Source organism: Caloenas nicobarica, chromosome 4 (genome assembly GCF_036013445.1).
Source record: "Caloenas nicobarica isolate bCalNic1 chromosome 4, bCalNic1.hap1, whole genome shotgun sequence".
Lineage (NCBI taxonomy): Eukaryota > Metazoa > Chordata > Aves > Columbiformes > Columbidae > Caloenas > Caloenas nicobarica.
Window position 1 is genome coordinate 59,845,595 of NC_088248.1, and position 143,865 is coordinate 59,989,459.

Here is a 143,865-nt window from a genome sequence, read left to right on the forward strand (position 1 = left end):
ATTTAGAAGACGTTTATTTCTAGGTACCAAAAAAAAAAATCCAGAACACTGATCTGCTTTACTCACTAGTTCATCTTCCTGCCTTAATAATACTTAAAAAAATAAAATAACTAGAAATTAGAGCAGCTATTATGTTGGTTTTCATGCAACTGATCGAAGTAACATCACCTCAAAATTAATACACAGTATTTGGAAACCACAGTGCCCACTGATGCCTTCCATCCTCTTTCTGCATTTCAATATTCTGAACATCACCAAAGTAGCTGGAACATTGAGTCTAGTACAGATTAGCTGTGAGAGAGGGGAACTTCACAAATACCACACTTTTCTAGAAGAGAAAGCAAAAAGCACTGTCTGTGTGCTTCTAGTCTAGTAGGATTCCACTACAAAGGCAACAGGGTTAATTCAACATATGGAAAGATAAAGTTTATTGTTCTTCAGATTACTGCAACATTTGAAAGCACTGGTATTTGTGCTATCCCCAGGAAACGTAGTAAAATAAAGACATGACCAGATGAACAAATTCCTTACCTTTGTTTCTGTGGGTCTCATCTGTTAAAGAGATGATCTCCAGTGTACCTGAGGGCAAGTCTTCATCTTCATTACAGAATTCTCTTGAAATTTCCAGGAAGCAAAATCAATCCCTGAAGACTTTTATTTTAATAAGTAATTTATGAAAAAAATGTACAGGGAAAAATGACTGCAGCTCTAAATCTCTAAAAGAATCACTAGGGTGAGAAAAAGAGGGTTTTATTCAAATTTTCAAGTAACTTTGGAAGAAGGCCTTGAACCTGACTTTCTCAGGCAGCTAGCATGTACCCTGATCTCCAGATTGTAGAATCAAACATTTTTCAGTCAAGGAAATAAATAATTGGTGTGTTCAAAGCAGAATAGACTCAATTACATGCTAAGAGAACTCCAACACCAGATCCAACACGCAACAGCTCTACTGAGATGGGACTGAATTTCTTCTGTATGACAGTAAGAGAATGGATTTGAAATCAGTCTTTTATTTATTTCCTATATAGGCCTTAAGTGGTTCTTTTCTTTTTCTCTTAGTAAGAATCAGCTCACTCTAGGAGGTAGCACTCCTGGTGAGAACTGTAAGAACTAAACTTGATAGGATTCTTCATTTTATCATCTAGGTTAAGTGTGAGAACTGCATAAAACCACTCAAAGTCTTCTGATTCACAGGAGCAGGTGTGACTACATAATTTGCAGAGAGCTGCCAGCAGAGCTGTAGAACTGCCAGCCAGGAGCAGTAGCCATGTTAATACCCCCTGGGGGAAGAATGCCGCAACACCCACACTACTTCTGTATCTCATTATAACTTACTTCAACCTTGGACTTTGCTGGCACCAATGGTCTCCAGACTGATTTGCTAGGAGCTCTATTACTTAAACTAGAGGTGTAGTTAAATATATTTTATCACCTACAAGTGGCATTTCTTCTCTTCCACTTACAAAGGTGGTATGTTTTTTTTTTTTCTTAGAGTTCTTCCACAGCAACATTCTCCATAGAGATCACTATGTCATTTTGCATCTCCATCCTTGAAATTCACCCTGTGGCAATTCCTTTCATCCTCTCTCCTCATTCATATGCATTCTTCCTGCTGCTTATTATGAAGCGATCTATGGTGAAGTCTTCCTACCCCTGTCCAAAATGTCCTTCATAGATTGCTACCATTGCTCCATGGCACAAGCTAAGCCAACTCTTCTGCTAAACCAGCTTGTGAAGCAAGAAATTAAGAGTCACAACTCCAAGAGTTACAGCTAGTTTAAGGTAGCAAGAGAATTCTTCTCGGATATTACTGCAGTATGTAACAAGACACATGAGCCATTTTTTCCTACAGATATTAACACAGGCCACAGAAACTTACTAAAGAACTTAAGCCATTACATAGATGGCTTTCCCATTCTTGCAAGGTTCACATGTAGCCTTAAAGCTTTTAAAGTAGGTTTTTCAAAGCCAAGTAACATTAGGACCAGCCGTAGGTATTGTTACAAAAATACACATCCCTTCTCTCCTCTACAAAAAGAAACAGTTAACTAAAGCAAGCTTTTGTCCGCTATTTCTCTCCATCCATCTCCTGCCTTTTCGAGCAGCTGGAGAGGTCACTTGTGGAAGCAGGTGTGAGTGCGCAATGAAATCCACGTAAGTGTAAAGAAACGGTCCAGGGCCCGGCCAGACTGTGAGGCAGAACAGCACCAGCTGGTGAGAGACTGAAGTAAAAACTCAGCCACGTGGCAAATCTTCAAGTCATGAAGATCAGGCAGAAAAGACATGGATAAAAAGGCCAGATAAAGGATTATACAAGGCAAACAGCAGGAAATAAAACAAAAGCTGCCCAAGATCTTTAAAAAAACCCCAGAAATGCCACATACAAAACAGGTAGACAAAAAAGCTGCAGCAGTAAATGATTCTTAAAGACCTAAAGATTAGTATTACAAAGAGTGGATTGTGTGCACAATTACTGAGAACATAAAAAGTTCTTTTGACTACAAAACTATCAAGAATGAGAACTGGAAGCAGAAAAAGGCTGAAAGAGCTTGCAGTTAGCACTGAAAAAGGGTGATGAAGAAGAGATCCACGTGGCAAGTGAGATCATCAGATCCACACAGCACCAAAATCCTGAACAACTTCTAAATCAAGTATTTCCTATCACCCTTTTGAAAACAGATGCATAAGCACATTACTGCACATTTATTATTACAGAAACCTGGTACCAAAATAAAAATAAGTTTGATAGGAGAAATCAGCAATGCATTCAGAAGCACTGACCTAAACCGGTGCATTCATACTATTTTACTGTGAAATGTAGAAAGCGTACACGCACTTATCCGAGCCAGAAGCAAAACTCCCATTGATTCAAGTACATCCAAGAAAACCGCAGATATCACCTCAGGGAGATTTCTGAAGGCCTTACCCCTGTGGCATGGGACACACCTGCTCTTAACACACATTGAGAAACAATTATGGGCAGCATAGATCAGATTTCCATATGCCCACAGACTAAAACTACTTAGCAGAAAGCACAGCAAACCAATTGTTTCTAAGCACTCTAGTGTGACAATTCTTTAATTCAGATCAGAAGCAGAAGTTTCCTGGAAGAACACAAGGCCTTAAGCTGAGTGGGTTCTGCTGCAGCAGTAATTTCTCATGAAGAGTAACTTACTCTACATAGAAAATCCACAATGCTTTTGAATGGGCATTTCTGCCCCTCCTGTCCTACAGCTTCACTGTGTCTTCAACCATAAACATCTGTTAGATGAGAATGTGGAACAGCAAGCAGCTTTCAAGGAGCTTGGTAAGGAAGGGAAAAAATAAGAAGTCTCTCTCAAAGCTGAACAGCTTTGTTTACAACCACCATCCCCAAAACAGTCCAAAAACTTCAGAAGTCCAGTTTAAAAACGTGCTACTTAAAAAAGGCATATTTCAAAGCAAGAGAAAGAGGATAAGCCTAGCATTTGATTTTTGCAATGCCAAATAGCAATTTCAGGAGATGTATTTAGTTTTGAAGCACAGAATGCATCACATGCATACAACCTGATCCTCATCACAATACAAGGTACCCTCACTATTCTGAAAGATCATGCATTAGCAGCATTGTTCATTCAGAGAGCTGATTTTTAAGCTAGTAGGGAAGAAGAAAACATTTTACATTTCTAAAACACTTTTTCTAGCTTCTAGCACTACACCCTTCCTACAGCAATATATGAATTAGCAAGGAACATGATTATGCTGAAGCCTATGCACAACATACAATATGCTATCAGAATAAAAAAAAATATACTCTCTGTTGTAACTTTTCATTACAAAAATACCAGATGGAGAAGACAGACCTTCAGGAACAATCTCACAGAAACTAGGCAGGCTGAGACATGGAAACATTTGACAAAACACATACACGCACAAATGTTGCACTGGGGACTAAAGAACTGCGTAGATGGAAATACTGTGTTACTGAGGATAGATGTCAGAGTTTTTAAAAGCATGTATCCAAGTAACAATTGCTCAGTTTTGTTGTCTAACCAGTCTTATGCTGATCTGCAAGCTTGTTGTTGGTCATACACACTGTGATATTTTGACTCTGCAGGAAGCTTCTGTACCCATTACTAGAACATGAAATCTGAGAAGAAAAGAGTTCAGTCCTGAGTTTTGTTGTTTTCACATACAAGTTCATTTTATCTTAATAACAGCATTCAAGACTGAACAGGTCAACTACAAAACATTGGTTGGTATTTCTTTTTCTCCTCGCCTATAAAAAAAATGCAAATGGAAAAGCTCTCAAGGAAGTGTAGTTCATACCAAACCACATGCCAGACAAAAAAGGGTCAAATAAACATGATCTAGAACACATACAGTCTTTGCTGAGAAGCAATACAGAATTCTGACACACAACACCCTACTACAGCTGCCTGAGTAGGTACAGGATACATCCTCTCAGCAGCCTGAAGTTAGATGACAGTCTTGTCCCTTTACCAGCATAAAAGCCTATGTCAAGGATCCAGACTTGATTCCTGTTCTTCAGTTTCATCAAGTAGTTCATCAGCAGATGTACCACACACATTGTCCTGGTTGTCTGCGGACTGATTTTGTTCATCAGGTTCCCCAGCTGCAATCTGAGTTGTTTCTTCTTCCTCTTCTTCCTCAACTTCCCCATCATCCTCTACATCCATCTCAAACACCCTCACATGACGGAGATTTGAACTCAGCTATGGAGACAGTAAGAAGTTTCCATTAATGAATAAATAAATAAAAGCGCCAATATTTTAAACGTTAGCTAACAGCTCTGAAAATAGCCTTTATCTTTGAAATGGAGCTCTCAAGGAAATTGGCAACTTTTTTATTGCTCTGCAGGCTGAAAAGTAAAGCAAGATCTATTAACTTCTGTTAAAGTTTTTCCATGCTGTATTTTGAGAGAGGTATGACTGTGTCCTGACACACTTATAAATAACAGATTTTGAGACAATAATATATTTGTTAAAAAAAGTTTTGATAAATCTCACTAAATTAGCGGAAATCACTCTCGCTAGTTATACCATATTTTCTTTAATAGTTTACAGGCTTGTTCACAGACACTGTACTTACCACACAGGAAACTTTTCTAATGCCATTTACAGAAACATACTGAGCTTTCATATTCTCCAGCACTCTCCACTGATTCTCCAAGAAAACAGTACGCGTGGGTATCTCATCACTTTGCTCATCCAGCCTGCAAATGGCAAGAAGAAAAGCACGAAGTTAGTACATAAGAAACAATTCCAGTACTAAGAAAAACCTCAGTCAGTCCAGTTTTTTATGTCTAAATTTTATTATATGATATGCAACAATCAGATAAGCATTTGAAACCATCATAACACCGCTGCAGATACTCTAGAGCAGGGGTCCAACTGCGGAGAGACAGCATGTTTCAACTGAGGTAAAATATCACTGCAGGTGAGAAGGGGGTTGTAAAGCCTGATCTTCCCCCAAGTAACAGGTACAACAGGAGGATGAGAATGGCCATCCTTCGAACGTCTCCTCGGCAACAAGAGGAGTTTCTGAACAAAGCTCTGGAGGTGATGCCTCCACTTACATAGACGTTTGGCCTCCATGACCTTTCAAAGATGTATCACTCGAGTTCACTCCCACTCATAAGGATTCTACAAAGGAACTCCCAGCCTATTACAGTGGCCAGGACTGGTTTGAACTGTTCATTCTTCAATACACAATCTCTTTGTGGCACAGAAAAAAATATTTACAGTTCAGTATGGCTCTTTATTTTGAGGTAAAAATGTATCTTAAGCAATCCACTAGAAAGGCACAGGGAGAAAAAAGAAAAAGCAGGTGAGGCACAACAACTAAAAGATTGGATTCACCGCCTGAACTACACTGGCAATTTGTGTGTGTGGGAGTGTTCACTTCCCCGATGCTCTCCTCCCTCTGTGCCAACACAGAGAGGCATCAATACTGATATTTCAAGGCTAATCTGACAATAGTTCTAAGTGTGACTGCTGCCAGGGTAAAAATGAAGAAATATCTATGTATCCTTATTACAAGGCAGAGGTATATAAGAAAATATGCTGAAAGCATCCTAAATTCAAGTATTCTGACCAGCAAAGTTAGCATTCTCTGAAGAAAAGAAGATTTCTGATTCTACAGGATATCTTCAATTGGTCCTCCCATTTCATGAGAGCCATGTACCCAGGTAGTATTCAGTCTCAAAAAAAGCAAAATCAACCCTGACCCAGCCCTCAAAAAAACACAAACCAAACTGTTCCGGAAGCTTCCATCTCCCCACCCTACTCTCCTTGGCATAAAAAGTTTTTGTCTTTAAAATATTTACACACACAATGCATGAATACACAATTAGAACATTTGCTTAATCTGCCTTTCAGTTCTGCATTCTCAGACTTGCTCAAAGTTTTTCAGTACCTTTTAGTAGAATCCCAGATAAATTCCCTGTCTTGGTCCTCATCTGTGTATACCAAAGACAAAGGCAGCTGAGCCAAGACTCTCTCCTTCCCCTCTTGTTCCACACTCTCCTTCAGAACTACAGTTACGGTTTCATCATCATAGAAGTGTGCATCTAAACAACTGTAGCACCTACAGGAAAAGAATTTAGAAAGCATCAAGGAATAAAAATGAATACAGAACTAAAATATTTTCACATTGCATAGCATTCATGTTAAAAACTATTCGGTAGTTAACAGTGAGTTTCACTGTAAACAATAAAAAAAAGTCAATCATGCAGCTAAGACACTGGAAGACAGCCATAACCACAGCAGCCTCCTGTATCACGCAGGAAAAATGATTCTTAATGGCAAAAGAAAAAAAGCAAACCATACATACACACAACCAAAAAAAAAAGGAATTTTTTTTTTTCCTTCTCAAGTGAAATGAAAGAAACAGTAAACACAGACACACCAAAGAAAATTTAGAAACACAACTGAAGGTACTGAGGGCAACCACATCTGGCCTTTCTACATGAAAAGGATGAGCTTAGTCTGTCATGCCTTCTAAGATGCCTTCATTCAGGTGTATCGAGTCTCACTCCATCTTGAAGAACATTACAGATACAAGCAAGAGCTGTTTCCAGGTAGCTTCATTTCTTGAACATGTGCTACAGCTCTAGTTTTCATCTGGAAAACTAAAATTTACTTGACCTTGAGATGAAGTGCAAAGTAAGACTCCCACAGTCCTGCAGCTTCATTCACCTGTGCCATTTCTTACAGCCTGACTCACCCAGGGACTACAAGCTGGTCCAGCGACTGCAGTAATAACTTGCAGGATAAAAGCCAAACTATAATACCTTAGAAGTTAGCTTAATGTAAAATAAACACTAGAAAACATGGTCTTCAGTTTAGCAATCTGCAATTCTAGAAGAAAAATCAAATATACTGACCTGGCGTCTGAGCTCTCATTTATACTGTTGTTCAAGAAGTTTCCAAAATCTACAGCAAGAATTCCATTACTGACAGACCTAGAAGAACAGTGTTCATTAGCTCAGTGACTAATTTCTTTTCCATTCACAGAGAATCCAAAATCTCCAACAGCAACTGCGGTGAGAGATGGTGTAAGCCTGTCTGAGCTTAAGACAATATACAGCTACGTCCCAAAGTGATGTAACTGGTCGATGGGAACCTTTTGATTTCTTCTGTCCCTCAGCAAAACATGACTAATGGAACCAAACGGGAAACTGGATCTGGTTTGTGGGATGCAGTTCTTCTTTGCTGAACTCAATTGTCCTAGTCTCAGGTCCGTTATGTTACTTGCTACTAAAATCTACAGAAAACAAGTTTAGACTGTTTTATCAATGTGGGAGGAAATAGGATGGAAACTACACCCCGAGGCTGTAATTTTGTCATCAGTGGCTCTCAAATGGAAACACAAAAGATGGATTCACCACCTGTTTTCTTCAGCAGTAAAACTGCTTTAAAAATTCCCACTCCTATCACAGTTCACTATCTCCTCAAATTAAATTACACAGATTATAAAAATCAGTATTTTACAGAGAGGAGGAGTTTTTGTTGTTTTCTAAACCCAGGGCATTTCGGCACTCCCACTGACAGAATGCATCTTACACAGTTGTATCAGCACAACTAGGCAGTGACAAACTGCCTCTTGGACACAGAAACTCCTGAAGGTACACAAAACTACACCCTAAAGAGGTGTAGTCAATTTGTTGCACCTGAGTCCACGTCCCATTTTTCTTCAGAATATTAAGTTACAGGCTGCAAGGGGTTAATCATGAATATTTACAGTAAGACGAAGCAATGCTGAAAGCATGATTCCCTGTAATTTTTCACAAGTTTGCACAAACAAGTAATTCTGGGAGGAGCAAAACTAAGGGAGCCTGATTTTTTTTTTCTAAGCCTAAAATCATCTTGGGTCCGTGATCCAATTTTCTGAACCTAATACAACACAAACTCCTGCTGCGATTTCCTGCCATGCTTCCTAATGTCCTCCTAATTTTCTCTAGTATCCAAAAAAGCTTGTATTCATGCTGCTCATTCCTTCTTTTTACAAAAAGATTAAAATTGTAATTGTCTCTCTATCCACGTGCCGAAGCTCACAAACTACTTCTCTCTTTCTGTCTTACCTGGAAGTATCAGTATGTCTCCTCAGAATGTATATTTTAGAAATAGAATTTTCTAATATGGTGAAGAGAACATAATGTATATTGGATGTTTTCTCATTCCACCTGTAATGTGGGAGAAGGAAATAAACAATTAGGTCACATTTTAATAACTGGTAAATGACACAGAACAAGGAACAGCAGCATACTTACAGAAATGGTAATTTAAATAATTGAGGTGTGGAATCTTCACTGAAAAGGAAAAAACAAGCCAGTTTATAAAATGCTACTGTAATTTTGTACAATTGAGTTTTAGAAATAACGTAAAGAAATACCTTTGAGAAGTTTTGTAAAGAGACATGCAGACTGCTTGATGCACTGACTTTCCAATTACATCCTAACAAATATAATGAAAATACGCCAAAAAATGCAGAAAGTTATTCAATATTATACAGCTTTTTAAGACAAAAACCAAACAAATAAACAAACACATCTGAGTACATCTAAAAGAGAAATCCACCAATGTTTCTGCTGGAATAAACATCCCTCATGCAAACACTAGTGTCACTTGATACGCCTGTTTCATGTTTCTTCTTAATGTATACACTAACATACTGCTGACTAACACAGGTATCTAGTACATAGCGCATACAACCAGCTAATTAACCTTAAAAATACATCCCAATAATGTGGGAACAAAAGACACAAAACAAAAAATCCCCCATTATGCTCAAAGGCTTGAGACACCCCGGCAGTGGTGAAGCTTCACTACACGCTGCCACCTAAGTTGTAGGCACTCAAAAGCAAAAGATTAAAACTTGGAGCCTTACTAAGCATGACCACTATTTTCAGTTGACTGCTACCCCTAAAAGAAAGTTATCATTTACATAATGGAACTTACCGCTGGCTTTTGTAAACACTGATCAATGACCCCTTCCATTTGCCTTTTGACGAAATGCAGTGACTTCTCAGGATAGTAGGGAAACAGAAGTGGACTTTCTGGAAACAGATAAAGTTAATTTTAAAAATGCTTGTACCTCTTTAAAGTATACTACACTGCTATTATAGTGAGAAGTTGGAATGAGGCCAGTTGAGGGTCAGTAGGATGATCACAGGGCAAGAGCATGTGCTTTACGAGAAGCTGAGGGGGCTGGGTTCATTCAGCCTAGAGAAGCAAGGGCTAACAAGGAGGAACCTGTTGGTCTCTTCATCTGCCTTAGGAAAAAATCATTTTCAAAGCCGCACACAGAGAGAGGAGATGATGTAAGAGTCACAAGCTCCAGCAAGGGAAATTCCAATCAGATATAAAGAAAAAAGGGCTGGTTAGTCACTGCATCAGGGTGCCCAGAGGGGCTGCAGGGTCTCTACCCTTGCAGGCCTGGAGGACTTGACTGCACAAAGCCTTGAGCAACCCAGCCTGGCTTCAAAATCAGCCCTGCTTTGCTTGGATTAGGTGACTGACTAAATTATTCCCTGATTATAAATTCTAACTCGAGCAATTAACTGCATTACAATACAAAACGAGATAAATGAATGAGAAATGGAGGTCTGCCTGCCCCTTCAGCTTTTCTTCACAGTCCATTCAAAACTGCAAAAAGGCAGAATTGCATTTACCCAAGAGCCAGAAACACAGGTGTCATAAAATATCTTGTTTAATATCTTTGCAACAATTTACATACTTTTTGTAGTAGCTATGATTTGGCTTCAATAGGACTGATTGGTTCTTATGAAATACTTTGTAAGAAGACATTTAGGCTTTGAGATAAATCTCGCTACTTATTTTAAGTACATAACCTGTTTCTTTTCCAATGTTTAGCCAGAAAAATGATAAAAATGACATCAACCAACCAACAAAATAAAACACCAAAGAGCAGAAAGTGTCAATGACAGAAGCATTACTTGTCCTATAAACCTCACAGTTCTGAGAGTGAGACAAACACCTAAATATTTGCCAAATCAATACTAACAAAACCAGTTACACTTCACGTCTACAATCACAAATCTTGGGTAGTAACAGAAATGACCAGTCAAGTAGTCTACACATTTAAAGTATCAAACATATTTTCAAAGTATGTTTAAAAATACATTTTCTAAATATGACTTTGCCAAACAAAAATGTTACCATTTCTCCCCTCTTTATTGAATTAAATAAGCAGAAAAAGGCAGCCTACATAGCAAATTCTGTTACAGACAGCTTACGTTGTGGCAGTTTTACAGTCTATGATCCCTAAAGGTAAACAAGAATCATTTTCACTATCAGCTTGTTAGAATAGGTTTCTTCTTTTCCACCACTAATTAATAAAATAGTCTCAGACTACAGTCAAAGAGAACAAGTTAGGACACTTCCCCTAGGTATGACCTAAGTGTAATCATTACTTCCTCAAACTGGAATTAAGATCTCCTAAAACAGATGTCTCCTGGGATTTCTTCCAAGCCAACACTTCTGAGACTGGTACCTAAAAGGTAGGAAACTCCTAATACCCAGAAAATGGTAGTTAATTGGGTAAGCAGCTACATAAAAACTGTGGAAAATAATAAGGTCCATTTATTTTATCCTACTCAGATGGAGACCCATGACTAACACTATAAAAATAATAAATAAGCATTAAAAAAACAGATTACTCTTCTACATTTGTTACAGTCTATGTATATCTTCAGTTCACTTTTACTTTTTACTAAAGCACACGTTACCTTTAAGATGAGTACTATTTTTAAGAAAGTTAAACCACTGGTTTCCCTCTGTATTGGGTGGTGACACAAGGTCATCATCTTCATCTTTCAAGTACTAGAAAAGAAACAGATGTTTGTTAAGACTGCATTTTAAGAATAAGGGACATTAGAATCCACCTCCAATACTGCTCCTTACCAGTCTGTTAAACATTTCTTCTTAATTTAACATGCGCTACTCTTAAAACTAAATATTCTACCCCTTCTTGAAACAATAAGAAAAATCAACTACTGTCTAAGATCATATAGTGATATTTCCATAAGAAACTGACTTTTTATATGAAGTTTGAGCATAAATGTTTCGAAATCCACTGATTAATGGCATAAAGACAAACACATTTCAGTTTTACATTACTGTTGCTACCTGTGAAGAACTACCATCCTTTTCTTAAAATACAACATCTGTAAGATAAGACTGTGTTTTCAAACACTCTTTTTCATAATAACAGTGGAAAATAATTAAAATACTGTCATTTACCGTTACTGGAATGGGGAACATAGAGCAAAAGGGACAGAGAAGAAAAGTGGGCACAGCTTTAAAAGCTTCTCCATCTAAGGATTTCATCATTTACTCTTTTCCCACTTACTCCCTAGTTCTTTACCTGGCCAACTCTTTCCACATTGAAGTATTTTCCTTTACGATTGTAAAGTTCTGGTGCCTGAAAAAATAATGGAAACAAACTCATTATTTAAACCCAAAGTTAATGAGAAAAAGATGATTGAATTATTTTATTACAGGATTTTTCTGATTCAATTCTTGGCAGCAAAAATACAGTCAGATGCTGCACTTGGCAAACCAACATAACTTACCTCATTGAAGTGTTCAGTTAGAAAATCAGCAACAAACGTGATATCTTTTTGAGTCATCTAAAAGAAAAAATAAAGAGTGAAAAAGGAAAAGGATAAGAAATACATTTCAATGAGGAGAGAACGCCTGTTCTGTAACTACCTCCCTCGATCTCCTGGCCGTGCTCCTGTTACACAGCCCTGGTTACTCCTGGCTGCCAGGGCACACTGCTGGCTCCTGCCCAGTCAGCATCCAGCAGCACCCCCAAGTCCACCTCACAGAGCTGCTCCCTGGCAGCTGGGGCCCTGCTGGGCCACTGCAGGGGATTACTCTGCCCAGGACAGAACCTCATACTCATCCTTGTTGAACTTCAGGAGGTCCCTGTCTGTCCATTCCACCAGGCTAATCTATTGCCTGCTGGAAGACACCTCTGCCCTGGAGCGTAGGAACTGGTTCGCCCAGTGTGACGGTGTCAGTAAACCTAATGCAGGTGTAGTCACAGAATCATGGAATGGCTGGGGTTGGAAAGGACCTCTAGAGATCATCTCCTCTAGCAGGGCATTGGTAAAGATGTTAAAAACCCACTCCTCTTAACTTTGTAATTTAGGGCATCTAAAGAGCTGCTATACACAGAGGTCTGACATTCACATACAGTTTGCTAAAAAGAGTAGTATTAACAAAGCAGCTGAAAAAGAAATTCATGCGAGACAGCATATTAGCGTGAATCTGCAGGCACCAACTTTCTGACAGAAATGACACAGACACCATCCTTTAAGTTTTGGAACAAAAATAAACCTTTAATCTTGCCCTCTAAGTCAAGCAGAATACAGAGTATACCACCATTTATTAGAAAATGTTACTATTACCTTGTTCAGCTCTGGAAGCACATGATCTTCTGACATCCTCAACATGGCTGAGGGAAAAATTATATTTTTACTGCATCAATATTAATACGTTTTCCTAATATTCTTAATTTCCAATGCCTACGCAATAAGACTCTCTTGATAAACAGGAAAGTAATTTGTCAGAAGTAAGAGAGTCTGGAATGAAGAATATGAATTGAGACTGAAATCAAGCCTCACTTGCCCCACCATCTTACAATACGAATCCTGGAGAATTTTTATCTTTAATCTTTTCCAACTGCATCATACCCTCTACAAGACTGAGATAAGATTATTATAAAAAGGGTTCATATGAATTTATTCTTGTACATACTGAGAGCAATAAAATGGATATATACAAAATAAACAAATACTGTCATGCCCAGAGTAATGTGTTTTAAGAGATTTGCACAGAAGTAATTTTAGATCAGTGAGGCTTAGATAAGCAGTTCTCTGTTTAGTTTCAACACATGTAAACACACTAAACATTTAAATCAAGTTCTCATGTTATGACAGAGAACTCTGACAGTTCTGCTTTCTCCAATTTTTAAAATTAAATTTATTGTATTCCTGCTAGTAAGTGCTAAAACTGCATTTCTAGTGCTTTTACAGTGTCTGGTAAGACTAGTAAAGTAGCTCCAAAAAGACCAATTAAAAATTGTAAACCTACTAATAACCGCTTTATAAAAACAAGCAGGGTAAAATACAGCGTTCTGCACATCTCTGTAACATTTTACCTGCAGCTACCAGCTACAATTGGAGGTGGCTGTTAAGTGCATCCAGACATTCAGGGACTGTTTACATCTGTGGGTGACCTTACAGCTTAACCAGGTCTCCACAGGGGAAGCAAGTGACAGAGTAAAAACAAAAAAAAAAAGTAAATTTGGTATAAACTAAATAAAGGCTTTTAATTTCTCCAAGTCAAGACGAGCAAATTGCTCTTGAAGCAGATAACAGTCTGCATTAACATTACAGGATAAGCATACACAATACCCACTGTACGCACACAAAGTTCAATTGAGAACTATCAAATTTATGATCTATGTGTTTAATATTATAATTATTCTTGTCACATCAACTGTAACCTTTTAAATGCCCAGAAATTTTCTATGATAGAAATAAATAAATGATTATAACTAAGACTGGCTTAATTACTTGCTGACACTTCCAATGCTTACAACACAAAACAGATACCAGATGCTTACTATATTATCACACTTACCAACATACAGCCATCGAAAAAATGCTTTGAAGTTTTTCATACTACTGTCAATAACTCTGAGCAAGAAAAAAGAAAATAAATTACCAGATCTAAATGTCACAAGCTGCTCCAGGCTTAAGTCCCACCTTTACTACAGAAAGGCCTGCAAGCACTACCAATTTTTTAAAAAATGCCTGGTGCAACCTTCCAAGTAAGACTGTTCTTGGGGTCTGAGTCTATGAGATGCAGTGAGACAAGGTAAAGCTACCACCAGCAGAGCAGCCTTGTTCTCCCAACCTCCTCAGTTCCCAGCCATATGCTTCCCCTAGGACACAAGACTCAAAAGGTATATTTTAAAAATTCTCTGGACTTTATACTTACTGAAGCAGCTCATTTGCTTTCAGGATGAAAGAACCAACAGCAGTAATAGCATCTGCAAAAAGAGCCAACCATTACTATTAAGCTTTCAAAAGTGAAATCAGAGTGCGTAAGTAGCACACACGCTACTGTACCTTCAATTCCGGATGCATCTAATCCCAGAGACTCATATTTTTGTTTCCATAAAGCCATTCCTTTCAATTCACTCAAGTGGTATAATAGTGCCTCAGAGCCACTAGAAAAGCAGAGCAGAGAAATATAATTGTTTAGTCAGCCTTTGGATATTCACTGCTTCCTTGCATGCTACATTTTTATCACTTAATGTGCGAAGTGGAGAGCTTTATAAAGTGGCCTGGCATATAAGAGTTAAAGCATCACTTCACAGAAAAGCACATACTGTCCTAATGATTTGAACCACCACACAAAGCTGGTGTGAATATTTTGCATATATCCTATAAACACATCACACAATGATACACAGGTGATGTATCACGGAGATCTTTCAAAATACTTCAATAGCTCTCCATTACCCAAAAGTAAATGAGTACATTTTGCCATGATCACGGTCTCTGCACCAGCACATGTACATACAAAGAACCACCGATACAGCATCCTGCCTTTTAGCCATTTTATCTATAATCCATTGGACATTCTGTGACTTACCTCTGCAAATGACTAATGACCAACTTCTGTATACTGGAATAGGAAGACTCTATGGACTGACCAAGTTTTTTTAAACCCTGTAACAAACGAAATACAAGCATATAATAATGTTCCGTTAACTTCACAGAACAGTGATTAAAATATATTGAAATAGATTATTTTAATATGTTAAAAAGTATTAACATACCTTTACTGTCAGTTGGTTCATTAGTAATGCCTGAAGTTCCAGACTGAAGAGGGGTGGGGGAGAGAACCAAACATGCATTAATTTTGTATTTCAATATCAAATGTAAATACGTGCTCAGATAAAACAACTGTAACTACCTTGCTTTGCCCCATAACAACAGCTGCATAAACTCATCCTGAACAGAAGTGGTTGTATTCTTTTCCTGTCAGTCAAAATGATTGAAATAGATTGATAAGAGAGATTAAATCCAGGCTACCAAATCATCTTACGAACACTTCAATTAAAATAGATCAGAAAACCCACCCATATACTTGAATGTTGAAATCAGACTAGTGACCACTGGAAATTTTCTGGTATTTGTTTTCAGCTGTATTACCCAGTAAAAATTATAAGCAGTTTTCCATCACCAATAATCTATTTTTTAAAAATAAATAAATTATTTTATTAGTTTGACTTCTAGCCATGGCCAGTGAACCCAAAATTTAAAGAAATCCAAGAGTATCTTATCATGGCTGTTATATGGGCTCTATTGAACTAGGTGTAAGTGCTGGGGGGCCATTACTTAACATTTGCAGTATTCAGTTTATCAATGACTGAAGTACAAAAAGCACAACCTTAAATAGAAAGCAACCAATCAACAGCTGTGCGAGCTGAAAACTATCACTTTTGAATAACTTAGAATAAATAAAATAAAGAAGTATCACAATACAGTTGTGCTTGATTGTGCTCTTTAGCGTCAGAGCACTTGACACACAATAGGTTCCAGGCTGCCTCTGAACTTCGAGATTGTTATCTGGAGGCATTATGCTTAAACAACAGTAAGATATGCAGTATGTTAACGTGAACAACAGAACTACAGAAAAAAAAAAGTTTTTCCAAAAGAATGGTTAACATCGCAGTACCTGTACAAACTTTGTTAGACGTGAGTCCATCTGCATCAATATTTCTTCCCACGCTTCACACATGCACGTCAATGACAACTTTATATACTGTAACACAGACACACACTTGCATGTTACTCCCTTTTTCCAGCCTTCAAAACACATGCAAGAACTGGATGTTACAATACAAAGGGGAGACATACTGAAAATATTATATAAAATTTATTATCAAATTCCAAGTTAGACCTCTACATTGACTTAAAACCAACTTAAGCTTCCTACTAGAAAACATATTTTTACTTGTGTTAAGAATATAGAAGCTGGTAAGAACTGTGATATTAAAAAGATTTCATAACACAACTGTACCTGTAACAGAGTTGAAATGTGAGTAAACTTCCGGGCCATCCGAGTTACCTCAGGTAAGTAACTTGATAATAGACTAGTGTCCAGCTGTAACAAACAAAACAAGCAACAGTTCACAGATGATTTGTCTTTTAAGAAATTTTAGACTACACAAAAGACCAACGGGAAGGACTCACAGAAAAACTGTTGTTTCTCATTTCCTTAAAGCTGATTTTAAGAGGGTAATACACGTAATTCAAAGGGGCAATACATGTTTTTAATATGTCTATAAAAACGCCTGATAAATTTCCTCATTTCGGAGTTCTAACAGTAATAGTTTTAAGGATGACTGTTCTGGACAGACTGGATAATCAACAGCACCACTCCTAAGCCGTTGCGTTCAGAATAAAGAAAATCTGAATAAGTGCAACTTTAATTGAATAAATTAATGTCATATTTAAAGTAATATTTTAAAAGAATGCCTCAGATCATCATCATCAGTCTCATCAGTGAAACTGCATGTTAACATCATAAATCCAAAAGTTAAATCGGGGTGAATTTCAGAGAGGCTGGAAGCAGATCGTGGTTTTTATGAAAGTAATGGAAAAGCAAGAAAGCTACCAGAAAGTAATTTAAAAAGCAGTTTTACTTTTAAAGAACGTTTTAAAATTACTTTACTTGCCTGAAAATATGTTATCTCTGCTTCGCTGTCTGAAGAGTCTCGTATCTCTGTAATAACCGATAGCGATTTCAAATCACTAGACAAACATAATCCACGACAAGAACCTGCCACCTGAAGGAATCCAGTTTAAAAATTAATTAAATATTGCATTTCCCCTAAGATGTATTTACTGCTCTAACACATTCACATATAAAGAAGGCTGCATTCAACAACATGTAAAAACGAAGTGCAATATTCAGGTATTGTTCAGGAACAAAAAGAACCATTTTACTGTGGATTAGTGTTGAACTTTGTTTCATTTGAAACAAAATGTTAAAATCATCAGAGTGAGAATGTCTCTCCAGTGATAACCACACAACCCAATGGAGTGAAAGAACTATCCCACTCTTTAAATTGCAGTAACCCAGTTTCACTTATATGTAAGCATACATACGTATTTTTCCTTCAATTCAGCTGTAGTTTGATATATTATGAAGATAAAACATGGAAAGGAACAGAACGTACCCCAGTGACTGTAGCAATCTTGAACATTCCATAAGCATAAATCTCAATAAATCCTGAGCTGCCACCAAGGACCAGAGCATTAAGCCTATAAAAACAGAAGAATGTGTGTTGATGAGCACACTGAAACAAATTCTAATGCATACGAATATAATTCTTAATACTTCAATTCCATCCTTTTACTAAAGATCCTCTAAAGAATCACTGAACAATAAGAAATACTGTACTACTGTCTACGATCCAAGAAATTTAAAAACAAAACAAAAAAATATTCACTTGGATGAGCTTAAGTACCACATATAACATAGCCTTCAAATTAACCCAAATAAATCATCTTCTAAGGAAAAGAAGATATGGCACAAACAGCAGCTGCTGATAAAGGTGTAAACTGATGAAGACTTTTTTAAAATATATTTTTTGAATTTTATCTTTGTACATGAAAAAAACAGACATTCCGTACCCTTTCTCCAGGACCCTCAAAAATAGGTTATGAATAACTTAAAAGTAAACTCACTTATCCATTATTTTATAGCTTAAAAAAAAAAAGCCACAAAATCCCCATATACGGAATTTACCTTACATCACCCAGAAGTTTCATAATCTCATCTGACTTTTCTTCACTGAAATACAAAACACGATTGAGATTTATGTAGCTTGTCTCAATACCAGAAAACAAAATAAGAAGAAAAAGAGAGATATAAGATGACAATTTCTTACCTGAAAATTTTTGCAGTGGTACTGTAACTGAAAACAAAATTATTATTCTCAACCACGAGCATCTGCAGAACATTAAAGACAAATAACCAAAACAATGACAAATTGTACCTTCTAAAGCTTACTAGTATAATGCTTACTTTTTTGGTAGTGCTGGTAATTTAGGCAAAAGAAGATTTGATTCATCCTCAGCATTGTAAAAGGAAGTGAGAACACTGAAAAAGAAATGACTGTCTTTACTACCCAAGCTGTAAAAATGGGGGAGAATTTCTTTTTCACTTCAAAAGTTACAGCATATATTCAATATGTCACATATATTAAAGAGTTACAAGTATCAGAGGATAATCCCTTATGGGACCTTTAATAATTTATCAAATTAATAAAACAAAACTGACAATCTTTTCAGTTTTCATCAAAAGAGAATATAAAGTTTGTATCTGCTGGCTCAGTAGTTTGCCACCAAACTCCTTATCACCTGTAATGCAGTTACTGACTGAGGCTTTCTGTTTAAACCCTGTACAACCCTGCAGTACAACCTACTCACACCTCAAAAAATCTTCACTATAAAGACGTAATACAACGAGAGGAAGACTAAAGTGCAACACCTAATACCACACCTTCAACATGCCAGAAGGATGAGATTCCCCGTAAGGGGAGATAAGTCTATCCGCATCAGGAACAGAATGCTAGAGGGATTTCAGATGCACTTATCTTCTTGCTGTTCTACGATTGGTGTTTCCTGGAGGTGGGGATGAAAACCCCAAGTCAGGCTGACACCACCTCCCCTTTTTTTTTTAAAAAAAAATTATTTAATTATTGTCTGGCACTGCAATAAGGTGCATAACAGAGTTTTTTATAAGACCACAGAAATAGGCACCACGATGTCCCCCGGCTCACAAGTGCTGCTGAGAATTGTCTAACGCCACAGCGCTCATGGTCACTAGGGGCAATCTGACTTCCTGAAGCAACAGAATTGCCAGTGGGCCTGGATGTAACACCAAAGGCACATCGTGAAAGACGTAAGCACCAAACTAAATATCTTGAAAGCACAAGTGAAGAAGGATTTAAATATAACACTTATTCTCACCAACAAAATAGACAAACATAATAACATTATTATAATTAGATTTTAACAAATTAATTGATATTGAAGTAAACTGGATCAGTAGCCAGGTTGTACAAGCTAATGCTAGATTAAGCAGCTCTTAAGAGGTGGGTGCTCAAGATCATGCTGAAATTTTTATGTATAATGTAAAGAACCACAACTCTAAGACACGAGCTTTAACAAGCAGCATATGAAAAGTGTCTGTTCTAACCAAAAGGAAAATTTTAGCCAAGTGGTAACAAAAAGACACAGCTATGTAATATCATATTATTTTATATGACTGCTTGTAACAACCTAAATATAAATTATTAGTAAGGTGGCACTACATAGCCCATAACTGACTTCTAGAGTTTTTCAGACTCACCTGCTTTCCTCAGTTACCTCCATCCAATGCATGTAAGTAATAGATGAGTCCACAGAGAAGGAGTGCAAGCTTTCAGGTTTTTCTACATCACATAGAATAATCCGCTTGGTATCATTAAGGCCAAAAGCCAAAACTAGAGAAAGATGAGTAAAACATATAAATGGCCAACATGCAAAACTTTGTAGTTACTTTATACTGAATTAGAAAATAATGTGTCTTCAAAGCCAACTACTGGATAGAATTTTCTTTTTGTCTATTTATAGTCCTTCCAAAGTATCATATGAAACCTCCTCATTAAAATTAAGGTTTGAACTCCTATCATATCTTAGGTGATAAACTTAAGTCAAAGGCATGATTCCACAATTATTTATCTACATGTTGAACTGAACACACTTCTAACACTTCCAACACCAGCTCTTATAAAGCAGAGGCTTCAGTTTTTGCAATTTTGAGGCCAAAATTACATAGACTGTTCACCAGGAAGATTAGGCTTTTGTTACAACAAAATACAATTTAAGACTTGCAGAGCAACTTTTCCATCACCTTCTTCTGAACTTTATTAACCATAAAAGCATATGGCAAGCCAAGGTTCCCTTGCTTACTTCCTTGTAATCACAGGCAATGAGCTTAAAAATAAGTTTCTTAAACTCCTCCTATCATAATACACAGGCATTTTCACCCACATGTCGTGGCAGAAGATTGTCACCATTCTCCAGCCTCTAATGAGTCAAAAAAAGGAACTAATTTCCAACTTAGGTTTATTAAGGTGCTAATTTCAACATTATTTCTGTTGATAAGAAAAAGTCTGTTTTTTTTTTTTCCTTCTCTGGTATCTTATTAGAGCAATTTTAGCCTCTAAAGTTCAGCCTATGCTAAATAAGCTAAGCTCTTCAGTCAACTCTGATCAGACAGCCTCTGTACTCCCACAATAAATTTTGTCATTCAAAGAAAAACATGGCACTTAGGAACTGGAATTTTTGCTATACCTTCGAAAGCAGTACTTTGGACATCAAGTCACCTTGCAAATCTTTCTTGCAATTGCTTTCAACAGTGTAACTCACTCCATTACTTTGAATAACCCTACATAAAATTAAGCTACCCTTCTCTTCAAACACGGTTTACTTTAAAATTTCTTTCACAGATAAGAGGTACTATCACCACAACTTTCATTGTTTTCCAATGGGATTTTTATTGCACCGTATCACCTCATATACTTGACATTACTTTTGCCATCTGGTCTCCAAGCAAGAGCAGTCACTTCTTTTCCCGTATTTTCGTTTGGAGGCAAACTCCACACCCGTTGAAAGTTTGCAAGCCGATGAAGTAAAACCTACAAAGCAGACATGTTGAAGACAGAAAAATAAACCGCGTTCTCCCATCGATACCAGTTTGTAAAGCAGCTCAAGATACACTTTTTTACCATTTGTAATAACTCCTGCATCTTATATATTTATCACCTGTTCCTCTAGTAGGTGATTCACTTCTGTGTCACTTTGGAGGACAGTATGCTGTTTACTATACAGGAACACAGAAATAAGCTGTGCCTTGTATAAGCCCACGGGCTGTAACCAGCAGGGGTTACCCGCAGCTTTCCAGCAAAGACGGACTGCAAGCACAAGTCTGTCTACACGCACGATCGCAAACAGCAGTTCCAGGTAAAAAAATACCTGAAAAATAGATTTAATTTACATAGGAAATTTCGTGTGCTTCAACATCCCCCACATGCGGGCACTGAGAGCATCATCAGTGATTTGTCTGGAAATCAGAAAGCAAAACGGGCAGTAAGCATGGATAAACTTGATAAAAAACCCTGCCATTCCTAAGTGCTTGGCTTAGCTTGCAAGAATTCTGCCACAGACAACAGCAAAGGCACCTCAGCGACTGCGCACGACAGGCGGCGTTCTCCTCCCCCGCTCGGCGCCCCGGGGCCGCCCCGCACGCACGCACTCACTCACTCGCACTCACCTCCCCCGCCCGGTTGGCCAGGGCGATGAGGTCCCTCTTGGGGGACCAGGCCATGAACACCACCTCCTGCGGCAGCTGCTTCTCGCCCACCTGCCGGAACGCGGGCATGGCGGCGGGGCGCTCGGGCCGGCCGCCGGCGCTCCCACCAGCGGCCGCCGAGCCCCTTTCCTCCCGCGGGCCCCCCCCGGCCCCAGCGCGCCGCCGGCCTGCCGCGCTCCCGCCCGCCGCTCCCGGCTTCCGGAGGCGGCGCTTCCCGCCGCGGCGCCGGTTGGGCCCGGACGGGAGCGGGGCGGCAGCGCGGGGAGGCCGGGCCAGGGCCCCGCCTGCCGTGCGCCCCTGGGCGGGTCCCGGGCTCGCCCCGGCGGGCTCGGCTGCCTGCCCTCGCCCTGCAGCGGTGCCGCTGGGAGCCGGTGTCACAACGCAGCTGGGCCAGCCCCTCCTGCTGCAGCACGAGCCTTCCGTTTTCTCAGGCTTGCGCCCACGAACGCGCTGCATCAGTGCTCAGTTCCCGTTTTTACAATGTAACCCACCTCTGGCACCAGTGCCAGTCCAAGACTATAAACCTAATGATCGTTTAACTCCAAGTAGTTTAAAAATAAATTTAAACATGCTTAGGAGTTCACCTTTTCCCACTTACTAAGCTTCCGAAGCATCTTTCTGTTCTGAGGCTTTCTTCCATTTGGAGAGAAAATTCAAAAAATCCAAACGCATACTGCAACTGGAACCCGCGGAGCTTGGATTCCTACCAACCTGTGCCTTCCTGCCACCCACACTCCCTTGCCCCAAGTCCCCCAGTACCTACCAAAAAACCACAGTATCTGCCAGCTCCTCCTGCCTTAACTTCAGACTCACACTAAATCAGCCCAATAGCTGATCCTAAACAACAAAAAAAGGTTACATTATACAAACACATGGTAAGGGTGTGGTTTACTTAGCTTTTTTTTTTTTGTGCCACTAATGATGCATAATAAAAGAATGGCCACATTTAATTAGGTTTTATTTTGGATGTTACTTTTAACATTTTTTAGAAAATGGGTTCAAAGGCTGGCCGTAAAAAATTCACTATGTACCAGCAAGCAAAATCGTGTCTTTTTTTTTCTTATTCTTCACTTTCTTCCTGAAGAATATGGCATGCTTCATAGCTGATCTTTTACAGATCCCCGTCTTCACCCTCTTTAGAATTTTCTGCCTTTGCTTTTTGTCAGCTCTGTAAAGCAAAAAAAGGAACACAGAGATTAGAACAAAATGGAGAACATACTTCTACATTCGCTGGTATTTTAAATAATCTGTCCATGTAAGTATATGAACTCAAAAGTACTGTCACAAAAAGTACAAGGAACATTCCATCTTACAGTGTTATGACATGTAATTTTCCTGAAACTGTTTGTCCAATTTGTTGCCATTATTTTTCATTTATGTACTTATTCAGCGTTTACTTTTAAACAGATGTAGAAAACTTAAGAAATGCCACTCATCAAGTACAAAAAGTACACACAGACTTTTGTGCTCAACATATAATGCATGAATATATAATAAAAAGGCTTAGAAAGTACATAAAGTTTAACATCACAGGGACTCCTGCAAATAATACAGGACCTAAATATAACTAGCAAGTGGATTGCTTTGTCTCTGACAAAGGATGTATTGAATAATTTTAAAAAAGAAAACATATGGATGTTTTTATTAGAAAAAACCCCTAAGTTATCTTCTGCAATAAATTAGCAAAAGAAACGATAGCCTGAAAGAACTGAACCATTCCAGTACAAAATATACTTGACAGAAGAAATAGATGAGGTTTCATTAATTTTAGTAACTTTTTGACTTTTTTAAGCAAAGGAAAAAAAAACATTTAAGAGAGGAAATTTTTAAAACGATAAATGTAAAATTAAATACTGCTACCTTTTAGCTCCAACAGTCCATAACCAAAGCTCAGATTAGCATCCCAGCAGCACATGAAGGAATACACCTGGAGTCCTCCACCATCCAGCAGGCAGCTGGTGACTCTCTTAATGCCAACCCAAGAGGTGAACTATCTGACCCTCACTATGCAACAGAGGTACGTATTTTGGGAGGGACGATTTGCGTTTCCACTGCTACAGCCATTCAAGTCAAGAATCACAAACTAACCCACAGTCTGGGGAGGAAGTTACAGAAGTGTGGGCCAACTACCCCAAACTGGAGAGACTGAGCCAACTGCTGGATCATCTCTTAGCGAAGCCTCGTTCCTCTTCTCAGTTAGTTCCATCTGAAGACTATCACACACATTTTTTTTTTGACTTTTGATACACACAAGTATGTGCTTGTGTATGTTACAGAATCAGAATCATGGCAGAATAAAAGTACTTAATGTGACCCTCATGAATACAGATCTTACATGGTAGAGATTTAGACTGTACTACAGAGAGCACCTTGAAGTACCAGAAGGAAAAAAGAATATAATGTCACAAAAAAGCAAAAGAGACAGGAAGCAATAAAAAGTGTAGTGACTCCTTTCTCCACCCTTTCATGAGGAATCCAAAGGGGATAAAAGTATTTAGTTACTTTAATTTTGAATCTCCTTGACAGAGTTACCCCATGCACCATTCACCATGTTTGAGATCCATATAAATCAGTTTTGAAAGAAAAGCCACAGCTAAGGAACTGCAAGCCAGAGGAGGTGACCTGCCTGGTGTTTATCAGATTCTCCTTCGGTGTACACTGCCCAGCCGTCCAGCACGTGGACAACAGTGAAAGCTGACACCAGCACCCAAAGCCCAAAAATCACCTCTTTCTAAATCTTTTTCATGACACAAGATCTAATCTCACCTGAATGCTATCTTTGATTATATTAATGCAACATCACACTTACTGGCAAGCTGTTCTGGTGCGGGAGAGGCTGGGACAGGCACTGCGTTTGTGACCGGCCTTGCCACAGACGAAACAGCCCGCGTCAGCCTTCTCACAAGTGTGGGTTTGGAGGGCGCAGCAGTTGCAAACGTTACAGTGAAACCAAGCTGCGAAGTAAGTAACATGATTTATGATCTTGAAAAGGTTTAAAATGATCATTCTGAAACTAAGCTTTAAATAAAGGCTATATTACCAGGCTTTTAATTTTGCTTTAGTTTTACAGAGATGGATGTAATCAGTTTCTGGTCCCTTACCACACTTCATAAGGCAGCTAGGTGCTTCCTTCATTAGATATACTGTGTAAGTATTTCAATATAACTGAATTATTCTGCCATTAGAACTATTAGCCTGTATGTGATTTTAACATGAAAAATAGTCCATATGTTAAAATTTACTTAAAAATAATGATTTCTGTATCGGTAACAAAAATGATTGCTTCAGCTATTTAAACACACCTATAAATAAAAATGCATTTGTGTATGAAACAATTTGATCATGTCCTCACAAATATTTTAGTAATAACCTATTTGTTTATAAGATTCTAATGAAAAAGTTTACAAAAATCAGGAAATACTTATATGACAAATCAAAACATTTAAGTTTTCCCATAACAAATATAAATGGGATTTAGTACACCTTGACAAGAATTTACCAATTTCCACACACTGCAAATATACCTAAGTTATCGAATGGCAACTCATGTGAAATTGAGATTTTTCCCTTTACTCTATGTCTTCTGAATTATTACATTTTATTTCTTTTACAGACTATTTTCTCTTCTGGTTTGTCATCTCAGTTTCTTTGGACTATAGCTTAAACAGCAAGCGTACTTTTATTTAGAAAAGTGTTTTTCTGTACTTACAGGGTTTTACACATTTTTTGCAAAGAACACAGTGTTTCCATCGTCTGCCGTCCTGTAAGAGGTGAATAAATGCATTGTTTCTTTGATTGTTTTAAAAAAACACTGATTCTATCTTAAAACTGAACTACTAATGTATAGTCCCTCGTACTTACAGAAACAGGTGCTCTGTAGGAAGGACTGTAACTTAAAAACAGTCCTGACAATCTGTGACAACCACAGCAAAATGGCTGTATATTGAGGCTGGCAAGTTCTACAGCTTCCAACACATAAGAAGAAAAGTGTCAACAGACCACTGCTGAACACAGTACGGTGTCAGTGGCAAGTAGCAAACTTTTCCTGTCCTCTTTCCAACACAAAGGCATCAGGGAAACAGAAATTAATACTCAGTGGGTTATTAATTATGTCCTGTGAAGTTAATAGTAAGGGTACAAAACTGAACTGTCTGGGGTTTCCCAAGGAAATTAGTATCAGAATAGCTTTTTACCGGAGCAAGAATTACAGAAGTTATTATTTGACTACTGCTAAAACTTCTATCCAGAAAGAAGTCAACCTACTTACTTTTGACGTACATGAATTGCAAATCTCACAGTGTTGATTACCAGAACTAACATACCGCTGACATATAGTGCAAAACCTGGAAAAAAATTATAAATGTATTTGTCCACTATGTGCTCAAGAAGCAACATAAATGAATCTTATACAAGCTAAACAATAAATACAACGATTGCAAAATCACTCTGCTATATTAAAGATAATGGTTTTTATGTATAAAATCACCACTTAGGCCCCAAGCCTCATAATCATTTAGACACAGTACATCCAAATAGTAAAATTCAGGTGGCTGAATTCAAATTAGCAACACTATCAGCAGGAAATCAAACCAAATCCATTTCTTTGTTCTTGATGCTTCTCTTGGTGTTCATTTTATTAATGGCTCAACCAAGCAGATTATCAGGGATAGCTGCAAATCTGTCTCTCATACGCATACACGACATTTCCTATGGACTAGCTGAGGAATCTCATCATTCCATACTGGAAAACATAAACCTCTTTTTAGGCGCTCAGCTCTCCTACACACCATTTATAGAACACGCAACCTTAGAATGAGAAATGGGCTCTTGAGCCTCGCATACAAACGTTAGGCATGACAATACTGAACAGCACCATCCCAAAGTCCTTTAGAGACTTCATGCCCTAATAAGAACCATCACACTCTCAGTCACTTGAGCATCAACACATCTTACCTGTAACCCTCTTCTGCAGGAAGCGCAATCATTCTTGGGGTGAGGTTCGTGAAGATACGAACAGGGGACTGTCTACGACCTGTCTTGCCATGTTTATAAAGTGCATGATTATCATAGTCTACCTAGAAAAATAAAACCATAGAAAGAGTCTTAAACTGAATGCTAAGCATAGGCAGAACTACTTACGTAATTATTATCTTTATATGTAGCTTAAGAAATTTTCTTTTTCATATAAAAGACTCTAGTCCCAAATTAGATGACAAATTCAATGGCAAATATTTTATCTCATTTATTTTTAAACTTGTGCAACGATAGTATCAGAAACCCATTAAAGAAATAGAACTATACTGTTTGGTCTGTCTGGTGGTACAAGAGCTCACACACACCTCAACCTATCTCAGAATAATTACAACATTGCAAATCCAATCAGCACTGCTTTTTCCAGCACTGCCTTCAGAGACTTGTCACACACACTCTCATCTCTGAACACCAGCAGCAATGCAGATGGCCTAGCATGAGCTTCCAATTTTCTTCCACAAATTTCCATTCTACAAGATACAAATATGTTGTCTGGAACATCCACGTCAAGCATTATGCAGAGCTGGTTTTTTTAAAAATAAAGCTTAAACATCATGAATACATGATTGGTCTCTTAAAAGTCACTGATGAACGTGTTCTCGTGTTCTTAAATAACTTACAGAATGGATACAATATTGGAGAAGCTGATTAGTGCTTTATCACTGACAACTTCATTTACTACATAATGCCAAAAATTTCCATTGCTGTAATTCTACTCTGGTTCCAGCAGTTTTGGAGATGAAAGACTTTTTTTTTTTTTCTTTTTTTGACCAGAACTGGGCACATTACCCACTAAGCTACTGCCATTTCAGCAGCTGGAAAAATGAAACACTCTTCTTCAAGTTACCTGTCACCTCCGCAATATGCACCTGTCAAAATCAGTACAAATTTTATCACACTGAAAACCTGGCAGAAGAAATGAGTTAATGGACAGATGAGTTAAAGGTACATAAACTGTAGGAGTGTGACAAAGTTGTCAAAGGTATGACTAATACAAATACAGCATCTGGGCTTGATACGATGAGCACCACAGGGTTTGCAGTGCCTTCAGTGCAGTCGGCCCATCTACAGACACTGTATCTGCTTGCTTTCATACTCCTCTTCACATTGCACATGACTGAAATTTAGCAGATTCACTGTGTTCAGTTATACCTGGTAATCCATCATACTGAAGCTTGGGAAAAATTCCAGAATACGAGACTCAAAGAAGTATGGAAATATCCAGAACATGGGCATCTCTTGGTTATTAGGACCTAGGAATTAAAAGACTCAGATGGACATTAAAGAAAAATAAGGCACATGAAGCATGAAAAAATGTACAGTAAACTATATAAACATACATATGTATATCATTCTGGGCATAAGGACTAGTTCCTTTAGGTGACAGAAAGTTTTAGTAAATTTTATATATGTGGAGCTGTAAGCTCCACTTAACTAACAACTCTTGTCACCTGCCCACCTTGGTAAGAAATGGTACTGGTTTGATAGTTCTTCCCTGCCTTTAAAGATCATTTTAATTGCAAAGTAGATTTTCAAACAATTTGTAAAAAATTTTTAAGAGAGACGTAGAAAACTTAGCATTATTAACCTAAAAGTATCAAGAGAACGTATTAGATATATGGTAGCTCATCTTTAGAAATTGTAACATGAATGTGTCCACATTCACCTGAGTAGCAAGAATCACAGATTTTTAAATAGCTACTTTTTCTTACAGTGATGTTACAGCTGAACCCACCTATCTGGCTGTAATATGTACCTTCTTCTTCTGTGTCCTTCCACATTGCCATCAGTTTTTTAAAACTAGAAGCCAGTGCTTCCACTAAACCTCCAAATGGGGGATCAGTTACCATAATGACTCTTTCACCATTGTCTTGATGTAAGAATTTCCTACAAGTTTCATGTGCAGCCTGTAAGAAATAGAGCTTAATTTCCAGAAATATACATTCAAAAAGTTTAAAAAACATATTGTATTTGGTAATAAAATGATTATTTTAGAAGTTCTAGCTTTGAACATGAAAGTTATTTCCTCTTGTGGAGGTGAATTTTGTCTCGTACAGCATTTAAAAACAAAACAAAGCACACAACTAGATTTGAAGCACTGAAAACAAATGTCCTGTTCACTTAGAGACAATGTCTCCATGGTAGATGCAGTTCAAGCTTCCTAAAATAGTCTTCTTCCTAAGGGTACTAAATTTAATTTGGAAAAAATATGTTATTCATTCCAAGAAAGCAAAGTTCAGGCTCAGAATACATTTTACTCATGCCCTTTAATTTTATTCTGTAAAGCATTATCGAAGTAATGGGAAAAATTTCACTCCACTGAAAATGGGTTCAATGCATACTGGTTACAAAAATAGATAATGTTTAAATTTTGGTGATTCAACCCACACTCTATTATTAAAGGAAATGTAAAAAGTTATGGATTCATTGCCATGTTGCATTGTTCTCTCACCTATTACTTAGATTCTATGGCATTCCAAGCCCAGATTTTTAACACTAATATGCATTCAAAGTGCTGCAATTCAGTCCTTGAGTACACTGCAATACAGTGCCACTACAGGTGTCACCTCTTCACACCTGGAGAAGAACACTACCAAACTTGAATACAGTAATGGATAAAAATTCAAAAGTAAGTATTTCAGACCAGCCTCCCATTTCATTCTAGACAAGTCTTTTGTCTTTTCAAGATCCCATTCAAAATTAGGCTTTAGAATGTAGATAATTTTCAGATTTTTTCCAGAGTGTGAAAGGTACTAAAATAAACATGTTTATGCAAATCAGCAGTTGCTTACTAATAGTGGCAGGGGAAGAGTGAAGAATGAATATACTACAGGGATAAATGTTTGAAATTAATGTTTGAGATTGAATTACACTGTGATTCTCTGTACAAAGCTATGAGAAATGTCCTACTGTAGCTGCAGGTTTCCTAATGAACTCAAACTTAAGCACTTAATGCGGCATTTAAAAAGAAACAAGAAATTCCGCACTTTTTTAACCATGAAACTAATTCAACGCCATTTTATGACAACATTTTATGACCTTGCTTGACTGGAATCAAGCAGGAAAACCTCTCCCCTCCCAGCTCAAGTACCAGTGAACATGTCCCATGGCATCCACTGTGCTTGTAAAGGTTGGGAATAAATAAAACGATTCTGTTGTAGAAACTGAAGAATAGGGCTAATAAATACTAGCATATAAGGCGACAACTGACATCAAATTTTAATTTTAATAAAAGTAGTAGTTAAGGTGTTTAAGTAACATCAGTTAGCATAAATTTAATAGGCAATTTTATCTTTGAATCAAGTGGGAAAGAATTACTTCAGAGGCACTGCTGCTCTTTGATTTCACTACTGTTGACCATTTTATCTCATGATAGTTGTTTTCTACTAGACTAGCCATGACTTTCTTACAAAATTCTGCATCAACAACATGTACTTCTTTAGAAAGCACTCAAGAAATACTTGGCCTTACCTCTCCACCAAAAAAATAATGATTAAACATGTTGTAGTGGCAGAATTCATCTTCTGTATAAAACTGTGAATATCTGTAAAATAAGTTTTAAATGGTTGAAAAGTATAAGCGACTTCTTGCCTGCCCTAAGAGGCATTAACAATGAAAATAAGGCCATAAGAAGAACAACATCTTTGGGTTCTGATTACTGACAACACATACCAATACTGGGAATTATTAAGTATAATTACTTCTCTCATAAACTGGATGTCATTTGTCTATGTGTGCAGGAACAGATGCAGAGATGGGAAAGGGGAAACATCCACCAATTTATCTTTTAAAGCAGTAAGAACACAAATCTTTGTACATACTCTTCAGACAGATAAACGCTTATCGAAACCTACCTGAAATCAATATCTAGCAGAAGGCTTCTAACCCTGAAATCTTCTTCTTGTGATGCGTTTGACTGGATCATTTCATGAAGCCTGAATTATAATTGGAGCAAAGAAATTTAACACATGATCATTGGCTTCAGAAATTATCTTGCAAGACAAGAATGCCTGGTACTTTACTAAACCTAAAACCAAACAGATAGAGAAAATGGAGTAATTTGAAATTGGATCATTCCATGTGTCTAATTATTATAAGTCAGAAAAATATGGTAGTCTTAAAAGATGAAAGGTCAGTGGAGCCTACCAGGTCACCATGAACAAAACAAGACTCAAACATAAGCAAAGAAACTCATTGTCATTTCTGTAAGAAACAAAGCAAGACTAAATGTCTATGTGCATGTGTGTGTGTGCGTTAGTTGCAGTGCAGCTACAGTCTTCTGTATCTTACAAGCTCAAAGCAAGACCCCAGTAGATGCTTGGGTAATCCCAACCAATTAAAGCATAGTTAACCTCTTACTATGGGAGAATCCTTGATTTTTAAAATATTAGTAAGCCACACTGTCTTGAGACAGAAACATGATTTGAAAGTGTAACAACTCTCACTGACGTACCTGGGTGTTCCAACAGAGAGCACTCGTCTGAATCCTAAATCAATAATAAGATCCAGTAGGAACTGGCAACTTCTGTCTGTAAATAAATACTGTGCATTTGCTTTTTTATTCTCCAACGGACACAGAAGTTGACTGGGACTTTTTAACTGAGAGGTGGAGATATCACACAGGAACTGGTGATCTGAGTGTTTTTCCCATTCTGCTGGCAACAGCAATTGCTGGCATTCCTGGCAAAACCTCCTCTTTGATAATGGCAACTGAACAAAATTCTTGTACCTTTGAATACAAACAACAACAGGGAAAAAACTTTGAAAAAGCCTCCCCTGCAAGCGAGCATATAACATGCTGGCCAAATACATTGAGAGTCCACATAAAATAACTGGATTACTGCGTGAAGACTCCACATCAACTACCAGTGAGGAGTCCTGTATGTTTATATACAAAACTTGGACAATACTTGTAACTGTATTGCTTTTGCTTCTTTTTACAATGTTAAGCCTGTTACTTTCACGCAATAAAGTCAGGAATGATTTTTTGAACTGAAACTGCTACTAACCAGTTGTTAGCACATTATACGCATTAACGTAAGAAGAACTATACATACATGCAAAAAAAAAAAGGATACAGTTTCTAGGTTGAACATACCATGCTCTAATTAGACATTTGATGCTATTTTCCCGTTGCAGTCAACCAGTTCTTATTTTTCCAAATCCCTGTGGCATGTCTTCATGTTTTAAAGAATCCTGAAATACTATCTCTACATTCAGAGTACCTAATCTTGCATTACTTGATCTTTTACTGAAGAAAATATACACGACAATACCTTTCCACATTCTGTCTGTGTGTAAAAGAAGGCTGATGGTTTCTATTATACTCTTCACGTGCTGCAAGCCTAGTTTCTGACACCTGTAAAATGCATGCATATAGAAAGTTACAAAACGAACAGATATAATTCTGTATTGTACATTAAACCTCAATATCAAATAAAAAGGGTGCAAAGGTCTCATGCTTTACTCCACATAGAAAAATTATCACATTCTTTGGATTGTTGTTTCAGAAGAACAAGCACGACTGCAACACAGAAGCATGCTGCATAACAACACGAGTCTCGCACTGTGAATTTAAACTGTACAAAAAACAAATAAAAGTATTTCATTCTTCTACCATGTGTAATACTCAGGGAAAAATCAAAACATGATTATGATGAGGACAGAAAGAGGTATACTTTCCATTAATGCATGTCACCAGTCACATTCCCTCTGAAGAACTATGATCTGATCCTGCACAACTGATGACAGTAGAAATGTCACCCAGATCTTTTATATGTTATTATTTTAAAAGCATGACAGCTCTTCTCTGAGTCTTCTACTTTGTTCCCGTAAAATACACGTAATGGTTTCACAGTTAACAGAGCTTCAAAGCATTTGCGTGAAGCTTATGGAATTGATTTTTTTAAAGGGGGAGACAGAAAATTCAGTACAACAAAAGATGCCATGGCACAACCGACATTCAAAATGAAATTTCACTAGGAATACCATTTAAATCTACACAACCGAGTGATTAACCACCTAATTTTCTCTTTATACAACTTTTCAGTAGTAACCAGCACAACAATGAAATGCTTACGAACCCAATTAAATTCCAGCCTGCAATGACCACACCAGATACTCATTTAGGAAACAGAAAAAGTAACACAAAATCTAGTGGACAAAAACCACGGTAAGCCCTCCGTGAATACATATAAATCCCAGTTTTGTTACCCCACAATTACTTGACCGATATTCTTTGGACAAAGAGAAACTGCTGCGCATATTCTGAGGTTACTGAGCATCATGTCGACCCTCACCATCTCACTATTTTGTATGTCTCATTGCTTGCCTATATCCACCAGATTCTCTGTTTTGATCACTGAACATGATGACATTTTGGGATCAGAACTATCCTATGTCCTTAAACATTGCATAGTATTGGCAAACTTCTTAACTTGAATAGCTAAGTGTTTTGGCAGTACAGTAACAAATGCCCCTTTTGCTCAAGCACACACAGCCTTCCTTGAAAGTTACATTTGAAGCATGTTCTCCTGACAGAAATAAATGCTCTGCTAAATACAAATGTTAGACAAAGTTTACAAAACAGTAATTGCCACAGATTTCCAAATAAAATATACGTTTGTTTTGTTAAATAGAGAGAGAAATTCCCAGAATTTACCACAGTCTTAGGCAGTGCTCTTACCTTCTCATCTTCCCACTGGAAAAAGTTACAATCTTTTCTATCCCTACAAGCCGAACAAGCATAAAACCTTCTTCCCTCCTCTCTTCCTTGGCTGGTCTTCACAAACAGGAGAGCGGGACCTAAAGGACAAACGCAATTACACGTCGACAGACGGGACAGGCGCAGATCTGTTTTAACGCCACCGCTGCAAGGCCGGGCTTCCAGGATGAAGCACCAACAGCGGCTGCGGTGAAGCACGGCGGCAGGGACGCGCAGGGAGGTGTCAGACCCCGCTCCCGGGAGCTGCGGCCCTCTGCTCACCGTGCGGGCAGCGGGGAGCGCCGGGCACCGCGCCGAGCAGGGCCTGCCCGCACAGGCCCTCCGCGCCGCTGGCCGCCATGTCGGCAGCCCTCGGCAGCCCTCGGCAGCCCTCGGCAGCCCTCGGCAGCCCTCGGCAGCCCTCGGCAGCCCTCGGCAGCCCTCGGCAGCCCTCGGCAGCCCTCGGCAGCCCTCGGCAGCCCTCGGCAGCCCTCGGCAGCCCTCGGCAGCCCTCGGCAGCCCTCGGCAGCCCTCGGCAGCCCTCGGCAGCCCTCGGCAGCCCTCGGCAGCCCTCGGCAGCCCTCGGCAGCCCTCGGCAGCCCTCGGCAGCCCTCGGCAGCCCTCGCTCCCCGCCGGGCACCGCCTGCAGTGTAAGGCAGCAGTGGGGCCGGCGGGGCCCCCCAGCGGTGCGGCGGCCCCACCGCCAAGTGAGGAGGGAGCAGGTGCAGCGACACGAGTGAAACGAACCCAAATTGGGGTCTACTTACTGCAGAGCACACGAGACCCATGCATTTTAAACGAGGTCATTTATTTTCTTTAGTAGGCATGTCTGGTACATAAACACCATCTTTAATTTTTTTAAGAAACTGTTTGGATAAAAACAATCAAGGAAAGTCTATAAAGGATTTCAATCTTATTTTGAACACCATACAGTGAGTTTTACATTTAAGGCTTAAACATTTCAGTTAATCATGTGAAATGCTGACATGCTACATTAATATTTTACATCCACTCAAAATCATATGAAATACAAGCATTTTATTATTTTTGAGTTCAACAGTATTGCTTAGAATTACAAAATACAGCAATGTCCAAAATACTGAAAGTTTCATAAAAGCAGCGATTTTTCTCCCACTTCCAGTCTTAACTGTCCAGAAAATTGCTAAAGAAAAATATTTACCATGTTGCATAAGCCACAGATCTAGGAACATAACCAGCAATTCTTAAACCATGTAACTTAAATGTAAATGCAAATGGCAACTGGTAGATGAGCAGGACATTGCAAAGGGCACGATAACAAGTCTCTGTGCTCTCTATATTACAGTATTTTTTTTCTGATCTAAAAATAACGCTTTGTTTAGATAGAAATTTAGAAGGCAGACTGGCTTTGTGATGAACACATCAGTGCTCCTGTTGTCAGTAGTGCAGAGCCACTTCGGTGAGCACTGATGAACACATTTACACATACGGCAAAACAAACCTGTAACAACATGGTGCAACTTTCATCCATGATGGATCTATAAAGAAATATCAGAATTTTCCATACATGTGCCCAAATACACAAGTTCTAAAGCTACGGGTGAAATTTCAACCTCTGAAATGTACACTCAGTTTATTTTGTCACAGTAGGAACTGCGTGTACTTACTCAGGTTGAATTTTGCTGTAATTCAACTATTTAACTATTTTTGGTCCCCACATGCAAAAAAAAAAAAAAATAAAAAAGAACCTACTTGGAGCATTTTATCCCGTCTCCCTTTCTTGTTTGTCAAGGACAGATTGATGTTTTCTATTTTATCGATTTTTTTTTTTTAGTGCACGACTTTTCAAGTAACTAGCATAAGAAAATCTATAAACAGCTTAAAATATCAGGAAGAAATTCCAAGGAAAAGCATGTTCACAATGAAAGATAACATTCTGCACTTTTTTTTAAAGACCATATGAAAAGAAATTGGTTAGTGTATAGGTTCTCACATTTTTATTAAAAAAAAATTGTTGTATTCAAAAGTAGTTTCTCAGCAAACTGCGTATCTTCCCTTATTCAGAATATTATTCAGAATACATTAATCTAGCCTATAAAAATACAATATGGACAAGTTCTTTTCATTCCCTGACATAAGAATTCACAATTTTGACACAAAAATTGTAAACTTCTATTACATTCAAAATACATTTCTTAAGTCTTTAGAATTCTGAGTTCTGTGTCAGCAGTCAGAGCTCTTGGTATACAGCAGAAGTGCATTATTGCAGGGCCCTTACACAGAAGTAGCTTTCTCAAGTTAAGAAAAACTTACTCTTCCCATGTATTTTTGTTGCTACCAGGAGGAAAAGAAAGGCTTCCTGCTGTGAAAGGTCTGAGTGAACGTATTGCTCAGATGAACAATTCGGCCCTGACTTCCAGTGCTGCTTCGCTCCACAATCACACGTGGCATCTGGACAAGCTGAATGGGACTTTTTTCATCCTTTAATGCCTGAGTAAGGTTTAGTATCTAAAACAGTAAAAGCAGGGAAGGTGAGGGCACACAAATAAAACCGCGGCTAACAGGCTTATAAATTTAGATGACACGCTTGAATCAATTCTGTAGAGGACTGTGCTGTCAAGTAAATTATCTTTAAAAGATACTCTACTGCAAGTAGAAATATTTTACTTATTTGGTATCATTATGGCATCCTACTGCTATCTTACTACCCTTTTATTATTTTCTTGAATATTTCATGCAATTCTCTCCAAATTTTCAGAAAGTGTTAGAGACAAAAATCTAAGAGCATTTTAAATTTACCATATCTCTTAAAAGCACCGCACCTTTAATGAAAAAACCTACAAGAAAACAATCAACACGTATTTAACATAGGATCTACCAGGAGTTTTGCTACAAGTTATTTTTGTATCAGAAGATATGAAGCCATACTATTAACCCACACCAAACCCAATTCAGCCCTCAGCTCCCAGGAATCTCTTATCTTCCTTCCAAAACTTCACTGCTTATTAACTGCCCTGATAATTTACTCCTTGTTCAATGTTATCCTGCTGAAAACTGAGGCAAGTATTCAGCCTAGTTCTGGTGACACACTTGCATTATCCTTAATATCAGACCTTTTTTCTCCTGCACAATGCCCCTTTCTTCCATGTGTGACTTACTGATTCCCTGCTCATTCTGCACTTTCACGGCTGGAGAACCCTGACATATAAAGTCTTTTGCATAATTTACCACAACCTGGCCCTTCTGGCAACTCCACCTGACATTTAGCTTTTCTAAGTTCTAAGGCAATCCTTGCAGATCTGTTATCTGGTTGCTTATTCTCTATGCTCTTGAAAGAACAGTTTATCTTGGGTTTGAAACCCTTCCCAATATTTCCCCCTCCCATTTCACAAAAGCATGCTTCTCACTACTTTTGGTACCTTAGATTTAAAGATCCCACTCCTTACATGCAAGATATATTTCTCTCCAGCCTATTTATCTTTGTCAACTTGATTCCTCATTTTCTAATTCTTAGAGTTTTCATTTTTCAGGATGTATTTTACAGACATTTTGGCTATCCTGCAAATTCATATTAACTGAATGAATCCATTATCACGTGATATAGTTATCCAACTTTCCTATAATGCCCTTGTAACATACTTTGGTTTTACGCCAAAAGCAAGTCTAAAATCAGTGCTAAAAGGCAAAATTTGCTGACATATTTCAAATGACATCCAAGAATAAATAACTCATTATATGCATTTCTTCTCTAAATCCATGCTGGAAAGCCTGACATCTCGTGCAGTGAAACACACTCCTGTATTGCTAGACAGTTAAAGAACAACAACAGAATGTTGATGATGATAAGAATAATTAATTAATAAACCTTAAAAACCAACACAACACACGCACGCCAAAAACCTCTGCTGAAATCCCCCTCGGTGAAAGGGTGTGAAAAAAGGTTCCAGATGCAGCCTTTATGGTGGGAAAATAATTTCGACAATCTTAGTTAGATCTCTGTCAATTATACAGACCAGGATCTTCCCTTAAGGTTTTTTTAAAGAACAGATTTCCCGTAGCCAATTGTCTCATCACAAAAAAAAATACTTAACACGGTTTGAGATGCATGAATACTTCAGAAGTGGCCTTCACTGACTGCACGAACTTCTCAGAAATAACTCCCATAATTCAATTTAGTAAGTAAGTGTGTGATGGCTTGTAGCCATCACACATCGCTAATGTGAACTGGGATGATGTTTGACTAAGCAGAGCTGCACTCTTGGGCAAGGTATTTCTTGACACAGGAAACTCTACAGAGAAAGGTTGGATTAGGCCACTCTAGGAATTGTGAGTATCTGGCTTTAAACAATCCATGTTGAATTTATGAACACAGAAGTCAGTTTCAATAAATTCAGGGTAAACAGTACTATTAATTTATCTAGTCCAATTTCCTTGCATTTTCACAAATCACTATTTTATGCTTACAATGAACTAAATATTTTTTTCTTTAGCTAAAGTTTCTTTTCCAGTGTATCACACCAGTCTTACATTTTAAAACAGCAAGAAGATGTAGAAACTTCTCATCTCTTGTTTCAGTGTCAAAAAAAAACCCCAATACTTAATTATCATCAAATTTCTAATCCAACAACAGCTGGATTGGTTCCAAGTATGGTTCTGACGTTTATTAGGGTGAAGAAATTTTAATACCTAATATTGCTTTCTTGTGAGAGGTATTCCAACCAAGTCAGCACTCCAAAATAAAGTAATATTTATTTTAATAACATAATTACCCAAATTTTCCATCCAAGTTTAAAATACCATCTAAGAATATACAGTTAAGTCCTGCCCTATCTCCCACAAAAACAATAAAACTCAATTACATTATTTAAGAAAATCTTCTATAAAAATAAAAATTAAAAAAAATCAGTACAGACTTTCTCCTGTCTCATCTATATGCAAATAAGAACAAACTCTAGAAATAAATTTAGTTCTCTCAGATGAAAATACATTCAAGTCTTTCAATTCAATAGGAGACAGTTTTTGTAGCTCTAAAAAAAACCAGCTGAGAAGTGATGATAAATTAAATATATTTTTAAAAAATAATCAAAAAGCAGTCTTACCTGCCCCCTCATTACAGACATTTGGTTTTCAAAAGTAGCCTTGTCAAATCCTTTATCAGTCTTTATTAAAGAAAACAAACAGTTACTATAGGAAATGAACCATTTATTTTTAGCTATATATTTAGTACACAAACTCTTCAATTCCGTAACATATTTACATACATTATAATAACTTTTTGGAAGCTTCAAATAGAATCATAGAATCATTCTGGTTGGAAAAGACCTTTAAGATCATCAAGTCCAAGAATTAACCCAGCACTGCCAAGTCCACACTAAAACTTGTCCCTAAGCACCACATCTATATGTCTTTTAAACACCTCCAGGGCTGGTGACTCCACCACTTCCCTGGGCAGCCTGTTCCAATGCCTGACAACCCTTTCCAGGAAGAATTTTCTCCTAATATCCAACCTGAATCTCTCCTGGTGCAACTTGAGGCCATTTCCTCTTGTCCTACCACTTGTTACTTGGGAGAAGAGACCAACATGCTACAACCTCCTTTCAGGTAGTTGTAGAGAGCGATAAATTCTCCCTCAGCCTCCTTTTCTCCAGGATAAACAGCCCCAATGCTCTCAGCCATTCCTCAAAAGACTTCTGCTCCAGACCCTTCAGCAGCTTTGTTGCCTTTCTCTGAACTCTTTCTAGTACCTTGACGTCTTTCCTGTAAGTGAGGGGCCCAAAACTGAACACAGGATTCAAGCTGCAGCCTCACTGGTGTCATAGTATAACCCACAAAAAGGTCCATGTATTGCAGCAAGTTTACATATGCTAAAACGAAGGATAAGTAAAAAGTAAAATACACCACTGGATACCACTTTAGGGCATTGGTAGGTAAGATTAATCCCATCACGTAATGTTCCACCGCTCTGTCTCTCACCTTTACTCTGGCAAAAGAATACTTTCTCCTTCAGGGTTATTAAATACTTCAACTTCCAGTGGGTTTAAGAGAAAACCCAGAGTCACTTCGAATACAACTGAGTCAAAGACAAATATTGCAAATGTGTTCCAGCATCTAGTTTTGACATTACAGCTGCAATTTCACTAAAAGTTTGAAATTTCCATTTCTTTCCATCCTGATCATTTGGATTATTCCACTTGAACATCTGACACAATTGTTTATTGAATGTTTAGGGTAGAACAGCTTCAGCATCTTTAAAAGAAGTTTGACTTACTTTAAACAGGAATAAGATTTCAGCACCAACTTCACACAATATAGGTATGTAAAAATCAAGTATATGAAAAGTATGCAGGTACTTTAAGTTACATTAAATACATTATTTCTTCAGGTTGCTACAGTTTATTTTAAGTAGATACACACCACACAGGTATGGTAAATGGAGTTTTTACACAAAATTGTGCTGGAAGAGTTAACTAGCTTTAACTGATTATGTGAAACAGATATAAAATGTAATTATGTTTTCAGATGAGCTGATTATTATCAATTAGCCACATTACTGACACAGTTTCCTCTTAATTATATAAACCCTTTCTACCACCCCATTGTTAAAGCTAAAATAGCACAGTATAATGACATACAGAAGATAAATTCATTTAAAAAAAAAACTAACTGTTCCATTATGGCTATCAGCTATTAATATTTCAGCAATGCTAAATTCAAAGAAGCCCTTGATTCACCTTAAATAGTTCATAAAGATCTTCACAAAGATCCTGTACAAAGTTCATATCAGAAATGCGAGGAAGAACTAAGTCTCTGGTCTCCTGAGAGAAAGGAACCTTTGCTTGAGGCAGCCAAGCCCAGTGAAAGGGATCTAATGCAGAAAAACAGAACATTTACTGATTAACAACAGGCAAATTTAAATTCTCAAGTGCTTACCACTGATACAGTACACTGCTGCCTACTGAAAGTTCTCAGTAACACACCATTCTCCACAACATTGTTACCCCATGTCCTTCTTTTGGCTACAGTTAGAAAACCAGCTTTACAGCTATTTAGCTTTTTTTTTTTCCAAATAGTGAAAATATATTTAAAGTAGTAAATATTTAGTTGAAGCAATAAGTAAAAAAGGTATATATATACATTAAATACTGTAAGCAATAGTAGGGGCCTTTCCTAGTTTAGTAATGCAATTTCCTTTGGAGTAAAATAATGACCGCGATAAAACAGAAATCTTTCATATGTTTGACAAAAAAAGTAGCTAGTGTTCTTTAATGAAATTTTTAGTTTATTAAAACGCCTTCTTCTAAGCATGCTGAGAGAAACATTCTTAACTTTTCACATAATTGCTATTAAACAGCTTTCTCAAGAGATATTGTAAGTTAAACACCACCAAACAGTATCAGTTGCAGAAACTGAGAACAAGTAAAAATAACATGTAACTTCTCTGCCTCTTCACCTACAACAGTACCCTTTGTTTTAAAATAGAAATTTGGCCATTAGAGAGACAACTTGCATATCCTTGCACTCAAGTAATTTTCCACTACTGTTCTGACAAAAACACACATGAGAAATGTGTTGCTGAGTTTTTCCAATTCCATCATCAGTCAGTTTGCATACAGTAGTATGTTTGTGAATACCCATGTATTAACACTCTTTAAAGGTATAAGGGTAAAAAAAAATTATAAACAAGGCCTAAGTCACATATGCCACTGTAAAAATGGCATTTGTTGCTAATTTTCTGAAGAAGTGTATGTTATTTAAAAATTCAATATGTAACTACAGTGATGATTTCTTAGCTTCTTACTGCAACCCAAATAAAAAAATACTTCTTTAGAAGCTACTCTCCCAAAAGGAAGAGGATTGAAGAATGCAATACTTACATGCCCTCCACTCATCAGGATGCTTAAAAGGAAATGCTAAACCATTGTCAATTGCAGCAATTTTAATAGTAGATTCTTTAGTTATAGTCCACTGGCCATCCTACAGAAGGAATATTTCAAAAATAAGCAATACTTATGTGCTTACTAAAAGTAGGGAAATACATTAAAAATACTAAATAATATACTTTTAACTTCACTACTTAAAGTCAACCTAAACAATATAAAAGAGTATCCGAATAAACTCCAGAACATATAATTCTTCCTCTGCCACCATTAAAAGGGAGCCCTTCCCCCAAATACAAGATAAGCAGAGCACCTTAACAGCTGAAGAAATGTGCTTGAGCAACAATGGGCAGTTTTATCATTATTGCAGCCCAAGCTAGTAAAGAAAAAATACAGAACAATAACAATAACTTCTAGCACTGTTCTATCCAGACTAGTCTAATCCAAACAGCTTTTCCATTCATTTCACCTAGAATAATTTGCAGATACCACATTTCTTGAGACCATGCACCAGGATTAAAGCCATGCACTTAATCCCCTGCAAGACCAAGCTGTAAAACTAAACAATTTAAAGAACATAAGTTTTGGAGTACAATTTTCTTACCTTATCTGACAGATCAAGTCCATCATCTTGTTTTTCATACCTGACTAACCAGTTATCATTACCTCTGTCTTTAAACAGGAAAATGCATGTCACAACATGTCATTTATAAAGAAATCATAATCTAAAGTGATATGCAATGACTAATATTGTAAATTGAGAATTTACCAAAGGAGTCAGGGGAAACTGTTCAAAAATTTTTTTCCAACCACAATACATGTGTTTTAGCTTTACTGAAATGTTTGAGGAAACTGATTTACTGGAAAGACCAAATATTTACCAAAGTGTTCTTAGGTATGTACTGCTGCTTTAGCTTCCTCAACTGGCTGAATATACAGTAAAATATCAAGAAAGCCAAGAGAAACTACTTTCATCCATTTTATGCAGAAAAATTGGCTGTAGGGTGTACTTTTCCTGGGGAAAAGACTACCACAGCAGCAGCAGCCACAATGACTTAATTTTTAAGCTTGTTTTGATGCTGATGGGAAAAAGGAGAGGCCCTCCAAATTTGTAGATAGTTGCATGTTTGATTACATGGAAAAAACAGATGCAAAGGTGGTGACGGGGGGGAATCTAAAGAACCTTTCAGAAGCTGAAAATGTCTGCACCATTCAGACAAAATGGAGACACTGAGGGATTTGACAAGGTCTTTCAGATATAGGAGCATTACATGGAGTTGTAGGTCCTTCTATCATCTTAAGGTGCTCCCTTAAGTTTAGTTAAACCACCATCGGAAGATTTTCGTGTTCTATCATGATTACATATCTTAGATGAAGGTAAAATCATCCATGTAATGAGATTTTATATTTTGAGCATTTTCCTTACCATGTTAAGAATGTCACGGGACACATTAATTGTTTGGAAACACTGGGATCTATTTGACAAGGCTGACAGACCACAGCCACAGGTAGAAAGTATTACATTCTTACAAAATTTTCATCTTTTAGTTTTCTTCTAAAAAGCCACAGGTTAGAGTGACTTATTTTCAGCTGGATTCCTTTCTAATAAGTGAATTTAAGAAAAAGAAAATGAACTAGAGCTGGTATGTCTGAAGAAGCTTAAAGATGTCCACCTCTGACAAAGGCAGCAAAAGAAATATTTTAAATATAAAACTGCCTTTGGATTCTTGAGGAAATAAATCACTTACACAGTGAAATAAATCACTTATATGGCTTCTGAATGAAAGAAACAGAAATGCAGGAGAACTGAGAGATATCCATCACAGTTGTACTTCAGTGTCTAGTCACAGTGGATATGAACTATTTTGCACTGATGCAAAACTGTGCTGTTATGGTTCCAGCTTCACATAAAAGGAACAGCAGTCACGGCTTTTCTTATAGTTGCTGCAGCCCCACCATCCCTTATCCCAACCAGAGGAAACAAACAGTTAATAGCCTACTGACAGAATTAAAGCATAATCAAAGGATTTGTTCTTGAATTCTTACACTGCCTAAAAATATCAACAGCTGAAAGAGGTTTGCTTGGATTTTGTCATATTGCAATATTTAAAGTTTGAATTCAAAGTAGATTTTTTTAAAGTTTAAAATGCAACATTCTGGCCTTCAATTGTTAGAAAAGCATCTGAAATATGCGTTAAAAGTCTTCAGCAGCAGCTTTCCACCAGCATTGCTTACCATTCCTGCTTCACAAAAGTAGACAGATACCGAGAGACACTAACAAATACCTGTATTTCTGATGACGTAATCCAAGATAACCAATCTTTCAAACTGTGATTGAAATTCTTTCCTTGTGTTCTCAGGTAAAGGATCAGTTTCAAACTTCCTGAGCCAGTAGTCAGCTTCCTTATATCCTTCAACGAACAGCTGGAAGGAGCCAACCTGCAAGAGCAAGAAACTGCATTTGGAAAATGCACTTGGGCAGGTCACACAACTAATCTTAACAACAGCAGAAATACTGATTCTATACTTTTGAAGTTCAGAACACAGGAAGTAACACACTAGAAGATTACTAAGTGGTTTCCCTTTCATTCCTATCGCTGTGGTGATATTTTGGGGATACAGTAAGGCTCATTAGGCAAGAAACACTTGAGGTTTTAGTCAGTGGAGAACTGCACACAGGTTGAAAGGAAGGTAGGATGAACACAGCAATAGGATACCTAAAAGAATAATACAAACAAGAGAAGGAAGAAAAAAACATTTAAGAAAAATGAGAGAACTAGATAAATTGCAGGGGAGAAACAGTTAGAAAATAGAAAAACATGACACTGAAGGGAAATGTACTGAATAGTCCAGGAATTAAAAAGGAGACATTCAACATTTTAACGTTACTCCTCCAGCAGAAAGCTACACTGAAGACTGATACAAGAAGTGGCAAGATTATTAAAGTAGTTCAAATGAAGGAACAATGTAACAGAGTGGATAGATTTTGCATAAAAACAGTCATATGTATCAAACTTCAGTCATTCAGAGATGCAACAAGGTTCTACTATTGAAGTTACCTTTTTTTTTTTTAAATTCAAACTTTTGTGTAACAATCAGGAAATGCACATATTACTTATTTTTCATCTTACCTTAGGAGGTAGTCCAATTCGATTAAATTTTTTAGCAACTTTTGGCACTTTCTCTAAAGCGTATTTTTTTCCTCTTGACTTTGCACGATCTATTGCACTGTAATTAAAAGTCTCACTGACAAGCCAGACAACCTTAAAATATGAAAGTTAAAAACACATCTTATAATTCCTTATCATTTAAATTATAAATTTACAGTAAATTTTATGCTTAGTTGTGGAAAAAGCAAGAAGGAAACACCAGGCATTTCCAACAGGCAAATTTTATATGCAAAGGTGAATATTTGCTATTTTATGTGTCTCAAACAAAAAAGTGGTAAAAGACTTGCAAGTGGGAATCTTTATATGCTGCTTTTTGCAATGTTGATGCATCTCGCCAAAATGTAAGGTAGAAAAGTGTTAGAAAATGCAAAAAACTGAAGAGTTTCCAAATAAAATATTCAATTCAGATCACAAACTTTTCCTTTAAAACACAAATAACAGTCACTATTCCTACACCAAACCACGGTGCCTTTCAACTTGCAGTAGTTTATAAATGACTTGGGATAATGCATGATATACAAGGATGTGTCCACAACTACAATCCAGAGACTGACAAGTCTGTCACTATGTATTTTTTTTATTTAATAATTTATGTATTTTAACTTTTACCTTAGTTTTAGGTACGACTCCCAGCCCCAGCTTGTCATCCACGAGATAGGCACCAGCTTCAGAGAGGTATCCCTGATTTGGAACGAGGCAGCCTCTGCCAAAGCAGCAAGGACAACAAACTTTGTGAAAATATTTGGTCCATTTTGGATTTAGGTGTCCATAAGGCTCTTCAGATTTTGGTTTGAACACTCCGATAATTTTCTACGATAACATGAAATTAAAGTATGAATGCTCTTAGTTGCAAAATATTAAAATTATTTTGAAAGGAAGTTATTTGAACACATTGCTTAGATATTATACATTGCATTTTACAGTTGCTTTTTTTAGATTATGAAATAAAACCAACAAAATGGTACTCCAAATAAATTCATCACGAACTGCTCGTATAGAAGTAGTACAAATTCAAAACAAGCCTTTCATATCAGAAAATAAAAATATTAACTAGTTATCAAAAATAAAGGACCACATTCTAGAATATACACTTTTTTATATCCTAAGTTTTTAAATAATGGGGTTTTAAAAGCAGTTTAAAAATCATTTTCAACCCACCAATTAACTCATTGACATGATATTTCGGACAGAGACATAAGAGTTCCAGAAAAGTGACAAACACACAGAATGCTAATAATCAAATGTTACCTTTTCTCTTTTATATGTATTTTATTTACTGCTTTAAGTTAGAATGGATCTAAATGTTCTCGGCTTTGCAATTCCAAAGAGTGGTGTCGTTTACCACTGCTGTAGATTCCTCAACTCAGAGCTGACACCGGTTCACACTATCAGCCACCATTGACACTGGAGACATGCAGTGAAGTTTAAAATTACCCACAGTACTGTGTCCAGTTTTGGACACCATGCTTCAAGAAATCTGTTAACAAACTGGAGAAGGTTGAAAACACTATGAGAATACACACAAAAAATGTGAATAATGAAAGACTCCATGAACAGGGTTTGGTGTAAGAGAAAATAGGGCACAATGAACTGTGAACCTGCTCTACAACACAGGCATTAAATAGATAATTTCTCAAGGTGCCTCCTACACGTGATTCTATATTGGTTAACCTCAAACCACAAGATTACCACCATACTAAAATATATAACCTTCTAACTGTCTGTGATAAACTTCAGCCCAGTGCATAAAGTCCATGTAATGACTCTTCTCTAGCTCAACTGAAATGCTGCAGAAATGCTGCATCTTCATTCCTGCTCACATGGTAGGTAAATAAAATCCTTATCTAATAAATATTTAAGAACAGTTTAAGGAGTGTTTTCACATATTAGTACTTTCCTGATCATCATCCAAAAACGTGAATATCTCAATAAGCTAAACACTGCCTGTTGCTGCACCAGCACTTGTAGCTGATTCTCACTCTTCAGTCAGAAGAAGTTTGCCAGCAGCCAGAGCCCAGCACTCTGCAACAGTGACTCCTGATCCAGCCATGTTAGGGAGAGGACTTGACTAGTTGTTCTAGATTCTAGAGAATTTTCACTCACTTTGTCCAAGAAAATCTAACTAGTCCAAGACTGTCCATAATAGTCATGCTTTGTCCAAGACAAACTAACTCCAGAGAGCTTGTTTCATTCAGTTTGTAAATAGATTACACAAGCCACCAGGCATTAGTAGCACCACTGGTCTTGTCCATCTATTTTGATTAATTCCCCTCAACTACCAGGAGAAATAATTTAGAAAATATTATTATTTGCATTCATCTTATTAAAAAAGTTTCTTATCAACAGGGGCAGGAAAAAAATTGACAAAAATTATCTTGGTTTTGGTATGCTGTTATCTGTGATTCTAAGGTTACATTCAAAACCATGAGCAACTGCACAGACAATTCAGTTTAGACCTACACAAAAGGCAACACTCAGTAAATACTCTATAGAACGTGAAGGACCGCAATGTTCTTCGAATACTTGTTTTTTAATCACAACACTTTGGGAACAGAATTTACTTGGTATACTAGTTTAGTCAAAATTCTAATGTTAGGGTTAGAATTGTTTAAAAATTATTCAGTTTTTTCCTGTTGAATCACAGGTATCTACCTGCTCAAAACAAAGCTAGCAGCTTTTCATTTCCCAGAAACACGGTGCTATATTTGGCTGCATATGCCAAGCCATTAATTATCTCTTTTCTGAATCGCTCTTTGGATAACACTTCCTACAAACTGCCGATTTTAAAAAGGAGCAGAGCTTGTTCCATTCCTTGCCAGGACCATACTACGCTATATTATCAAATCTAGGTATGGTTTTCAAGGTTTCACTGAAGTGAGAGCCTTACTAAATTTCACACAGCCACTGCTGGTGAGGACCAGAGTAGAACCAGAAAGTTCAACATGTACACAACCTACCATGGCCAGTCTTAATTTTGCAAGTCAAAATTAATTTCTAAACTGATTTCATTACCATTACCAGTTCGCCAATAGCTGAATTGTCAAAAACATGTTGCAGAACAGTTTGTAACAGACATAATGTCTTTTACTTTATTGGTTACATAATGAACAACACAGAAATACTCAACACTTCAGCAGTTAGTGCTGCTTAAGTACTGAACTGCTTCATATCAGTATACAACTCTGCCAATAAATGCAAAAAGTTAATTTTAACTAGGCAACTTTAGTGTTATCCTTCTGATAGACCCAAATCAGCTCATGAGATGACCTAATGGAAACACATTATTTTACCTGTAACTTTGTATTAGTGTGGGTAAACACTTGAGAAGCTGACCAGTAAGAAGGCTCAGCATGTCTTTAATAAGCTCTTTCCCAGCATAAGAGGAGGTTACTCGAGAAAAACAGGAGAAAGCAAGTCACAAAACTGGTCTGAAGCACAATGATGCAATACTCTGTCAAAGAGGATTTGAAATCCATTCTATAAATGGGAGGTGCACTATTGACAAAATGAAGTTTTATCAGACCTTTAATATGGATAATGAATTTAGATAAGCCCTGAATTTAGTACAAAGACTAAAAGCAAAACTGAAAGTTAGCTAGGAACTCAGTATTCACACAATCCCATGTTAGCAAATACTTGCACATTTTGCAATGTAGCTTTGCTGGCCCACATAAAATATTGGTGGTTTTTTTAGTCTTCATTTCTCCTAAATACTTACATTCAAATCAATGATCTGCATGAAGAATGAGGCCAAGTCACTACTAGGAACTTAACTAGGAACAAAACCAACAACACTTCACAGCAAAACAGAACTGAAACCGACAAGAAAATCACCACATAAGAAACAAAGAAATAAGGTGCTCTGTCCAAAATACTATGGTTACAAAAACGATGTGTAAGTGCTCTTTCAATAGCCTCGGGACACAGTGAGTCTCTCAGGCAATTGCTGGTCACCAAAAAACTGCAAAATCAGTCTGAAGAGTCTTCAGACGAAATAGATTTACATATACGGAAATCCAGAACTATTACGAATTATGTAATTTCTCTACTAACTAACTTTCTAAAAATAAAATATCTCAATTGCGTATCATTAAGAAAAACACCAAAAAACCCCACTTAATCAGTTTTAAAGCATTTTAGCATAACTCTGTAGAATACTCTTTAGACATGACATGCACTGAATTTCGGAAAAAGTATTGATTTAAACCAGTATTTGGCTGCTTACTCAGATTTTTTTTCCTATCGCATTTTAAATGAGATATAATACTAATTTAAAATACCTCTTTAAAAACGGTATAAAGTTGGAATATGTATATATAAGCATACAACCTGAAAACCTACAAAGAAGTAAGCTACTGAAGTGATCTGCAGTTTAAAAAGTGTGCTGAAACTTTGAACAGGTTTTCCTATTAACAGCATTGTACACAACAGCGAGAATCCCACAAAGCAATTGGAGAAAGAAGGGTTTTTCCTTACAGTTTCAAAAAGAAAGAGACCCTCCTTTCCAACCTACTTTGGCTCTCCTCCACCAGAACGAAGGGGGTCAATACTAACAAATGTTCCCGGAACACAGGAGTATAACCTGCAACATGCAGTTCTTAGAAGATTTCAAAGAGGTAGTTCTGCCACTTTCCATCTTAGAAATAAATTTGTAAATTCCTATATTTATTTGTAGTAAGTCAGGTAACTATTCTAAAAATGACTCATTTAATCAAGTGTAAAAAACTATCACCAGAAAAATGGCATCAAAACAAATGAAGCCTCTATGGAAATTAAGTGGTAAAACAGAAATATATTCCTTAATGACCAATAATATGCATAAAAGCTAAAAAAACCCCACAACTTCCTAAACGAATGGGAAACAACCGTTTTAGGGATGCAGGGAAGAGCAACAATCTTGAACGTGTTCTGAAAACCAAGGCACTTAAAGTGTTACAACTTCCATATCCAACACAACTGGGATCTTCGGGATTAATGAATACCTACATCTACCAAAGAGCAGAAGACTTCTGATTGAGCTTAAATAAAATCAGATATAACAAATTAACAAAGGTGTGCAGGTTAGGAGTCTTCTTTTTTGGAAGAAATCGATAGGCAGACAAAGTATTTGTGATTTAAATAAAACAATGTGAAAGTGTGTCAAACATTTTTCTCTTACTGACTAATGCTAACCAACTGTTACTTTTCAAGCAAGATATTCAGGCAACTGTTACTTTTCTGTCTCAAAGTAACCTTAGGACAGCTCTTTGATGATCACTATTCAAGTTACCATTTAACACTAAGGGAGGGTACACCAAATCAAGATTCAGCAGACAAGTACAACTAAAAAGGTAGAGTTGTTTAATATCACTTTTCTTGCTCATCTGCCACCCACAGAGGAGGAAGGAGACATGACCTAAATAAAAGACTCTCCAACATGAAAAGAGATAAAAATATAGGAGGTTTGGTTAAAGAAACCTACACAGTACCCAAATCAGAAGCTCAGTTACGTCAAAATCAATTAAAACATACAAAGAACAAAATGTTAGACCCTGCATAATGGAATTCCTGAATTATTTTCAGATGTTAAAGAGGCCCTTTAATTTTCTCCATATTTCTTTGGTGCAGATCATTCAAAACATGTTAAAACTGCAACAGAGAAATAATAGTTACTTTGTTATTAGCTTATGCTGCAAGACATAATTAGAAACCTAAATATTACTTGTGTAATTTTTCCAACATAGATTTTGGCATACCATTAAATATTAAACAACTTATTTAAATGAATTTCCATTTAAATAGAATGTTTAAATTTCCATTTTGAAATTGTTGCTGATAGTGTCTCCGACTTTGCAGTAACATGCTCACCCCTTTTGGATCCTTGGCAAAATAACTTCCACTGGATCCTTGAGAGATTCTTTCTGGAAAAACTCCACACTCTATAGCTTGTTCTGCTCTCAGAATAATTTCTGCAAATTCTGGATCATCTAAAAATGTATTCATATCAGCAGTATGTCCTGTATGCCCTGAAAAATAAGAAAACAAGCAATCCTAAGTGTAATTTGTACTACGAATTAACAACGTAAGTAAACATGCTGAACAGCTAAACAGCCTTCCCTGCTAATGCTCATTCAACAGCAGGCTGAAAAATCTGGTCCATTAAAGCAGTGCAAGTTTTCCCACTGATTTAACCATGTCTAATCAACCTTTGGTTTAAAGTAATTGAGCCTGATCTGCAACGACTAATTTGAAACTACCACTGCAAACTGTTTACACTTTTCAAGGATTTTAAAATTATTTTTATTTACATAAGGATGTCTATAAGAAAAAAATCCCTCCAAAACTGTATCTGTAAAAAAAAATGCTAAAGATTTTACATACAATTTTTATTAAGATTTTTTGTCCTTTTGTAGAGAAAGCTATCTGCAAGTAAACTGTCCATTGCCCACTGTTAAATGAATGGTGTGATACCATTCTAACAGCCTCCCTAACATGTTAATTATCTGCTAAGACTCAACGATGTCATTCACAACCCGTTACATGCAGCAGCAACCAGTGGCACCAATATCCCAGTGCAGTGCTGCATGTCATCTCCACTCCAACATTAAAACACGATCCACTACTTGCAGAATTTCTTTAGCTCTATGCGGACATTTATGCAAACTCTATGACAATAGCAAATATTTTAGACAGATAACTAGAAAAGAAGTTGCAAGAATTCAATACTTCTACTGCTCTTTAAACTTTTTCAAACTACTTCTTTGCAAGTCTTGAAACTGTAGATTTTTGTACCTTACTGTTAAGGCTAGGATTACTCCACATTCCTACTGAGTGCATTTTAATGGGTCAGTGCATTAGGGCTCATTTCTGTATTAAGAAACAGCTACATCATTCTAAATTAAACATTCACAGATAAAATTGCCTTGTTCCCATTTCAGCACTTGAAGAAACATAAGATAAAATGCATATATTCTTCTGGAATGACAACTGACACAGAATCCATTCAGAAGAGATATTCCTCAATAGTTTGTGGACAGGCAAATAAAAAAAAAAAAAACAATAAAAATCACTCTTCATGTTTTGGAACACCTTTTTGTGGCACAGGACATTCTTCAAAGTTTTCTAGAACATTAGCACTTGCTTGCATGAACCACTCACAAATAACATGGCTTCCAAACAAAAACAACTAAAAAGCATAAAACATAGGAAAACCTTAGTATAAGTTGGCAACAGGAAGAAAAGCCCTAAAACTGATAACAGCTCATTATTAAACACCAGCAACTACAACCCATTGGACCAAAATCTGTAAGACTACTTGGCCAATCCTTCTGCAGTAAACTACAGTTTAATTTTAAGACTTTTATTGGAACTATGAAGGACAATCAATAAATTGCATTTCATAGTCAGCCACCAAGAGAGGGAAAGGGTTCTAAGATTTCTCCGTCACAAAGTACCTCGTTAGGGAACTAAACCAAAAACTCACAATACACTTATTTTTATGGGAATAAAAAAAAAATCACTTCAAATCAGTGCTTCTTGTTCCATATTCAAGCCTCAACTATCTTTACACGAGAAACATCCCATCATACAGCTGAGTAGCGACTACCAGATATTTTTGTCAGTGAAAGTAGAATCAGGGTTGTGCATTATACTGGTACCAAAAAAAATGCAGCATCTGTATTAGGTTGCTCTGCACATTAATATTCCAGGTGAAAAGGACCTACAGATGAACTTTCCGTTACAGGGACTGAAGTCGTCTATGCAGAAGACAACTTTCTCAGTGGTCAGTTTTTAATTTCTGTGCATTCATTCCAGAATCTAAAACGTAAGAAGTCTCACTGTCTTGAGGAAATTCTTCAGTCATGTCCTTTCTAACATAACAGATAACTGCACGAAAAATATTTGATTAAAAATCAAATAAAATATTTTTTAAAACCCCCACATTATGCTGTATGTTCAAGGAAAGTTTTTTTTAAATTTATGATTTGTCCATTATTGGCACTGTGCTACTACAAAGCCTTCTGTTACCACAGTGATGTGGCCATACAAAAACATACAGGCTGAGAACAAGGAAACTCGCAGTTTTAAGAAATTTTCTTTTGGTGTATTAACACTCTCCACATGAAAATGAGCCATTTTAATTGAAGACAGTATTTGCTCAGTGTGGCAGGGTTTTCCAAGTTGCTTTCTTCAAAAATTATTTTAGTCAAGTTTTCCACTGTGAAAGCACGTTATGGTCACAACTTACTCCCAGTACAATCTCTAAACTCAGAAGTATTACTAATCGAGTTTTTTTCTTGCAACCACTCTTGAAAACTACTCTTCTTATTAAACTTCCACTTAGGAGACCACAGTTTAGACATACAGTCTGACTACCAAGCTCAATACCTTTTTTCAAATTAATTTGGACAAGGCCTAAGGCTGTGAAGCTGCTATACTTGAATGATGAGGACACACCAAAGAAGATACAAATGCTGTCACCCACGTCTACACCTCAACCCATTCTTCCATCAAGTTAATACAATATAAGCTAAACACACTTTGCAAGAGTAAAACGTATGAACTTCTTCAATACTAAACTAGCTTTAAACTATTTTAACATTAACATAATTAAAGGTAGTCCCTTGAACTGATTCCATGTTTTCTATACAGAGTCTCATATTCTGACTGTAAATCCATTACGAAAACACTCTCCATGTTGCAATAACGTGCATGAATAGCATCTATTGCATGTTTGTTCCACCTGACATGTGAAACAACCCTGTACCTTCAAGTGTTAGACATACAGAAAAGGTAAGAACAAGGAAACAAGAGCAAGAGATGAGATGAGATCCTGCAATCAGAGTTCCGAGATTTTCTTACACACCCCAGGGGCAGATCCCAAGAACTCTGCATTCACCACCCTAATTGCCCCAGTAGTCCAAGACTCACAGCTCTAATCCCCACTCTGAAGCATTTACTATGCTTTGTGAGAAACACTGTCGCATTAACATATCTTAACTCTTGTGGGAACAAGACAGGAGAACTCTAACGTTTTAACGGCATGTTCTCATTACAGGCCTGGTCTACACTTGGGATCATTTGTTAAAATAAATGATTTTTTTTTGCTTGTCCTTAAACACAGTCCAAGAGGAAAAGTTCTTTGTGGCTGCTAAAAGAAGTTACTAGCATAACTTTTTTGCTCAAATTGATGGGGGTTTTGATGCAAAATGAAGAATTTTTACCAGTCTCTGGCAAGAAATCCTATGCTATAATTACAACAGCAAATACTATTAAGTGATGGAACTCCACAGGTTCCATCAGCAAACCTCTCCTAGATGTATGTCTATTTACGAAGTTCCACAGAATCAGAAAGTTTGAAAGTCTAAAGAAAAAAATAAGCAATAGATACTATGTGGTTTATCATCTTGCTCGTATATTTAGAATTAGATTATGGCCACGCTTATGCTTCTTTTCAAATTCAGAACTTAGTTCTTGCATTTCTGAATTTTCACATCACATTTTCTTTCTCTCTTCAAGACTGGATTTCAAAACACGGAAAGATTAATTTTTATGAAAACAAAACAAAACAAAAGACAGAAGAGGACACACCTAAAACTCTTAATACATGTGATGGTAAAAAGAAGCGAAGAGATTATTGGATGAAGGAACAGAGTAAAATTTTTTTACAGGATGAAAAGATAAGGGTCACAAGCAAGCAATTGCTGGAATAGGCAAGACAAATAGAAAACTTGAAAGAGTCCACCAAATGTTCAGGAAGCAGCAGCAACCAGTCCCACCACAGAACAGCGTGTAAAATACACAAAGGCAAAAGTTTCCAAAAAAGTCACAGAAACAAGCAAAGCAAAGACAAAGAACAACAAGTAACAGTGGAGACACTCATGAAGATATAAATGAGTTCGTGCAGCCCTGCACATAAAGACAAAGCATTTTAATTTCGAGCCATTCGCAGCACTTTCCCTTCAAAGACTATTAGTCAGCGAGCCCGCTTGCCGGGCAAGAGCCGCGCACCTCTGCCCTCGCTGATGCTGCGCCTCCCGATAAAAGCTCGGAACAGGCTCCCCACGAGCCAGGGACACCTCAACGCGGCACCGCGCACGGCACATCACGCGTACTTCATTGAGTCCCCACAGGCATTGTCACAGCCCCGCTGGCAGGACAGGGGAGGACAGGGGCCACCGCTCCCCCGGAGTCACCCGAGCGGCCCCGCCCCGGCAGAGCGGCCCCGCCCCGCGCACCCCCCGCAGCTCCCTCCGCGTTCGGCCGAGCCCGGCGGGAGGCGGCGGCCCCGGCCCGTACCTGCGGCGGCGCGGGGCTCCTTGTCCCAGGCGGCGCCCGCTCGGCGGCCGCGGCCCGACGCCCGCAGGAGAGGCTCGTCCTCTCCATCTCCCTCGGGCCCCGAGTCCTCCTCACCCTCCTCCTCCTCCTCCTCCTCCTCGAGCCCCAGCTCCCCACACAGCCTCACAGCCCCGCCGGGGGCGGCTTTCACCGCTTGCGGCCCCCGCCAGGGCGGCCCTCCCTGAGGCGCCGGCTCCGCGAGGAGCAGCAGCCGCTGATCGGGCTCCTCCGCACCCGGCTCGGCCATGGGCGGCCGCGGGCTGAGCGCGGGGAGAGGCGCCGCCGGGCCGGGCAGGCTCAGGGCCCTCCGCCGCAGCCCATGGCGCTCCCGGCCGCCAGCGCCAGTTCCGCGGCCGCGGCGCCTGTCACGGCCCTGCGCATGCGCGCACCGGCACCCCGCCCCTCGCTACCTGCCTTAAAGGCGCCGCGGCCCCTGCTCGGGGGGCAAACTTCAAAGCGGCTCCCGCGCGTGGGCGGCAACCGGCGTCGGGCGGTCAGGGCTCCGGAGTCTCCTCCGGGCCAGCTGCCAGTCACGGGGCCAGGACATCCATGTGTAAAGAATTCATACCTCACGGCAAAACGCTAGTGGAGGAATCGCAGTTGGTGCCGTGGAGCAGCTGCGGTGGGTCAGCCGGGGGAGGGGAGTGCTGCTGGGGCAGCGCCCGCCGCTGCTGGCTGGCTGTCTGTCTGTCTGTCTGCAGGCGGTGTGAAACCGCCGAAGAGTGGCATGATCGGCTCAGCGTTCCTGCGCGAAGTCACAGCTACAGGCCTCCATACTTGTGCTATTTTCACTGCTAGTCATTTAACGAAAACATGCCTGAAAGTTGCTTTATATCTGTGTCTAGAACTGGCTTGTCTCCTGACCACCACTTCCCACTAGCCAGCTGCTCTCCCTCCACGTACTTTAAAAGACATCGTTCTACACCATCACGCTCATTTCCAAAAGGAAGACTAAAAATAATATAAGTCAAAACAATATTAATATATTGTCATTATTTCCATGTCCCCACAACCATCCTCACATTATTAACTGGAAGAAAGAATATACAACAAGAGCCCCAACACGCTGCACCAGCCACCAGCCTTCCTCCATGCCTCCCTGCAGAAGAGGGGTTTTCCTCAGTACACCACTCAAAGATTTTGGTGAAATATGGGAGAAAGATACATGCACTAAGTATTTGTATAGAACTGGGATTCTGGATTATACTGGAAGCAAATTGGTTCTCAGCTAAAAAAGTAATTGCACGTGTTTATTATTCATTATTCTCATAATTATTCATTATATGAGGACTCATTCTGTGCATTACCTGGATCATGGAAAGAAAATTACTTTCCTTGGTTACCAACAAAATAAGAGCTTACTGAAATGTTTGTTTGTTTTGTCTCGGGTTACCTGTCAGGCACTGGACTTTGGAACTAAGTTGAGCGTCATTTACTTATGTAACTATCAATATATGCAACATTTGATAACATTGGTTCATGCTTGCATTTCTGATTCTATTCCTTTCTATTAAAAGTGAACATATCCAGTCAATTTCAGATGAATAACTGTTTTATGCCTAGTTAACAAGTATATGAAGGTTACAGCAACTGCATGCAATTTTCTGCACAGAAAATTATACCGATGTTAATTCCTGTGTGAAGTAAACAAAAAGATCAGACTAAAATAGGAAAAGTCTGACACTTTGCCCAGCAGATCATTAAGGAAGACTGAATCTCCCTTCAGCTACATTAGTTACAAGTGAGTTGTGGCTGTTTCAATAACGCTCTGTCAAGCAGTTCATCCATGGGTTTCTAAAAACTTTGAAAGTTCTCTTAAATAAACTAAACAAGAAGAAATTCATTAGTTATTTCTTCTGGTTTAGGGGTTCATCAACACAGGCTAGTGTATGTCTAAATGCAGTTAACTGTTAGTTTTCCTCTTCTACTGCAGTGGGAATTCTGTAGCTTGCCTACGGGTCTTGATCTAACGAAGTCTTTCTATTGCCTCAATTTTCGGTAGTGCAGAGTTCAAACATTATGACAGTTCATAATCAAACAAAATACACATCATCATCATAGTTATTAACAAACTATTAATTTTACTTCTGAGTAGCTAATACTGTCAATCAGCCACCTGGATTAAAATTGCTATCAAATCATGCAAATAAGTTCGGCCATTTTCCTCATGCTAGCACCTTTGTCTCTATCCTTCCAATCCATAGAGCATACTTTGTCATCTGTTTATAATATGTGTCTGAGCGCTATGCTGAAACAAAGGAATGGGGAAAAAAAAAACAAAAACAAAACCAGAAAGAAAGTGGAATACGTGCACAATCGTGCACTTACAGCTTTAGGGGAGCGCCCTCTTGTGATACTTCGAAATAAAGAACAAGATCAATAACTGCTCAGTATTTCTAAAGGAACTGCCAACATGAGACATCATAACAATCCAGATACAGCAGGTCTACGAGGACTAAGAAGCAGGACAAATCCACTTGCAAAGTTGTTTTCTGTCCAAAAGGACTAAGAAACTGTGTTAATTAGAGTCTGAGACAATAATTCAAATAGGTGTGTAAGATTACTGTCAGAACACCTGAAAGATCCTAATCAGGCTAACGAAACCTACGGAAGCAGGACGGTCACTATGTACTTTTCACATGTTAATCAGCCACCTGAGCTTAAAACAGTAAAACAGAAGAATCAGATAAGACTTCATAAAAAAATTCAGTTGACTAGGTACTGGCTGGTTAAAACTAAACATTGGAACAAACACACTGTGTACTTAATGCACTTCTTTCAACTTTTTGGAAGGCAAATGGCGCTGCCAGCCCCCATGGCTGCCTGAGCGCAAAGGGCAGCAGAGGGAGCGGGCGCCCAGGTGCCCAAAGTTGCTCCCGTGCTCCAGAAGTTTCTGCTTGCCGAGGTTTCACTGGCAGGCCCCAGGAAGGCTGCAATGCCTGCCCCAGATTTCCTACTGGCATAACTGTATTTTCCCAAATAACGTGAGGAGACAGCAGATTAGATCTCTGCTAGTAGCATATCTCTGTACCTGTAACGCAACTTTTTGCATTGCCTCCACAGCGCTGGCGGGTAGGCCGGGTTGCAGTTGCACCAAGTGAGCAGGTTGCCGGTGTTGGCTGCGGACAGTCACACAAACACCTTTGCTCACAGAAACGTTGCGAGGAGCAAAGGCTGTTGCCCTGACAGGAACCTCACGGGGAGTTCCGTGGCTGTTCTCAGCAGCCTCATGCGAAACTTCGGAGGGGGGTAGGAAACAACGCAGGAACGCGCAGCAGCCTGGTTTCTGACGGGCTTCCCCCCGCACGGAGGGACGCGGAGGCCCGTGCTGGCTGTGGAGGCCCGGCCCCGAGCGCGGAAAGCAGGAGCACCCGGCGGCGGCTCCGGGCAAAGGCGGCCATGGGCCTGGGCCAGCCAATGCACCTCTAACACGGGGCGGCCCAGCGCTCCCCCCGGGGCCGGAGCCTGCCGCCGGCTGCGCGGGCGCAGATGCCCCCGGAGGGGCCGTCCCCAGCGCGGCAGGCGGGGCGGGGCCTCGGCGCATGCGCAGCGTCGCCACCTGTCCGTCTCCGGCGCCAACTGAGCGAGCGGCGGGGGGCTCGCTCGGCTGCTCCGCACACAGCGTGGCGCCGAGCGGGCAACGGCGGCCGGAACCAGTGCTGCCGGGAGCCGGTGCCCCCGCCCGCGCTGCCGCCCCTCGGCCATGAACGCGGAGAACTTCGGCTCCAGCGAGCGGCTGGTGACGGCGGCCTACGTCCGCCAGGGGGCGCAGGGCCGCCGCGCGCACGAGCTGCGCCTGCGGGCGCTGCTGGAGCAGGTAACGGGGCCGCGCCGCCGGGCCCTGCGGCGGGGAGGCGGCGCTGAGCTGCCCGCGGGCCCGGCGCGGGATCCCGCCGCTGAGCCGTGCCCGCCTGCGCCCCGCCCAGCTCGGGCGCGGCCTGGCGGGCGCCGCGCAGCGCCGTCCGTGCTGCCCCGGCAGCTCCCGCCCCGCTCTTCCGGCCGCCCCCAGCTGCGGCGCCGCTGCGCAGGGGCACGGCCCGGGCCGGGTGGCGCGGCACAGCGCGGCTGGCTTCGCCGTAGTGGCAGAGCCCGCAGGGAGCCCCGGAATGAACGGCCGCGTTCGGGGTAAAAAGGGGTTGATGTGTGTTTGCTGAGGAAGGCCCAGCAAACAGTTAAAGAAGGTTTTCACGACAGTAAGATACTAACATGTTGTTATATGAGGTAAAAAATGGTACTTACGTGCTGCCAACACAATGCATTTCTCTCCAATGTACAGAAATCATTATCAATGAATTCTCTGATGTTTCAATTCTTGAACATCCTCGGTCACATCATCCACTATTTCAAACTTAACTTTCATACCACACTTCAGAAGTGAATTATTTCTTACTGAAATTGTTTTACTGTTGTTTGGACATGTAAAAAAAGCCTCTGGACTCGAGCTGCTACAGTATTGCTCATGGGTTTGAGTTCCTTTCCTCTGAGGAACTTTTCTGAGTTTGCAAAGACTGAGTGCAGTTCTTAACGCAGTAAAGAACACAAGAAAGAGCATGTCTCTGGCTGCAGGTTTTAACACATTATATTCTGTAAGTGGTTTCTTTACCTGTTAGATAATATCTGTGAAGGAAAATATGCAGATAGGAACCTGTTACAAATGAAACCATATTTCTCTTTCTGCTCGTAATTAATATTTTTTTGTTCTATAATACCCAATTATCTCACTTTCATTGGTTATCTCTGCTGAATTCCTATAGTAGTAGATTCTTGTTCAGAGAATACATCAAATAATCTATAGTCTTCTAGGCAGTAATTAACATGTATGTGCTGCAGTGGTTTTGTGTGTACCTTAAAGAACACCTGAAAGTGAAAAATATCTTGACTATTTTAATATCAGGATATGCTAATGTAATTGCACTTAATATATGGAAAAACATTATTTAACATTTCTCCGGATACAGGTTAATAATATTAGGTAATATGAAACAGCATAATAAAAATACAAGCTGCTGTTCAATGTGGGAAGGAAGGGTAACATTAATCAAACAGTTGCTTGAAGTTGTGTTCATTTTTAATTTCCAAGTTTGGTAGTTACCTTCATATTATTATTGTTAAGGGAAAATGTCCTGAAGATGGATGGGATGAAAGCACCATTGAACTGTTTCTTCATGAACTTGCTATAATGGACAGCAATAACTTTCTGGGCAACTGTGGTGTGGGTGAGAGGGAAGGAAGAGTGGCATCAGGACTTGTTGCCCGAAGGCATTACAGGTACAATTTGTTGGCAATTTGAATTATTCAGATTTATTATTAATGCTTTCAAATGGCATATTTTGTTGTGACTTGTTATCCGAGACCTTGATAACATTTGAGAAAAACAATATGGTATGATATTGTATTGATACAAGTTTCTGTGTTGAATTTTCATTAATAACTCATTGGAAAGTCTTGAATGAAACAAAAGTGTTTTTGAGGGTTATGTCCTGTGTGCTGAACTGATAGAAGCTGAAGATGTTAGTTGACTGCATGCAGAGGAGGCAGAGGTCTTCCTGTTTTAAAACATTCCACGCATTACTTGCCTGGTTTAACACTGTCCAGTTTTTTATCTGTATATTATTAAAAATTACTGCATATTGCAGTTGTAAAGTATTGAACATCCCTTGTGAACAGCTATTTGTATTTTGTTATGTTCGTTAATATCTTTATAATATGATTAGTTGATATGCACATGAAAATCCAGTCCATCTATCGTAGATTTTATATGTATTAAGGAGATCTATAATCACAAAAAGAGCTCGTAGCCCTTCTGACACCTGATGGGTATGTTGGATGCTATCATTTTAGAGGTTCTGCATTAATTTCTTTACGAATATACTTTTGTGTGTGCATGTGTGTAGAGTTCTGTGCTGAGTACCTAACTATGATGTTTTATCTAACAGGAATGAAACAAAGTGAAATTTCCTCAAATGTTTGTCCTTGAAAGATTAACACAAAAGCATATTAGAGAGCAGAAATGTAGCGAGCTATACCATATGGAAGTTGAATTACTTAGGCTTAATGGCTTTCATAAGCCCTACACTACCGTGAAAAATTAATGAAGAAAGCCAGTAATACATCCGTTTGGCGTTTCTTGTTTTCTGTACTGTTTTCTAGTCTAGGTTATGTGTGGCGAGGGAGGTGGGGGTGACAGTGGGGAGAGTCTCCGAGGCAGTATTGCTTTCTGACAGTGCTGGAGGAAGCATGCCCAGCTTCTGGGCTGGCATTCAGCTGCTGTTGATACAGCTCTGTTACCTGGCATCTCACCTTCACCTGTGAGTGTTAGAAACAGCAAGAAAAGGTGTAGAGGCATCCTCCACTTCACTTATTTCTGTAATAAGTTTTACAGGTATCTTTGGGAGTGATGAAGGTAGCAGGAGATGGTCCTCAAGCTGTATTTCCTTTCAGCTTAAAAAATTCTAAGGGCCAGCCTTAGGGAGGATTGCTCCTTAGGAAGGAAGTATGCAGAAAAGAAAAAGTAGCAGTATGAGAAAGCTATTAAGAACATGGCAGCAGGAATGAGGGAAGAAAAATATTTTTGATGGAGTAAGGATTATGTGCAAGTTTCAATTAACTATAAAGCTATTGTTGATTTCAACCTATGTCTTGAAATGGGGGAAAAAGTTTAAGCTGTAAAACTATGCTCTAATAAGTTCTGAATTCCTTACACTCATCAGACAGCATTTTATTCTATTCGCAAAACAAAAACAGAATTAGAGGCATAAATAGATATATATAGTTACTAGTTTACTTGAGCGGCTGCTTCGTTTCAGCCATGAGTAAAGTTAGTTCTGTAAGCTTATATTTTATAAATAGTTTCAGGATCCTCCACTTGTGAAAGGTGCTAAATAATATCCAACATTTATTAACACGCTTTATCAACATAATTTATAAACTGGATGCAGAGAGAGATGGTATTGCATGATACATAATACTGAATAGTAGAATGAGGTAGATGAAGTGAAAACATAGAAGAAGATGGGCAAAGTGATACATTAACCTTACTATCTTTCGGGATGCTTTGTCACAGTATATATTATTTTTCTGCCCTATGGAGATGAAGCATTTTTCAGGGAAGTATCTGTATAATACCGCTATGCCTTTGGTATGCTACACTATAGGCAACTGATTTTTGTCTTCCTTGGAGTTGTGTGTCAGAACATGTCAGCATTTATAATGCTAATTCAACAGGCATTAAGAAGTGCTGAGGTGTGCTTAAAAGGAAGCCTGCCAGATGCTGAAGGTGTTGCTACTATGGATCTCCTCAAAGTTTTTACTTAGGTACTGGAACACTGTGAAACTACTGTTTAAAAAAAAAATGACAGTTTCATATGAATATATGTAGTTTGTTATAATGGAAATCATTATGGCAGATAATTGATGTTGCATTGGGTACAGCATTTTCCACAATTGTTTATCAAATTAATTTCTCTTCAGTTAGCAAGAATTATTGCTTTGGGATGTGAAAAAAAATGATGTATGTTTTCAACCTTTTTGTTTAGGTTGATCCATGGAATTGGAAGGTCAGGTGATATTTCTGCAGTCCAGCCTAAAGCTGCAGGATCCAGCCTTTTGAACAAACTTACTAATTCAGTAGTTCTGGATATTATAAAGCTGGCTGGTAGGTGTAAATCTGAAAATATCTCTGATTTGTTGGGGCATGTCATGAGTTCTTCCAAGTTAATTTCTGACTTGCTTTTTATGTGCAGGTGTCCGGACAGTGACCAATTGCTTCGTGGTTCCTATGGCAACTGGCATGAGTCTAACTCTGTGTTTTTTAACATTGCGGCACAAGAGACCAAAGGCAAAATACATTATCTGGCCACGTATAGACCAGAAATCTTGCTTTAAGTCAATGATAACTGCAGGTAAGAAGGAACTGACTGATTGCACAGTGTGTTCTTCCAAAGATATAAAACTTCATCTGGCAGGATCACTTCGTATGCTTGCAGTAAGATCCAAAAAAGGCCTAATGCATAGTAGTTCGAAGTGCCTTTTTTTCTATACTCCTGATTTCTAACATGCGCTCACATGTGTGAGTTGTCTTAATGTCTTGTAAAATGTAGGCATATGCTGAGGTACAGAGGTGTATAAAGCTGTAAGTAGAGAATGCGGTACTGAGGAAGTTACAGTTCGCTCTTGGAGTTAGATTTGCTGTCCTGAGAATTATGTAAAATCAAGGCTCATGGTGCAGACCTTTCTCTTAGGTTTATGCAAAAAGCACGTGTCCTAGGAATTGTGATCAGAAGGTGACAAGCTGTCTGATTTGCACATTCTTTTATTTTAGAACATGAGAAGTGTTAGCAGCTCTGTTTGTTTTTAATCTCGCAGTGTCACCCAGCTCACTCAGGAAATGAGTTTTGTGCCTTTCTTAGTTCAAACCTTGATTTCTCTCAAATAGAATTCCTTGTCTACTGCACTATAAGTAAGCTAAGGATAGAAATCTATCCCTGCACTGAAGCTGTCCCCTCCTGCAGCAGATGCATGGGATCAAGGAAAGGGCAGGTAAGGGAGACCATAATTTTCCAGCTCAGTGCACATACCTGCAGGTGGTGGCATAGATTCTGGTCCTAGTTCCTAGGACACATTTATTTTTTGCATAAAGGACTCATTAGATAAAAATGACCAAACAATTGGAAGCAGAGACTGGATTCTGTCCAGGTAAGATACAGAGATGTTTAAAAGGAATCAGATAACAAATAGAACACATATATAAGAAAAACGGGAGTGTTTTTGGAATATTATGCTCAATTTAGCACATCAAGCTAGGAAATTACATTTATAATGGAGAAGGTTGTGAGGAAATAGAATTGATCTGTCACTTTTTTTAATAGTTAAGATAGCTATCACATAATTGATTAAAAGAATTACCAACTAAAAATAAGAGGGAAGCAGGTATTGGGTATCTATCAACTATCTATTAAGTGCAATCTCTGCCTTCTAGATCACTAATTGAAAACTAGACTAGGGCTAACAATGTCAATAAATAATTCTAGTCCAAGTTCTTGTGCAGAGTTTGAGCCTTACATGTTCAGTGTTAAGGCACAGTGTTGAGCCATGAAGGAAAAATTCACATTGCTGCTGCCATGTTACACTGCTTTGGAAGTCCCTCTTTCCCTTTTCCCCTCCTCCTTTACTTTCATTCAGTAAAACTGAACATATTTGGTTTTTAAGAAAGTAGCAGTTGCTTCAGCTAGCATGATGTTGCTTCCATGCCACACCTGCTTGGGGAAGGGATATATGGTTTCCAGTGTTTTACTCTGTAAACAAAACCTGAATTATTTATTTAATAATTTATAAGCTAGAAATTTGAGCATCTACCATGACAGGCTTCCTTCTTTAAGAAAGAAAACTCTTTATGTGCTAGATTAAGTCACCCATGCCTTTGTCTAGCTGAATTTTGAAAACCTTTGAGGATGGAGATTCCACAGCCTCTCTGGATAGCAGTGCCAGTACTGTGCTATCCTCTGAATGAAAAATAAGTTTTTCTTGCTGTTTGTTCTGAACCTCTTAAGCCAAAATTTGTTGCTGTTGCCTCTTACTATATCCTGGTCTTTGTAATTCCCTTTCAGATGGCTCGGGGCTGCTATTAGATATTCTCCTTACCCTCCTGAGGCTTGAAAAGTCTGTCTCTTACAGCCTTTCTTTCTAAGTTGTGTGTGCTGTACTGCAACCACCTTGGTAGCTCTCTGATGGACCCTCTTGGTCCATCCTGAGCAGCCCATTCCAAAACTGGAAACATTCCAGCATTTACAAGAAGGGGACTATTTCCTTTTTTTGAATGTTTCTTATATGGGTGCTTGAGAAGCAACCTTATGAGGTTCAGCTGTTGTACATCTTAAATACAAACTCAAACTGGAGACTTAAAAAAATGAAATAAAATAACTGGGAAATAGCTTGGATTTTATGATACGACAAAGTTCGCTTTCAAAATGAGGTCAAACATGGGCATTTTTATACTTTAAGAAGTAATTCAGAATTTCATAGGCTGAATAAGGCAGAGCCTTATGATGAAAACCAATTCATAATTATCATTATTGCATTGCTACATCTAATGGCATCCTTTGTAGAGAGGCTGTTTTAGTGTGCTGATGTTTACAAGAATGCCAGTCAAAAACTTTTTAATTGGGAGGGCAGAAGTTATTCTGTTTCTAAAACAATCTGCAAACCGATTGCTATTGCATGCAAAGAATGTAAGGTAAGCTTTTGTCTGGAGTCCTGTATTTAACAAGAATATTATTCTAGTTTTTTGCTATATGGGCGTTGTACAAAGAAACAGCTCATGTATCTGTGTTCTTAACCCAAGTCTGAAAGAACCTGGTAAAAACAGCAGAAGCAGAAGATTTTTCAGATTTATACTGGAGCTAAAACCCCACAATTAAAGATTTGATGATATACAGGTCTTGCTTTTATTTGGGTCAGGTTTTGAGCCTGTTGTGATAGAAAACGTATTAGAAGGCGATGAGCTACGGACAGACCTGGAAGCAGTAGAGGCTAAAATCAAGGCTCTTGGTGCTGAAAGTATTCTTTGTGTGCACTCTACAACATCTTGCTTTGCTCCAAGGGTGCCTGATAGGTAAGTCATCTTTGTAAGAAGTGTGGGGTTTGTCCCTAAAAAAAGGGGGGAGGGGAAACAGCAACCCAAACCAAACAAAACCTCCATGTTTTGAATGTCCGTCTTCCAAAATTGCTTTATTAGTGCCAACAATTAGTAAAGAGACATTGATCCCCATGCTTAAGGAAAATGGCAGGTTGAAAGAGTGTTCCACTTTCAGAAAAGTACCTTAAAGTGAGAATAATGCAGAAGGTTTTCCTTCTGTCATATAACTGAGGTTAATGATGATCTCTTGTGATGAAATGAATGTCATCTTGACTGTGGCTTTCTTATAATTTCATGGGAGTAGTAAAAGTAGATTTTCATAGAACCATAGTCCAGAAAATGCAGTTCCATAGCTAATGTGACATTTTTATATTACTGTTGCCTTTTCTATGCTTCTCCTCTAGCCAATGATGAATTTTCTTAAGCTGTTAATAGAGTTTAAAAAAAAAAGCTACAGCTAAATTTAAATTCTTTGCTTGAGTTACTCTTTCCTGTATTATACTGATGTTTATAGGACTAATTAAGATATAGTGAAATAAGGAAACTCTTGTAACCATCTAGGGCAGATGCGCTATACAACTATAACATATGATTTGCACTGCTGTAACTTCTCTTGGTTTGAACATTTGCTGCCTGATTGCATGATGCTGCTTCTTATAATTTCCAGCTGTTAAATCACCATTAAAAGAAGCTTAAAATACACTGCCTTCTTTCCTAATATTGTGTGTCCATATACATAACTTCCGTAGTTGCTACGAAGATGTCATTCAAGCACTAGCTGAAGCTGAGATGAACATTACGGTTCTGGATGGGAAATAGAGTATCTGAGACATTATTTCAGCATGTAGCCTGGTTATGAAATATTTGAAAAACTTCTCAATTTGAAAATGACATCTTGGAATTGAGGTGGCTACAGTACTTGGTATATTGAGTTATTTGTCCAAATGAGAACTATTGTTGCTCACAAAACCTGCCTCCTCTATTTTCTTACAAAAATAAGTATCAAGAAGCAAATTTGTTAGGTTTTGCATTTGAACAGGTATATTTTTATGAGCTTGTATGTAGTATGTTGAACTATGAGATATTAGTAGGATGTCTTTTTTTACATGGTTTTAGATGTAGTGTCTCAGTTGTTCCACTTTAATTGTTTTTAATTTATCACAAAATTGCCAAGACTTATGTTTAGAGTTCCTCTGCAGTGCATGCTTTTTTGTAAATTACTTTGTTATCTGGAAAATTTAGTTGAATATTTGCAGGTGTAGGAAAGAAACATTATTGACTCTGAAACATGGCAAGTAAAGATATGTTTTGCTCTGTTTTCCTACCTTCAAAAAATCCCAGTATTTATCATCGGTTAACCCAGTTGCTAGGGGGAAGTTAAAACAATATAATTCTGTCAGAATACTATGAACATTGCTTGAAGTTGACTTGCAGATTTATTGGCTAACTTAAATCATAGTCATCAAAATTGAATAGTCTATTTTATAGCTTGGGTAAATGAATCTTTTCCTTATCTGCCTCCTCTTTTTGACATGCGATTGTTTTGTCCTCTGCAACTAAGAGATGAATTATTAGGTAATGGCACTGTGTTATGATATACCACAGATATAGGAGGATTTGAACGCGCTTTCTATTTAAAGGATACTGTCAACTGTTGAAGGCTGTAACATTCATCTTCCTCCAGGAAGGAAAATCCCATGCAGCATTTTTGGAGCGTACCATTTTAAATGTCTATTTTTAAATGTCTTGCATTTATAAGGCTTTGTTTAGTTGCGTTTGGTGGTGGTTTAAAATTTTAAGTGGCTTAGGATTGTTAAAAGATCAGGGTAAGAGTGTTATGCCTGTGTACCTATAGCTTTCCTTTGGAGTACTATTAAACTTTATGGCAATAATTCACTACTGTCTCTTAGAGAGACAGTTCTCAGACAATTTGTGGCTGTGAGTTGTCTCTAAACCTACTGTCTTTAAGAGAACTAAAGGAAAAAATGCCTTTTTCAGTTAGTTTATGTACTTAGCAGAACTCTGTATCTTGTTACTTTCATTAATATTACAAGAAAGAGCAAAGCTTTCTTTTATATGGACTTTCACAAGCTGGAGAGAAAGAAAGAAAAAGCTGGAAAATATTTCTTTAAGTTCCATTTGTGAATTTTAAGAACTTGAGTAGTAGCCAAACTGGTTTATTTTCCTGACATGACCAGCAGCTCTTTTGATGGTTCATTCTAAGTCTTGGAAGCAGACATGTGTTGTGCATAATTGTTTGCTTCCCTTGCATAATTACATATTCTTTTCAAGCTGTAGCACTCTCATCTTGTATTGTAATATGGATCTAATTGTTCAACAGAATATTTTTAGGAAAAGAGACTTTTCTGTTTGCAGTCCCTGTAGAAGCTAGCTTATTGCTCCTTTAAGCCTCAGGAGGCGAGATAGGCAAACATACATAGCAGTGCACCCTCTATGTTTCCAGTTTGGTGAAATTCTCCACGTGCACTTGAAAAGAAACCTGTAAGAGGGGAACTGTTTTCCTTTGAGTCTCTGTGGAAGGTGAGGAATGAATCTGATTAAGATCAGCAGATCAGAGGGCAAAAACTTTGCCACATGTAGTGTTATATTTCCTGAAGTATTCTGTTAGTGATGCATAGTTCAGGATTCAGGATGTTGATAAATGTGAAAAATTGTTGGACATGCAGCTCCTGCTGAATATCTTGACTCTAGGAGATCAATACGTACGTTATACTACTTGTGTTTCCTAATCATTAAATACTTGTGATTTTTTTAGGGATAATACAGTGATGATGTTTTCCAAAGGACTGAGGCTTACAAAATTTAATCTGAGGTTTGCAGCTGAATTTTGCATTACAAAACGACACTAGGCAATGTAATAGAAATAGAATGCAATGGAATGTCACCTCTTGGAAAATGTTTTCATACTCTGTCACGTTTTATGTGAATGTCAGTAAATTACAGTGAGAGGCTGTACAGAAGGAGATAGAGTAAAAATGCATTGAAGGTTTAGAGTTTCCTAATTTAAAAAAATATTATTACCTTTATTATCACTTTACATTATTGTTTATTACCTTATTTTTTCAAATAGATTTTATTTCTAAAGTATATTCACAAGTTTGAGGGAAAACAAGAGCTTTTTTGAAAAATAGAGCATTATTAGGGTGGTTCAAAAAAGGATACTAAGTACATGTGTGCTTAAACAGTTGAAGGCCCTTACCCAAAATGACCTGTGCAGCAACATAAATCCCAGTTTGACTGAGCAATCTATCCAAGCTGAATTCAGTGTGATTTCAGGGATTTCTAAAGGCAAGGGAAGATTTGTCTTTATTTCTGAGTAAACAGTTAAACAGAGTTTTAATTTATTGATTTCCACGTTCAAACATTTTAGGGCTCTCCATTCCTTTGAAGAATATATTTTCTGTTAATCAGTTTATCTGAAATATGCAAATGAGATTTCAGCCAAAGGGTTGAAATATTAGTTCTTTGAAATGAACAGAACCATGTAAAGCCTTACTATTATATGATGCTTTTGATTCCCAACCTGCATCTTGTAACTTCCATTGGGCCATTTTCAGGTTGAATATTAGAAGAAAAAAAAAAGTGTGAATAGCTGAAGCTCTGTTAGTTATCATTAAAGTAGTATTAAAAATGCTTATATCTGAAACAGAATGATTTTTGTATCTGTTTACTGTGTTCCAGACAAAACTTTCAGAGAAGCATAAAAAAATTCAGCCCAGGTCAACAGTTTGTCATATATGGAAAAGCTAACAGAATTTTCTTCTCAACCTTTATAGCTTAAGGTGACAAGTAACACCTTGAGGTAATAATCAAAAAAGTTTCTTTTCTCACTCTGGCCTCCTTGTGGACCTTTCAGTCTTTTAATGGTCTGATTTGTAACATGAGTTACAGTTATCAATGCTTCTCTAAATTACAATTTTATGCTCATAGACTGGAGGAACTGGCTGTGATATGTGCTAATTATGACATTCCCCATATTGTCAACAATGCTTATGGAGTTCAGTCTTCAAAATGTATGCATCTTATCCAGCAGGTAGGAGCTGTGTATTTCAAATCATTTTTTTAACAAGTATAAGTAACCCTCTGATTGTAGACGACAATAGGAAATTTTGTCGGATGTTTCACAGCTTTGAGACTCATCCTGTGCGTGTCTGATGTTTGAACGTATTTCTGAGAAAGCGGAGCAGAGGGAAATATTTCTATTATGTGCTTTTTTTTTAATTAAAACCAAATTTGTTTAGGTTTTGTTTTATGTTCAGGTGTTTTTCATAATGGAAAAATGTCCTTAAAAAGCTTTCTTAAAATATTTCATAAACTTATTAACTAAAAATAAAGTAATGAATTGTACTTGAATAGGGATTAAGCCTTCAACAGAATGTGAGTTACAGATTTTCAATTGAAGGTACAAGATTCTACAGCAACACTTCGTAGATGTTCCCACTGTTAAAATATTGTTGTCATTGACAACAGCTGATAAAACTGGGTTTGGTGTTATGTTTGAAAAAGTTTAACTTCTGTTCCTGTTTAGTTTGAAAAGGAGGTTGCTTCATATCCAAGATCAGCCATGAAACTTAAAATTCTTTCATTTTTGCTCATTGCAATTTACGTGCACTGTTTCTTCAATATTTCTCTTTTCTCTCTGTTGCCCATATCAAAAGAACAGAGAGATATTTTTTAACAGAATCCAAGGGATCCTGAACTATTATGCTGGTCATTTTTTTTTCTAATTAAGAAGTCATTGTGTTATTAACTGGGCACAGACCAGCTTGATATATGACAGGAACATCATGTTGGCATTTCTAAATCTTGCGAGAATGAAGGAATTTGACAAAACTTCAAGTGATACATGAAATAGAAAATGGCATATGCTTTGTTTGTAATGTACTTGATACATGTTTATTTTATTTAACTTGCACAAATTTAGTGGAATTCTGACATGAAGGGGGCTGTGGAATTGCTCAATTTTACTGCATGAAATGTATCTAATAATCTTTTCAGACTACAAAGCTACAAATAGAACTGCTACTGTGTTGCTTTCTGTATTTTTTTCTTGGCTTCTTGATAGGTTGTTGGAGTTTTTGTGGTGTATTTTTTTATTCTTTGGTTATGCAAATGTATACATTTGAGCTCTGATTTGTTTTACATTTATTTACAAAAATTTATTTCCCATGATAGAAAATGTCTGTCTGTGAGGAAGTAGTTATTAATGAACACTTAGGAGTATGTACATGCTGAGCACAGCGTGAACAGAACTTGGAAGGGTGTCACGGGAACGAGCTTTTGAGACCATTTCATTTGTCATGCTTTTTCCTTTGGTGGCCTCCTGCCAATTAAATCAAATGATAGCTGCTGACATTCATTTTCCCATCAAAAAGCTGACAAACTTGGAGTCCTTCTTCCCACCTCTCATACACTAAGCTATTAAAACATAGAAATAACAGCTGCGGTTTAGGTGGATCTGCTTTTTTAACTCTTTGACATAACTGTTTACCCTGTTTCTATTTCTTGGTTTTAGTGTGTAGTAGTTTAATACATATGTATTTTCATATACTTTAATATGTACATTCTTTAATATACTTTTCAGGTTCTGTTATGCTGCATACTTTTTAATTGTGCAGTTCACAGTAGCATATTACTCAAATTGAAGATGTACTGCAGAATCTACATTTTTTCCTTTAAGAGTACCTGAGTAGCCAGCTATTAATATGAGGACATTTGGTTTCCTGGGAAGTAGGGAAAGCTACTATAAGAAGTTATCTGGATTTTGATTTTTGCAGGCAGACTTATAAGGAGGAGTGCTGTCACAGCCCAGTTGTTTTAATGCAAATTTACACATGTATCGAGTAAAAGCTTCTTTTTTTAATGAAGCATTAACCTGTAGCCCTTTACTGTGAGAATCTGTGAAACCTTTTGGGTTGTACAGTTTTGACTGTATAATTCCAATTCAATTGCAAGGGTTTTTGGTTTTGCTTGTTGTCAAAAATAAGCTACGCTTAGACTTGAAGGAACTAAAGTCAATATTTTAAATCATAGCAAAATAGGAATTTGAAAGGTACTATTTAAGCAGACCATGGTAATAATAGTGAGCAATGCTGAGAAGAGCTAGCACTGTGATTTTTAATTTTTTAGCACATACAATATTTGAGAGAGTTTCAGGAATTTCAGTTACATTGCTGTGTAATTATGATGCTATCATGTGTTTCGTTTTTCCTAATATATGCTGTGGATTTTTGTTTGTTTGTTTCTTTTTGATAAAGGGTGCTCGAGTAGGCAGAATAGATGCTTTTGTTCAGAGCTTGGACAAAAATTTTATGGTTCCAGTAGGTGGTGCCATCATTGCTGGCTTCAATGAGTCCTTCATTCAGGAGATCAGCAAAATGTATCCAGGTAACTAGTTCATGGACTGGTTTATGAAATAACAGTAGAAAACTTGATTATCAGCTTTCTTTCACATAAAATAATATTTTTGCCGATTTAATCTGTATATTGTGTTTTTCAGGAAGGGCATCTGCGTCGCCTTCTTTAGATGTCCTCATTACACTTCTGTCTCTAGGTGCCAGTGGCTACAAACAGTTACTGAAAGAGAGAAAGGTAAGCTTTTTGGCAAGCAGCACTTTCTTGAAGTCAGCTGTTAACAGTCTTGTTGCAAAACTGCTTTGTGTAGTAAGTCCAGTTTCTATCTAGAAAGCTGTTGAAGTTCTTCCGAGCTCACAGCTCTGAATCTGGAAAGGCCATATGATATAATTACTTCTTGGCCAAATGGTGCTCATGAGTAAGCTTGATTTCCATGTTGTTTTCCAAACCAGAAGGCTGAACTGAGGTCCTGTGCTATCTTGTACTTTATTCATATCTGTTCCAAAGTGTGACTAACACAATAGAATTTTGCCCATAAAAGCCTAATCTGGGAAGCACTTTGTGTTATCGTGATCACACTGCTTCCAGGACCAAAGCATGAGATCAGATGCTCAGAAGTAACCAGGGGTTTCTGCTCTTCTTCATTTGGCCCTATTATGCCTTTGTGCTATGATAGTGTTTAATTAAATGTTTGTGTACCACATTCTCTGGAGAATCACAGCTTCTGGTTAGGTTATAAACACTGTGCATGGCAACAAAAATAGAAAAATACTGTCATTCAAGGTATTCAGCTAGACAGAGAGCTAGGTTTCTTCTCTGCCTTTCACAGACTCTCTTTTAGGTTGGGTATAACTGCATTACACAGACATTCAAGTGGTCTAGGGTTGGAACCTGTACCTCTGGAGTTGTCATTGATTCTGGCAATATTACAGGCCTGATTTTCCTATCTGTATATATTAACACAGAGGGTTCTTTTGTATAGTATTTTAGGTAAGGAAATGCTTTGAATTAAGTACTGTTAATAGTTTTAAATCATGCATGATCTGTTCCATTATTTTGTTTAGAAACTGCATTCCAATTGTTCTCTGCTGACAGCTTGCTGATGCCCCTGATTACCTGGCAGGGCAATAGTGCTGGATGCTGTGACTTGTTTCTAGCTGCTCGTAAAGGCATCCACAAATTCTGTACTGGAATTGAGATCCCGTAGGAATAGCTAGACTACAGAAAACCAAGCCAGCTTAGTGGCCTTACAGAGGTGGTGTGGGCAACTGAAGTGAAAACATGGCTTGTGAAAAACTGAAGGCAGTTACCTCTTCTGCCACTGTTGCAATACAGTTTCTAACATTTTATTCTGGACTGTTGTATGTATTGCCATGTATGGTTTGTGTCTTCACTAATAGCAAATGGTCATTTTTTCCCCCTTCACTTTCATCTCCAAAAGAATCTCAAGTGAATTTATCATGTCTGCTGCAAAGCTGATTTTGATGTTAGATTTACACAGATAGCAGAAATGCAATGGGCAGTATAAATATTCTCCAGGTCGTAAATAATAATTTGTTCATAAATAGTCTTCATGAATAGCTGTATGTTTTGAGTCATGTAATTTTCCTGGAAGTAGAATTCTAAAGTGAATAAAGCATTATATTTTTACAATTTCAGGTCTTTTCATTTCAAATGGGAGTATACTCTATAAAGACAGCTTTTTATATGGCATAAATATGTTTCTTTTATTGGATTTGCTGTAGAAATATAAACCTTTTTTTGCTTAAATCTGTTTGTTCCCGAATTGTAAAAATGTAATAGTGACAGTTTATTGCCTGTGCTTTGTGAAAGCAGAGGCAGAGGCTATTAGGCTCCCAGCAGGAGCTATTTATAGCTTGACATTGAGTACTCCTTTCTATATCGGTGCAGCTACACCTACTCACACAAAAAGTCAGCTGTAAAAAAAACTTCCAAGTTGTTTGGTTTTTTTCTTTCTCTTTTTACCTTATCCTTATTCACATGAGTGTTACTTAAGGTTATTCGAGCTCAAACCAGAAAGACCAGAATATTACTGAGAAGAGATTAATCTCACACAACCAAGGAAAGAAATAATCTGCCCAGTTTTTCTTTTACACGGATGAGGTTTTTAATATAGGAAGGGAAAAGATTATATGAGGGAGAGGAGCACGTACATAGAATGGTATTTTGTGACAAGCTGGCAGTCATGGAGTGTGCAGTTGTCCAAGAGTATGAGATCATATGTTATTACATGTTATGATATGAAGGAGTAAAATGGTTCAATGGATCTGAGAACAGAAGAGCAAGGGAGTAACACACACTGCTGTCCAAATGTCTGAATAAAAGTTTCCACGTATGAAAGCTTAATAAGGAACATTTTCAAGAGTCATATTTACCCTTGATGTTTTCAGAGAAAGGATGGAAGAAGACCACCAACAGTAATGTTTGCTCACTTGTTCTAAATGTTCAATATTCCTTTTTCTGTGTTCATGTAAGGTTTAGCACAGTATTTTTCTGATCTCAATAGGGGATTCTGGGTTATTTTGTAGTGCAGATAATGGCAGCTGACCCATAGTAAAGTTTGTTAGTCTTTGCTTTTAAAGAACTCATAATATTATGTAATGATTATGTTTTAGTAGTGGTTCCTTGGGTTTCCTCCATACACGTTATGTTGTGTCCCATATTGTGCATTGCAAGGTCTAAAACTTTATTTTCATGTATGTGTTTGTGTGTCTGAACCAGGCCACATGTAGCGAATATAGTGATTGCACCATGTAGTAGCATTAACAGTAGACTTCAGTTGTCACCTCAGAAGTGATAGAGAGCAAGGACCTTACATTCAGGGTTTACATTCAGGACCTTACATATCAGGTTTGATACCTGTTAACTATTTTCTAATGTGGTCCATTTAATACATTTCACTAATTATTTGACAGGTATTACTGAAGAGGAGATGGCTTCATTTTGTTTTCAGCAGTTATGGATTTTCTTGTTAGACTTTCCTTAACAATCTAACAATCAAGATAATTCTGATTTTCTGAAATGTATTTTTGTGCTACTTGGGACATGATGGAGCTTTTTATATCTATATCCTCTGTCTGTATACTTTCTAAGAGTGATAAACTGGAGTAATTTTTATGTCCTTATAAAGTATGTATCTAAAATACTGAGTGGGAGGAAATGGTTTGGTTTTCATAATTCGGTAAAATCCTGGGTTTACATTTTATGGTTTACCATTGATGTAATTATTCTGATAGGAATAAATTATTTGTACAGTTCAGTGTGAGTTTATGTGGCTGCTGTATTTATGATTGAATTTAAGAATAAGAGAAAAGCCACTTAATGCTGGATATTAAACATGTAAAAATCAAGTATTCTTACAAGACAGACTTTTGTTACTTTTTTTTGTCTAGTCAGTTTGCTACACTGTAGTTTGCCAAATATGTGGTAATATTGCAGGATTTTCCTTGTGTGAAATATGTGGAACCATATTCAAATTTTAGAGTGGCTGGAGGCAAGATAATTTAACTGAATTCAATAATTATCTTAAATAGTGGTGTGTAGTTGAACAAGTGCCAGGTATGAATGGAAGCTTCAAAGAGGCCGTACGTACTTAAAGCTTGTATTGGGGTGGTGTGGTGCACAAGGAGCCTGATCTCCAGGTCTTGCAAGTGCTGAAGAGAAAATGTGTTGATCAGAGTTGTTAAAAAAGACCTTTCAAAAATGTATGAGTGTGGTGATTGTCAGCATTAGTGTTACAATAGCAGATCGGCAAGACTTACTGGACAGTTTCCGTTAGATTACTTTTACCTGATATAGAGATTTTAAAGTTCCATAATTAGTTTCATACTTTTACAACTTGCCATTATATTATAAATTCAGAACAAAATTCTTGATCTTGCAGTGCAGGAGAATCTATCTACGAGGGTAGATGGCATATGTAGGCATCACACATGTACGCACGGTTTCTGTCTTACGTTTGTTCTTGTTTTTAAAGAAATCAAGCCTTCTGCTGGGGCTTCTCTGTGCTCGACGCTGCAGCCTCCCGCTGTCTGGGTGCAGCGGTGGCCGAGGGCTCTGGCCACATCTTGGGTCAGAGGCAGCTGGTCAGGCTGACACACAGAGCAGAAGAGAGGCCGTGACAGTTGCGTTATAAACAGCTGCTGCAAAGTAGTTTAAGGTGGGACCACATCAGTCTCAGGTACAGCACATGAGCGCTGGCAGTCTGCATCTAGTGCAGAGAGGTTATAGAATTGCTCTTCTGCACTGTCTTCTTCAGCGCCATAAACAGGTGTATGGCTCTTCTCTGAGGACAATTCATCCCTCCAGATGAGAGTGGAACAGGGAGGAAGGCAGATTGTTCCAGGCTGGGAGCGTGAGCAAGCTGGCTGGTTAGAACCAGCTGCGATAGTTTCAGCCATGCACAAAAAGTTTTCTGGTCTTCATCAGTTGTCTCTCTGTCACCTGCTGTGGGACTGATGGCATATTTAGTACCCCCATCTTGTGCTTTTTCTCTGGACCTACTGGCTTTCTCCTTACTTTTTTTTCCCTCTAGTTATTTTCATTTGGAAGAAGAACAGTACCTATCACAATGGAGCAACAAATGAAAAGTCACCCATGCTAGTGTACGTTCTAGTAAAAAAATAGTTTTATAGTGTAAATATAGCATGATTCAAATACTTTTAATAATTGTTACAAAACTTCTTGAAAATATTTTTGTATATGTGTGTGGAGGTGGGCCATATTGTCCAGCTAATTGAGTCATTTAGCACATTTGATGCATATTCCATTGTTGACTTGTTCTTTGTATTTTTTGAAGTATTTTATTGTTTCAGGTGCTAGAAAGACCAGAATAAGTGCAAGACGTTTTCACATAGTTTGGCATTCATTTCACTAGTCTGATGAGGTTTTGTGATAAGTTTCTAAGGGGAAAGAGTGAATGAAATAATGAAACTTAAGTGACATTTAGTATTACTTGCATTGTTCAATGCAACTTTAGCATAATAGCTTCACTGGAGAGAACGTGAGTGCCTGCTACAGAAAATCAATTATGTAAGAGCTCATTTGTATATAATTGCTTAGGGTGCTTATAATTTTTCCACATAACAGAAATATTTTGTGATAGAGGTTGGTTATAGATTTGACCTCACAAAATACTGCTTTTTTCCCTTTTTTTTTTTTTTTTTTGGAAAGGCCATTCATCTATCTTGCAACAAACTGCTTAACTTCTCAAACTAGAAAATATCTAGAAGGCTTCCTATGAAAAGATGCAAAATAGTGTCGTTCATGAAAATAAGTTTCGAATTTGGGTTCAGGTAGCTTCAGTCAATCTGATGCAAATACATACTTAGATTTTTCTTTTTTTTTTGCCATCTTTCCATTGTCCCTTTTTTTAACAAATTCTTATGTACATAAAGGCTCATCTAGTAACCTAGATACTTGATTTAATGTAAAACATTTATACAGTGGCTAACTGGTTATACCAACTTGCAGTCCTTTCAGTTACAAATACTGCAAGAGATGCGATAGAGAATTCCCTAGGTACAACACACAGAAATTAATTCATTGGGAATATGTTCCTGTTCCAGTTTTTCTCAGTACTAATTTCGCCAGTAATATCTCCATGGTACACACTATTTATGTGTATTTCTGTAACTTTGTTTCAGTTGTAGAAGTAAATAGCCAGCAGAGGGAGCACAAATTAATTTATGATTTGGATTAAAAAAAAAAAAAACAAAACAAAACACCAAACAAAAAAAACCAACTAATAAAATGACTAACACATGGGTGATGCTTATTGTGGAAAGCAAATAACAAATGAGTAATGTGTTTGTATTCAGTGAGGGACCAGAAGGAAGGCAAAAGTGTCTGAACATTTGAAACATAAATGTTTTTCAGCTTCTGTGCATGAACTGTAAATAAACTCTGGTAAATTGAAATTTGTGAGAAAACACTCCTATTTTTCAGAGGCATTTGTAAGTCAAATTGTTTTATGGTTTCAAGTTCTGATAATTAACCATAGATGCCTCCTGAAATGTTTATTGTTGTTCCAAGTATCACGGTCGCGTTATGCTCTTGTTGATACTTGATCAATAGTGTAATCATTTAGACAGTAACAATGGTATTTTTTCCTCTATGTCTGGATTAATTTTATGGTAGGAGGAAAAGCAGGTCAGGAGCTGTGCTCATTTGGTCACTCATGAAGTGAGGTTGGGCTCCCTGCAGTGGCTCAGGAAAAGCCGCTGTAACATTCTTCTAACTTAGCTGCCACGAAGCTCATTTGGTTTTGTAAGACCTTTGGGAGGTTCTGCTTAAAAACAGGATTTTGTTGATGAGTTATAATTTGTATCTGTCAGAATGTGCAGATCAGAACAGGATACTGGTCTGCAAACAGAAGAAGCAATTCTATTTACGAGCGAAAAACCACTTGTCAGGTCCAGAAATTGATGAGGATGCTTAAACAGGCTGTCTCAATGAAGCAGAAGAGCAGCACAACCTTTATGGCCAGAAAGAAAAAAAATCTGGTGTTCAGTATCTTTTAAAAGGACTACCCAGTATTTGTATATTTTTGCTAGTTTTTATGAGAGACTAAACATTGAAAAGGATGGAAAAGAAGCCAAAGGATACCATAAAAAGAATGGCGTTTATTCTCTGTCCATAGGTGTTTTGAGCTGATATGTGAAGATATTAAACTGAGGAAGACCATGAGCAATTATCATAGATTACTACTGGGGAAGAGAGAGGGAATAAAATGCATATGAAGTAAGAGAAGCGACCTTTTGTGTGCAGTCTCACTTGTATCTGAGCCAAAACTTTTATGAATCCCAGTTTTATGACACTTTTACGGTAGAGGTGCGATCCAAGTGATAGCAGAAATTCAGATATCTCCATTCTTTCAGTAGGCTAGAACAGGAGGGCTCAGTCCTGGGAAGAGAACTGGCCTCACAACAGAGCTGAGGATTCGGGAAAGTAGATACTGTGTGAAACTAAATGTGTGCTCGCAGCCTGCTCCTTAAGCCACGGCATTGCCGTTCTCCTACAGAAAAAGAAGTCTGTGCACTAGTGGTAATTGCAGTTGTGTGATACCTGGTAACAAAACGCACTACTTTTAGTCTGGAATGTATTACATGAATAGAGAGAAAACAAAAGTAAGGAGCAATTTGCCACAACATGGCAATCTGCAATGGCAACAGTTCATTTTCTGTGGCTCAGGGGCCTGGATGGGGGGAGGTGGGTGAGACCTGCTGTGCACTGGGAATCTCTTCAAGATTTTTACCTCCTTAGGTTTCAGGGCCACGGAGAGAATGACTGACATCCCAGGCACATTTATTAGACCAGATAGAGAGCTTTGTACTAGCTTGAGGAGGAAAAACAGTGTTCAATAAATGGAGCTGTTGCTTTATAGAATGATTTCAGGGAATTGCCTGGTCTACTTGGTACACATGAAAAGAGGATCAGCTGGGCACCTGTGGATTATAATGGAGACTTAACAGTTTTGTGAAATAGGTACTATTTTCTCTGTTTGATAGCTAATAACAAAAATATTGTGTCTTTTTTTCCAGGAGATGTTTTCCTATCTTTCAAGTGAGCTGAAGAAGCTGGCAGATAACCACAATGAGAGACTGCTAGACACACCACATAATCCCATTTCCTTAGGTAATTGTTGGTTTTTGTCTATTAAAAAATTCTTACATACTGTGCATTCATAATGCACTTTCGCATACAGTTTCTATATATTAAACATTGTCCACTACACTCCATTAAATTGTTCTTAGGCTGATATGAGACCATTGAACCCAATAAGGTAACTCTACTATAAAAATAGAGTAGCCACTTGAGCCTTTGATTTTTTTGCAAAATTGTTCCTGTCCGATACTCATTGTAGTCAAGGCAGGCAGAAGATGTTAGCATGCATTAATACTTTAAGTAGATTTTAAAATAAATTAGGGCATAATTATTTTATCCATCCTCTTGTAGTGCTGTAAAAGAGATTATGGAATTCCTACTCAAGATATTTGTTCTAACCAAAAACTCTCCTGAACACCAGAGTAATATTGCCTGCCTGTGCAGAGTCTGCCTTACTTACAGTCTAACTGAAGAAGTAATCTATGACAGCTTGTGGAAAAATTAAAAACTATGAAATGTACTATTTGTATTTCTTTTTTTCTTTGTATCTGAACACAAATATTTGGGTAGATTTTTATTGCTGGAAAACAGCTTGTCCTCTGTGGTTCTTTGCGGGAGAAAAAGAAGCTTTGTAGTGGTTTTAACCTGACCTTTTGTTACTTTAGCCATGTCACTGAAGAATCTAGATGAAAATAATGATGCTGCTGTTACCCAGCTTGGATCTATGCTTTTCACAAGACAAGTTTCTGGAGCAAGGTGAGGATGCTGTGAATTTGAAAAATTTGCGTGGTCATTTTAGTATACATTTTATGAAATCCTGTAATATTTGTATTATACCAATTGTCTCATGATGATGGGTTATAGTCTGACAATAACAAGTCAGAGAGCAATACACCCTTCTTCATCACTGCTATCTGCTAATAATATCTACCTGCCTGAGTTAGCAATGAGGCTGCTTTGGTAGGCTAAATAGATAATCCATGCCCATTTAATTTAGTGTCATTATTCCCTAGTACCCCTTGGTTTCGTTTAGTTTCCAGCTGTTGTCTGATCTTATAGTTACGTTGTAAGCTACTTAGGGAAGATCTTTGTTTTGTTTATTGCAGCACAAATATGGTTGTGCTGGATGTCAGGGGAATAAGCTTTTAATACCCTATATAGCTTTTTGTCATATGGAAGAAAATCCTGCTTTCCAGAACTAATTGCCTTTAAAAAAAAAAAAAAAATCTACAACCCGGGCCAGTCTGAGCTGAATTTATTCTTAGAGACACTGGTACATGGAAATGCAAGCCAAATAATTTTAAATGTTTTTTGTTTAAACCTTTTAGAAGAAGAGAATGATTCAAAATTTGTGTTGGCAGGATTCCTTAATCTGAATATTACTGCTGCCATGCTAACTTCTGCCATAGACTTAATGTCATTTTTTTTGTGGCAGAGCTGAATGTTTCCACATCAGAAGGTATGCTTCATTAGCTTGGATTATTCCACTTCCTGCACAGATGAATGACAGTAAATCTATATGTACTTTAGTTAAATGCTCTTCTTAATTTGCCTGTCCTAACCTTGGCTTGTCCTGCAATTTCAGCCATCTTTGGCTGAAATATTTTAAGAGGCTAAGTTTTTGAAGTTAAAACTCTCCAATTCTTTGCCTGATATAGAGGTTCCAGGTTTTCCCTTTTTTTATGTTACTCACATTCTTTTGTAGCATATACACTGTTTGACCCAGCCTTTCCACAGATTTTAAATGTCCCGCGGAGACTGGGGTCACCAGGTTGCCTAAGGAGGGGTGAACTGACCCAGGTCAGAGAGCAGGTCGGATAGTTAGGGCTTGTTACGGAATAGAGAAGTTTGTGGCAGACGTCTTTTCCCTCCGCACGGAGGAGTTCATAAATACCAGCAGTGAAAACCTTAATAATTTAACTGAAGAGGGGAAGGGACACAGACTTGAGCTAATTCGGGATCTGCTACTACTGTCACTCATAGTGATGCTTGGGTACCAACTTGGAGAATGCCTGCTCTAAGCCTGCTTATGGTAATTTGTTTAGAGTTAGCAGCTGCTACACCATGTAGGTACTAGCGTAAATGTGTTCGTCACAGGGTGTCACATAAGATATCTAAGGCACCTTTAACTGAATCACAACTTTATTTGTTTCAGGGTTGTTCCCTGTGGGTCTGTACAGACAGTGAATAACTACACTTTTAAAGGCTTTATGTCACATGCAAATGACTATCCTTGTGCTTACCTCAACGCTGCCTCAGCAATTGGAATCAAAAAGCAAGATGTAGATGTATTCCTAAAAAGACTCGACAAATGTTTGAAGACTTTTGGAAAAGAAGCAAAGAAAGAAAAAAGTGTAAATGAAATAAGTAATTCTAATACAGGCACAGAACAACTTGAAGACTAGAAGATACAGATTTAGTAACACAGGAAGATATGCTTTTGTTTGAAATATGTCAGGTTTGTATTGGTTTAGCATTGTGAATCTGCAGTGCAGAAAATTTATTCCTGATCTGAAAACAACGACGAAAGTTGGGTGAAAGTCAGCTTTAAAGAAAGTAGGTGAGATTCTCTCCAAGGCAGAGGGCCAGACACAAAGTTTTTTTTTTCAGCATATAAATGTTGTAATATCTGCCAAAGTAAAGCTTTACATTCGTAAAGACCTTGAGCTGGCCTTTCAGTCTGTGGGTGACTGGATCAGTGTTCAGCAAATCACAGAATGCTTATTCACATGTTTTTGATTAACAAGATTTTTTGTGGCAGTGATTGAATTCCTTCCCCAGGTATAGACCATCCAGCAAGAAATGTTTTGCTGCTCTCAAAATCTCTCTTGTTTCTCATCAGCATACTTGCCACTTTTCATTTCCTGTTGAAGATTTGTGTAAGTGTTGGGATAGCCCTTACTAAATACAATGTTAAAACTGCATTAGGAAGTGATACAGTTGGAATAGTAGTGTTTTTCAAGTATGCTCACCTCTTAAGAACTGTCTAGAACAAAGCAGCCCTCAGTGGCAAAGAAAAACCTAGAATACCTCATATCTTCTCAGTACTCAGCTCTTGAAAACATTTGCATAGTTCAGCAAACCAAAGGAATTTTGATAATGAAAACAAACACTTGTGGAGCGGAGAGATACAGTTGTCTCTTTTATTCTTTTTTTTTTCTTTTGTTTTATTTTCTGTTTTCCATTTCATCTTTTCTTTGATAGGGCGATCAGATCAGAGACCCACTGAAAAGGAGGAATGCCTTGTGGGATTAATGCAGAGGTTTCAAGAGCCAGTGGGACCTGAGAGTATTTTGGCATTTTTAGTCCGTTGTTGTTAAAATGTATAGACTTCCATTTCTGAAGTGTCTCTTGCCATTTTCACTGTTGCTTCTGTGGCTTGTATGCAGTTGCCGATTTGAATTCTTCAAGCAAACAATAGATTCAGAGACTGTTCCTTAAACAAAGGTTCTGTATCACTGGAGTGACAGTGCTCTAAGTTGCAAAACTTTTAGTTATTCTTAAATGCAATTACTACATGGTATGTAGTTTTTATGTCATCTACTGCTCAAAGCGAGTTTAATGTTCAACGGAATTTTCTTTGTCTGTAGGACAGTGGTACTTGGGACACCACAATTAATGAGTTCTAAATGTCAGGAAATATTCTAGCCACTTTGGTGGGGTCCGAGACGTGTCCTGCAGAGCCCTCTTTAAATTGCTTAATCAAAGCAGTGGTGCTTTGGAAAGCATTGTTGTCTCTCCAGTGTGTTCAAATGCATTGATACAAGAGGTGATGTTAATGTGCAGGAGTTAATAATATGCTAATCATCATGGAGCTGTTCTCACGTAGTGAGGTCCGTTGTATCTTAAGTTTAAATTGAACTGCTGCTTCTACGTTGTTATTGCTCCAGTCAGAGGTGAGATGGATTACAGCTTGTGTAGGAATGGCTCCCTGGACTGCAGTCACGGTTGTTATGTGCTGTACAAACACATCCTAGGAGAAATGTAACTTGGCCACTGAGTCCTTATGGCTCCAAGAAGGTTTAAATTTTTTTTTTTTTCTTTCTCTTTTTTTCACCTCCCCTCACTCTCCTTTTTTAACTGGGAGCATGCTATACCTCAGTTTTTCCTGTCAGTAAAGCATTTCCACAACCCTCGGAGCCACAACTGTGCAGCTCACTGCCTCAGTATTCAGTATATTGGAGCAGGCAGGGAAAAAAACCACAAGGCCTTAGTGATACCTTTCTTCCTGGTTTTTTTTTTGTTTTGGTTTGGTTTTTTTTTATATTGCAGTTCTGTGCCTGAATGAGTATAAATGATTGATTTACATGACTAGTCACAGAATGCAAACGTTAGAACTATTGTTATGAGAGTTTAGGGAGGTGCATGGTAGCAACTGAAATAAGCATTTGATGAATAATATCCTGAAACTGAATAAAGAAAACAGCATTTGCCTTCTCTGAGAGGAAGAAACCTCTGCCTTTTATGTTCTCATAATAAATTGTCTGCTGCAAATAATTCACTCACTTCTACTGTAGACTGACCTGCTTTCTCAGGTGGTGTTTTTCCTGTCTTTGAAATATTTCTCTTCTAAAATCAAAGCTGAAAATTATATAAACAAGTATCCAGGGAAATAATTAAGTGGCTTATTTTGATTTCAACCTTTTAAGAATTTTTTAATTTAAAAAACAATTTAAGATGATGGCTTTAATTGAAAAAAAAAAATCGGCTGTCATTAGAATTCTTCACAAATCTTAGTGATGTCACCTGAACTCAAGATATTCAAAATATTTTGAGAAATGTACCCCACCATGATGTATAAACTCTCAAATTAAATATTCGTGTTATATTACTTTGGTAAGCTGTTGTACCAGTTCGCAGTTTTGTTTACTTGCTTTGTCCCTATAAATGTCTTCAGTTTTAATATTTACTTTTTAGAGACAGAAGCATTAGATAATGTCACTGTAAATATAATTAAATTTTAAGTAATTCAAATGGTAATATACTTTTAAGTAATTAGAGAAGACTTGGTTATTTATGGCATATTTGAAACAGGAGATTCAGTAGATGATAAAAAGTATTTTTCAAGGAAAAGTATAAATCACTTATTCTCTATTCACTTATATCTGTAATAAAGTAGTGAAATAATATCAGAACATACACCCATGAGCAGAGTTTTCATTTCCTTTGTGTAACAGGTGTGGGGAGATTTCATGGCTACAGCAGGTCTGACCCACTAAAAGTAATACTGTGAAAGATGGTAATAGTGTGGGCATAGGTTTGTCAAACTGTGAAGAGTAAAGCAAAGATATTGATATATATTTGCCTTGTACAGTGAAGTAAGAAGCATCTTAATTAACTGTGCCACCCTGTTCCTAACCTCTATGTAGGCACATGTCACTAGCAGATCTCAAAAATCTGTAAGAGCTACCATGATGTCTCCAGCATCCACATTGCTGGTGGGAGACCTAGGAAGGTTGCCTGGGCTTCAGAACATACTTGGGTTCATACAGCAAGAACCCTTAGCAGAAACACCAAGAACAGACGCCCATTTAGTAAGGCAGTGTCACAGCTACTGTTCATGCAGCTGCCTATCTCTGTCATCTGCTGGGGCACAGCATGTGTTTACCAGCTGTGAAACAGGCACTTGAAACATTCCAGAAGAGCTGAGGTTTCAGAAGGAGCAGTTTAAGAGGTTACTGCTCTTGCTGCCTAGTCTGCTGCTCCGAGTTACTGCCCTGCAGCAGAGGGAGCAAAGTGATCCATCTGCTTGGCGGCTACTGCAGTTCATACAGGGTATTAACATATACTGAAACTGGGGCGTTTGAGCATTCGAAGGATGAGAAGCAGTGGCTGTAGAGCCTGCATATTTCCCATTTTCCTTCTGCAGAACATATATTCTGCAGATAACTTGCTTCCTGAAGACAGTAACCTTTGGCAACAGGGCAGGGTGCACGAGTAGGCAGAGACCCCTCAAATCACCGCCGTCTGAATCGCCGAAGTGACTTTCCTCCCTTATGGTGCCTGTAACTGTTCTGTGAGATGCTTTTCTTTCCCTCTGATGTTGCATCTTATGCTATCTGGATCTATATAGGTGGAAGAAATGAAGGAACAGATGGATGAGTCTTATAAACACGGCACTGGGATAATGTAGTGTAAGCAAACTGAGGCTGAATGACCCATCTCACCGGCCTACTCTTCGTTTACTTCTTTTGTAGCATCTGAGATCATGAACAAAACGAAGGACTGTTTGAGCAATAATACGGCCTATTCACGCTTTGTTCATAACGATTGCCCAAGATACAAAGCAAATAAAATCTACCAGATGCAGCAAATTCTCTTGAGCCTAAGAAAGCAAAATTGTAATGTTGCAAATGTAAATGCTGGCATTGCAGCTTAATACACATATAAACTGAGCAATCTATATTGTGCGATCATCATTTTTTAAAAAAGGCTAGAGCCCAGAGACTAGCGAATATTCTCATCTGCAGTGTATCAGCAGTTCTCAGTCTTCAGCTGCTGTATAGATAATAATTCTAATTGAAGAATCATTACATGAATCCATATGTGAATGATAGATGGGCTATAGCCTTTTGTTCGTGATGCTTTAAAAACCGAGTTGCTGTTTTCACTTTTATAAGAGGTGATTAGATTGCCTTTTTTTCCTTTTTTTAATGCAACATTTTAATCAACCTGGCCTGACAGGATTTGGAATCTGAAGGAAAAACAATTTCTGTAGCTGACAGTTTTTTTAAACAATAGCTATTTAAAGGCTTGAATTGGTTACAAAGTGATTCCAGAGAGAGAACCTTTGTTCAAATGTTTTTAATTCTGAAACCAGTGCTTGAAAAATTGTGCTCTATGTGCTCTGTAATAATTGTTTTTCATGTATTATATTTTTTTCCCTCAAAGATAACAGCATACACTTTAGTGCAGTTTAATAATTCTTTTTAAAAATTGTAGTTAAAAAGGCATTTGCTCTGTCACTCATCAAGCATCTGTCATATCAAAGAACTAGTAATATATTTATCTTGATGGATAAGCTTCAGTGTTCTGGACCAAGCTCAGTGTAACTGGACCAAGCTTTCAATACTGCTTTGGGGATCCTAAAGTCAAGTTCATGATCTAATTAAGATTGGTGTGATAATTATATCTGCTGCTGAACAGGAGCCTTTCATCATACCGCATTTCAACTAAATTCTTTAGTGTGGCGTCAAAGACAATCCAGTTCAGAAGCTGAATTGCTTTCTAAAAATTTGATTTGCCTTTAGATCCTGGATTCAAATGTAGGCTGAGTCAGCTGTAGCAAAATTATAACTGCTTTATTTTAACCTAATGTGAATAGAATGAATATGGTGGTTTCAGCTGGGTGCTACCTTTCATGTTACATGTTCTCAAAGAGCTGCAAACATTAGGCTCCCATCTTACACCTACTGCTGGCTTGGGGGAGTTGGTCTTGTGCAAAATGAACAACAGCAGCAGAGGTGTGTATGTTATTAGTCTCTCTCTAGGCATCCCAAGTAGGAACACACCGCTGCACTGGGAATTCGAGAGGAATGCGTTGTGTCTGTACTGATCTGTGCTCTCCAAAAGCTGTTTCTCTGGCACATTTCTTCTGACTGAAGGGTGTCAGAGGAGCACGTGGCCAAAATACAGGGAAAAGGAACAAGGTCACCAACATTCTGGAAGGTTTCTTGATTGGTTGTGTGTGTTTGGCTTTTGCTGTGTATAAAGGTCATACTGCTTGAAAAAAATGTTTGCAGCCATTCTCATCCCTGAACCTGCAATGTTTCCGAACTGTATTTGGTGCAGTGAGCCCTCTGTGACGGGTCACTATAATGCAGGGGCAGGGTCCGGCTGCAGGAGCAGAACCGGGTGCCCAAGCAGGGCAAAGTGCTTTGGTTTGATACTGGACTGCCAAGCAGATGTGACAAGTAGAACTAGTTTGCAGACACAGATAGTGTTGAGCAGTTGATCCTGTAACTTACCTTTCTGGAGTCTGAGGCACTGCACATGGAAAGTGTGTTTAGTTTGGTCTGTAATATTTTAAATGAGGAATGTTGCTATTGAGGGCAGAGAATCTGCCAAACGTAACTAAAGAAAAGCATATTTTTAAAAAATTCTGCAACATACTGTATAAACTCTTGATTAAATATGAGTTCTCTTACTGTTCTCATTGCTTTCTTCTGGATCCCTCTGCAGATCCTGGCTTCAGATTTTACACAGCATCTAGTTCAGTAGTGGTATAGAAATTGCAAATGGCTTAGTGAGTGGAGGGTCTTGGGATACAGTTCAAGGTACATTTTTAGTGGAAGATGAGTAAAGTGTCTGGAAGTTTATAAAAATAGAAACAGCCTGGGATGCTTGCTGTGCAGCTGAGGAGGCAGCGAGTCCAGCAGGACCTGAGGATGCACAGCGAAGTCTTGATCTGCTGCACAGTGCAAGCACCAGAGAATGCCATCAAAATAAGCTCTCGTTCCATCACAATTGTAGCTGCCCTCTCATAGTATTAATTTGTAGTAGTCTGTTCTCTCCTCACCCCACTGAGTGTTTTTGGGTGGTGGTGTTTTGGTTTTTTTTTTAGCGGACTCTGCCATACTAGTGCATCAGAAAGGGGCTGGGGAGGGGAAGGACGCCTACCAGTGTGTTGCCATCCCCACCGATGCAGAACTTGATATGCAAGGAGTCTGCTGGAGCACACAAAGGCAGCAGGTGCGAGTGCACATGCCGCTAGCTTTTTTTTGTTGAAGAGTTTATAATCGGTAAATGGATTTGAATATAAAACTGTTTTTTAATAATGATATAACTGATGCTGTTAAAACTCAAGCTCATATTCCATGCAGATGGCACAAACTGTCATGGTCTGGTTTTCTCTTTGGTTTTGTTTCTAAAAATTTCAGCTGAATGTTTTGTCTGTGTCAGGGCAGCACTTCAGGTTTTGGAAAAGATGCACACCATGCCAGTCTTCTAGCAGTAGGTGGCCTGGTTGGGCCCCACACAGTTCCTCTCCCCTCTCTGAAGGCATGCTTAGGAAATTCAGCCCCATTAGCTCCAAGGCCTTTGGAAGGCAAGTGTTTCTCAGTGACTCTGTGTTCAGAAAGAATCTGTTGTGGCTGCTGGAGGTCTTCGTAGGCTACATAGACTCTTCACAGTGCCCTGTGGTGGCTTCATGCAGAGAGTTCTGGATCCATGTGCTCTTTTACAGGTAAATAGTTTTTGTTCTCTTTTTTCGCACCTTCAAATGGGCAAGACAAACGCTTCTTTATTGCTTGTACACCCTTACCAGCATTAAAAGTTGTGGCGACTGCAGCACTACTGCTGCCCTCAGCAAGGCTGTAAGGTACGTGTGGACTTGCCGATGGAGCGAAGCGGGGCTAAGGGCGTTTCAGCTCCAGGGACAAGGTACTTTGTGCTCCCAAGGATGACACACCATGGCACTGCCCCGCGAGGCCGTGGCCTTTCTGGAAGTGTGAGCTGGGCAGCAGTGAAGCGTGCCGCTGGCCCTGGGTTATTTGGTCTGCTGGTCCAGGAGGGAGTTGTGTTTTCGCTTTTCCAGGTGTGGCAGCTTTGCAGTGGGCTCAGGAAGGGGCAATAACAACGTATTTTTGCCATGGAAGCAAGTAGCTGTGACTCACGAGGCTCCTGGGGCACCACTTGGCAAAGTTAAAAGATGCTCTTTTCATTTAGTCGCTATATAACTGCATTTCCGAGTCTCCTTGTTTACTTTGTTCTTGCATAAGCCCCTCTTCCTGCATTTCCAGGCCCTAATTTCCCCATACGTTGCACTTTCCGTAGACTTTTACATTTGTGCAAGTGATGGTAAAACTCAGCTCTTTCGATGTGATAGCATTTAGCATATATGCTCCATTTACTTGGCACAAGCGTAGAAGGCCATAGCAGGGGCAAGGCAACGGGGAATCAAGCCAGTTGTTTACATCTTCCTCTAACGGGCTGGTAGGTCAAACATCCCTCTCCTTGTCCACAATTCTTTGCCATTAACAGCTGTTAGTGAGTGTTAGCGCATCATATTTTTTCCCCTCGAGGCTGAGCACATTATCTCTACAACACTCCAGCACCTTGCTGGGAACATGCCACAATTCTGTTTTCAGAGTGTTTTGTTAATGCTAGTGACCTTGGTGGTGTGACCACAACACCTGCTTTACCTGATAAGATCATTAATTTTTTTTCTCTGCAGCCTTTGTGTTGAGCGTAAGCAAATCTTCATTTGTACCTGGAAAATGGTGCCCGAACATCAGCTTACTGGAGCACTGACCTGTATCTCCCAGTATTTTTTAAGGCATTAAATAGGCAATTAGAAGAAATCACTTCAATAAAAGCAGAACGAACACAAGCCTCTCGTTAGCTGCAATGGAGCAAGACGGTATTGGAGTCAATCGCACAGCTTTTCAGCTGTCACTCTGCTGCAGCAGCAGCTGTCTGTCAGCCGAGGTGACAGCAGAGAGCTGATCTATACTCTTCGCTGAGCTACAGAGATAAGCTGCACACGCACAATGAATGTGTTCGCAAAATAAACACATTGTGAAGAGCAGGATATTTTTCTAGTGATAAATCTTCTCGCCCTTCTAACAGTTCCTCCTTTTTCCTCCTCTCTTAGTTTCCCAGGTCGCTGTCACCCCCCACCTTTTTTCTTGCAATGGCTATGTGTTTTCCTTCCGCCTTTTCCCCTCTGGGCTTGTTCTCCTGCGTTCCGCTGCTTTGTACTTCTGCGGCTGCACCCGCGTTGTGCATCCCACCCGCAGTTGAGGTGTGCCCGTCCGCGGAGCAGGCACAGGCGGTGCCGCCCCCGGGGCCAGCCTGGCCACGGCTGGCAGTGCCACCGTGACAGCTGCTGTCCATAAAGTGCTGACTGGAATTGCCCCCAAAAAGGTTTAAATGGATCTGAAACTCGGAGTGGAACAGAGGAGCTGTAACTCCAGAGCTTCTGAAGGGGCTGGTCCTGCTTCAAGCCTTACCCCAGTCTTTTGCGCAGGCAGGACTCCAGGGTTTTTGTATTTGCTTTTTCTTCTTATTTATCAGGCATGAGTTTATTAAATGATAAGGTGGCTTCAACTTTCCCCTCCCCACTGTTTGCTCCAGTTTTGTTGTTCCTCCACAGCAGTGCTGACATTATTTGACACGCGTGGGCCAGTCCTGCAGCTCTTCTCTCTCTTCCTCGTCCCCGTGCTGGATGTAGAGCAACAGATTTCCTTGGCAGAAATCCTGTGCTATAGGTCTTGCTGTGTGGCCCCATGCACTAGTATATACTGGTCGTATGTCCTGCGTGACGGGGCTGTTCAGGCTGCTCTGATCTCTGGTCATGCTGGGGTTGAGGTTGCTTCTGTTTTTCTGCCTTACTCTACAGTAACAGGCATTTGTATTTAGGAGTCTGTGAGTCTTGGGTGACCTAATTTCCTCAGTAAAATATAGCAGTGTAAGCGTTTTGTCATGAAAGTGCAGGGGATGACAGTGGCTCAGAAGATTGATCGTGTCACTGGTCCAGACTAAGAGCACATACATCATGAGGGACTTTCTTCAAGGCCTTCCAAAAAGACCAGTAGAAACTAGCAAATGGCATAAAAAGGGGAAAAACTGATCCTGGATAAACCTTTACACATACAAAAAACTCCTAAATGTTTTCATTTAAAAATTCAGTTTCATTCTTTATTTTATGATCTTGGTTGTACAACACTTATGTATATTTTTTTAGTTTTGCCTGAGGTCTACAAAGCTTGAAATGGAAAGCATGTACTTCTCCATCACTCTGTGAGATGGAGCTAAGTATCCTTCCCATTTTATAGGTAACGAGGTAAAGACAGCAGGATCGCCTCTGAGTGCCGATTGCCTTTGGCCTGGCTGTGCTGGTGGATGCTGTTTGTGCCCTTTGGTTCCACCTCAGAGAGCCCAAGACAGGTAGCTCAGGACACATGCTGTCTCCCTCTTTAAGGTACTGCTTACTTCAACCCTTCCTTTTTTAGCTGTTTTCTACTTAAACAAAGATAAATACATTTTTGCCTCAATACTTATGCTATAGGATTCACAAGACCTAATACCACATTATGGCATGTACGGGGGTAAAATCGGCAGCTCCCATTTTCCAGGCTGGTGGCTTCGACTAGCCGACTCCTTTGATAATTTCAAAGGGCCTGAGATAAAAGGAGCTTAGAAAATACAAAGACCTCTGATTTCCTTGCAGGGGTACAGTGAAGGAGCAGGGAAGTGACACTGAGCTATCACTGGTTTTATAACTCTCAGTTCACTGAAGATGCACGGCCAGAAAACACCAGCTTTCAGGCCTGTCAACAGATATTTTTCTTCAGTATTTGAAGTACCTCAGCAATGACAATTATGTAGGCTCTTGCACGCTGCCAATCCTACCTTTGAAGTCTATGGTTTGAGGGAAGTTTAATACAGCTTGCTTAAAGTTAAGCAAAAAGCTTATCCACATGCAATGGAAGTCTGGTCATATTATACTTTTTTTTTTTTCAGCTGTTACTTGCAGCTTTCCAGAAAACAATGTGTTTAAAGTAAGGTTTTGACAGCTAAAATTTCAACACTATCAGTTAGTTGGTAACATTATTTTTCTTTCCAGTTATTATCTCAGAGTAGATTTTTCTCTTCAAAGTTTAAGAGACAGAGAGTGCAGAGTAGCAGCATATACTGCATCTGTGCACAGAGATTTGGTTTTCCAATGTGGTTATAATTTCTGTTCAAACTTGGTGCATTGCTCAGCTCTGCTTTCAATTTTACTGCAAAGTCTCAACAAAATAAATAGAAGGCATAAAAAAAAGACCTAAAATTAAAGGCAAAAATTTTTTAATGGTCGTTTCTAAGACGTATTTTAAAAAAAAAAATTCCAAAGAATTTAATTTAAACTATTTTCTTAGTAAAAAGTAGGTTCCGTAAATCCTGATCTCCTAAGCCATGCTTAATCCACACCTATACAAAATTTCCCTTATGATTTCACATTTTAGACGAATGCTTTGTGTACACAAATACCTTTCCAAGGTTTTTGTGGAACCTTGGTATTTTTAATAGTCGATAGAAATGAGAGCTGCATCCAGAAATGTCCGACATTAAGGAATTAATTGGCGCGCGTGCAGCAGACGGAGCCGTAAGCTGTGCCCTCCGTGCCTCGGGCCCAGCGGTGTCTGTCCGAGGGCTGGGACATCGGGAGGTCACCGATCGCTGCCACACGGGCCGGGCACAGGCAGGTCCCAGCAGAATTATTTGCTCTTGCCTCTGCCCTTTATTTAACCGGTTGTTAAACGCGAGGAAGATAAAACACCTTTGAACAAATCCAATTATACGTTGATAGGCCTTGCAGGAGCGGGGCCTGATCCTACGGGCTGTGGACAACCAGCGGATGAATTTGGAGAAAGCTGGGGCTGGCACTGGCGCTTGGCACCGGCACTTGGCACCAGCCGGGGCAACGACCGCAGCTCCGGGTGGACATAAAGTCTCTTCACGTAGGCTTTTCCCACTAATGTTTAACCTGTCTGAACTGCAGACCAGTCTGTTTGCTGTGAGCGGAGGTTTCTAGCTAGCAGCCTAGCAAGAAAAGAAAAAAGCAAACAAACAAGAAAAAGGCAATTAAAATAAAATGGATGCAGGGAATAAACAAATTAATGCATTTAAATTGGAGGCTCACTAGGGCAGCAGCTGTATTGCTCCATGTCCAAGTTACACGTGCCATTACAGAAACTCCTTCTTTGTTGGTGACCATTCAGTGACCATTCCTATATGAATGACAAGTGCTAACTAAAAGCCCTCAGAACAATACAAGAAGTCATAGTTTATTTCAAACAGCTCCCAAGAGCGCTGATGCCATGATGGATGGCGCCTTACTCGAAACCTCCTTTCCCGAAAAGCACAAGACTGCCAATATTTGTAAGCTGTACTCATACGGGTCAGCAAATATAATAGGCAAATATGCAGAGCAAAATACATTTTGATTTATTAGACTGGCTTTGGAGAGAAAGCACCGAGTTCTTTATTACAGATATTTATCTTGTAGTCTTTTCCACCCTGCTGCTTGTTAGAGTGTGTGGAGATTTTTGCGTGTATTTTTAAATACTAGTATATGTGAGAGACACGGGAAAGGCGCTTCAGTGGATTTTCTCTTATTTTGATTGAAATGAGGTCAGAAATACTGGCCTAATCATATCTTGTTACACTCAAATGTATGTATTTTCCAAGTACTTAGTGCATTAGGGAGAATGAACCTAAAGTATGTCACAAGAAGCGCGACTAAGAATCCCATCTTCTTTTTTGTCCATTACAAAAACAAACATCATAGTAGCAATGGCTTTTCTCTTTTATCTGCATAAGCATACTTGGGAATATGCCAGAGTTTTCCCATCTGAAATGGTCACCAACAGGTGGTGCTAACTATTTCCAAACTCAATACAAGTTCTTCCCTTTCGATCCTCAAGCAAATACATTGCTGCCTCATCTTCCTGGCAGATCTGCCTCAAAGCCTATTCTTGATAAATACGCAATTCCCAACAGAGTAATCTCATCTTTTTATATTCCTTCTTTGCTGCTATGACCTTTAGTTTCTCTTGCATGCTAGTCTTTGGGTTTTCCCCATGCTCGGGTTGGTTGCAGCCAGCTGTCAAGCAGGAACTTCTGGGAACATGATTCCTGCGCCCAGAGCTTTGGCTGCACTCCTGAAGAGCTTACCTTTGTCTTTGTTCAGAGTTCTTTGATCTTGACTGTATTTTTCCATTCTTTCTGGAAATAGGTCTTAATGTTGCTCCAAAACAAATAAATCATTTTCACTCAAACTCATCTTTCATCCAACATTTTCAAAATTCTGCTTTTGAAAGCAAAAGGGAAAATGTAAAGAAAGGAAAAGGTCATATAAATATAGAGCAAAGTCAGTCGAATGGTGTAGAATAACTGGTGACTTCAGTCTTTTATCTTCAGCAAGGATATTCTTTTAGCTCGTTGATTCAGAATTCAAACTGATAGGTGTTTTCTGTTTTCAGTGGCCGTCTGGTTCAAAGCAATAGCCCGTTACTGCAGCTTGCAGATACTGTAGTGCTAATTCTCCTGATACAAGTCATGACGTTAGATTTGCATCAGTGGGGAGAACCAGGCTCATCGCTATTCAGCTGTCAGCGCTGCAGATTACGTTGTCCTGAGCCCTGTGCAGGAGCTGAGAAGTGCCAGTGAGAGCTGGACCAGAGAGGGACAGCAGGAGCCAAACCTCCCCACCGGAGATCAACATGCCCCCTTTCCCAGCTGTGATACTCAGGGTACGCGTTTGCATTTGTAATGGCTTTGTTAAGCCTTTTTTCCCCAGTGCTGTGGGTAAGAAGCAATAGACGTAGCACTGAGGATAACGGGGGTACTTCTGGGTCGTGCCTGCCAGCCTGGCTCTGGCGTGGGGCCCACCATGTAGAGGAGCAAAGCTGCCATCTGCAGCACCCCTGCAGCACAGCATGGCCAGCCCACGTCCCTCAGCTCCATCTTGATTCCTGCTAGAGGGTATGTCTAGGCCAGGACACTTTTGGTAAGAGATTGCCTCCACAGAGGTCAATTTCCTAACAGTCAGAAACAGTAAAAATACATGGGGACCTTGAAGTGCAATGCTGAACTCCCTAACCCCTTTGAAAGGCATCCACAGCCCCCAGAGGGTTTATAAAGAAGCTGCCAGAAGGCTTTTTGACCTAAAAGCTTAGGAACTCTGGGCCCTATGATCCGTCTGAAGGACCAGATTGCCTCACTGGGAGGTGTGGACTGCAACGGGATCTCCCTGGCCAGCCCCGCACTGGGGCACCTGCACCACTCGCTCAAAGAGCGGTGGCATCCCTGGAGCACTGTCCCCTCTGTCCTGAGTCATCTGGCCACAGGTCACCAACCTGTTTGTTCCTCCTGCTCAGTTTAATGAACGTTGAGGGGATTTTTTTTTTCCCCCTCCTTGGCACACCCAGAAGGATGAAACACATCCTTTCTCTTCCTCCAGAGGAGACTCTCAGCCTCAGGGTAAGACCCTCCCCTCGAGGCTTAGAGAATTGCCTGGGGCAAAACCAAGAATAGATTTGTCACTTCCTTGGTGGATGGTGATCAGAAAGCTGTGGACGGAAGGTGGAAGGTGGTGCTTAAAATGAGGTTTTAAAAGTAGTGGCTGGAGCTGCATTTCACGAGGGCTTTGATCCTGTGGTATGCTAAGGTGCTCTAAGAAAACACAGTGGCTCAAGGCTTTCATGGGAACAGAGGCGAAGAAATGTCTAGCTTCTGCATCTCCTTTGAATTTAAGTACCCCTAGTCTGGAGCCTTAAGTCTTGGGCGGTGTTGGGATGGGCACCTTTTGAACTCGGTACCACCAGGGAGGCGGCCACCTCGCTACTCAAAACCGTGTTCTGTAGGTGATGCCCAAATTCTCAAGCTGCGCAGCCTGCTTGACTTCAGACATGGTTGTTTTTCTCTGCAAGGTCAAGGCACACGAAGGGATGTCTCAACCATTTAATCTAGCACCTCCACATCAGATTTTCCTTTTTTTTTTTTTTTAACCTCCAGCCTACCCTCAGTTAGTTGTTGTTACTGATCCATCCTCCTGCCTCTGGGAGCGAAGAGCCTTGTGCCCTCCCTCATGTGGTCTTCAAGGTCCGTCTGATACTTTGCTGAGGTTTCAGTGTTCTGCACCTGGACCTTGGACAGAAAGCTATTAGCTTACTTTCCCAGCATGTCTTTTTTTTCTTTAACTGAAAGGTACAACTCCTAAACTGCAGCTTCTAATGTGTTTGCATTGCTGTAGATAAGATCTGGCTGACCCTGTAAGAGATTTTACAATAAAAGAAATAGTTTTGTTGCATCAATATGATTTATGAGCATTGAAATGTAGACAAGGATCCTAGCAAGGGAAATAGAAATCTGATATGAGGAAAAGAGATGCTGTTTGGGTACACAACTTGGAAACACTGAGGTCGTTGTTACAGCTCCGGAGAAACCAGATCAGGTTAACCATGTGATCCAAAACACAGTGGAGTGTCCACATTAATTTTAAAGACCTTAGTAAATCAGCAAGTGTCTTGAAAGGTGAAGCAGATCACCTGAGCTCGAATACTCATCTTTGTCTCCAGTAGGTTTTATTCTGATCTGGCTGTGTTGTAGAAGTTGGTGAAGCAACCATCTTTCACTTAGTATCATCACCAGACGCAGTGTATGACATATATAAATTCACTGAAGAAACTGAATCATCTGGGAAGAGGAACTTTTCTGATGCTTCATATAGACGCAAGGGAAGAGAAAAACACAGAACTGAGCAGGAAGTCAGACCTACCCTAAATAAGCGTGACCCTGAGAAAAAGCCCCAAGAAGCAGCTTTGGAAACACGCTGTCTGGAAAAGGCTTGGTAGAAGCACAGAAACCGTCTTTGTTTGCTTAATCCCTCCAATGCCCGAAGGAACAGGGCTCAGAAATTTTGTAAGAAACAGCATTGCATCAATTTCTCCTAAGCAGAATAACTTGGAAGGCCTCCACGTTTTTGGCCTGAAAGCGTCTTGGATTTGCTGGTTTGCAGCTGCTTTAGGATTAGGTTTTTTAACATTTTATAACTGCATCCTTTTTTTCCCAGTTTATTCCATTTTATCAAGCTCGTGTAGGGCTGGTACACATCATCACTCCTCTGCCAGCTAGTAACAGATTTGAAGCTTTGCAGGTTGCTGTCCTGGTGAGCAAAAAACCTGTGCTGCAGGAGTACATTTTTAAAAAAATTTATTTGCTTTACCTGCAGACTCTGTGTGTGTAGATACAAACAGAAAACACATTCAAGAAAATACCTTGTTGAACTATGTGCAGTCAGCAGCACCACGTGGTTCCTGCCACACAGGCTCCACTTTGGTTCTTTGTAAATCACTGGCACGTACTGACCACTATGTGTTCAGTCGCTTATTTAACCTTGACAGAGCCCGAAGAGAACAAAGGTTAAAAGAGAGATGTGCAAAAGATTACTTAGTACCATTAAATTTCACATCTTTTCTACTAATAGATAAGATGATTTCCTCCTAATGTATTTTTGACTCAGTTGTAGGCTATGGCAGCAAAAAAATACATTTTTATGTCTTTCTGCTGTTTCCTAGTTTGGATGCTTTCTTTTATTCAGTTTTATTTCTTTGCTTTGTATTAGAAGGTTCCAACATTTTCCCTTGTTGTTGCTGTTTCTCAGTGTTCTTAATAAAAACTCCAGCAATAAAAGAGAAATTCACGCTGAATTCAGCTGGGATTTTATCATATATTTTTCATGCATTCCCTAATTCCCAAGTTGGAAGTCCACGAATAGGAAATCACGATTTAAGCCAAGAAGAAAGTACAGCTGATGGTACCTCCCAACGTTTACTCACATCATTAGCCAAATGGGAATAATACTTGGAATTAGCTGAAAAGGTGCTTATTTTCTCAGCTTCCTGCAAAAATCCGTAGATATACTCTATTACTTTACTGTGCAGCCCGGTTGGCCATGAGTGGGCTACAGATGTTTAGTCCTTTGAAAGGCTGTCACAGTTCTCGCCTCCCTTGAGCAAGGCTGGAGCATTTTGGCCCGATGTCCGGGAGCGCCCTTGGCCGGGGCAGGTCCCGCGCCTGCTGCGGGGTGGGGGGCTTGTCCCCAGGGGCGCGGGTGGGCGCCGCAGCCGCACGCAGCGAGGGCTCACCCTCGGAGCAGAGCCCCGGCTGGTGCGCGCACGGGAAGGAGGACGTGGTCGGCTGCTTTTCTCATCAGCAAGCCTCTGTCTTGCGCTTAACGGCCTTCAGCTAATCAACCCAGCAGTCCCAAGGAGTAAAACGCAGATATAACTCTCCCGTAGCAGGTTGGGGATCTGTGGGCAGGGTTCAGCCACGATGCTAACATCCCATTCAAGCTGAAATGTCACGTTATTTACTTACTAAAACAATGCTCTTATTACAAAGACATGTTAGGAGTGGAAATATGACAGCATCTATTTTAGGTTGTCATTGATCTTTAATTTGCTGTGACCTGAAGGTTTTCTATGTAGTCAGGACTTTTTGGCCGAAATATATGACTGCAGGGAAATGAGTAAATGAGTGCCAGAGATGTTCTTTTTTTCCTATGAAAAGACTGAAATTGCTTTGTGTAAATGTGTGGAAAATGCTGATATTTTGTTTCTATAAATACTTCGCCTCCTGCGTGCTGTATTTCATTTGTGCTGTTTCCTAGGAGTATTTGGCTTCTTATCACTTTTACGCAGGGTGCTGAATACAAATGAGCTATGGCTTACCCAGCAACCAAGCTGTGGAGCATTTGTGACTGTCGTGCATTTCCCGAGCAAGAGTAACTACTGAATGAAGCAGATTACCCTGTAGCCTTGCAAAACACCGAAGATTATAAAACATGCATTTAGTGGATAAATACACAGAGGAAAATGCACAGACGCTCTGTGTTTCTATATATACAGACATGCGTGTATATGAATATATCTGGGTGATGTGAAAAACAAAACAAAACCAAAAAACCACACCACCACCCTGAAATAATCCATCATTTTTAATGAGAGTTTAAATATAGGGAAGGTAAAAAAATTTAAAGTTGCATTTCTTCTTCTCAGTGAGATCGCCTACAACCAGGCCCCTTGTTTACGGCATCTAGAAACAAGGCTCCATTACCACAGACTCATGTGATCACAGGATGATTCAGGTTGGAAGAAACCTGAGGAGGTCACTAGTCCAACCTCTGCTCAGAGCAGGCTCGGCTCTGAGGTCAGACCAAGTTTCTTGGGGCTTGATGCAGTTGTCCCTTGGAACCCTCAAGGATGGAGACTGCAGATCTCCTCAGGGAAGCTGTCCCACTGTCTCATTGTGCTCCTGGGGAAAACCTTTTCCTATATATCCAGCCAGAACCTCTCTTATTTTGCCGTCTGTTGTCTCTCCTTCTCCTACCATGCATCTCTGTGAGTGAGGACCCTGGCCTTGCCTCCTGGATGACCTCCCCATAGATTTTGGGAAGCTGCTGTTAGGTACCTCCAAAACCATCTCTTCTCCAGGCTGGACAAAACCATTTTCCTCAGCCTGTCCTCACAGAGAAGTGCTCCAGATCCCAGCCAGCCTGGATGACCTCTGCTGAACTCACCCCAGCTGAGCATCCTCTTTCTTGTGTTTGAGGAGTGCAAAACTGGACACAGGACTGGAGGCGTGGTCTCTCTATTGCTGAGTAAATGGGTTTAGTTACTCCCTTGGACCTCCTGGTCGTGCTTCTGTTAGTACAGCCCTGGTTGCTCTTGGCTGCTATTGCTGCTGGGCTCACAGCTGGCTCAAGCCCAGCTTGGCCCCAGTTGTGTCATTGCAGGGGACTCTTCCTTCCCAAGTGCAGGACATGGCATTTATCTTTGTTGAATTTCAGGAGATGCCTGCTGGCCCATTCTTCCAGCCTGCCCAGCTCCCTCTTGATGGCAAGAGCTGCCTTCCAGTGTACTGACTGGTCCCCCCAGTTTGGTGCCATCTGTGAACTTGATGAGAATGCACTCATGGTGTCGTTGATAAAAATGTTAAACTGGACAAGTCCCAGGGACCCAAGTTTGGCTGACTGGCTTGTGTTCCCCAGGTTGTGCTTTTGACCTTTTCCAAAGACAGATGCAAGAGTTGCTTTCCTCCAGTCCTGCTCTGCAAGACCTTTCAAAGGTGACAGTGACATTACAAGGGCAGCAGCCAGCACTGTGAGCAGCCTTGGATGCAGTCTGTCAGGTCCATGGACCTGCGGGCCAAGTTCTCTCGAGATCCCTGGCTTGATCCTCACCCGCAGCAGGTCATCTCCTCCAATCCTGCCTCTCAGCGCTGAGGCCTGGTGTGATGGTGGCAGCTGAGAAAATTCCATTTTTGTCAAGAACATTTAGGGTGAAAAGCCTGGACAGCTTTTAAAAAACTTTTTGAACAATGGCAGGAGGGTTTCCTGAATTAGCCATGGGCACAGCAGGGGTGGGAAAGTGCGCTTGGAGTTACGCACCTGAAGTCATCACCCAAGCCTGTTTTAGCTTTTGCTCACTCAAAGCCTGAGCAGGGATATTGTGTTGCCTTCAGAGGGAAATGGCAGTGTAAGTGCTGAGCTCCTCAGCCCTTCCCACGCGTGTGCCATTTCTTGAATTGCTAAAATACACACATGGGTATGCCTGACCTTGTCACACAGGAACATTCGTACTGTCTTAAATCAATTTAAATGAATCTCGCTCAACTGTTCGACATATGTAATATATATGGACTTGGCAATTTCATCCTTTGTTTGAATTAAACTTTAGTCTGTGATACGGTTTACCAAATTAGGCAAAATGATGTTTGATTATTGTAAGCTAGTAGTTTCCATATCATGATTTCCACCTCCTTCATAATTGCAGTTTTAAATCTGCCTTCTTTGCTGTCTGCCATACATAGTGATAAACTTTTCAGTGCACTGGATTAGGTTGTATGTTGCAGTAAAATATAAACATATTTTATAAATATAAACTACATTTAAACATACTGTAACATCATTAAACACAGACTGTACGTAGTGAAAATACTACTTACACCCTGTAGCACAGTGTTACCACACGTGGTTTTCATGGGTCTGGGATAAAAGAAAAATAAGGGATTCTCACATGGAAATGAGAATAAACAGCAATGGAGGAGCCTGCTCTCATCCCGATGCTCTCCACGTGGGCAGGACAAGTGTGAGGGCATCCAGCGATGAGCAGCCCACCTTCAGGCAGCTGCTTTATGAAGAAAGAGCTGGAAAAGGGACAGCAGGGACATCCACAAGTATTCCAGTGTGTAAATGCTGTGGTGGAAATGGTGCAGGACAGACTTAGGAGGGAGAGAAAGGAGCAGGCAGGGCTTGAGGAGGCCCCTTCCCCTTCAGTCAGCGCTGCCCCTTGGCGCTTCCAGCAGTATTTAGCGTGCCCGGGCTGCACAGGGGACCGAGACCGTGTAGCAACAAGGAGGAGACGAGAAAAATCTAACAAAGATGGCACCAAATGCTATGCTGCCAGTACGCGCAAGCTGCTCCGCAGCTCTTTGGGTGATCTTGGACTGTTCTGCCTGTCCTCTTTTCCGGACAAAATGGGGTTTGACTTTCCTGAAATTCAGAAAATATCACGGCACTTTCTAGCATGAATAAAGCTGTGTCAGATTAAGTCTGACTGGTGTTTAGAACCTGGTGTTTACAACTTCCAAGCTGAGCGATGTCTGTTGCACGACAGACAGTATCTTTAGCTTCATCTCAGGGGTGCAGAAGCCAATGCGGGGTCATTTTAAGAGAAATTAGGACTGCAGAGAACTGGTCCTTTTCTAAAACCCAGTGACTGCTTTTTCTGTAAGGACGCTGTACCCAGCAATCTTGGTTTGAATGGTGAGGTTTGAAGTAGTTCACTGCACATGAAATCAATAAGCGGAATTGGGGTGAAATGGTCAGGGAACTGCAGTTGATCAAATGGCATTAAACTTTATTAGCTGATTGCACAATTTGTCAGTAAACAGGTATATACAAGGCAAAATCTAGCCTTCTTTGTCTTAGTGGTCCCCTGCCATGATTCCTACAAAGACTGCTTTCCTTCGCCCACAGCCTCCTGTCTCTTTTCATGGATTACCTGGAATTATGGGTTATCTAAGGTTTTATTTTCAAGTGCCTGTGCTTTTGAGGGACTGCAGATTATCTGAGCTTTGGCCATAGATGCAAAAAAATACAGTAATTCTGCTTCATTGATTTCACAGGACATAATCCACCCACAAGTGGACCACTTTTTCTGTAGCTAATGCTACAGATATTCTGTCCTTAAGGATATAAAGGATAAATTTTACTTTCATTTGTAAGAGTAATTTAGAATTTTTTTCTGAGTTTAAGGTAGAAAAATAAAAATTAAAATTCCTTATTGACCTTGTAGGGGGGGTTAGGTGGCCAAATAGTATACCAAATTTCACATAGCAAAATAGTGAAATGCAGTCACCCTGCAAATATGAAAATCTCTTTTTCTCACAGATTTGTCATACTCTCTATGTGTTTTTTCTTTTGCCTTGTGTCCTAAAGAAATGAGACTTCTGTTTTTGCACTATCTGTTTGCATTCGTGTCTGTTTGCCAGAACTCTTTGATAACTTTGAGCTCATTCAGTTTGAACCAGTTTGGAGAGAAGGACGCAGAGATCCTGAGTTCCCACCGACAGCCGGTGGGAAGAAGAGATGAGGGGCAGGCAAGGCGGGCTCTGCCGCCCCCAGTTCTGCTCGCCCTTCGCAGCAGGCAGCGCTCGCAGGCAGCCGGGTTCAGCACAGCCAGAGCACCGTGCCCGCTGGAGGGACTTCCCAAATCCTGCCCCCCTGGCAGGCACAGCGATGGGCACGGGGCTGTTCGGAAGGAGGGCGACCATTGCACGAGGTCGCTGAGACTGGGGTGGCGGGGAAGCACAGGTCCCGGGTGGGTGAGGATGCTGCAGGGAGGGGAGGCGCGGGGGGATGCGCATACACAGCCTGAGCTCAGACTACGTGCATTTTGCTCTTCAAGGAACAACTTGCAGCTCCTTTGGTGTCTTTGGCGTTCACAAGTGAAGAAAGAGACACATGAATTGTTATGTCTGTTCAGTTCTTATTCCGTACATAATGCTAATATACTACTAATAAATTTTCTCAAGAGGACTTATTGCAGGGTAGGACTGTAGGTGAAGCTACGTGTGGAAACATCTGAGGCACCCCAACTCGTTCTACCTGTTCCTCTTTCCATGGTGAGCACTTTCCAGATCTGGGGCTTTGGAGCCACCGTGAATCCCTGTTTAGGGGCCTCTTGGAAAACACGAAAGCAAGGACAGTATGCGTGACCAAGTCCTCTTTTGCTGGTGTGATGTGAATGACCACCTCCACAACATGCGGCACGTAACACGCCTCTGGTGTAAGAGACCAGGCTGGTGACCAGGGTGTCACTGCAGAGGACTTCCAGCTCTTCCAAAGTAGGTTTTGGCAAGCTGTACTTTTGTTTGATTTCTGAGATTTTTTTTTAATAGTTTTCATAAAAGCCTACCTTGTAGTACTGCATTTCAACAAAGAAAACTGCTTTTGCACTTTTTTAAAGGAAAACTGCAGCAACATACCAGGTGTGTGATCTGGACCAGAAATCTTCAGAAGTCAAAAGCAAAGGACATTTGATCCTGACCAAGCAAACTAAACATTTGGTAAGAAACCTGGAGAACGTTCAAGATAATAATAATGTACTCTGCATGTTGCAGTACATCTCCTCTAGCAGTTGGAGTCCAAGAAGGTCACATCAACCATGAGCGAAGAAAGAAAGGAAAACACTCAGCAAGATGAATACTGCTCAGAGCATTAATTTCCCCATACTTTCTTCCACAGCAGGGTCAGAAGCAATTAAGAATCTTCATAGTGGGAACACTTCTACTGACATACTTTCCTCTCACCGACAGTTTTTTTTCAAATTTTTTACTTTGGGCAGGTGGTCGGTTGTGATCCAACAAAACTCATTTTTATTTGCAAATTAACCTAGAAATCAAATATTTTCAGACAAAAGGTTGAAGTGTTCTTCCCTTCTATACTTCTAATTTTGCAGAGGGTCAGCCAATCAGCAGCTTTCTGTCCACTACTGTCCACTTCTGTCAAGCTATAGGAAAAATAAATTAATACATTACATTACAATGCATTTACATTAATATTATAATCAATAGAACGGGGTCTTTATTAAAAAAGAGTTAAGAAGCAAAAATAAGAACATGTAAGAAATACCTTCCTGATCTTGAAGAAACAGAGATGACAACTTTCACATCGGGGTATTTATTTTAATATTTATGTGCTCCTAAATGTTCGTCTGATTCCATTTCTCTTTGCAATTCAAGACAAATACCTGAGATTTTAGAAAAGAGAAAGAGTCATCGCGTTAGCAGGAATGACGGTGATAACGTAATACATCAAAGTAACAAGATGTCTGAGCCGTTCTCACCTGGGAATCAGGATATTTTCCATTTAGCGTCCTTGTGGAGGATCACACGCACCATTGTACATGTCTGCGCTCGGGTTCATGCGGTGTCCCAGGGGACCTACCTGTTCCCCTGCACACTCGGTCAGGGTGGCTGTTTAAAGACATGGCATATCCTTGCACCTCACGTACCTATTCAGATTTTCATATCAGGCCCATTGACAGGCTGTCTGAGTGCTTCTTTGATTGTGTTACTCATTTGAAATGCCATTTTATCTATGGGTATCTGATAGCACAATCATTCATATGCAGCTGACTGCATTTATTTGTGGCATGACTTAAATGGATGCACCTGCAAGTATACATAAAAAAATCACCTGAGCCTATGAACTGGAATTTGAAGGAAAGCAACAGAATGCACATTTCAGTGTTATTTCTCATTCTTCGGAGCTCTGTTTCAATGCCTTTTTTCTTCTCAAAGAAGAGAGAGGATTTCCTATTTATGCAGGGCTATTGTATGGATAAAATAAGACACCGCTTTTTAAAACAAGCAATTTTTGAATGTTCTTTTAAGGAAATTTATGTGTGTGTGTGTGTGCATGCATCTGTGTATATGCATATTTATATTTCTAACCCCCCCCCCACACCTGTTTTCTGTCATTTGAATGTTCTGAAACAATCATTCATTTTCAGTTTCAGCAAGACGGGGCCGTCTGCTGCGTCCTGCTGGCGCTCCAGGCTCTCTCCTCCTCCTCAGCCTCCAACAAGCCCTCGCTCTCCACGCCGGCTCCCTCCTGCACAGCACCCTGGCCCTGCCGCACCTGCCTCCCCTTCCACTTCATCCTCCTCTGGCTCACGATGAAGGCTCCTTGGCGTCTCTGAGACCCCCGGTGAGCATGGTCTGTGCCTGGCAGCCCCTTGCTGAGTGGAGCAGGGCGGCTTCAGGTGAAGCTGCACGCAACACCTCAGGAGGGGAGAGAAGGAGAAAATCCTCCCTGTGGAGGAAAAATTGCAGTTAAATTGGAAAACATGTTGCCTGCAAAATTATTGTGGGCAGTGACAGCACATAAGTAGGCTTCTCTTCAGAAGTGTCATGGGATTTTGAGAGATCTGCATGAAACAGCTCAGCAGGAGTAAAAGTCACAGAATAGAGCCGCGGAATGGGGACTCTAAAGTCTTTGGGGTTAAATAGGTGTGTATCTTTTAGAGAAAGTGCTTTACATACCCATATGGCCTTTGTAGACATTTAAAGCCTTGTAGCAATACCAAACCTCCAGACTGTGTTTCCTGACAGCGTGTTGAGTGCCACTTGGAAAGGGTGGGCGCACCGAAGGCTTCCCTAAGTGGCATCCCTACATGGCCACAGCAGCCATGCTTCATGGAGAAATGTCCTTTGTGGCTCATGGGAATATGACAACTTTGCTGCCCTGCTCATCTCAGACCTACCTAAAACTAAACCGTATGACCAAGAGCATCATACAGATGCTCCTTGAACTCTGTCAGGCTTGGTGCCATGACCACTTCCCTGGAGAGCGTCTTTAGTGATTGACCATCCTCTCCGTGAAGAACCTTTTCCTAAAGTCCAGTCTGAACTTCCCCTGACTCTGCTTGATTCTGTTTCCTCATGTTCTCTGGCTGGTCACCAGGGAGAGGAGATCAACACCTTTCCCTCCTCTGCCCCCATTGAGGAAGCTGTAGACTGCAACTCGGTCACCCCTCAGCCTTCCCTCTCCAAGCTGAACAAACCAAGTGACCTCAGCCACTTCTTGTAAGTCTTTCCCTTGAGACCTTTCATCATTTTGGTCGCCCTCCTCTGGACACACTGTAATAGTTTGGTGTCCTTCTTATACTGGAGTGCCCAAAACTGCACCAGTGTGGTGTAGACTGGGACAATCACCTCCCTCGCCCGGCTGGCAATGCTGTGCTTGATGTACCCAGGACACGGTTGGCACTTGTGGCTGCCAGGGCACACTGTTGACACATGTTCAACTTACCATCGACCCAAACCCCCAGATCTCTTTCTGCAGGGCTGTTCTCCAGCCTCTCATTCCCCGATTTGTGTGTATAACCAGGATTACCCCATCACAGGTGGAGAATCCAGCACTTGCTCTTGTTAAATTTCATCTAGTTGGTGATCGCCCAGCTCTCTAGTCTGTCCAGATCTCTCTGTAAAGCCTCTCTGCCCCAAGGGAGTCTATAGCTCCTCCTTATTCAGTATAGTTGGCAAACTGACTTAATGTACATTCAATTCCTGCATCAGGATCATTTATAAAAACATTAAAGAGCACTGGCCTTAAATTGAGCCCTGGGGAACCCCGCTGGTGACTGTCTATCAGCCTGATGCAACCTCATTTACTATAACTCTTTGAGCGCGACCCGTCAGCCAATTGCTGACCCAACATGTTATGAACTTGTCTAGCTGTGTGCTGGACATTTTGTCCAGAAAGATACTGTGAGAGACAGTATCAAAAGCTTTTGGGTTTTGGTCGTGTTCTTGTATTTATTTTGGGGAGGTTTACAGTGACTTCAGGATAAAGCACCTGTGACCCAGCCGGAAGAGACAACAGGGCTCACAGTTTTCAACGACTGCTGTCTGCTTGCCAATGAAATAAATATCCTGAGATTATTGTGGCTGTTGAATTAATATGCAGATGTGGTGTGTAATAGCTCCTGTGAAGAGGTGTACTACAGGAATCATTAAAATCACTGAAAAGATAAAACCGAGCAAAGCAAACTGGGAATAATACTGACCTCAAATAATTTCTCTGTCTTGTTTCTAACTAATCAGACGAGAAAGGAATTAACCGGCTAACTCAGGTGTTGCTCATGCTTTCTGAATGTTTGCCTCCCGGAGGGATTGTGTGTGGGCAGAGATGATGAGACCTGTGTCTGCTCAGCACAAAGGAGTCTCACTGCTGTCTTCACGTACCTAATAGGAGGCTGCGCTGGAGCTGCGCTGTAAACAGTGAGAGGCAGCAGAAAGGAGTTGCGGCAGTGGAAACTGTCACAAAAATTTTGCTACTGTCCTGTGCCAATCCAGGAGAGAGGCCAGGATGCAGCGTGTAGAGTTACAAAAGTAATTCTTCAGTTCATGTTGTGAAGGAAGTTTCTTTTCCCTGGGTTTCCCAAAGAAGACACTCAGACATGAATTCCAGAAATTCCTCTAAAATAAATAATTTATTTGCAATGTATAGCATAGAGCAGCTCAAAATGGGTTCCCCTGGTAGATGGACCCCTAGTAAATAAAACTCTGGGCAATTATACCCTTACAATCTAAGCTTCCCACCCATCACACATCAATTCGGGACAATTGTAAAATTAGAGTCTGGGATCTCCCCATTCTCCATTGGATCCCTTCATTTTCATCAGGTGGGCCATTTCTTATCTCAAGGGGTAGTTGTTTGTCTTTTACTGACTAGACTAGACATTAATCGAAGTCCTGACCTTCAGTTGCTATTTTGCACCTGCAGCTGGGAAGAAAAATAAGTCCTTGGCCAAAATATTCTTCTGCTTCTTGTCTTCTTTTAGACAGGCCTTTCCATTTCTTTACTTCTCTCTATGGTTGTAGCTCCTGCTGACCATCAAAAGATCCTTTACCTTCTTGCTTGAACAGTCTACGGGGCCATTTTTGCTTGAACAGGCAGAAAGTTCAAAAGTTCACAGCTTGTGGCCTAAGTTACTCCTGCTAAGCAAGTTCTATATTAGCAGTTTCTGAACAAGTCTTGTAAGAATCAGTATACCAAATAATTCAATAAACTAAGGCAGTCTATTCCCTAACAATGTGTACGGGGTCTCCCAATCAAACTGGAGCACCCCACATGAGGTTTCACGCGTGGCTCTTACACCTTTCAGGCGTTCAGATACAACATGACTTGATCAGTCGGTACTTCACACACACGCACACACACACACTACTGTTCTGCGAACCACCCATGATTCTACGGTGTCACCATCCCATCCGCTTCTTTCTTAGTGTAGACGTCCCTGGAGTCTCGCTACAGTTGCTGTGATGCCAGGTGATGGACGGGTTTCACAGAGGCGCTAGAAGGGGGAGGATGCTGGTGGACAAGGGGGTATCGTTTTCCTTCACTCGGGATTCAGGAGCGGGGGGGCGCCACCTCTCACCGCCCCCGGTCCGGCCCCGCAGCGGCGGGGCGGCGCCGCGCTGATGTCAGGGCGCGGGAGGCGGCGGGAAGCGGCCGCCGGCCGGCGGGCAGCGGCGGCATGGCGGCCCCGCTGCGGCTGCGGGCTCTGCGCTCCGCCGCCCCCGCCGCGCTGCTGCTGCTGCTGCCGCTGCCGCTGCTGCTGCTGCCCGCAGCCGCGCTGCCGCGGAGGCCGCCGCGCTGCGCGCCGCCCTGCAGCTGCTGGCGGGAGTCGGCGCTGTGCGTGGGGGCGGCGGGGCCACCCCGCAGCCTGCCCGCCGGCCTGGGCTCCTTGTGAGTGCGGCGGGGTGGGGGCGAGAGACGGCGAGGGGGATGCGGGGCGGTCCCGCTCGATGGGCGGCTTCTCTTTTTTTTCTTTTGTTCCAGGAGCCTGGTTAACGGGACCTTCTCCGAAGTCAAGGACAGGATGTTTTCCCACCTGCCGTCCCTGCAGCTGCTGTAAGTACGGCACTAAAAATGACAACGGCCGATTAGCACTTGGCCCCTTCTTCCTAAACAGAGTGCGGGTGCCCTTGTAGAAAGGGAGATAGCGGGTAGATCCCCAGCTTGTGCAGCCCCCCGATGTAGCTGCTGTTTCATAACAGAAGGATGCATTTTCTGCTCATGAACCACTTCATAAAACATGTGTGTAGTGGCTGAAGGAAGATAAAATGTTTTCTGATACCCTAAGGTCCTTTTTTTTTTTTTTTTTTTTTTTAAAGTTTCAGCTTTAGTAAGTTTAGGGCAGAGTTTTCCCCTGGAGTTGTGTGGTAGTTCTCACTCCTGCTCACTTTGTGCCCGGGACTCTCCTGTTGGTTTTGGGACATGATGGGGGGTGAGCAGAGGCTGCTGGGACACACCTTAGAGGAAAACCTCTGTGCATGAAGCACTGGTACTGTCTGCAGCATGACTCTGTGCTTCGGCATCCAGCTTGAAGGGTGGCCTTTCAGACGCCTTCTGACCTGGTGGTCCTGTGCGCTGGGAGGCTGCGGTCCAGCGCCCGGCACGCTGCTCCCCTCCCTCCTGCCTGACCTCGGGCAAGTCGCTTGGTTGCGCCCAGGTTGCAGCCAGGTGTGTGCCTGCAGCTCCTGTATCTTACCCAAATTTGCTTTGGTTTAGCTGTCCTGGGAGGCAGTAACCGGGAAAGCACAGAGATACGGGGGGCAGTACAACCCCCCTGGGGAGCCTGGGTACTTGTTTCCCTGGTAGCCTGCTCGAAGGAATGCCACTGCCCATGCCCTGCCTAGCCCTGGGCAGCCTGCCTGCAACGCCTGGTACAAAGCAGGCTCTCCACATCTCCCCTCATCTGGACCAGGTTATTCCCAAATCAAAGGCATGTTGCAAAGAAAAAATCAGCAAAAAGATGCAAGGCACACCAGAAAGACAGGCTAAATGCTTGCCAAAGAGCTAGACGTTAAAATCAGTTCTTAGCAAGAGAGAGTCCCTAAAGGCATCTGGTAGGGTGGTGGCCCTGTCTCCTCGGGCACCCTCAACTTGCTTGACTCAAAGGCCTGTCTTGCTATTTGAGGAGGAGCAGCACCCCATGAAAAATGGTGGAGAGAAGTGAACGAGGCAAGAGGGGGAGGCTTTCATCCTCTCTAGCATAGCACCAGTTCCAAACCCAAGTTTTTGTGGGACTTGGGGCCCAGCACAGAGCCCTGGGCAGAGGACAGGGCGACTTTGGCCACCTGTGAGTGGGGGCAGACAGCAGACTCCTGCCAGCTGGGAAGGAAAGAGATGAGTCCAAGGCTAGGTTGAGAGAAACTCAAGTTGCGCCAGGGGAGATTTAGGTTGGATATTAGGAAAAAATTCTTAGCGGAAAGAGTTTCAGGTGTTGGAACAGGCTGCCCAGGGAAGCGGTGGAGTAACCATCCCTGGAGGTGTTTAAAAGGCATTTCGATGAGGTTCTTAGGGACATGGTTTAGTGCTAGAGTTGGTTACGTTATGGTTGGACTCAATGATCCTGAGGGTCTCTTCCAACTGAAATGATTCTATGATTCTATGAAAATTAGAGATGGGGGGAATCTGGCTTGTTCTGGATAGTGGTACTGGGAAGGGAGGAAGAGTGATTGAAGGTTATGCTTTTTCCTTTGCTGTAATAGGTTTCCAGGAGGAGATGCTGGGGTGTGTGGGGTGGTGGGGCAGAGGTCAGTTGTTGAGAAAGTCAGAAGTTGCCCGTGTCACTTTATGCGGTAGATCAGATATGGGAGTAAGAGAGGTTTGTCAGCACCACCACCACCACCTTGGGCCCTGACTAATTGTGTTGGTTAGTGTAATTTGTGACTTTTCCCTTCAAACGTGAGAAAGAAGAATGATCAAATGACCAAAGGATACATGCATAATTGAGCACTTGGGTACTTCAACACTGTGTCTTCTGTGGCAGTAACGGTAAAGCAGTAATGCAAGGGTTTCTTTTTGATGGTGGTCTGAATCTTTGTCAGATTTCTTTGAGATAATTTAAGGCATTTGTCTAGTATTAGCATAATAACCAAGGATCATAGGGAAGGTTTGCATTTCATGTTCATTAGACTTCTAAATTAATTTTAGTAAAATGCCTAAAACCACACAAAAAGAGGATTAATAAGTTACTCTAATAAAGTGATTAGTGCAGGCATTTTCACTCATAGCAGAAAATTCTGAGATTTACCAAAAATGGTTCCTTTTGAATAGCACTTGTTCTTTAGACTGAATTAGAAGTTTTGCTAGAGGTTTCTCTCTGTGCCTTTGAACATCAACGCTGGATATCATTGTGCTGAAACAGCAAAGAAAGAACTTTGCTGGCAAAGCCTTTCCTTAGCATCCTTCTCCATGACCGCCTTGTCCTGGCTCAGGTGTCAGCCACTCCGGCGCAGCTCTAGTGTTTTGTCCCTGACATTCATGCAAGGCAGTGCCTGGAGCAGGCAGCACTGCCGCTCCTCCTTGCTGCCTGTGGACACAGGGCTTTGTTTTGCGAGCATGGCAGGATTCTGGCGGTTTGGGCACGTCTGCGATTCCAGCTGACAAACGGGCCGCGTGAGCCGTGTGCTGTCCCAGGTCAGGCTGGGAGCACCCCCGGGGAGTGCAAAATGAGCAGGTGCTCACCCACCCAGACTGCACAAGTGAGAGCTGGTGCTTGTGAAAATGTGCTCCCCCTCTTTCTGGGAGCTCAGAAATGGTGCTGAGATGGTTTCTTGAAAATTTTCAGTGTGGGTGAAGGAGTGGTAGGCAACCGGGGTACACACTCAGCAGACCTACCCTCTAAGGATGGCTTGTTCTGCTCAGAGGACCAGAGAGTCAAGGGCCAGGTTGCATTTCACCAAGGTGAATGGCACATCGAACATTATTCCTGGGAAGTGGTGGGCATTAACTAGCATCACATTATGCCTTTGATTTTTTTTTTTTTTTATAGACCATTCCACAGTATTTTATGTGTGCTGCATTGGTAGGGCAGTATGGGCTTGAGTCAGTAAGATGAGTTTGGTCATGGGCAATAAACACAATGGGCATAATCCACTGTGTCAAATTTTAATGTGCTTTCCTAATGGCTGCTCTCCATTTTCAGCTTGCTGAACTCTAACTCCTTCACTGTTATCCGAGATGATGCCTTTGCTGGTCTCTTCCATCTAGAATACCTGTAAGTTTGGTATTTTATGTCTTCCCTTGTCCTTTATAAATCAAGATGTTTTGATAAGTTGCCAAGAGTCCTGCTGTGGAGTCTTAGTCTTTACTGTGATTCCCAGGAGCAGGGGAGATGAAGGATTTATGTTCCACTCCTGTGCAAATGTCCTTTATGGTGGCTCACCATTTCTCAGAGGTTGCAGTGGATTTTAAAATATGCTGTGAGCACAGGGTAGTTCCACGCGATTACCATACACTGAAAAGGGCCTGCTGAGCAAGAGCTTGTCCTGGCTTTCCAGAACAGTGCTGTCACTGTCAAGGAGGTTTGAACCGCAGAAGGAGGTGGGGAAACCTCTCCTGGCCTGCTGGCAGCCTGGGGAGGAGGTGCAGAGTATCCATATACTGCCCAGAACAGCCCTGATTACCAAACTGGTCCTATTCTCCCAAACTTTCCTCTCCAACTTCGCCTTTTTTCTGATATCTCATTTAATGCCCGTGGCATATTACAAATAAATATATGAAAATATAAATATATATATCATAGCATATATATTATTGTAATTATGTATATTATTACTTAAATTTATTCAACTTTCCTTTACTTAGTTCACTTCTTCATTGATTTTTACGTTACCTTCATTTCTTTCCCCATCTTTTTTTTTTAGGTCACCTTTTTTTCTTTTAAAAAAAAAGTATTAGCCCTGGTACCAGGTTGTCCTCACTTCGTACTCCAAAGGACAGCCATTTCTCTGTGTTACTGGACATGAGTTGGTACGTTTGAAACTCTGAATATGACCTGCAAAAAAATTCATCTTTCCACCCACCTTCCTGTGCTGAAGATTAGCTGTGGAAGACGTTTCTGTCTTTTTCTAAAGGAAGAACAATGCTCATAAAACTGATTCCTGCTAAAGGCTTGCAGGCAAGTAGGTATTCAGGAGGGGCATATTCAGAACTAGTAGTCTGATACGTGCGGAGCAGCCAATGGAATTTTCAGATCAAGAAATAGAGGATAATGGTAAATGGTATATGCTGAAATCCACAGTTCAGCTACATCTGGATTTTTCAACGATAGCTAGTTATCTAATCATTTTCTTTTCTGTGTGTCTGCAGGAAAAAAGTAGTTTGCAGAATGTTTGCAAAAAGGAAGCAAAACATTTGTATGTTGTTTAATTAATGGCTTGCTAATGTGTCTAACATGGAGCATGTCCCAGCAGGACATGCTGTTGTAGCAGTTGCACTGGTTACTGCAGCCAGGGTCTTCTCTGAAATAAAAAAATCCTGCCCCTCCTCAGCCGGTCAAAGGGGACACCCCTGTCCCTGGTTGCCAGCTGCAAACCAGGGAGCAGAGTGAAGACTGGTAAAGCCTTGTAGTTTCAATTTCCTTTAGCTGCAGCCGGACAAGTCGTCTTGGTTAATGGTTGTGGTCGCCCGCCCTGGCAAGTCCACAGAACTTGTCCTTTTCCCAGCAAATCACACCTCTGCTGTTTGGGAGCTGGGTGCGAGTGGCCTCTCTTCAGGATTTTTTTTGGCCGTGCAGCTACTAACACCATTACAAGTTCACAGTTACAAGTCATCAGACCTTATGGAGAATTAGAAAACCTCACTGAGAAACAAGAATGACAAGTTTCTTTGTGCACAAACCAAAGTCTCTGGATGAAGAGCAGCTGGGGAGCACCCACAGCAGATACCTATGTATATATTTCTATCTCCAGCTGTGTCCTGCTGTGCTTGCAGCACTGATAGTGGCATTCAGTGCGCCCTTAAACTAAATGGCTCTGTGTGCAGAGTCCGGACAAGACAGGTCTGATGCAGACAGGAGCTTTGCTGGCGATCGGAGTGGCGTTTGCAGGGTAGCACCCCTTCAAGGCCAGGTTTGCTGACTAAGAAATCCAGCGACTTTCTGAGTCCCAGCCCAAATTTGCACCATCCCGCTGCAGTGTGTGCAATGAAGCCGTGTTTATTCACACAGACCGGTGCGCTGGCGCTGTGCGGTGGTGCCAGGTGCTGGTGAGGGTGTCAGGAGTCGGGTTGGCTCTCAACTGCAGATTGAATTCATGTCCTCAGGCAGCCTTGTAACGTGGTACGGCTGACCCTCTTCTGACGTCTTCCTCGTAGACACAACAGTTTCTCATCTGTACCCTTTGCCTGCAGTCAGGGTCATGGTCACTTCAGGAAGGATTTTGGCTATGCCTAAACTGTAGAACCAAGAGCTCTTCTCATCTCTAGCATCCACATCTTGACTCTCCCTCAAAGACACCTTGGCTCATAGCATTTTTCCTCTGTTTCCCTGGAAGGCAAAAAAGGATGTGTAGGAGGAAGGGAGACACTTTTATCTCATAGAACCTTTTATAAAGTCAGCATGCAGTTGTCTTCCTTTAGGTACAGCTGTACCATGCAATATCTTGATGGCCACCTGGCTGCAATCGCTTTGCAGGGCTGATGCTGTAGTTAGGGATGTGTCCTCAAGTGCTTGGGGGTCAAGATGCTCAAATATCAGCTCTTTCTTTAAATGCTGACATGCAGTCAGGAGGAGCAGCATGCTCCTGGAATCGATATGTGCCCGTCATTATTTCCCCAGTGTGCTGGGCTGTGACTTGTGAGCAGCAGGACAGGCTGCAGAGCTGGTGTCCCGGCTGGAGAGAGCTGAACTGCGGCAGCAAGGAGAAGAACAAGGCAGCGGTCTTGCCATCTGTGCAGACTCCGGATGCCTACCAGTATGTAGCTGCATCTCTGTGGGTGCGACAGTGGCACTGCGTGTGCAGCCACGGCAGCTCCCCGTCCGAGCGTCTGTCTGCAGCCCGGGCAGCCCCGGCACTGCTGCGCTGCCCTGCGGTTTCAAAATGCAGGTGATTTGTGAGAGGAAGGTAGGACTTGAGCTTCTAAAGTCCGTCTCAGAGGCCTCTCCTACACAAGTCTCTTGCCCCACATAACACACCCCAAGAGAATTACCCAGCAGAGGTATAACGTTTTTTGCTTTGTTCATTTTGTTCTTCGTGCTGGATATTTGTGTCACAGACTCTCCCTTGTGCTGCCCGGTACCTGTGTTGTTCCCTGTGATCCACCTGAGGAAAGGGGAAAAGGGAATGTGAGCAGCTCCACTGAGACTTCCACCCCTTTACGTCTGAAGGGGCAGCCTAGGAACCAGCTGAATTTGGAGACCATATGTTAAAGCACTGGTGATGCTAATAATACTGCTCATTAAAGTCTTTTAATTTTTTTTTTTTTTGCCTAGGTTCATTGAAGGAAACAAAATTGAAACCATTTCAAGAAATGCGTTTCGTGGCCTTCGAGACCTGACTCACCTGTAAGTTATTTAACACTCGGTAGAGTAATTTGTATTTGAATAAAACCCTTCTGGAGGACCATTGGTTTTCCTGACACATAGAATACCTCCCTTCCCCTCTGTGTATCAGCTTCCTCCCACTGTCAACAGTATGCCTTCCACAAATTTAAAAATCGCCTTTAAAAAAGTCCGGCTGGGGCAGCACGGTGGTGTGTTCGGCTGCCTGTGCACACTCACAGCTGGTGCAGGGGCGCGGGTGTCACCGCGGGTGCCGCACTGGTGCCACTGTCACACAGGTGCTGCACTGGTGTCACCCTCACACCACGCACTCGGGATTAACACCCTGTTTCTTTTCAGCACGCCCAGTGGTTGCTCTGTGTGTTACATATGCACTTGGGCAATAAAAAAGCTTTAGATATTTTACTTTTATGTGAGTTTCAAGAAATAGTCATTTGTGATTAAGAATAATTAATATGTGCCTGTTCCTCGTAACTACTAGTGATGCCAGTAGTTAGCAATATGCAAGTGAACACAGACTTAGTAAGAGTCAGCCAGACAAGAGACAGCAATCATACTAAGCTCTAACTTTCTTTTGTAGTTCTTTGGCCAATAACCAACTCAAAGCTCTGCCAAGGGATGTCTTCAGTGATTTAGATTCTTTAATTGAACTGTAAGTAACGAGAATCTTTCTATTGACTGCTTGCTTCTGTTACTGTTTATGTTCAGGGTTTGTGTGGTGCTCTGATATCTGCACAGAAAAGAAATCTGCGTTTTGTTGTTCTAGTGTTTCTCATTTTAAAATTATTTACTTGATAGTCTCCTCTAAAAGAACTACTATTTCTCAAATCACTGTTTCTTCTCGGGATGCTGTACATAGCTTTCATTATTGTTCTTCTTTCCAATGTTTTATATACATTTTTTTGGGGGAAAAGAGAGACAACGAATTTTAAAACTACAGTTTCTCTGAACATTTTTTCCTGTTATTGTTGCGTGTATTCCCTGAGATTATTTTAGTAGAAGGCATTCATTTTAAAAGAAGGCTTTTTTTTTTCTTGGTTTTGTGCAGTTGTAACACATTGCTGACTTACTATCAGTGTTTTCTTGTATAACTGAGCTGCTAGTCACCTTCCCCTGTTTTTTGCCTTGCTCTCACAAATAGCAAAGTATAATTGTAAGCCACAAAAATTGCCAAGGGATCAAAGAACAGGTACAGTGTTGAAATTGCACATACATTACTAGAGGGAGGTTAAATTGACTCCACATCAGCAGTGATTCTAAAATACAAGCCTTACATCTGTATTTTAATGTAAAGAGAAATGGTACCAGCAAGGCGCCTCTGTCAGCCAGCAGTACTGGAGCAGTTTAGTGAAGGAATGGGATTTATCTGTGTCAGTGGTAAATGGTGCTGTGGAGGTTTGAGCAGACAGCCGCAGTGTTAGGATTTATTACGTTATAGTCCTAATCCCATGAAAACTTTTAAACATGAATGACTTCATACATGAATCACAGTGCTCTATTAGTAAGATTATACGTGGGTGTATTTCCTAGATTGAAACAGTTTTTCCAAGGACAACACTCAGTGAAGGAGAGTCCATAGTAAAAGAGTCCAAATAAAACTTAACTACCCTGTTCTCCATTTAAAAACATTTCAAGGCTACTCAGATATTTTTAAATTCAGCATGTCAAGGTGATAACAGTTCTGTAGTATTCATATTGCTATCAACCTTTTCAAATATGTTTATTTCTGTGTGTTTTTTAGAGATTTAAGGGGAAATAAATTTGAGTGTGACTGCAAAACCAAGTGGTTGTTTTTGTGGTTAAAGATGACAAATTCCACTGTTTCTGATGTCCTGTGTATTGGTCCAGCAGAATATCAGGATAAGAAGTTAAATGATGTGACAAGTTTTGATTATGAATGCACCACTACAGGTATTCAGAATGTATATTTCTAAGCACACTACAAATGGTTAAATATCAGAAGTTTAGACTATACCCTTTTGCTTCTGTGAGCATGATCTGGGGGGAGGAAAGGGTTACATAGCAAGCATTTCTGAGTACTGGAACAAGCATAAAATGGGAAAATTACATTTTGAAGCCAAAGTAAGTACCAAGTTTTTATTTGGATTAAGTGATAATGGGAAAAGAGCTGTGACTTTTCATATTCCAAAAGACTTGATTATGACTCACTTTGTGACTTAATTTTCATCATAGAATGCTTTCTATTATCTGGAATAAAGCCATACAGTTATGGCAGATGAATTTCCCAAAATCTCTGTATTTCACAGAAAGCAATGAAAAGAAGTTCAAATAATGTGGCTATATCTGTTATCTTTATTCAATAGGCCACGATTTAATAGCATCAAATGTTGTGGCAATACCGCCAGCAGTTCTTTATGGAACTCCATTAAGTTGGAGAGAAATGTCCAATAATATTCAGACTACTGTCTTGTTTAGGATCTTGATTTTTATTTTAGGTAATGTAAAGCATGCTGAAGGGAGTAAAGAGAAACTCGCATGTGGCTATGCTTGTATTTTATGATGAAACAGCTGCGGTTAACTATCTTTAAATGTAGTCACATCATATAACTGAGAATATCAGTTACGAGTATTGTTTTTCATCTTTCATATATATGATGTCAGTACTGTCTTTTTTCTACACAGTAATATCAGAGGCGTTTGATTTCTCATCTGTCATCGAGTCAGCCGTCATCATTGAGACAATAGAAAAGTTAATTACTAGTAATGTAAAATAAAGTTTCAGGACAAGGTATGAAAGATAATTCAAGGGCAATATATAAAGGCAAAGAGAAGTAACACAAGATGCAAAAATACCTCAGAAGAGCAGCAGAGGTAAAGTGGGATAATATGCTGCATAAAAGGATGTCAAAAGCAGGAGAGCAATGTAGCTTAGAACAGTACCAAAGTTACATCCCTGTGTCTGCAAATCCACCGAGATGCAAAAGTGCAAAGGAAAAGTGGTCTTCCCCTCATTCCAGTCTGCTTTAAGCGATTGCGCAGCACTAACAGTGTGCGAGAACAAGCCTTATCTACCTCACCCTCAGACCTGTACTGACCTACCTGCCCTCTGCCATCTCTTTTCACCTACAAACCTAACTACAAAGTTGCTGCAGGCAAAATTCACCCTTGACGTTAGTCCCTTTGTCCGCTCTAAGCGGAATGACACCAAGCATAACTAATTTCACAGGCCGTAAAGTTTGCTGGGGAGCTAAGGCGTTGTGTGGTGCAAGGATTGCCTGGCTTAGTATTTGTTCAGATGCCACCAGAGAAATGTTCTCACAGCACAGCAAATAGCTGTGACATACTCTTCAGAGAGTAAAGGACATTTTCAAACCAGCCGTTTGCTGGCTGCTGTGAGGGAAGGCCGCGAGAGGGACAGGCCGCGAGAGGGACAGGCCGCGTGCAGAAATGACCCATACGAGACAAAACAGAGAAGAGTGGAGTAGAAATGCAAATCTCTAGGAGTGTCACCCCTGAGACGGCATCATGTCCCCTGTACTGAACTGCAAGCTGCCGTGCTGGAGCTGTGACCCTGCGGTGGCCTTGGCAGCCTGCTGTGTCAGGCCACAGCTGCTTTTTCCTTCTCCGCAGTTGCCTCCCCCAGGTCCAAAGGGAGTGTAAATACGCCCATATTCGTTCCCTGAGGATTGATTAGTCACAGGCTCAGGCTTGTACCATATTTTAAAGTAAAGCAGCATTCTCCTTTCCCATTCATCGATGGGCAGTGCTCTGCAAACCTCTTTAACTCACATTAGTCTTCAGTACCTTATTTCCATCCTTTGCCAGGCGTGATCAGACTCTCCATCATTCCTGGTCTCTGGTACTCCATGCCAAGCATGACTGGATGTAGGATGTGGTAACAAAGCAGTTTGCTTGATAAAATGTGCATCTCAGAGGCTCCATCAGTTCATTGCGCGCTCTGAACTGATAAAATGGTGACAGGAGGAGAGATGTAAAGAGGTGCTGCCATATTGAGGAAAAAAAAAAAAGGCCAGAGAACAAAATGCTGCTATCACTTATTCACAGCAAAAGTGATTCACAGTGTCGGTGATCTGCACTTTTAACTCTTTTTGTGATAGCATCTCGCTTTTCCATTCCTCACAGCTTGCATCAGGGAAGCAGGTTAAGCCGTTTCACTTCATTTCTCATCTTTGCCCCACAACAGTGTGTGAGGGGGCTGCGCTGTGGCTGTAAGCATGGCAGAGGAACGGGTACTTACTTTCAGGAGACTGGAAAACGAGCCTCGCACTCCCGCAGTCACTGGCAACAGGCTGTGTGTGTGCCTGGGACCTGCCTTGCCCAGACCTGCCAGCAGCAATCACCTCGCCGAGCTTTGGGAGCTGGTTTTCCCCTTTCTTCTCCTAGCTGGGACCGTCTTCAGGAGGTGGTACTCTCTTTCCCTGGGACTGGAAGGAAGGTAGTTTGCAAATCGAGTCAGCCACTGCTGTGCGGGAGGTCACCCATGCCCCCGTGGTGGGACAGCGGGAGGGATGGCCGACGCTCCCTGGCAGCACCTCCAAGTGCTGGGTAGCCTCACCTGGAGCAGCAGTCTCCACCATGGGGAAGAAGGGCCATGAGGAGAGGAGGACCAGCTGGTGGCAGGATGCAGTTTAGGAGCTGCTGCCAAAGGAGGCACCTGTGCTCCTGTGTGCTGGGGTCAGCCAGAGCAGGGGCTGCGGGAGGGAAATCGGCCCAACAACAGAAGCGTTGGGTCCCTTATTCCTGGCAGCTTGTGCCAGTTCAATAGCCAAAGGAGCAGAGATGGAATGGGTGGCTGCAGGATGGGGTGACCACCCCAGCCCTCAGCCAGCAGAAAACTATTAAAACCACGTGTTTTGACCCAGGGAGAGCAAAACTGTATTGGGGCGAGAGGGAGAGAGCGACAGCCCATGCAGCCAGCAGCCCGGGGGGGATGAGGGCCGCATCCTCTTCCCTCTTCTGTGCAGGCTGATCCAGCTTAAAGAGAAAAATGTTGGGAAACATCTCCCCCCAACCCTATATTTACCATACAAGCTCTTTCTAGCATTAAAGCAGGGCATGTGGATCTGCCTGTAAAACTAAATTAAACCCCCAAGACCTAAATATTTGGCAAGCCTGATGTGGCAGCATCTCTTTACTGTGTAACCCTGTTCCACATTAGAGTCTGGTATTTCCAACTGGTGCTAAAAACAATGTTTATTGCTTTTTACTGATTATGACTGATTTAGTTACCCATTTTTACTCATCCAGTGACATAAAGAGCCGAATGACAGGTACAAGTAAAAATAGTTATGTTAGCACTGAATCATATCTGAATGAGCAGTGGGTTTTAACACACAGAATGGTTTGGTTTAATTCACAGATTCCCTCAAAGTGTTTCACAACTGTTCAGATTTCAAGAGATGTCTTTTTCAGTGCTAGTGGGGCTTTTTGTTATTTTTCCTCAAGATTTAAAAACTACTTTGATTTTCTCTGGCAATATCTGTTATTGTCCCATCCTTAGCTACCTTCTGTGATTTATGACTTAATGTCTGCATATTTTGATGTCAATTTTCTCCGGTTCTTTTATTTTCCCAGTAAGAATGAAGATAACTTTCTTGTTTTCCTACCAACATTTATGAATCAAGCCCAAACTCTATTTATAATATTCCCTCGAAGAATGGAGACTGTCATTTCTTTTGCAGCTGTAGAATCTGCTCTGTTTGTTTAATGGTAGTCATCTATCTTTATTCTTCAGAAGTGTAACTCCTCAAGGGCAAGGCTTTCAAGCATGCAGAGAGAGAGATTTCTTCATTCGAAAACAATTATTTCATAATGCACCGAAATGAGGGACTCGAGTGAGGACTTAATTACCATCTCACCAAAATCCCTGGGTGCTCAGGCCCTTCCAGCGTAGGAGTGCATGATGAAACCGTGTAGCAAATGGAGCTTGAAACAGAGCGGTGTATGGTTCTCCTGAGAAACTCCATCGTAGTGGAAAATGCATTTCCTTTTCTATTTATCTATATCCATATATAACTTCAGCGCAGGCCTTCTGCCGTGTTCTAGACCCAAGTGCTGTCTTGTCTTTGTCAACTCTGCTACACTGGTTTCTTTTTCTGATAATAATGACGTTCCCCAGCTGTCAGGCCAAGTATCACATTCAGACCCAAGCCTCCTTGCTTTGCCCCAGATTGGCTCTGTCGTTACTGCCGACTTAGCCCAGGGTGAATTTTAGAGTTGAATCTACAAAGGCACTTGGATTTTGAGAAGAAATCTTGAATTTTGGAGTTACACTCTTAGTCTTTACAGGTTGCTCCAGCTCCTCAGTCTTAGTATTTAGAATAAGTTTTCCACTGGATAGTAATTTGCAGGTTGGTTGTATTTTATCCCTAAACTACTTTACAATGCCCCATAAAACGTTATGTTAACCAAGTTTTTGATTACACCATTTTGTCTATGGTCTAGCCAAAACGGGATTATCCCCAGGCAAACTTCAGCTTATCATTTCACTTTCTGCCTGGTTTAGCATAACACAAATTACTAGTGATTAAATTTGCATGACTTAAGAAGTTATTGGACTTCAGCTGGAAGTTGCTGTCTCTCAGCTTGAAAGTGATTCTAGCAAGGCCATTTCGCTTGATGGGAAAACAACTTCCAGCTGTGGAGAAAGAGACTTCTCTCTTGACATCCTGATTTCACTGATACCAGCCAGCCTAGCTGGAAAATCTGATTTCTGCTACTATTTACCTATTTGATCTCCTTGGCAACTGTATTTCCAGGGGGCAGTTTATGAAGCCTAAAGCAGCAGAAGCTTTCCCCTGTTGCTGCATGCCTAACGGGAGCACTGACACTTCCATGATAGCGTTATACAAAATCCAGAGTATTTCACTCATTTTTCAGTGTTAATCGTTACAATCAGTAGCCACTTACCCTATGTTCCTAGCAAGGATGTATCCTAATTGTTGTAAATGTATGTTTCTAGATTTTGTTGTTCACCAGATTTTGCCCTACCAGTCAGTTTCAGTGGATACATTCAACTCAAAGAATGACGTGTTCGTAGCCATTGCACAGCCCAGCATGGAGAACTGCATGGTGCTGGAGTGGGATCACATTGAAATGAATTTCAGGAGTTATGACAATATCACAGGTATATGAACACTGGGATTCCAGTTGTTGATGAACTACTGGCTTTTCACAAGGGTGAGATTCATAGATGGGACCAGCTGATGGTTTTTGTTCTGAATCTCTGCTGAAGTTTGCCGATCAATGTTTATAATGTTGGGACATGAGTGATTTCATGGAGTAGTGCATCTTGTTAACACACGCACATTTAACCTCACGGTCGCACAAAAACTAGACTTTTTTTGCCTAATCTTGTAAATTGTGCTGAAGGCACAAACACTTGATATGAATGTCACGCTGTGGCCCAGCTTAGACACTCTCTGCCTGAATCACACTGTGAGTTAAAGTATAGGTCAAAGGAGCCCTCCCTCTTGCCAAAGTGCCTGAATAATTTTAAAATACTCTATTGCATGTAGAAGGAAATAGGTCTGAAGGGTGCGTCTAGGGTGGGCTGGCCAGGAAAGCGTGTTTCACAGCTGAAGATGACATAGAAATATTTAAACCATGATCATTAGCTGAAGAGATGTGCGTAAAGCTTTCATCTATAATTTTCATTAACAAAGATGCTAAATTAGCATCATGGCCAGATTACTTATCAAACACAAAGCCCACGTGGGTGCCAGGTGATTTTTTAATGCTAATAGCCATTCTGTCCCTGGCCGACGCTCATGGTGCTGTACAGAGCTCAGTCACAGCATAGCAGTCTTTAGAGCTGTTGTATGCTGCACCATTTACCAGCTACTTCAAGCTATTGGTTCTGAAGCCTCGGGAGCTATATTTACCCATGGAGCATGCTTTCCTCCTGTTCCTTGTTACATGTGATAGATTATTTTCTACCTTGCATTTTTGGAAACAAAGAGAATGCTGCGTTCTCATTTGGTGTTTTCTACAAAGGCAGAGAGCACCTACCTCATCAGATCAGCTGTGTGTGTCACTAATGAAAGTTTACAAGGTGCTACCCCGCTGTCAGGAAATTTTGGAAATGAAAAATCTTGCTTTGTTTTAGGTTTCATTGTGTTTTGGTAGACTAGGGAGAAATATATACTAGTGGATGTAAATTGAGAAGTCCATGGCCCAAAGAGAACTAGCAGAGCTTTAGAAAAGCTCTGGAAATGAAGCTGAGAATTTGGGTCATTTCCAAAGATTGCTGTCTTCTGGATGTATTTCAGCTTTCTGTGAATGACAGGATTAGGAGACACTTCTGCTGGGGCAAGTGTTGTAGCTCCACACCCAGCGTATGTGCCCAGACTCTTTTCTCAAGTAACCGTCCCGCGTTCCTGGAAAGCCTGAGCTTGAGCTCTGAACTCTGGCATGTGAGCAAGAGACTTTTTCCAGGGGAAACTGGCATGTAGAGAGCCTCTTCCACAGCCTAAAGAGTGTTTTGTAGAGCTCCGGAGCCAGCTCTGTGCTCCACGGGGAGTTTCATTACTAACTGTATGCTTGGCATTTGGGTATCTGGATTTAGCCCTTTACAACATGGGCTTATGGAGCTGTGTTAGTTGTCAAGATTGCCTTTACACTCAGCCTATGCAGAGAACAGGTGTTGCTGCCCTCTGCAAAAGGAGACATCTACACATCAGGTGGAATCTTCTAGAGTGCTTTTTGACCAAGTTAGACTAGAAAGAGCCTGGATGGTTGGCTCAAGCATTCATGTCTACACTGCAGATGCCTTATGGTACTTGAGATGGATCCCCCCTCTCCTGTGCTGGAAGGGTGGTGGGTCATGCCAGGCCAGCTGTGACACAGCTGTGGGTCGGGGCCAGCAGAGATGCCAGGGTGAGTCTCCCGTAGTGACTGTGACCAAGCACGCACAGGGGAACCTGTGCAGTTCTGGTACTACTTAAACTATCTGCTTCAGGGAGGAATTCATCTCTTCTTCCAACTAAACCTTTCGTAAATAGTCTAGATGTTATTTTTTTGATGTGGTTCTTGTATAGCGACTTGACATTCTCAAAATGGACTTTAGCTCAATGTGATCTAATCTAGGAACTGCAGTATTCCTAAATATTTCTAGTTTAATGTAATCTCAAGAATGCTTAACATAAACAACAGAGTTAGATTTATCTTTTTCATCCTGCTGTCAGTTGATACATCCACACGATGCATCAATATTTCTATTTACAGCAGCAAAAAGCTGACTCTGGCCCTCTTGGAGCAAGACAAGTAGACTATATTTCATTCTCCTAGTGAAGCTGTAATGACAGACATTCCAAGAATAAGAGAATTTCAGATTCCTGCTGAGTCATGAGATAACAACTCCTGTTATTCTAAGATAATAAAATTTGGCTTAAATAATTGTTTCAGATATTAGGGGGCATGTGTTTGAACAAACAGAGAAAGAAAAAGTTTTCTACATAAAAAAGAATGAACATTTTAGGGTGCATCATACTTGCACACCTTGAAGGGTGTGACTTTTCCAACATTTGAAGTCATCTTTCCAGTTACTGGGGAGAAAAAAGCATGAGAAGAAGCTCTGATGGCATGTAGCAGAAGACAAATTATGAGATGGTGCAAATTTTTAGAAGGTGGGGGTAATGTTGTAATCTTTCTGTGGCTTAAAGCGTGCTTTGTACTGTGTTAATATATGTGATTTTTTTTTTTTCTTTGGGCAATAGGTCAGTCCATAGTGGGATGTAAAGCCATTCTTGTTGGTGACCAAGTCTTTGTGGTGGTGGCACAGCTCTTTGGTGGCTCACACATTTACAAGTATGACGAAAGCTGGACGAAGTTTGTCAAATTCCAGGATATCGAAGTATCTCGCATTTCCAAGCCAAATGATATAGAGCTTTTTGAGATAGACAGTGAAATGTTTTTTGTCATAGCAGATAGCTCTAAAGCGGGTTTGTCAACAGTGTACAAGTGGAATAACAAAGGATTTTACTCATACCAGTCCCTTCACGAGTGGTTCAGGGACACCGATGCTGAGTTTCTCGATATAGATGGGAAATCATATTTAATCCTCTCTAGCCGTTCCCAGGTTCCCATTATACTCCAGTGGAACAAAGTCTCCAAAAAGTTTGTCCCACACAGTGAAATCCCCAACATGGAAGATGTCTTGGCTGTGAAGAGTTTCAGGATGCAAGAGAACCTGTACATCACACTCACGAGATTCATTGGTGACTCCAGAGTTATGAAATGGAATAGCAAACAGTTTGTGGAGATACAGGCTCTTCCATCCCGAGGAGCCATGACGCTGCAGCCTTTCTCCTTCAAGAACAATTACTACCTAGCCTTGGGAAGTGACTATACCTTCTCCCAGATATACCAGTGGGATGGTGAAAAGAAGATCTTCAGATTATTTAAAGAAATCTATGTGCAAGCACCGCGGTCTTTCACAGCTGTGTCAACAGATCGAAGAGATTTTTTCTTTGCCTCTAGTTTTAAAGGAAACACTCAAATATTTGAACATATTGTCATTGACTTGAGTTTATGAAAAGCTGCTGAAGTGAAGTTCATGTAGAATGATATTTATACACAAACAAAACAAAAAGAGACCTTTCCAAAACCAGGGTGCACCTATGGAGTATGATGACATTTTCTGAACTTTTCAAACTTGCATATTAATCAGGGATTGCATTTACTTGGTTACTGCATGACATGTCTGGTTTATCCTTTTTCGAAGACACTTTGCAATCTGCAGTCATTCAGAGGAGAGTGCAGTGCATTAGGATTAATTTAGACATCTAAGAGAATGATCTAAATTTTACCCAGAAAACTACCTTGAATTGAACATCTCATAAGAAAGTGAAGAGTAAGCCATACAAGACATAGAAATGATATTAGTGATGATTTTAAGATTAGAGCCAGTTCTTCATGGTTGCTGATGAATTGTAAAAGTGAACAGTAATGTTCCAGAATACACTTTAGTTTTGTTTCCTGAGGTCTGTCTTCAAAAATCTCTCTTTGTGGTTTATAGTAAGACTGGGGCATCATTTTAATTCACTGTAAATTAAAAGGAAAGTCAAAATCTATTCCATTTTTCTTCCATTGATCACTATTTCAGCAACAAATTGTGCATAACAAAGAGCCCAGCCCACAGTTACAGGGTAGCCAGGAAAAGAAGGATACGTCACTTCTAGACTGTGAGATCTTAACAAGTTAACATAGACAGATAATACCAGAGGTCTGCTTGGTGCCATGAATGAAGCAACTACAAATTCTGGCCACTTTCTGTTTTAATATGTATTTCAGCAATCCACCCCGTGTTGCCCTAATCCACACTCTTCCTGATGATCCCAGTAGATTCTGGGATGTTGTAACAAGTAAATGTGTAGTGATCTCTCATTCTAGAAGGCACAGCTTAAGTTCAGCATAAAACACATATCCACATTCGTGTTCTCCGTGGTGTGGCTTGTCTGTACACAATGAGATGATTTATTCTCCAGTTTTCTCCCTTCAGCACAGCTCACAAGCAATAAATTCAGGTTTTGGGCATCACAAGCTGTATTTGAGGACTCCTCATTCTGGCTGAGGTCTAAATGTGACTTGGGTATCACCGAGTCTCTTCAAACCAAGGCAGCTGGAGCTGTTTTAGGCTAGAGCTAACCCTGGCTCCAAGAAGGGTTTCCTCTTGGTGGCTCCAGGCTTTTGCCAGGTTACCAGGCCACCGAAGGTTAAACAGACCACACTACATGGGTGTTTTGGGTGGCTACAGACTAAGGCATTCAGTCATTCTGGGCAGTCCTGGCATGCAGAGCCTCTGCCGGGATAACAGCTAGCGACTTTTCCGACTTTTCCTGGAAAGGCTCTCCACCAGCCTTACCCAACAAAGCTGTGTATCAGAGGCCTTGTTTGTTCATTTACACTATATGTTTCTTTATGTTTTCATACCACTTAGCATATTAGGTTGTTTTATCATGTCTTGCTGCTGCCTCAGATAACCGGGAGGCTCTGCGTAAAGCAGGCAGGGCAAAGGAAATTGTCCTTTTTTCCTTCATATGCAGGGTTGTCTCACCGTCTCTGTGCTGAGTGTCATGTTTTTGCCCTGGACATGTGAAACATAGTCTGTTGTCACAAATTGAGACATTCGCACAGGCTTTCCAACATCTGAGATGTGAACAGTGCTGCAGAAGAGGATTATGCACAAGAACTCCTGTGAGGAGTCAAAAACCTACCAGTGACCTGGAATATCACAGCCTTCCCCAACTGTTGCCTTGCTGCTATGAAATAAAATTATTACTGTCAGAGACATAACTAATTTTATTGTGGTTTTAAATGATGTGTTAAATATTTTTCCTATAGAGGTGCTCATCTTGGTTTTATTTTTAATCACATTGGCAACTTAGTCCATCCAGCCACCTGAAGTATTGTGCTCTGCCCTCCAAATCCCGATGCAGCGTCAGTCATGTTGGTTCAGTCAGACCAGTAGATGCAAATCAACCCTCTGCAGCAGGTTTTAGCAATACCTCTTCTAGCATGAAGCTAACAAATCTGGCAAAATGAAGAGATGAATCATATGTCTGCTAGTGAATGCAATTTCTTATCATGTTCCAGTTTACTTTTTAAAGTGTGCATGGTTGGCAAACGATGTTTCTTTAAACTGTGTTGTGGGAAGGCATTCTTTAATTGCTTTTCTGCCCAGTGTGCATGTTTAAGGAGAGCCAGATGTTCTGCCAAGGAGGGACATTTCTCAGAGCGCCAGCGCTTTCTGTTGGGGATCACTGTGGGTACCATTCATTCAGCAAGGGGCATCAGTCAGAGCTAAAAGCCAGTTTAGAGAAATTGGATCTTGTCATTTTTTTACATGAAGGAAAGCAAGAGGATGGGGAAAAGCGCTGGTGTATCCAATACCAGGAGATGGTACTCTTTCAAGAGCCAAGGGGATTTTGAGACTTGGCTATCAAGTTGAATTAAATTAAAATGGTCTCTGCAGAGCCAGGCTTAATAAAGAGGATAAAGTGAGTCTAGCTCATTCATGTGGGACCAGAAGAAGAAAGCGAGGGAAATGAATGCCGTGGGCAGGCTGCCGCTTCTGAGTAGCCGTGTGCGTTGGGCAGCAAGCCCAGCTCAGCAGCACTCCCGGCCGCAGTGGTCTCGGGGTTCGGGGCGGCTGCCCTGCCTGTTCTGCTGAGTTAGTGCACGGGAGGTCAAAGCAGCTAAGAGGGAGGGAAGAAAAGCACCACTTGATAAAGGAAAGAGATGATGGTACATTTCTCAGGGCTAAACAGGCAGTGTCTCAGAAAGAGCCGCCTTCTGCTCTTTCCACTCCCAAGGAGAAGCTGTAGGATGCAGCCATAAGAGCAGAAATCACCAAGCATCAAAAGTACTTTGTGCCTTCCCAAATGCAACAAGTTTTGTCTCCATGGTCTACATTCTGTAATGGAAATTGTTTTGAGTAATAAATAAACTATGCATATCCATAATTTACTGCAACTGTTAGACCATCAGAACAGTGAGGAAGGATAACAGAACATGCCACCTTGTAATTTTTGATGTATTCTAAAAGACATACAACTATGTAAAGAACAGTAGTTTATATAAGCATAGGTTTAATACAATGTGCTAGCTACAGTGGGAGCATTTTAAGGCTGTATAGACATAGAGCTTTTTTTAGTAAAGAGGAGCTGATGCAATCTATGCTACTGACACATGTATGTACTCTTTCAAAATATGAATAAAATGTAGATAATGAGACTAATAGTGGTGTGTCGTGCATGTTAAAATATCCACGCTGTGAAGATCCACACTGCCAGAGGGATGGGCAACGTGGGCAAACGAGTCCTTGTCCATTTATCATCAGTTTTGGCTTTTGAAAACATGGAGGAAGCCCTGCTCTGCTTAAACTGTTTCTGTGCCTGGGGTAGCTTGGACCTCCAAGGTTTTGCTGTTCCCTGGCTTTCCCTTTCACTCTTTCCTTACACCCCATCTAGTGTTAGCAAGTATGTAGTGCGGCTGTTACTACAATTTTAGGTTCATATTAAACCTGGCTGTTTCCTTTCTTTCCTACTGCAAAACCAAGAGATCTTCATTTTCGAAAAAAAATTCAAAATGTGAGATACTTAACCAGGTTTCTTACGTGCAGAGTGGATAGAAACCACGCCCTAAAATTAATCCCTAGATTTTCAGATCTTCACTATGGGATCTCTTAAAGAGCTGTTAAATTTTACTGAATCATTGGCATTTACTCTGAAATTGCAAAAATAAATAGAAATCTATCATCAGTTAATGCATTTTATTTAAAGGAATCCTTGAGCATTATCCACTGATCCTGCTAGTCACTAATGCAGGGAATAATTCTTTTTGTTTCCTTTCTTCAGAAACAGCACAATTCCTGTAACTAATTATAGGCTTGTACAATCAGAGACGTGTCTGACATACCATAATGGGATGCAATTGCTCTGGGATCATTGCTTTCCTTTTGGGTATTCCACTTTTTTATGAGTCAGCAGCCCTTGTGATGTGGTTCACTGAAACTCCATCATAGCTCAAACATCGGCTTCACATCAGCACCATTTCCCCACCTGCCCTCCCCCAGGTTCTCTGTCCTTGCTCGGTGAACACTTTTTTTTCCACCCGTTACCACCTTCTTTAAATCTTCCTTGGAAAGTTTCTGTTCCTTCTTGAAAGTCACAGCCAGATACCAAGAGAAAAGCATTCCCCGCGAGCAATGCAGAGAGGGTCACTCCTCCGCAAATTTCAACGGGAAGCCAGAGCAGGGTCTTTTTGATAGGTCAAGCTGAAGGCAGATGTGTAAGAAACAGCCGGAGGAGTCCCACTCACCCCCTCTAAGTCCCCTTCACTCCTGGTCTACAGACCCGAGCTGCTACCACCGCTCCCTCTTGGGCAGCAGTGCTCACAGCCAGGAATCGCTGAGACTTTTTTTCACACCCAAACCCAGAAGAAATGGAGCCAAGCTGCTAATGCTGTTCTTTTTTTCCCTGGCATCTGGAAAACAGCTCCTTAACTCCTCTTGTATCCCCATACAGTTCGGCATCCTTTTTGAGAAACTGCAGGCTAGATGATCTAATGGGCTTCAAAACTCACCTTCAAAATCTGACAACACCAGCTGGCCACATAATGTTAGATCCTCCACAAAATTAAGAGACTGATACTGTGAAAGCATTTCAAATGATAGCTACAGAAACTTAATCCACTCCCTAGTACCGCTTTCCCCATAAGCTATTGCCATTCTTGCTGCAGAGCTGTGTGGTGATTTACAGAAGTGTTTTGCAAAATCTTGAATGGGAGGAAAGTCGCTGGATGTTATGAAGCACTAGGCAAATGCTGTTATCTTTAGATCTGAGTGGATGGTTTGGAGCCATCCTCTACATGGTGGGTAGCTGCATACATTGCAAGTTGGACGTGATTCCTTACAAAGCCACACACAGCAAAATCAAAGTCAAACTGAACCTTACATCATGGCTCTGGGTAAGGAAAATGTTGAAGGGAAGCATCTGGAGTTGCACAGTGCCACCCTGGAATGATTCGCAGAGGAGTGCGATGTACTTTGACTGGCAGACAAGGGAGATACATTTTTTACAATCTGTGGGTTGGGCTGAGAGAGATTATATGGTTCTTCATATAATCATAGAATAGGTTGAGTTGGAAGGGACCTTTAAAGGTCATCTAGTCCAAACCCCCTGCAACGAGCAGGGACATCTTCAACTAGACCAGGTTGCTCAGAGCTCTACCCAACTTGACCTGAAATGTTTCCAGGGTTGGGGCATCTACTGTCTCTCTGGGCAACCTGTTCCAGTGTTTCACCACCCTCATAATAAAAAATTTCTTCCTTATATCTGGTCTAATCTGCCCTCTTTTAGTCTAAAACCATTACCTCTTGTCCTATCATAACAGGACTGTTTTCATCTTTCTTATAATCCCCCTTTAAGTACTGAAAGGCTGCAATAAGGTCTCCCTGAAGCCTTTGCTTCTCCAGGCTAAACTCGCCCAACTCTCTCAGCCCTTCCTCACAGGAGAGGTGCTCCAGCCCTCCTCTGGACGTGCTCCAACAGGTTCATGTCCTTCTGATGTTGAAGGCCCCAGAGCTGGATGCAATACTCCAGATGGGGTCTCACCAGAGTGGAGAAGAGGGACAGAATCATATCCCTCGACCTGCTGGCCACGCTTTTTTTAATGCAGGCCTGGATATGATTTGCTTTCTGGGCTACGAGTGCTCGTTGCCGGCTTATGTCCATCTTTTTTCCACCAGTATCCACGAGTCCTTCTCAGCAGGGCTGCTCTCAACCTCTTCATCCCTCAGCCTGTATTGACACTGGGGGTTGCCCCAACCCAGGTGCAGTACCTTGCACTTGGTCTTTTTGAACCTCATGACGTTCACAAGGGCCCGCTTCTTGAGCTTGTCCAGGTCCCTCTGCATGGCATCCCATCCCTCAGACATGTCAGCTGCAACACTCAGCTTGGTGTCATCTGCGAACTTGCTGAGGGTACCAATGTCCCACTGTCTATGTCATTGATGAAGATATTAAATAGTACCGGTCCCAATATGGACCCCTGAGGGACACCAGCTGGCAGTGATCTGCATCTGGACATTGAGCTGTTGACCACTACGCTCTGGATACGACCATCCAAACAATTCCTCATCCACCAAACGGTCCATGCATCAAATCCATATCTCTCCAATTTAGAGAGAAGGAGGTTGTGAGGGACTGTGTCGAAGGTCTTGCGGAAGTCCAGAGAGATGGCATCTGTAGCTCTTGTCCACTGATGTAGTCACTCCACCATAGGCGGCTACTAGGTTGGTCTTGGGAAGACTGGATAAGAAATTTCTATAGGCATCACATTATTCCAGTTTTGCCGTGTCGGTGAGGTAGCCTAGATGGAGTTTGGTGGAAAGCAAGGAAAGCAGGTACCAGAAGTTTAATATAAGTAATATTGAAGTAGAGATTAGCAAACTAGACATGGTGAGGCTGTCGACAAATGTTTAGTTACCTTGAGGGAAATGAATCACGTTTTCTAAGCACAGAGATAAATCAATGTAAGATCAGGGAATCAGGGAGAACAAAAATGTTTCTAAATAAAGGAAAGGAATAGGAGTGACAGCATATGAAGTGTGAGTTTACTTAATTGCTATGTAGAGAAAGCATCTAAGTGCCTTTCCAAGGTCACTCAAAGAATGCAATCCACATCATTTTCCTTTCCAGAGTCACCCTAGTTTATGCTTAATTAAACTATGCAAGCTCTGCACACTCTAGAAAATGCCCTTTTTATTACATTGTAGGCAATTTGTGTTTCTGAAGGGCATTTGGGAACCGTGACATCACCAGAATGAAGAGCTTCTGGTAGCGTTGCTCCCATTTTTATTCATTTGCAATTGTTGACTTTAATTCCAAAGTTCATTTCTATTTCCTGCTTGGACATCAGCACTGGATTGTACAAGAATGCTCCTCTGCCAGCTTCAGTGCCTGTTTCAGTTCTTCTGACTCAGCAGCCCCTTGGGGGTGGCTCATCCTCCAGCTGCAGGTGCACCCTGACAATTCATCCTCCATTGTGGTCCTGTGAGTGACGGGCCAGGGGGTTAAGAAAGTTCTCATGACCCACTGCTGGTGGGGTCAGTGCAGGGTCTGGGCTGGCACATGGAAGGAGGGAGCAGCACTGCTCTCTGCATGTTGATTGCCTGCTTTCTTCCATTTCTTCCTCTTCTGGTACTGCCAGTGTGGTAAACGGTTTTGTCAGAGTTTTACAGAAAGCAAAGTACCAATGAGGCCAGGATGGTGCAGATTTACTTGGGATGCTTCTGAAAACAAACTAGAAATAGAAAGGGGAAACAGAAGTTAAATTCCCAATTCTGGTTAATAGCACCTGCCTACTCTTTTTTTCTGTGAATTCTGTAGCCCAGGGGTCTCCTTGGATCCCCAGCTTCTCTGGGTTCCTGCTGACAGCATTTTCTGACTCTACTTTGTACCATTAGGTCTGGGGAGAAAACTGCAGGCCTATCATTTTGGAGGAAGACTCATTAAAACTATTTGTGCCTCTGTCACCTCGGGATCTGATTACAGTGCTGGGGTTGCACCTTGAAATCGTTACAATTAAGATTTAATCAAGTGAGTACCTACAGAGTCCTGCAGTTACTCCCTGCCCACTTATTGCATCTGACTCTATCTTAGGAATAACTACAACCTGATTTTTACAATTTTTTAAAAGTTAAACCCATATTTGGAGTTTGTCCTATAAAATCCCACATGACTGGAACTCTGAGAGCCTGGGCAGCTCTCCTTCCCCATCACAACACAGGCTGGAAGAGCTTGGAGCACGCTGCTAGCTGGAAATGGGTGCAGGTAGGAGAAAAAACAAATGAACAACATTCACTGCTTTTTGGACTGGAAGGTTATAAGGAAATCCTGGATGTCAATGGTGTGGAGAGGACTGTGCTTGTGTCCACGTGAATCCCACTCCCATTCGGTGCAGCGGTGCAGGTGCAGCGGTGCAGGTGCAGCGGTCCCAGCAGCCGAGGTGCTCAAGCCAGCTTCTTGCAGCCCTGCGGGAGCTCCACAGCTCCCACTGGGTTTATCCCAACGTGCATTAAGGATGTATCCGACCTAAGCCAAGAGAATAAAGTGAAATATGAGACTAACTTGCACTTTAATGTCTTCTTGCAACCCTTGGCTTGAAACGGCACATACACGTGTGCAGATGTACTTCCCAATCCCACACCACTCTGCTAGTAACAAATAGTGATTTGTTCCTTTACTTTTCTCAGACATGGATCAAGACAGTTCATCTCCTTTCAGTTTTCTTTCTTTGCCCCCAATTTATTTGCCTTCGTCTTTCTAATTGCTGGGAGGTTATGATGTCTGAATCATCAGATGTGAAGAACCATATGCTATTTCCCCTTAAATGACAGCTCAGATATTTACCTTTATTGTTGTAGGGAGATTCATATTGACATCTGCAGGTCAGATGAGGATAACTGGCCTTTTGATATTTTTGGTGGACTACCAGTGAGGGCCAACTGGTGCAAATGGTGGCCCTTTGGTGGGTAGGGGAGAACAAAGAGGTTTTTGTAGCTGGGCATGAGGCAGCTCTGGGACCCTCTTTTTCTTCCCCATGGAAGGTGTGGGGGAAAATGCTAAACTGTCCATGGGAGTAATGAACTAAACCACCTCTTTTAAAAAGTCATTGACTTCAGTGTTCTGTTCTACTCTGGAATATTTTGGCAAATGTGATCACGACTTTGAACATGGTACTGGTAGCCTCTCTGATGTTGCTTGCTACAGGGGTTGCAGAAATTATTTCTAAAATGCCTGGAGCTCTAGGATAGGCAGAGATTTAATAACAAGGGGCAGGAGGGGGATGCGATTGGCAGCAGGTTGCTTGCTGATGTGCTAACAGCTGTAAGAGCGGGTGATGAGAATTACTGTTCGAATTTGGGAGCTCATGAAGATGCTGGAAGCTCCAGGCTGCCAGGTAGAGCTGTATGTATGTCTTTGTCATCTGACCGTCGGCACTGGGCCTTTTGGGAAGATCCTGGGAGGGAAGAATCTGCTTGCAATATGCGGACTGTAAAAAGAGGTGTGCAAGTCAAGCAGAGCTCTGCAGTGAGAAATGCTGCACATTTGCTGCAGTCATCAGTTGAGGCATGCTAGATTCCTTAGGAAAAAATGCAGGAATGTTCACTTTTTTAGCTGTTATTCAATTCCTTATTGGTGTTGTCTTTAGTGTTTGCTTCTCTGAGATTTATTCTCCAGGTTTTATTTAGTGAGGTGAGTATTAATTGTGTTTTCTACTTTCTTTTCTATTCTGTCCATGTTGGTCAGGCCTGTGATAGGGAGGATCAGCAAAGACAAGGCACTCAGGTATCGGAAAGGCTGTCAGATCATGACCTGAGCCAAAACAGAAAAAGTCACAGTCATAGAATAGCTGAGGTGGGAAGGGACCTCTGGAGGTCATCTGGCCCAACCACCTGCTCAAGCAGAGTGACCTGGAGTCAATTGCTCAGGGCCATGTCCAGACGGCTTTTGAGTATCTCCAACGAGGGAGGCTCCACAGGCTCTCTGAGCAACCTGTGCCAGTGCTCGGTCACCCTCATAGTGAAACAGTTTTTCCTTTTGTTCAGTTTTTTCCTTATGTTCAAGTCCTCCCTATGGAAGGAGGGCAAAGAAATATGCTGCTTATGACCACTTATATAGAAAATCCAGCCATTCTAAGAATATTTAATTCTCTGTTCCTCTTATCCTCGTCAAAATGTGTGTAGATTAAATAATTTCCATGTCATTTGCAGCACCAAAGTGTTCCTAAGTATAGACTTGGCTTAGTGACCTTGTAGTGAATGTCAGCAGTCAGTTAAGTCACCACTTAGCACTGACACTGAAGCTATTTAGGAAGTAATGAGTTGGCACAGCATACTAACTTCTGGAATAACTGGGAGCTTGCTAATGTCTGATGCATGCCCCACGCAGTGGTATAATTTAGGGGAGAGAGTGAGTCACTCCTACTACTCCCAATGGCAGCCCAAGGCATTAAATTTGTCTTCACTAAAAACAACTCAGGCTCATCCATGGTCTTCTTGCCTGCTGTACTTCCCTTTTACTTGTCTACACTGACAGGTAGCTCAGGATCTTCCCTTTCAGACCAAGAAGACCAGCTATCCATGAATACTTGTGAGATTGAGGTAAACATTATAAATATTATCTAGAGTCATAATGATGATGACAAAACGGTGTTCCGTTCCCTCTGATCTGAAGTAGGTCATGAGTTGCTCCCAGGGTCTCCCCATGGGTGGGCTAAGGAGAATGCTTATTGGGCCCTCTCTTATTTGGAAGAGCTTGGGTGGTAGAAAAGCTCAATTCTCCCCTATCCTGAGGGGAGACAGAGTCTGGTATCCCAGTCCTGGGGCTCCCCACAGCCTACACTTGGAAATAGGAATAGATAAGCAACCTTGGAAATTCCTTGGGAATGACATGTGGTTGTTGGGCAGAGGCAGCCTCTGAGAGTGTGCGGGTCAAAAGACAGAGCGTTATAAGCAGCGGCTTTGAACACCTCTGAGCAACAGAAGGTGTGGATGGGAGCTCCTCGGGGAGCAGGTCCTCCCACCCACAGAGGGCACGGTGTGCGGCAACTGCTCCTGCAGCATATTCTGTAAAAAGCAAGTTTCAGTCAGAAGCACCTGGTTTACATGAACGATTCAGCAAGGGAAACTGGGAGGAAGTTTGCTCCAGTTCACAAGGATGGGGTCTGGGCCTTCCCTTCCCTTATTTGGTAAAAACTGATCGTTTTTGTCACGAAGTAAACCAAGGCACAGCACAGAGTTACAAACTGGTTTGTGTGGGAGGGCGGAAAGGACGCCTGGATGCTCATGCCAGCCTTCAGCACTCCCTTCTTCTTCCAGCATGAGCAGGTACTTTTTGTACTTTGAGTTGGTACTTGAATGTGCCACCTCAGTGTGCCGGCTGGTGACCCTCCAGTTACGAGTCCTACCTTCATTAGGTATCATCACGCCTGCATATTTCCATATTTTGTTTCATGTTCTCAAATCAAGACTAGTCTTCCAACTGGTTCCTCTATGAAGATACAAATATAATCCTGTGAGGAGTATATAGCTTCAGTCTGAGGCAGCTTCTGAGCAAGACAGACTACTTCTTTCACTGAGTTTGTTCTGTAGTGTCAACAAATCACATCTGAATTTGCTCAGTTTAAATACATTTTCAGAAAAATCCATTGTTGGATACATTCTATTACACCAGTGTACAAAAATCAAAGGAAAAATGATAAGGAAAGGTTTCTATCGTTTTTTTTTTTACTGTTTCTTCTCTGAAATATTTCACATGCAGATGTTGATGCTTTGTCAAGTACACGAAAAACAGCTCAGTTTCTGCAGATGCAAGGAAATAGAATATCTAAGGAAATGGCAAAGAGTAGGAACAAATGAGAGATCTTTTTCAATAACATGCAAGGTTACAGAAAACAAGGATATTCATGAACCTTCTAAAACAGAATGCAAAGCAATGAGATTGTATTTACTTTAACAACAGAGCTTTCTTTTGTCTCTTTGTATTTAACCTCAAATTATTTGCATTGCCTCCCATGGCAACAAATTCAATCCTTTGAAAATGTATTTGCCTTTTGCTAGTAATATCTATTACAATAAAACATATGACATTTATTGTCAAGAGCTGTACAGGAGATACAGATGGAAATTCAAGAAAGGTGTGTTGCATTTGCATGGCAAGATTTTGGTAGCAGGGGGGTTATAGGGGTGGCTTCTGTGAGAAGCTGCCAGAAGCTTCCCCCACGTCTGATAGAGCCAGTGCCAGCCGGCTCCAAGATGGACCCACCGCTGGCCGAGGCCGAGCCCATCAGCGATGGTGGTAGCACCTCTGCGATCACATATTTAAGAAGGGAGGTGGAAAAACCTGCTGTGGAACAAGAGGAGCCAGAGGAGAGGACTGAGAATATGGAAGAGAAACAACTCTGCAGACAGCCAGGTCCGTGAAGCAGGAGGGGCAGGATGTGCTCCAGGCGTTGGAGCAGAGATTCCCCTGCAGGCCGTGGTGCAGAGCATGGTGAGGCCAGCTGTAACCCCGCAGCCCATGGAGGTCCACTGTGGAGCAGAGATCCACCTGCAGCCTGTGGAGGAGCCCATGCTGGAGCAGGTGGATGCCAAAAGGAGGCCGTGACCCTGTGGTAATCCCGTGCTGGGATTAAAATTAAAATTAAAACCTCCTGGCGGGACCTGTGGCCCCATGGACAGAGCAGCCCAGGCTGGAGCAGGTTTTCTGGCAGGACTTGTGACCCCATGGGGGACCCAGGCTGGAGCAGTCTGTTCCTGAAGGACTGCACGCTGGGGAAGGGACCTGCGCTGAAGCAGTTCATGAAGAACTGTAGCTCATGGGATGGACCCATGGTGGAGAAGATTGTAGAGAACTGTGTCCTGTGGAAGGGACCTCATGCTGGAGCAGGGGAAGAGTGTGGGGAGTCCTCCCCATGAGGAGGAAGGAGCGGCAGAGACAACATGTGAAGAACTGACCACAGCCCCCATTCCCTGTCCGTCTTCATTGTTCAGGGGTGGGGGAAGGTAGAGAAATTCAGGGTGAAATTGAGCCCAGGAAGAAGGGAGGGGTCGGGGGGGGAGGTGTTTTAAGATTTAGTTTTTATTTCTCATCACCCTACTTTGATTTTGTTTGCTAATACAATTAAACTAATTGCCTCAAGTCAAGTCTGGTTTGCCTGTGATGGTAATTACTGAGTGATCTTCCTGTTCTTATCTCAACACATGAAACTTTTGTTATATTTTTCTCTCCCCTGTCCAGCTGAGGAGTGGAATGACAGAGCAGCTTTAGCGGGCAGCTGGAGTCCAGCCAGAGTCAACCCACCACAAAAGGTAAAATAAAAGAGCTATTATACCATGTGTTCAGCACACCAAACAACCTCCTGTGTCTAAACTGTCCCTCTTCAGGTCAGCAGGCATTTGAAGTGCTGCCAGGACAACATACTCCTTTTGCATGGACTAGAGATTGCTCCATAGTGACCTCTCTGCCCAGTTAAAGGCTGGACTGAGAAAAGACTGCATGTGTCTAGGGATTTCTGCCTCCTCTTGCTTGGCTGCATACTGAGAAAGACTGTGCAGGTAGTGATTACCCACATGTTCTTAGATGCCTTTCAAGAAACAGCATGAAGGAATGACTTCAGCTGTTGCAAGTTGTGTTTGGTTTACTTCTTAGCAGATGACTAGGTAAACAAGAGAAACACTATGTTTGATCCGTGTGATTGTGGCATCTCTGGGGACCAGGAGGAACAGGGCGGCAGGGAGATCCGTGCATCCAACAGGGGTGGGTGGCTGAGGCAAAGTGCTGCACCAACACAGCGCTTCTGGGCTGGTAGATCCTCCAGTCTCTGCACTGCGCATGGGTTTATTGGGCTGGGCACCATTGCAATGTGCACTGTTGGATTCATGTCACTGTGCTTCAGTGGCTGTAAATTTGGTGTCCTTGCCAGAAGCTTCAAAAGTACAGAAGGGGTCCTCCTTCTTGCTGCTGACTCCCTTGGTGATGAAACACAAAAGACTGTTTCGAAGATCTTTCCTTGCATGATCCACCTCTCCTCAATTCCTCTGACACATGAGATTTATGATAAGCAACATGGGGTCATAAGCAGCTCAGGGAGTGGAAAGAGCCCTGTTCCGGAGAGAGAGCTGGTTTCTAACCAGGAAGACCACACGCTGAACTGAGCCCTCTCAGCTCCTCTCCTTGATGCAATCCACAGTCAGAGAGAGGATAGAGCGAAGATGCAGACCCGTACCTCTGCAGTGAGAGATGGTGCTGGCTGGGGAGGGGAGCAGAGCTGGACTTCAGTGAGTGCTCCTCTGTATAAATTCCTAAGAAATGGCACCATTACAGTAGGCTAAGTAGTGACTTAGAGCCTTCGAAATGGGAAACAGACCAAAGGACTACTGCTGCAAATTGCAAGGAGGGAAGAGAGGATAGGGAGGCAGAGTGGCCAAAGAGCTGTTACCTGCCTGGGTGGGAAGGCACCTAAACCAACCATCAAAGAGGTGGAAAAGATGGTTTGCTTTTTGTTTGTACATGTTTTCTGCTGAGTTCTGAGCTTCTGAATGTGTTCACTTCCCTCGGGCAAGACATGCCTCTTTGTCAAATGTTCCGGACACCCACAGTGGGTGCATTCAGCCCTCTGGGGTTTCAGGATGCAGGTTTAGCTTATTCTATTACTCATTAGTTTTTATGGATTTAGTGGAAACCTCTGCAGAGTTCAGGCACCCAATATTTCCACCTAAGACTTGCATATTACTCCATTGTGCGACTGAGGATAATGAAGATTTGAGGCAAAGTTTTCAGGTAGTTTCTCTTCCTGCATCCTTGTGTAGTCTTGTGAGGGCTTTTTACTCTGAACCCTGCACAATCTATGCTCCCAGAATTGAAAGAAAAATATGCTAAAGAAAACTACAAAACTACAAAACTTCCTGACTATCAGTCTAGTTTATGCTTCCAAAGAACACCCTTCTTGGCTGTTAAAGCTCCTTTTCTGTCTTATTGTCTCTTCCTATTGCTCTTTCACCCTACAGCTGGTGTGGGCAGCCAAGCTGAAACAAAAACGGATGGAGGAGAAGACCTCTACCAGGAATCTCTTGCTCATGGAAAACTGAGGTATCTCTGTGGTAAGAAGATGTTTCCAGAGGTCTTCCTGTCCTTGTCTTTATTATCTGTCACAGGTATTACTTGCAGGTCAGAGAAGCAGAACTAAAGTGTTAGGCTGAAATTGTTCCTGGAACTAAATCCTTCAAACCATCATGAGGTGGGGCTGACTTTGCCCAGTCTCTGCCAGCCCCACCTCTAGTCCCATTCCCACCACCACTCTGAGCCACATGAACAGTTTTCAGCAAAGTAAACCCTACAGGAGCTTCCTGCCCCCTCTCTGCTAATTTGATTAATAGGCTGGATTGAGCAGCATCTTCTTCTCAGAGAAACCTCATGTCACCGGGAGGGTGCGATGGCTGGTTTCCAAACCACGCAGTGTGGAGCACTAGGGCTTAAGAGGCCGCTTACAGAATTGTCCTGATAAGCAGTGATGAAGAAAGCAGAGACACTAAGTCACAAGGAGGCCGGGGCTTTGACAGTGACAGCCGATGATGTACAGCACTTGCATTTGCTTTGCAATCAGTTCAGGCTACTCTTCAGATGTTGATGTGTCTTTTTGGTTTGTTTTCTTTTTTTTTAGCATGTCCAGAGAATTATGCACATCGCTTTAGTTGCTATGTATGCACCAGACTGACAAAGTGTTCTCTTTTGAATCCCCAGCGGCCTGCTAAAGCCCCAAAACAAGCAGCAAGGATTAATTCATCCCCAGATAAGATTTTCCTAAATCCTAACAGATAATTTGTTTGAAGTTTAATTTTAGTCTGTTATTACACACACGGGTCTTATCTTCATTCAGAGTTGTTAGCAAAATTAAACAAGCCTCTTCAAACAGGAAAGGGAAGCATAGCAAGAGCACGAGTAAAGGAGTGAATTGCAGGGCTAAAGGCACTACTGGTAGGCTTACACAGTGACGGCAAGCTCAGGCCCTCAAAGAACCTCCAATTTGTCACGTTCTTGCATGTTTGAGCCGTGTGGTCAGGGCACACCCTGCCATCTGGGTTCTCATGATGCTCGAGCTACCTGTGCTGTGATCCACGTCAGGGTACCTAGACACTGCCACTCCTTCTAGTTAATAGGATGCCTCAGTCCATGGATCCCCAACTCTCGCCCATCTACCTGCATTGCAGCAGCTCTGGGTTTGTTTCCTTAGATGGCAGAAGAAGTTATAGCAGCAGTGTGCAGTGGAACAAAGAAGAGAACAAAAAAACCGCCACGTCACATCTTGTGTGGTCCTTCAAAATGTGCACTGTACCACTGGTTGAAGCCTGTCTTAGTGGCTTTGCGTGGTGAATCCATGTCTCCGTCAGTGAGCTGAACTCTTCCCCTCTAGCCACCAAGACATAGGAGCCTGGGAGGAGGAGGCCATCTCCTCATTGCACCACTCTGTAAATAGGATTTAGGTCCTCAGTCTCCAGGTGTAGAAGAGTGTCTGAACATGTTAGCATTGCAGCGTGCTCCTGATCAGGGTGATATTTAAGGGAACAGCTAGGCAGCTACCATTTTTATACTACTTGACCTCAGTCAACAATGTTTGGATCAAAGCTCAGCTGACCACATTAGTGTTTCATATGTAGTCTTCATAAAATGCAAGGTTCTCTTCAGACAGTGCTCCAGAAGTCTCCCTTCTCCAACTGCAGTTTGTATAAAAAGTCCAGATCTAGAAAAGAGAAAAAGGGACTAAGATTACTAGTGACTTTAATCAAGCCGGGAAAAAAGCAATGCTGCTGGTCTCTGCCTTTAAGTCAGTTTCTTTCTTCTTTAGCACTGCTGGGACCACATGGGCTCCCTCTAGCGAGTACAGGACAATTTCTTCTGCACTGAAGCTGTGAAGGTTACCTGGAGCTCATCAATTTTGGCATAAGAAATTGTGGGTGATAAGGCAGTTAGGACATCGTATCTATAAGATTAGGCCTCAGGACAGGATGCTGAAGACTTACGTTACATTTTCTGCTCTGTCCCCAGTCCATATGTCCACGATCAAATCACTTAGGTCTAGACTGATGGGTATGTCAGGGGGATGCCGATGTGTCCCTTGGACACCCAGCCAAACAGCCTGGAGGCTGCCCCCAACCCCTTGCACAGCTTGTAGGTACAGACAGGCACCCCAGAAGAGATTAGAAATGGTGGTGGCCACCCACAAACCACTCCGTTGGGTTCTCCCCTTTCAAGATTTAAGCATTCAACCCTGGCCTCCCTGCAGTGTGCAGATGCTTGTTATCAGGAGGTGGAGTTTCACAGCCCAAGCCTCTCCTGGAGCTGGATGGCCAATGAACCCTACGGGCAAGTTTTGATGGGATGAGCTAGATGAGTGCTATCACCGCTCCAGAGTACGTTGTGGGCACTTGCTCATGCCCTGCAATGAATGCAGGGTTATGCAGGGTAGCTTGCACCTCCATGAATGTGAGGAACTGTACAGATCTGGGGACCTGTCAAAGGTAAAATGACTTGCTGCAGAGCTGCACCCTGCATCAGCCCATGGGAAACTGCCCATCAGTGTTTGAGGGCTTTTAGCTGGAGCAGAGATCATTCTTATCTTTAGTAGCTTTTCCTCCAGGACTGCTTTTAAAGTAAAGTGGTTGTGATCACTGCTGACGTATCAGTTGTGCTCTGAGACATGGTGGTTCAAGTCTAGGGGCTTAAATAGAGGCAAGACATCTGGAAGTTTTTGAACAGACATAATCGTGAGACAGATATGGAGTTGTTCAGTCCAAATGGAAAGGTGGTTCTGACCACATGAAAAGCATAAATGCAGGTGCGCAGCAAACTTTACATGCAAAACTTACAGTGTCACCGAGGGCATAGGGGATTGCAGCCTTAAGTAGAACACAGGTATCCAAGACCAAGGTCCAATGCAAGTGCAAAGTGTGGATTTTGACATTAGTCTCACTCTACCTCATTTCCTAACCTTAACCTTTGATAATCATATTTCCTAATCTTCTAGATGTATTACAGAGCTGACCACCTGATTTACTGTTTACCTGTGGGTATAAAAATCAATACGATTAATACAATTCTTAATTTTTAAATCAAATATTGTAAGTCAGGGTCTCTTTTTAACTCAGGTAAACAAAAATTAAGCAAACCAGTCTAGATTAAGGATATACAGTAATCTTCCTTCCACATAGTCTATCT

At 40.8% G+C, this 143,865-nt stretch overlaps 5 protein-coding genes across 6 annotated transcripts; 2 read left to right on the forward strand and 3 right to left on the reverse strand.

The window, feature by feature from the left end:
• Positions 1–790: 790 nt before the first annotated feature.
• Positions 791–22,130, reverse strand: ANAPC4 (anaphase promoting complex subunit 4). Its single transcript, XM_065634223.1, has 28 exons — positions 21,939–22,130; positions 21,198–21,303; positions 19,974–20,106; positions 18,645–18,719; positions 18,508–18,534; positions 18,366–18,410; positions 17,794–17,878; positions 17,290–17,400; positions 16,632–16,715; positions 16,287–16,373; positions 15,522–15,586; positions 15,385–15,427; positions 15,198–15,274; positions 14,669–14,769; positions 14,538–14,589; positions 14,178–14,233; positions 12,941–12,987; positions 12,098–12,154; positions 11,890–11,946; positions 11,252–11,345; positions 9,462–9,559; positions 8,896–8,957; positions 8,774–8,812; positions 8,585–8,686; positions 7,388–7,465; positions 6,418–6,588; positions 5,092–5,215; positions 791–4,715 (listed from the first exon to the last, which is right to left on the reverse strand). Exons 1-28 carry the CDS (start codon positions 22,044–22,046, stop codon positions 4,500–4,502), a joined length of 2,400 nt encoding a protein of 799 aa, XP_065490295.1. The 5' UTR covers positions 22,047–22,130; the 3' UTR covers positions 791–4,499.
• A 798-nt stretch (positions 22,131–22,928) lies between these two features.
• ZCCHC4 (zinc finger CCHC-type containing 4) lies at positions 22,929–34,174 on the reverse strand. Of its 2 annotated transcripts, XM_065634705.1 has the most exons (13): positions 33,994–34,174; positions 33,694–33,812; positions 32,285–32,367; positions 31,462–31,737; positions 30,863–30,943; positions 30,480–30,552; positions 28,765–28,915; positions 28,161–28,261; positions 26,931–27,052; positions 26,245–26,320; positions 25,687–25,738; positions 24,787–24,931; positions 22,929–23,145 (listed from the first exon to the last, which is right to left on the reverse strand). In XM_065634705.1, exons 1-13 carry the CDS (start codon positions 34,070–34,072, stop codon positions 23,001–23,003), a joined length of 1,503 nt encoding a protein of 500 aa, XP_065490777.1. In that variant the 5' UTR covers positions 34,073–34,174; the 3' UTR covers positions 22,929–23,000. The 2 variants fall into 2 exon arrangements, with proteins under 2 accessions (XP_065490777.1, XP_065490778.1); XM_065634706.1 differs by lacking the exons at positions 22,929–23,145; positions 24,787–24,931 and having other exon boundaries at positions 26,256–26,320.
• A 346-nt stretch (positions 34,175–34,520) lies between these two features.
• Positions 34,521–55,379, reverse strand: PI4K2B (phosphatidylinositol 4-kinase type 2 beta). Its single transcript, XM_065634821.1, has 10 exons — positions 55,016–55,379; positions 50,585–50,742; positions 45,347–45,547; positions 44,699–44,830; positions 43,853–44,006; positions 42,172–42,239; positions 41,565–41,664; positions 40,422–40,555; positions 38,790–38,849; positions 34,521–36,198 (listed from the first exon to the last, which is right to left on the reverse strand). The coding sequence occupies exons 1-10, from the start codon at positions 55,299–55,301 to the stop codon at positions 36,025–36,027; spliced, it is 1,467 nt and encodes a 488-aa protein (XP_065490893.1). The 5' UTR covers positions 55,302–55,379; the 3' UTR covers positions 34,521–36,024.
• Positions 55,380–58,618: 3,239 nt separating this feature from the next.
• Positions 58,619–84,641, forward strand: SEPSECS (Sep (O-phosphoserine) tRNA:Sec (selenocysteine) tRNA synthase). The gene is made up of 11 exons (XM_065633968.1): positions 58,619–58,871; positions 60,168–60,322; positions 62,590–62,708; positions 62,797–62,955; positions 65,510–65,663; positions 69,639–69,741; positions 71,966–72,095; positions 72,208–72,299; positions 79,625–79,718; positions 80,354–80,444; positions 81,844–84,641. Exons 1-11 carry the CDS (start codon positions 58,758–58,760, stop codon positions 82,091–82,093), a joined length of 1,461 nt encoding a protein of 486 aa, XP_065490040.1. The 5' UTR covers positions 58,619–58,757; the 3' UTR covers positions 82,094–84,641.
• Positions 84,642–108,787: 24,146 nt separating this feature from the next.
• LGI2 (leucine rich repeat LGI family member 2) lies at positions 108,788–129,249 on the forward strand. The gene is made up of 8 exons (XM_065633763.1): positions 108,788–108,999; positions 109,093–109,164; positions 112,247–112,318; positions 115,535–115,606; positions 116,184–116,255; positions 117,345–117,514; positions 122,547–122,711; positions 125,302–129,249. Exons 1-8 carry the CDS (start codon positions 108,788–108,790, stop codon positions 126,117–126,119), a joined length of 1,653 nt encoding a protein of 550 aa, XP_065489835.1. The 3' UTR covers positions 126,120–129,249.
• The last annotated feature ends 14,616 nt before the right edge of the window (positions 129,250–143,865 follow it).

Bases quoted from the DNA above. Each gene is read 5' to 3' on its own strand.
- LGI2 (XM_065633763.1), top strand. From the start codon at position 108,788: ATGGCGGCCCCGCTGCGGCTGCGGGCTCTGCGCTCCGCCGCCCCCGCC. The intron at 116,256-117,344 runs GTAAGTAACGAG...TGTGTTTTTTAG, and splicing joins TTAGATTCTTTAATTGAACT to AGATTTAAGGGGAAATAAAT. The intron at 122,712-125,301 runs GTATATGAACAC...TTTGGGCAATAG, and splicing joins GAGTTATGACAATATCACAG to GTCAGTCCATAGTGGGATGT.
- PI4K2B (XM_065634821.1), bottom strand. From the start codon at position 55,301: ATGGCCGAGCCGGGTGCGGAGGAGCCCGATCAGCGGCTGCTGCTCCTC. The intron at 42,240-43,852 runs GTATTTGTTAGT...TCCTGTTTAAAG, and splicing joins TTACGTCATCAGAAATACAG to ACAGAGGTAATGATAACTGG. The intron at 41,665-42,171 runs GTAAGAAAATTG...TTCCTTCTGTAG, and splicing joins GACTTGATCTGTCAGATAAG to GATGGCCAGTGGACTATAAC.
- SEPSECS (XM_065633968.1), top strand. From the start codon at position 58,758: ATGAACGCGGAGAACTTCGGCTCCAGCGAGCGGCTGGTGACGGCGGCC. The intron at 62,709-62,796 runs GTAGGTGTAAAT...TTTTATGTGCAG, and splicing joins GGATATTATAAAGCTGGCTG to GTGTCCGGACAGTGACCAAT. The intron at 72,300-79,624 runs GTAAGCTTTTTG...CTTTTTTTCCAG, and splicing joins AGTTACTGAAAGAGAGAAAG to GAGATGTTTTCCTATCTTTC.
- ANAPC4 (XM_065634223.1), bottom strand. From the start codon at position 22,046: ATGCCCGCGTTCCGGCAGGTGGGCGAGAAGCAGCTGCCGCAGGAGGTG. The intron at 16,374-16,631 runs GTACAGTTGTGT...TCTGTGTTACAG, and splicing joins ACATTTCAACTCTGTTACAG to TATATAAAGTTGTCATTGAC. The intron at 14,234-14,537 runs GTAAGTATAAAG...TTTCTTGCTCAG, and splicing joins AAAGCAAATGAGCTGCTTCA to AGTTATTGACAGTAGTATGA.
- ZCCHC4 (XM_065634705.1), bottom strand. From the start codon at position 34,072: ATGGCGGCCAGCGGCGCGGAGGGCCTGTGCGGGCAGGCCCTGCTCGGC. The intron at 33,813-33,993 runs GTGAGCAGAGGG...TTTGTCCTTTAG, and splicing joins CGCTCCCCGCTGCCCGCACG to GTCCCGCTCTCCTGTTTGTG. The intron at 28,262-28,764 runs GTACATATTACA...TTTAATTCCTAG, and splicing joins GAAGGACACAGAAGAAGAAG to GTCCTAATAACCAAGAGATG.